Source organism: Sphaerodactylus townsendi, linkage group LG08 (assembly GCF_021028975.2).
Source record: "Sphaerodactylus townsendi isolate TG3544 linkage group LG08, MPM_Stown_v2.3, whole genome shotgun sequence".
NCBI classification, from domain to species: domain Eukaryota; kingdom Metazoa; phylum Chordata; class Lepidosauria; order Squamata; family Sphaerodactylidae; genus Sphaerodactylus; species Sphaerodactylus townsendi.
Genome location: NC_059432.1, coordinates 33,089,110 through 33,233,288, shown reverse-complemented (window position 1 = coordinate 33,233,288; position 144,179 = coordinate 33,089,110). Strand labels below are relative to the sequence as shown.

Genomic DNA, 144,179 nt, shown 5'->3' with positions numbered 1-144,179 from the left:
TCTGCCACTCAGGTGGAGGAGGGGGGAATCAAACTTGGTTCTCCAGATTAGAATCCACCTGCTCTTAACCACTACACCACACTGGCTCTCAAAATACAAAGGCAACTCCACCCCAACCCCAGACAGGAACAAAAATGGCAAGTTGGCCTAAGTCTATATAACACCATGCATTCAGGATGCATTCAGACTGTTCTAAATTTGAAGTTAGCAGTTTCAGTCTAAGACTGGGGAGAACTTGCATGGGAAAGTGGCAAGCAGGGAGCTTGTGAACCTTTCTTCTGTACCTGCCACTCCCCTGCAAATACCTCTTGGCATTTTTTTTTTAACTTTAAGGGGCAGCATTGAACTTCTCAGATCATATGGTTACCACAAAACATTAATTTCCATCTGATTCTTTGTTTTTGAGACAAAGGTATCTGTCAATTGATTTTGTCTCATAGTACCTGGGCAGTGCTGAAGCACTGAACATGCTTAAAGGACAAATGAAAATTCAAAAAGCATCATAACTAAATTGCTCTGTTTGGTGACATATGAATCAAAAGGAGAAAATAAGTCTGCACCATTACTTTTGATGTTGCCAGAGGAACATCACTGTTGCACTCCCAGGATATCATTGGAAGACACAAGATACAGCAAACATATATGGTTCTGCCCTGTTCTTGAATGGGAGACCCTCTAAAATTCCCTGCGTTAATGCTAAACATCAGAATAATAAGGCAGCATAGTCTTAAACAGCAGAATAATTTAATAAATCAGGTTATTTTCCTGTCCAGAGCTGCAGAAACAACTTCCTTTTTTCTTGTTCTCAATAACTCTTGATATGAATTAGGACTGTCTAAAACACTGGCCCAGATTAAAGCAACATAGTTGTCACAAACCCCACTTCTTATATGTTGCCTTAAGTTCAATGATGGAAGAAATGTAGAAGATAAATGTAACAAGTGAATAAATACATTCTTCAGGTGGCACTTCTTGTAAGGTTAGAACAGGAAGGTGCTGATTAGATTCATCTCTATGGCCAGTGCACATTCCCTTCTTCTTCTAGTGCTGTTGATGTTGGTTATAAATTAGTCTCTGTATCTTATGTATAGAGGTAAGGCAGTAAAGTATAGCCCAGGGGTAGGGAACCTGCGGCTCGAGAGCTGCATGCGGCTCTTCTGCCCTTGCACTGCGGCTCCACGAGCCGAGCCGCTGGCCTCATCCTTGCCTGCCCTGCAGGTAGCAGGGCAGGCATGCCAACTGCCCAAGGCCAGCTGGGCTGCACCGCGGGGCGGGCGCTTTCCTGGCGGCCAGCAAGGCCAAGCCATCAGCTTCATCCTTGCCCGCCCTGCAGGCAGCAGGGCAGGCGCACCAAATGCCCGCGGCCGGCTGGGCCGCACCGCGGGCTTCCCCTCTCACCCGCCCTGTTTGAGCGGGGTGGGCGCTTTCCTGGTGGCCGGCGAGGCTGAGCTGCTGGCCCCATCCATGCGCTTCTCAGAATGAGCGGAGTAAAAGATTTAAAAACCCAATATATACAGTGTTATCTTTATTTTAAATGTCAAAAATTATTTGCAGCTCCAAGTGTTTCTTTTCCCGTGGAAAATGGGTCCAAATGGCTCTTTGAGTGTTAAAGGTTCCCTACCCCTGGTATAGCCCGATCTCATCATATCTTGGGTACTAAGCAGGGTTAGTGCTTGGAAGGGTAGACCACCAAGGAAGATTCTGTAGAGAGGCTCCTTCTCAGTTGCCTTGAAAATGCTTTGCTGAAGTTGCCAAAAGGCAGCTGTGACTTGATGGCAGTTTTAAACATACAAACATGTGTCTCATCTACACCATTTGTTATGCTTAACAACTGCAGACTCCTTATCTTATCTGGTCTTCTACAAATATTTCCTTGGCCCATATCGATAATAAAGCAAAAGAGCTTCTTTACACATCTCAAATAATTTTTGTGTTTTCAAAGAAGCTGTGAGGAAGGAGAGACTAGCAATTTGCACATTTTTTTTCAGTACATTTTCTTCTGGTCATTTCTGAAGGTGCAAGATGTACCCTGTGACCCCCCCCCAACGAAGGGACAAAATGCATTTTTAGCAGAGCCGTTTGGATGAGACCCATAAGCACGGGAGGAGAAATTCAATTCGTTTTTTTCTGTAGGCTTTTTGGAACATGTGGAATACCCTTGTGCCTGTTTAGGAACCCCAATTAAGGTTGCAGACTAAGATCCATTGGAATCAACTGAACTTGCTTCTGAATAAAAATAGACTAGATTGGTTGGCAAGCCTCCACTTCATTGTCTGTCATCAAATGTGTCTAAAAGATCTTTCCTCATCTAACAACAGCCTTCCTTAAAACTTATTTTGAGCAGTTCCTTTAACAACATTATAGCTTATAGCACATTTTCATTACTATATATAAAACTTATATTATTACATACATTGTTGTGACCAGTTAACTCTACAAATTACTACCCTAGCATATTTACTATGAAGTCCAATGGCCGACAGTAGAACGTCCGCCTGAGGGCATACACTTTGGATTGCAGCTCAGTATCATCGTCCTCTGCACTGTGCCTGTCATTATTGTAATCCTATGATGGAGCACTGATGTAATCCACAGCCCCCATTACATAGTAGCTTGTATCCTACTGCTCAGAGGTGGGATCCAGCAGGTTCTCACAGGTTCCCGAGAGTAGGTTACTAATTATTTGTTTGTGCCAAGAGGGGGGTACTAATTGGTGATTTTGCCACGTGATTTTTGCCTTAGTTACGCCCCTCCTCTCAGCAGTAGCGTGCAGAACTTGAAGCAGTCTAGCAGGAGGTGCACTGGTGTGCGTGGCAGCCTGCGCCTGCTTGCATTTGTTTCCCGCCCAAGGACCGGCACAGCAACTGCGTCCTGGCCACAGCCCCACCCAGGAATGCCCCACCCCTTGAATGCCCCGCCACGCCCCATCGTGCCCCGCCCAGCCCCATTGGTGCTACGCCACAGTTTGAATCCCACCACCATGGGAACCTGTTGCTAAAATTTTTGGATCCCACCACTGCTACTGCTTAGTTTAGCAAAGTTTAAAACCTTCTTCCTGCCGAACGAGCTTTCCTCCACTTAACTGGCTCCCCTTCCACTGGCAGAAGAGTCATTTAAATTGAAAGGTTTCCGGTGGGTAGCCATGTTGATCTGCAGGACAAGAGCAAGATTTGTGTCCAGTAACATCTTTAAAAAGTTTTCAAGAGTTAAAGAATCATTTCTGATGATGGGAGCTTCGACTCTAGAAAGCTCTTATTTTGGAAATCCTGTTAGACCAAGACCTTAAGATGCTGCTGATCTCCAGTCTTGCTCTTGTACTGTAAACCAATTTGGCTACCCACATGAAACCACCTGGACTGCCTTTTGGAGTTGAGAATGGGAGGCACCATTTTGCAGTGGTTTCTGACCTGCCTGGAAGCCAGGTTTCAGAAGGTAGTTGCTGGGGGCTGTTGCTCAGCCTCCTGGCTTGTGGGGTCCCAAGAAGCTCCATCTTGTACCCCATGGGATGGATAATATACTAAAGCTTAATCCCAACAAAGAATAACATTATATATGTACAACTGAACATGAGGTATAAAATATAAACTTATACAGTGTTAATTGATACGAGCTCTCAGCATTTTGTGAGGGGAGTAGGAAAGAAACATATAGTTAATTGACATCCTTTTTGAGATGGGGCAACCAGACCTGTACAAATGGGGCCATATTATAGATCGCTACAAGGTCAATATGATAGTGGTCATATTATTTTCACTCCCTTCCATAATAAACCTTAACACAGAATTTTCACTGCACCTAATATTAAATCAACCATTTCACCAAACGAGATCTTTTTTCTGATGAGTCGCTATCCATTAAGACACCATCAGTGTACATACCTAAAATTGGGAGGTTTTTTTCACCAGTGAGTATTACTTTACACTTGAACCTACATGGAACCTAATTTGCCATGTTGTTGTCCCCCTCCATTCCCCAGTTTTGCAGAGATGCTTTTCGGGCTCTTCACAAACCACTTTGCTTTTCACCATCACTAATACGATGGAGCCCGATACCATTATATAATGCGTTCCCTATGCCTCCTTCATGTGCTGCACATAATTAGGGCAGGAAAAGTCACAATTTGAAAAGTGTCAAGTTGTGCATTTGGTTTTACGAGACTTATCAGGAGCAGAGAGGGGGGAAGAAGGCAGAGGAGATGAGAAGCTGCTGTCTTTGGCAATACCATGTGGCTCTCGTCATATCTAGTTCCAACTCTGTTGTCCCATTGGTAATTGGTTGGAAGGCCAATTAAAATGGCTCAATAAACACAAATGCAATTAATCCAATAATAACTTTAATAATAGTTCTAAAAGCCAAATGCTAATCAGAAAGATCAGCAGTCAGTAAAAACCCACGTTTGGATCATTCCATGTAGATCTGTTTGTTTGTTTAGCTTATTAAGGCCTGGTTGTAATCCTCCAGCCAAGGACATGAAATCTGCTGGGGATTTTTTTTTCTCTCCTCCAGAGGTTCATTATGCTGAAATATGGAGCCAGTGCTTTTTCCCATGAAGTGTCCAACCTACTTATGAATTTCCACAAAAAGAAAAGAACAGAACTCCTGCAGAACTGGGTGAAACTAGTCTGAGAAATGCTGGCAGCTTGAATGCCAGACCTGCAGCATCCTGTGGGCCAGTTCACAGCAGAGGAGAAAATGGTCTCTGTCTTCTTTATCATGTATTGCAAGAAACAAATTAAAGAGATGGTATGATTTTTTTCGCAGGGTTCCACTTTAACACCCCCCCCCCCGCCCCCAATAAAAATTCTACTGAACTAACAGGTATTATTAGATTATTTGGTGTGCTATAGTTATTCATATGCTCTCAGAAGAACATAATAAAATATTAAGAATTGTTTGCTGGGATGAACATGTCAGCCTTGATCGTATGAAGAATCTCACATTAGCAGACCAATCAATCAAATGCCAGAGTCTGCTCTCAGTCAATAATGCTTTTTCTTCATGGCTGTTGAAGATGGGACTAGGCTTTTCTTAAAAAAAAAAAAAAGACCATTGGTTTTGCAAAGAGCTCTGTTTTAATGAATTAAGTCTCTGCGAAGGCCTGCTATAGGTTTTACATGCATCCAAGAGTAGCATTAGAATGTAAGCTTTGGTGTTTTTTTAATTGTTTTTTTAATTACCAAAGGGAAAAAAATGTAGCATTCAGAGTAGCATTTGTTATGAGATTGGTGTGTCAAGATATAGTTCAGACAAGGAGCATCAATATAATTACAATATTAATTATAATGCTCATTAAAGATATTTGGAACCAGTGTTATTAAGAATTCCATAAGCTTTTCTTAGAATTGCCACAATGGTTGCAGTGAACAGGCTGGGTTGTTGCATTAGGAACCATGCTTATTTGCCCTTATTTGCTTGACTTGGGGCTTTCTCTACTCTTCTTGTGCACATGATACTCTGTTGAGGTGAATGTCTTATTGCAGCAGGTCAGGTTCATGCCATGGCTTATTGCCAGGATGACAGCAAGAGGTAGTAGGCTTCAATTGGTATAGATGGCGGTGAAAGTCTGCAGCTTCATTTTTGCCTTCTCAAATGAACTAGTCCGGTTTCTAGCATACAATGTTTATTTCATGCCTACACCATGTGGGCTCTATGGGAACATAGAAAGGTTTAGTACAAACGTTAAGGATTGGGAAAGAAAATGCTATCACTGGAAGATAAAGAAAACAAGACCTCAGGCTTCAGCACTGACAGCTCCAGAAACCATCTTCAGTATCAGGGTTTTCTCCTGGGACTGTTGAGAACTGGTGTGAGTGACTAAGTGGAAACATAGAAGCCAGGCAGTTGCCTGTTCAGTCCTTACCTCAGCCATGAACCCACTTAGATGACCCTAGAAAAGGCATATAGGGTTGTCAACCTTCAAGTAGTTGCAGGAGATCTTCTGGGATTATAACTTATTGTTACCCAGCTTTCATAGGTTGTGAACTTATTTTTAAGGAATTTAAGGAATTTTTAAGGAGTGTAACAGCACACTATTTTAAGTAGCAATGGGGAAAATAACTTGGCTTAGCAAGGTGAGAGGCAAGCTGGGTAGGAATCTTTTAAAGACTTTGTATACCAGAAATGGCTTGAAACGTATCTGCAGAGAATTCACAAAAGACCAAATTGCAGTTTAAATATTTTTATATAAGTTTTGGTTGCAAACAATCACATAGTAAGAAGTCAAGGCACATACACACAGTTCCTAGGATATAAACAGGGAGGAGAAGATAGGTGGGAGGATAGCTCAGGGAGTTGGGGAAGCAAGGACTATACATTACCTAAATTCAGCTGAAGAAGATCTTGTAGAAGGCAAGGATTCAAATGACCAGCATCTGAATCCAGGCGAAGGACGAATTCGTGTCTCACACCAACAAGACCAAGGGAGGTTCAAGTTAGCAATGAGCACTGGAGTTGGGGTGCACAGTACTTTTATACCCTTTTGCCCAGGTAGGGGCGGGAACAAGTGAGTTTTAAGTTTCATTTTTCTAAATTCTCTGGAATTTCCCATGCTGGGCTTGCTGGGCTGAGCTAATTAGCAACTCTTCTATTGTTCTAAGTACCCGGAACAATGGGGGTCAATTGCTCTTAGATTAAATCAGGAAGCACAGAATGGCTTTATGCAGAGTAACTCTGTAGAAACACTGCCCAGGATATTCAGATTTGGCTGAGACATTTAGATCGGGATAAGGTGGGTGGTTTAGGAGAGTCATAACAAAGGTGGAGGGGAGATGCAAAGAAGCAACCATCTGTGGCTGACCTGGTTTCCAGAAGAGATAGGGAAAAGGCAGTATCTGATAGTAAAGTGGCTTTCCATATTCTTTGTCTTAACAGTATCTTTGCAAGGTGTGGTAATCAAGCATGCCCTTACACAGGATGAGACCTCCAAGTCATTTAGGAGTTACTCATTCTAATTAGATCATGTTAACTTGTGACCTTTGGAACATGCCGCTACCTACACTGAGAGGTTCTGTGAAAACTTAGCTTCTGCCAATATGATTTTTGAAGAAAATATTATGGCAATAATAATATGGGGGGTGATCAGGGCCGTAACATTATATCCAGGGAACAGAAATTAGTTCACCTGGAGAAGATGGCCACTTTGGAATGTGGATTCCAAGGCATTACACCCTCTTGAAATTGCTGCCCTCCCCAAATCCAATCCTCCTCAGGTTCCACCTCCAAGCTCTTCAGGTACTTCCCAACCTGGAGCCAGCAACCCTGTCTTACAGTCTCAGAACCGCTTGAAATACGCAGGTAACGCTGAACGGCATTGTAGAATTTTTGTAAGGACCCTCTTCCTTGGTTCTTATTTCTCTTTTTCTGTTCCTTGATTGAGTTCAGACATGAGCTTTCTCAAGCTGCTTGGTGCTGTGCGTCCTTGAGGAAATGACTTTTGCACTTTTGGGTTTGTAGATAAAGCCGTCTAGAGTGAGGAATGGCTTAAAGCTACTTTAATATGAAGGGCAACTAAAACATCACTTTTAGAATGGATTATGAACAAAACAAAAAATTATAAACACAAAATTATAAACAAAAAATATGGCTCTGGGCAGTTCCTTTTGTTGGGGCAAAAGAGAGAATGGTGCTCTGGCCTTATCCTGGGGTTCCCTCCAGGGCAGAAACCCTGATTAACACATGTTGGAAAGTGTGATGGGATTCAGGGGGTGGCATCTTGAACAGAGGTGTACCATGAGGGAAAGAGGGTATTCTCCCCAGTCGCCATTTGCCTGGGTCAAATTGGCTTGGGTTATATTGGCCACCCACCACCTACCTTGCTCTCTCCCTCACAGGTTAAAGGCCATCCAGCAGCCTCCCTGGGCCCTCGTGCCCCTCAACACCAATGCCCACGGAGCTGCCAGAGTTCAAGGGTGAATGCCAATCACACAACCTGGGCTGTGCCTGGGGCGCCATATGCTGCACACTCCTGCTGTCATGCACCCTGCTGGCCTCTGTGGGGGAGGGAGGGTCAGTAGCAGCCTCCTCCTCACCCTGGGGTTGCCAGGTCTGGGTTAAAATTCCTGGAAATATGGGGCTGGAGTTTGGGACATGGGGGGGTGCTGAAGCCCCTCCTTACAAACTGGATAGCAGAGCCATCACGGTGCTCTGCTCCCCACTGTCAACATCACCACCACCCCTGGTAGGGATGGGAACCACCCAAAGGAAGTAGAGCAGGTGGGCACACCAAAAGAGCCCCCTGCACCACCCAGCTGCCGCCTCCTCTCACTCTCTTCTTGCAGCATAGTGTCTGTGTTGTTCTTCACAGCATTTGAACCCAGGTCCCCCATTCCTAATCTAGAATTCTGATCACTATATCACAGTGGCTATGGGTACAGTTGCCATCCTCCACCTTGCTTCTTCTCTGTCTGAGAAAAGCCTGAAAGCTTTCAGCCACAAAAGGACTGGCATAGTTTTCCAGAGAATCCAAACTCAGACTAAATCCTGGGAAAGAAGCCACATCAAAACAACCACAGACTACGTATACTGATAATGAGCTACAGATCTAGAGACACCGCATTACCGGGCCTCTCTGCAGAAATGCAACCTAATTTATTAGCTTCATGGATGCACACTGTTCAACTTGTTTACTCATCTTCCAATTTACAAGTCAAACTGCAGCAGACATTTTCAAAGGATAGTAGATATGGTGTCATGCATTTTAGTTTTACAGAGGCATTAAATAAATATGTGAAACCACAGCTTCAAATGAAGAAAGAATGGGAACATTCAAACAAAATGTTACTCTTCCCACATTTAGAAGGAAGATGCATTATATCCCCCCATATTTAATGTGTGCTACATATACAATATATATTCTGGAGCAGCAGTCCTGAGAGATGGCTTGTGAATTCTTTGCCAGGGTCAAACTACACAGCCTAACTAGACATCCCACAGTGTCCCTGGGCCTGACCCATAGCTGTCGCTGTCATTTTTGAGCTGAACTTAGGGCTATTTAAACATGCCATATTGGCCTGATCCCAATTGGGTTCACAAAGTAGTGAGATCAAGTGATCTTATTTATTTTTCTCACTTTTATTGTAAGACTTTTACTCTGAAAAGCAGAGAGGAGTTCTTTAGAAAGCAGTTGAGAGAAGTTGAGCAGTTGAGAAAGTTGAGCGGTTCTTTAGAAAGGTGGTATATACATTTTCTAAATAAATAAATCATAATCTATATATCTGTTTCTCAAATGTGCCCCCTAAGTGCAGAAATCTAAATCATTTATATATTGGGGCCACACTTACTCAAAAGATATTTTTCTACAAACTTTGGCAACACCCCCCGCCCCCCGGACACATACAAGGTATGTAGTAATCTTGAATCTTTAAAAAACACAAGGGGTGCGTGTGTTATTGTCCCAAAAGTAAAATAGAATTTTCTGCACATTTGCTGACAACACACTTACCTTTTGAGGGCCCTAGCCGGAGAAATGTTTCTGTGGGTGTTTCCAGAGCTGTCTGAGCCAGCAGTTGAAGGCAGAGCTGTGGAGAGGGAGGTTTGCAGTGTCTGCCAGCAATAGTCTGAGCAAGCCACCAAGAATAGGGTTTGAGGGAAGGAAGGCACAGGTCGTCTGAAGAAGTCTGGGCAATCCTCTGAAAGTGGAGCTGTGGGGAGGAAGCTGAGGTAGAGAGGGAAGAAAGAAAGAAAGAAAGAAAGAAAGAAAGAAAGAAAGAAAGAAAGAAAGAAAGAAAGAAAGAAAGAAAGAAAGAAAGAAAGAAAGAAAGAAAGAAAGAAAGAAAGAAAGACCTAGGGTCGGGAGGGAGGAGAAAAGAAAGAGCTGGGGTATGAAGGGAAGAAAAAGAGAGGTGGGCTAGGGAGGGCAGTAAGAGGGAGCTGGGATAGAGAGGAAAAGACAGAGAGAACTAGAGACTTGGGGTAGGGAGAGAATAAAACAAGAGAGACCAGGGGTAGGAAGGGCAGAAAGAGAGAGCCGGGGTAGATGGTTAGAAAAAGAAGGAAAGAGCTGGAGTAGAAAGGACAAAAACGAGGAAAATGTTGAGGTACGGAAGGTAGAAAAAGAGAATGCTGGGGTAGGGAGGGCAGAAAGAGAGGGAAGAGGAGGAGAAGAGTGGCAGACTGGAGAAAGAATGAAAGGCTACAAAGTAGGAAGAGAGAAAAGAAAACAAAGGTGGGGGAATGTTCCCTCCTTATGGGTTTCTTATAGTCCCCACTTCTTGATATACTAATAGTGAAGGTAGCCAAATCTGAAGAATAGCCAAACAGATCTTTCTACAGCACTTGAACACCTTTGGTTTGCAGAATTATGTGAAATCTAAAAAAGAAAAATACATTGGGTAGGTTAAAAAAAAACCCCAATGGTAAAGTGCCTGTAGCTTTAAGCCATGGATTCCATTTGAATCCTCCATTTGTGGCCACTTGAATCCTCCAGTGGGTTTGAATCCCCATCTGACTAGGGAAGCTCAATGGGTAATTTTAGGCCAGTGACATAGTTTCATCCTATCCAACCTCTGGGGTTGCTGTGAGCATAAAAGGAGGAGAGGAAAATAACGCAACAGTGAATGCTGTCTTCTGAATAATCGTATTTCGCAAGAGAACACTACAGAAGGAATAAATAAAAATGGATTAGTGGAACACTTCAAAGCAAATGTGATTCTTATTCTAAAAAAGAGTTCACTACCTTAAAATCTTAGTTTATTTGATCAAATAGGAGAAAAAAATTAAGAATAGACAGGCTTGTATAGTTTCTAATACAAAAAGAATACATAAAGGAGATCAGCCTCACTCCAGGTAAAGGTGAAGGTGCTGGTCATAAAAGCATATGGTAGAATAAATGTGTTATCGGACATTTGTCTTATTCCGCTGCTGCAGATTAACACAACTTCTGAAAATGTTGTTCAAGCATTTTTGTAAGATGCTGGGTAGCCCAATCCACAAGGCTCCACGTGGCACTGCTGACCTGGTGCCACGTCACCTCCAGCAGACTTCTGGGCAGGATGTGGAGGCAGCAAAAGGGTCGGGGGAAAGCCCTCAACAGGGCTGCATTGAGTTATGCCACCTTTTTGAGTGGCATAGATCCAAAGTCTATGCCAAGATGTTCCCAGCTTGAAAGCCTGAATGGAAGCCAACTGAAGTTGGCTCCATCCCCAGGAATGCTCCCCCCCCCCCAATGCACCGGCATCAGTTTGGATGCCAGAATAGCTCCACGGCAGTGCCCACTTTCAGGTTTGGTTGCTGCAGAGCTGTGGGGTGTCTAGACCCTGCCATCTTTGCTCTCTCCACTGGCGTGGGTGCCCCTCACACAGATGAAAGTGGCAAACATGCCAACGTAACCCTGTGCAGCTCCCAGACACCATTTTGCCCTCCCAATCTGGATTGGGCCATTAAAGTCCTAAATGATATACATTTATCTTTGAAATAAATACATAATCAAATATGTTAAAAGTGGAGGGATATTTGAGCAGGAATGGAATTTTAAAATTTTCATAGGTGGATATTATATACCTTTAAAAACCCTGTTAATTCAACTTAGATGGACTGGCTGTGGAACACTATAGGAAAGTCATCGATATATAACCCAAATCTTTAACAAACACTTTAAAAAGTATGCAAGCTGACATCATATTGTACTCTTGGAAGGAAACTTCCAGTATCTTGATTGAAAAATGGCTGGGGAGGGGGGGAATTGATCTCTTACCACCTGAAATCGAGCCTTTAAAATAGATTCTATTGTGTTAACTAACACCAGATCAGTTTGATGGTAGAAGCGAAGACCAGTTTGGCTTTATCAAAAGCCCTGGCATAAGACAGTAGACAAGAAATTGTGAGTTGTAAAGGAAGAAGTCCAAACAATGTCCCAACCAACACTTTGCGAGATGCACAATAATATAAACACTGAAAACCTGAAATAGGTTATATAAATGGTAAATGTTAGACTTATAATACAAGGTAGAAAATTAAACAAAAGCAGCAAGTAAGTCATAAATAATCAAAAGGCAGTGTAGTGATGAATTTCAGACTAGGATTTGGGAGACTCCAGCTTAAATTCCCACTTGCTGGGTGGGAAGCTTCCTGGATGACCTTGGGTCAGTCACCCATCCTTAGTCTCACCTGCCTCTCAAGGTAGTCTTGAGGAAAAACTGGAGCCAAAGAAAATGATGTAAACTGAATTACCTTGCATCTACTTTACCTGTTGACCAGCGTTGGGCTTTCACGTTAGCCCGTTTTAATAGTTTTCCATCAGCCTCAACCAAAGGAAGGTATCATCAAATCCCATAACAACAAAGATACTGTCGCTGTGGCTCTATTGACTCTCTTACCCATGTTCTCTTAGAATGCCAAATAAATGCAGATGTGCATTTTAGATTAATCCACCCTTTACTGGCGGTGAGAAAATTTTGTAACCCAACTGTAGCCATTCGTTTTCTTCTCGGAGACTATAGTGCTGATACAACTTGTACGGTAGCTCTATTCCTGACAACCATTTTAAAGTGTTAATGTATCCCTGTTTTATTATTCTTGACTGCGCTATTTATACTATATTAGTACATCATAAGTATATCTACATGAGTGTGCAAATGTTTCTCTGCTCGAATCAACTTGTCTTTTATATATATGAGCTTGTATTACCTTGATTTTATGCCAATAAAGGTGTGATTGATTGATTGATTGATTGATTGATTGATTGATTGATTGATTGATTGATTGATTGATTGATTGATTGATTGATTGATAGATTGATTGATTGATTGATTGATTGATTGATTGATGTAAGCTGTTTTGGGACTCCATTGAGGAGTAAGAGGGGATATACACACACACACACATACATACATACATACATACATACATACATACATACATACATACATACATACATACATACATACACACACACATACATACATACATACAACAAATGGGCATTAAAATGGTGTTGAGAAGGCACCTCTGGTAGACTAAAACCATCCTTGCAGTTATAAACACTGAAATCTTTTCACATTAGTGGCAATTCTAGCACTGGATTACAGTAAACCTTACTCTGAAAATTTGGGTTAATGCTATGTTTCAGAAATATACAATTTAGAAAGGATGATGTCTGTACCCAGATTATTTGCTGTTTCCGTGGGCCCATTAAGCAAGTAGGATAATGGAAACATATCAAAATTAAGAATCAGCAGCGGTAAGAACACGCAAGCCAAGTGGAAGAAAAAGTGGAATGGTACGATCTGAAACTAGTTATCAATAGCGTGCCTCCAGGTTGGCAATCACAGCTGAGAAAAGACGTGAAATGGCACCATCTTTTTTATGTTCCCTTTAAAAGAATCTGGCAAAGAGCAGAGATGATAAAATTGACTAATTTTATGTGAGTCAGAAGTCACCAGCCATCTGATAGTTTTAATGATTATGCTCAGCCATTTGTGTAATTCTCTCAGCTATGCCTCGATATTATTTTACATCTGCTTGATTTGGGAGTTGGATCTTGTTGCCTGAATTGGGTATGTTCCTTTGTGCTTAATTCACCATAGAAATCACTCGAACTTAACTTTTGCTGGGTTATGCCCCAGTCCTTCTATTTGGTGTAAATGCTTACTTAGTACAATAGATTGGTTCCAACTGGCTTTTTCACCCAAGGCCCCCCATTATACTATACCCAGTCCCACATATCCTTTGTACATGCAGGTCCCATCATGCTCATTATAGTCTTTGTAGGTGGTAAAGGATGATTCTACTTTCCCTTTTCACCAGGAGAAAAGTAGGCTAGATTCACCCCAAATATTCTGCATTTTTTCTAGCATCTTTAGGATGTTTTGCTTGGAGTTAATTTGTATTAGACTTACTCTTGTGTGTCCCCTTTAACAACATTTTGTTGAAGAATTGCTGTATACATTTGACATATCTGAGATTCCTTGTTTTTTCTCTGTAGCTCTGTGGCCGTTCTCTGATGAGATCATGTACTGAGGTTATCCAAACTGCTTAATTGCAATTATATGTCCCTTTTATTTGATGCAAATGATTCAAGTATTTTTATTATGTTGTGCAATATAATACAACAGATTTACTCTAGTCATTCTCATGCTTTCTCATTGGCCTGGTACTTTATTTCAACTTCATCCCCAACAAACTATGCCTTCTGCCACTCTCATTGTTCATTAATATTGATGATCGTTTCTGTTTTATAAAACTCTTATTTAAAAGCAGAAAGCTTAGTATTCTGGGTTTACGATCAATGTGGGATCAATGGGGTTGTAAGCTTTAACTGGCTTAATTAGCAGATACGGAAGGACAGGTTTTAAAAAGTCAGATAAATGTACAGATGAACAGATTAACCAAGTAAGGCTTGAGATACTTAATCAAGGAGGCCAAAATTTAATCAGTGAAACTAACTGTTAAGAGCACACATTTATCAGGGAAGGCTTTTTATCTGTGTTATTTTACTGAAAAAGAAATAATAAAGGTGGCTTTTTCTTCTAATAGTAATCTGAATCGCCCGGTTTGGCCTGACCCTATCAGGGCCAAGGAGCTAAGCATGGTCAGCAACAGTCAGTACTTGGATGAGAGACTACAAAGTGTAAGGAACCTCAAAGGACTCGAAACAAAGTAACTGAGTTCAGTTCGTTTATTTCATAAGCTTCAATGATCGCAATACACGGAATGCGGATTCTGACTTTCCCGGGCTTAAGGTGTCGCTTTTACGGACCCTTCAGCCACCTCCCCCAAACGTCCCAGCAGAATTCCCACGACAGGATGGAAACAAGCTTCAAACACACAAGATAACCACAGCAAGGTTAAGGCCACAACCGCCCCGGGCACGAAGCCCAGAACGAGGAATGCGCCAAGGACAGGCAGAAGGAGCAGAAACTAACCCCCACCCTTACACAAAGAGACCACTGGGGTTGCTACATGAAGGAAGACAATGGCAAACACCTTTGGTAATTTTTTCTCTTGAACACTCCATGGCTGGGATCATCATGAATCAGTAGCAATGTGATAGCACTTTCCTTCTCTTTTTTCCTTCTAATAATGCGGACAATTAAAATAAAATAAATCCGCTCAAGTTACCTTATAAAATAAAAAGCACATGAAGCACATGACAGTCATCTAACCTGGATGTTATCAGAACCTGAATCATCATGGCAGATCATGCTTTTCAAACAATGGCCATGCTTGGCATATCTGCAGAAGCTGATAAAAGGCACACTATGTGCCACAGAGGAGATCCGGGCCTCCAACTCTGGACCAAGATGCAACAGTACCTCCCCCCCCCCCCCAAGCTATAAATCTGTTCCTTCAGAGAAGGGTTGTTCCTTTCAGGACAGACTGACTCACCAGCCCTTGAGAAGCTTTGTCAATGACTACCATCACCCAGTCTTGTCTGGACTGAGCTTCAGTTTAGCAGTCTTCATCCTTTCTATTACCACATTCATGCACCTGTTCAGGACTTCAGCTGTTAGGGAGAACTGACACTAGGTGTCATCTGCATATTGGAGACACTTTACTATTAATCCTCTGATAATCTTTCCCAGAAGTTTCATGAAGATGTTAGACAGCATGGGGGACAAGATGGACACCCATAGCATTAAGTTCCATGAGGTCAAGCAGAATCTCCTAGTACCAGCTTCTAGATTTGGCCAGACAAGTAAGAGGAGAACATGGAAGCACAGTTATCACCAGCCTCTCCAGAAGGATACCTTGATCAATGCTACAGAATGCCATGGAAGTCCAGGAGAATCAACTAGGTTGTATTCCCCCTATCACTCTCCTGGTGAAGACTATCCATTAGGGTCCCCAAGGCTGTTTCTGTCCCAAACCCAGGCTGAAATGGGTCTAGATAGTCCATCTCCTTTCAGTTCATACTAAGGGACCTATACTGACATTTTGGTAGCATGCCCACTATTTAAATTAAATTTGTTTAATCAATTGCATTAAAAATCAGGTCAACTAAAAGTACTTCAATCAATGAGCAGCAGTTTTTTACTCTGGTATCACCAAATATGAAAAGATCGTATAAAGATAGCTCAAATTAATAAACAACTGATGCTACAGATAATCTGGCAATACCTTCTGCACTTGACTCATAACCTTGCTTCAGAAACAAATTTCAAATAAGTTCATGTCAACGACAGGCATATCCTTGTGCCAAATGAATGCGCTCAGTGAGAAATTTTTCATCTCTCATAAACACCACCATTTGTTAAACACCCTTTGGATTGTGTGTGTGTGTGTGTGTTTCATTTTACTGAGTGGCATAGGAGCTGAATTTCTGCTGCATTGTTCCACAAAGGTTATAGCTGATCAGTGAAACTAGTCTTCGATCCTTTTGTTTTCATGCATCACATTCACACCCTATTCTTCCTCTGAAGGGCTCTGAACATCTTTGATGTAATTCTTAGGAGCTCCTCCATTCAAGCAGTGCGTAGGTTCAGACTGGCACTAAAACTATTTAGCATAATTATCACTAAGCTAGAAAACATGCTGCACCCAGTGACGAAGGGAGGGGAAACTGCGCCCGGGACATGAACTGTCCATGCGCCTCTTCCTGCCCCCGCCCCACCCCGCCCCCTCCCACCCATGACATTTCCCACCCCGCCCTGTGACTGCCATGGCGGAGCCCGGAGCGAGCCATCCCAAATGTCCCCATTGCATCTCTGCCTCTGGCTGCACCCACATTAGACAATAGATGAGTGCTTGAATATTTGTCCATATTTTGAAAAAAAAAATCACTCAGAAAACTAGATGAGCAGCTCTTGTCTTTTCCAAGACATATTAGTTATCTGTGTACAACAATATTCCTTCTTGCACAAGCATCCCACCACAAACATTGTAACATTCCACTCGCAATCTGCCGTTGTACAGTTGAGGTCTGTATCCTGCACCTGCAAATCGTATTCTTGGCATTTCTCTGGAAAGACAGGAAAATACATACCGTAGATCAGTGGTGGCGAACCTATGGCACGGGTGCCAGAGGTGGCACTGAGAGCCCTCTCTGTGGGCACTTGCAAACAGAGTGCCTCCCCCCCCCCACATCTAGGCTGGCCTGGGCTGCTGGGTCAATTATTAGCATAAAACCTAAGGCCTAGTTTTGGGGAAGCAGTGTAGGTAACCCTCCTAAGCACTGTTAAACCCCACTGATTTTCATGTGAAGAACTAAAGCGTGATCCTTTACCTGGGAGTAAGCTCAGTTGTTGGCAATTGAGCTTGCTTCTGAGTAAACCCTCCTAGGGTCATGATTCATCTGTTGGAAGAGTAGCACGGTTGCTTCAAAGCAAAGCCACCGACTACCACCACATAACACATGCCTCGGAGCCAACCATTTTTTCTAAACTAAAACCTAAGTATTCAAATTAAATTGCCATGTTGGCACTTTGTGATAAATAAGTGGGTTTTGGGTTGCAATTTGGGCACTCGGTCTCGAAAATGTTCACCATCACTGCCGTAGATGGTAACCATGTGCAGGCACAATTGGGAAAGCCAGTGTAGGAAAGGAAGGATACTAAGACTGATACCCATATGTTTATCCAAATGAGGCAATGGCAAATACAGGTTCCACAGGATCGGTTCAGGTCAGAGAAACTTAAAATCCCTATGGCCTCCAATCCTGATCTGAATCATGCTCCATGGGTGTGATAATTGAATTTTTTAAAATGCTGAGAGTTCAGTTAATAGAACATCCTGTACCTTATTGGATTTGGCTCTTTGGTGGCTACTGGCAATGACCTGTGACACCACACACACACACACACACACATACACACACACACACACACATTCTTTCTGGGATTTCTCAGGTCTTGACAAGCTTTTAATGCAGTATTCTGCTTGGCTTAGATATCACCTAAAAGCCTTCTGGGTCTGGTCTGTCACCATTCTAGAATCCTGCCAGAAAGACACAAACTCCTCTCTCTCATCTCCTCAGACCTCCTTCCTATCTCTCATCTCCTCAAACCGCCTTCCTGTTTTGTTGGGCTACTGTTATTTGTTCATTTCCCTGGATACTAGCTCCTTTCCAAGTCTGCTAGATACAACATGCTACTAGTCGTGTTTCTAAAGCTCAGGGCCATAGGCATCTCTGTGTCCCAATGGGGAGAGGGTGAGATAAGATTGTCTTGGAAACATCTCTCTTTTGTTCTCCTGTTTTAATGGTTCTCCCATAATGTTTTCACATCACCAGCTGATTTTCTTGGACGTCTCTGCAGTTTGCTTATCTCCTGTGCTCTTTATATGTTAGAATTTGTACCACAGCTATTTTAAAGATGCAGAATTGAGCAAGACTTTCCAGACATTTTATGATCTGTTTCTTAGAAAGGTTAACTACCTCTCTGAGAAAATGTTCTGATAAAGAAGAGTACCAGGGTCACAAAACACTGGATGCATTTGAGGACACACTCTCTCTCTCACTCCCTGAAAATAAGACATGGCACCTTTCATCCTTTTCTGAAAGGACCTTGTGCAGAATCCCATCTATAAGAGAGGACAAGTTGACTTGATTTCTGCCTTCAAACATTTTTCAGCGTCTGTCTGGATTCACCAGAGATCAAAAACGTTTAAGCTTTCATACCACAGGTCAGATTATTGTATTTTCAAATGCTTGCTTTACCATACAAAAGATAAAACCCTGCATAAGGAAACATAAACAAGTCTAAGGAGAAGAGTTACAGTCTTGACTACCAATCTTCTATATCCCCAGTGAGTTTTCTGTGGGGAAGCGTCAATTTCAGATGATACCTTAAACTTGCAAGATTTCTTCTCTTAAAAACTTGAGAATTAAAAATGCAGTGAAGTAAACAAGCACGTGCCGTCAACTTGTGCAAAATAAAGTTTAGTCTCTGCTAACTCTTTGGGATTCGTGATACCTTCAAATAGACTGCACTCCATATTTTCCTTAGCAGATCTGCCTGCCAAGATACTAGGAACAAATTAGCAAGAGTGAGTGACTAGTCTTACACAGTACTTATTTTAAAAAAAGAACCATTCTTGTTGGGTCAGGAAAGGGTTAAGGTTGTCACTGAATTGCTTTAAACCAGAAATAAAAATTCCAGAAGGCAGCTTTATTTGTCTGCTGCATCATTACGTAAAGATTAAATGGAGTCCTGTGGCGCTAACAAAACTGTATTCCAGCATAAACGTTCATGGGCTAGAGTTCCCTTCATTAGATGCAATGAGTGCATTTTCACTATGTGATCATTTTATGTAGGGGGTTGATTTTTTTTCCCCGCCCTGACCTAGATAGCCCAATCCAGCCCAATCTCATCAGATCTTGAAAGTTAAGCAGGGTTGGTCCTGGGAGACCTCTGAGGACTATCAGGGTCATGACTTGGAGCCAAGAAATGGCAAACCACCTCTGAACATATCTTGCCTTAAAGACCTACAAGGTTGCCCTAAATCAGCTGTAACTCATTGGACCTCTCCACCACCCCAAAAATATTTACTATCAGTAGTGTCAGAGCACCTTGGAATGCAAGGGTTAAACAGTAAAATGTAATTCGGTGGCACTCAGATCCAATTAAGAAAAAATACAGAGAGTTCTGCTAAGCTACTTGACATCCGTAATGGATAGGTGATTCCAAGCGTTGGTAAGATAAGTTACAAGTAAGGACTAAGATAGTTACCAGTAAGATGAGTTTTTGTCGCTTTGAAGACACCTTCCTCAAAACAAAAAACAAAAACAAACAGAAAAATTACATGTGCGCCAAATCGGCAGTGAAAGCTAACTTTATTCATGTACTTTGTAGATGGTGGATGAGCTGCAACCACAGGAAACCTCCATGGGAACTTTCTGCAAATGGCAGGCAGCACGGAGAATCCTGAAGAGGCAGAAGATGGCAGGCGCAAGCTGCGCACAAAACAGAAGTGAGAGCTTAAACAGTCAAAAGGGGGGGAAACTGTTTCCTGCTCTCCACACAGCAAGCAGGAAACATTTTCAAAACACCTACAGGAAAAAAAGACTCCTGATGTAAACGTTTTCAAAATAAAATGTTCTTTGGAAAAATAAATGTTTTGCATATGTTTTTTGGGGGGAACTGCGTGGAATTCCACCCCAAAACACTTTATTTTGTGACCTGAAAACGTTTTATGTGTGTTGCATAAAATGGGCCCTTGTTAGAAGACTGTACCCTGACCTCTTGCCTCTCATTGTCCTGGCTGGTCTTGCCTTGCTGGCTTGGCAGGTGGGTTTTAGCAGGATCTGAGAAGGCAGGGTTCCCCTCAGCGCTGTGATAAATTTTGCAGGTAGATCCACCCACCAGAGTCAGAGCTACTGCTGTTTACTGTGTTCTGCTTTCCCTACACCCCTTGTGGCTTCAGTCCAGAACTGTATTAGAAGTAAAAACAAGAATTAAATGGCTACAGCATGACCTTGACTTCAGGGGCCCTCCAATAGACTTGGGCCCCGGGAATTTTGTCCACTCAGTTCTCTCTTCTTGGGGCCCCTGTCCATGCACTTTTTCACCCGCTGAGGTGAAAACAAACTACAAGCATGCAGGACAATGTCCTTCAAGACATACCCCGTACTTCCCATACCGCTTGAGAAGTGAGATGCAATCAAAGGGTTTTTTTTATTTATAAGTGCTTATAAACAGGACAATCAGTTGCATAAATGAATGAGAATTAATGGGAACACTGCTTGTAGACTTTCACTTTGAAAGTTTACTCTGTGCTTGGACTCTGTTTTTGCTAAGGACGCATTGTATACAAATGCCTTCCTGAGTTTATTTCCACTAGTGCATAGTAGGCGCCAATTCATAAAAATGATGGCGAAATGTCCATGTGATTACTTGGAGGTTTACTGGGCAGGAGGGGACTACTTTGGGATAAGCTTTTGTTCTGCAGTAATAGTAAGTTACCAATATAAAACTGTAAAACATTTATAGTTTTAAAGAGCTATGGGGCAAAGAGGAAGACTCTTCCCCCCCCCCACCCTCCCACCCCCACACACACCATGCACGCACAGCCAATTTCCATCCTCTAGTCCTGCTTCCTGTGGGAACTGGCTTTAGAAACAACTGCTGTAGCTCTTCTGCTGGAGTCTAGAAGTATCTGGAAGAGGCATTGCTGCAGATCTCTCCTGCAGGCGGATGTACATTGGGAGATAATTTAGAGAGGGCTGTTCTGAGGCCATTTTGGACCTCTTGTGTGATTTCTTTCACAGCTGAAAGAATCCTGTTAGTGGAGGGAATAATTAGGCACTGATTTCTTTCCTCACATTGCCCAACCTCTCTTTTTCTTCATCCTTTCCCTTCTTACCCATCCTCCTTCACCTTCTCCTCTGCTCCTCCAAAGTGGCCACCCATTGAAATATACCAGTGGATTTGCTGCCTGTTCAAGAAAGGGAATAGCTTCTTGAGAGGAGATAGAATTAGCCCCTCAGAATGCTGTCATGCATCTCTCAGGGATGCCCATAGTTGAAAGGAGTATCTTCTATCTTTCTTGCATCTGCACATGCGTCACCCAATATAAAAATGGGAAGGAACAATATTTATGTATTTGTTTACATTATTTACAGTCTGTTTTCTCACTGAGACTCAAAGCTGATTACACAATCTAAATCAATGTAATCAATAGGATCTAATTAGCAATTTAATAGTAATAAGCAATGTAATAGGATTGCAAAAATATGAAACAAATCATAAATGTGACCAAAGCATAAGTATTAAATATGATATGTTAAACAAGCAGTATATGTAAATGCATAAGTAGAAATTCAATGTACAATAGGTAACACATATATTATAAGCAATAGAAAGTCTACAGACCCATTTCCTTCCTTGAAATATCTCTTGAACCATTCTATTATAATACAGCCCTACTGCATTTATAAAAATGACCTTCTGAACAATTCTGTTTTACATAGTTGGATGGATACTGGAAGCACTCCTGGACAGGCAGGGCATTTCACAAGGTTGTGGTCACTATAGAGAATGCATATAAACAGGCTGTTGTGGATCTGGCCTATTTCCAGGGTGGAACTGCAGAAGGCCCTGCTCAAGTGAGCTTTGTCTTGGTGGAGTACAAGAGGAGACACAGTCCTGCAGATATAAAGCTCCAAGGCCAAGGAAGGCTTTATACATGATGGCCATTATCTTGAATTGTACCCAATAGCTGATGAGCAACCAATGGAATGATTGTGGAATGAGTGTAACATGCATGTTCCAGCTAACTCCTGATAATTACTGAGCTGCAGCATTCTGCACTCCTGGTGTCCTTTTACCGCTGTGCTATAGAGAGTGTCTTAACCTACTGCATCTGTGTATGGTTCTCCAGTTGCACAGTGGCAGATAGGAAGGCGCTCCAAAGGGTGATCACTACTGCACAGAGGATTATCGGCTGTCCTCTCCCCTCCTTGGAAGAACTCTATAATTCCCAAGCCTAAAGAAAGCCCAAAATATTCTGAGAGACCCGTCTCATCCAGCACACTCTCTTTTTGAACTGTTACCATCCGGCAGACGATACAGGTCTATCAAAACTAGGACAAAGAGGCTTAGAGACAGCTTCTACTCTAGAGCTGTGGCTATGCTAAACTCCGCGGCTTCGTGTTGATGTGTTTGGGGCTGTGTAGGGATGGGTGGAGGAAGGGGAAAGTGAGGATGGGGTATGAGTCTGAAATTGTGTGCATCGAGGAATGCTGCTGTAAATTTCGTTGTGCATGCACAATGACAATAAATGCTTATGCTTATGGGAGTCTCTAAGTTGACTTTGAGGGGAGAGAACTATGTAGAATGTGTTATAGTAGTTTACTCAAAATATTGCTGTGGCATGGATCCAGCTGGCCAGGTTAGCTGAGTTAAGGTAGGGGGCCGTCTTCTGAGCTAAATTAAATTGGAAGAAAACCTTTTTTGTAACTGCATTAACTTGCTTCTACAGCAGTAATGTCAGGTTCATTATAACCCCTATGCTGAACAGCCTAGTCAGCAAAGGTCAACAGAAGCTCATGAGAGTTGGAACTTAAGCACGACGTCCTTCATGACCAGCATTACCTCCTTCTTGCCAGGGTTCAGTTTCAAATTGTTCACTTTCAGCCGTTGAACTGCGGCAGTCAAGCCATGGTTCAGTACCTTTATCTCATCCCCAGGAGAATGCAAATGTGGGTTTTTGTTCTCCTTGTTCTTGCCAGCTTGCTTTCGAATAACCAGACAAGGTGGTCTTTCTTTTAATTAAGCCAGTAATAAGCAAAGAAGAAGATGTCAGTAGCAGAAATCACATAGCCATACAGTAAAGGAAACAACCGTCAAGGATACACCTTATTATGGTATATGTCATTCCAATAAAAATGGGCCACATTTCAATAAATATGTTTGAGAGCTATCAGCTGCTTTTAATTCTAATAAATTGTTCTCATTGTGCTGTTTCTGCAGATTTCAAAATTTTTACAACACCGTTATAGAGACTGAGAGGTTGTGGATACTTAATCTTACTGCTCACAGTAAATACCAAGAGACCATACTCAGTTTTCCCCCTTAGGTTACAGACAGGAATTATTATAAAATCTTCAGCAAACTCATAGTTTATGATGACCTTAATTAGCTGCTAGGACTACTGAAGATGGTATTTAATTCTACATGGACCTTGATAGCTGAAAGCTAACATTCCAATTCTGAGAAGTTCAGTTGAACTTGTAATAATTTAAACACGAACTGAATGTATCCTTTTCTTAATATTCCTATTATCCAAATTGAAACATCAGTGGCAGTCAATATTAGGAAATATTCATATTCGTTGAAGATCGCAATCACTTTGGCATCTACAGAGTTGGAAAAATCTTGATCACCAGAAAAGGAGACTGATATTCCCAGGGTCATGTTTGAGCCACTAATGTGACCCACTGTTTGAGTGCAGAATCATTACAGTTCATCTCTTTTTTTGTGCCTGCACAGCAATACTGGATGGGTTTTGTACATGCACACAGTGATATTCTCATGTTGATGCATAAGCAAGAGTTGTAGATTGAAAGGTACCTGTGGGGCTAGCTATGAATTCACCTAGATCCATGGGTGTGGTGTATCTGTGTTAAAAGAACCATCCTGAGCAAAAAAGAATCAATTCCCAGTATTTTCAAGAGGGTGGTGGGTGTTTGTCCAGCAGGACTTCTGATTAGTCATTGGAGATGTGATTGGCTATGCAGAGTTTTAAAAAATTGCTTTGGCAGCAGCTCCCACTTCACTACTGGGATCTTCAATGCATGACTGAAGATGTGTATGAAGGAAAACATTTTTAAACAACATGTTCATTTTAAAAGTCATCCTGTTTAACAGAGCTTCTGCCTGAAATGTTAAAGAGTTGTTATCAGAGTCATGCATAACCTTGCTCCCTGACATTTGGTGGTTGGCTCTGCCTCCTGAAACAGCCATTTTGTGGGTGAACCCACCATCCCGTGTCAGGATTCCAAAGGGCCGACTTGCTCAAAAGGGTTGGGGACCATTACCCAAGACACTTTTTGCTAGTATAAAAGTTTTAAGAACAAGATTTTTGCAAAGGCAGGAAAAGAACTGACAATTCCCATGAGGCACTGCAAGGACACAGGGTCAGTTTATCTCTATCTGAACAGCTTGGCAGCCATTAACAAACACTGAACAACACTGCTGTAAAGAACACAGCAGTGCCTAACTAGCAAGTCCCATCTCAAATATGAAAAAACCCATTGCCTTTAATAATGTGTCTTTTAACAATTGGAAGTGATGGGCATGGTGGGTGGAGGGAGGGGCAAATGGCTCTCCTTGTTCAAGCACACTATTTTGCTTTATTTATTTTGCTTATTTGTTTATTTACAAAATTTATATCCTACCTTTCTGCCTTCATAAGGGCTACCAAGGCAGAATTTAAAACATACATAATAAAATTACATTTTAAATCACCCTCCCAAATAACCACACATTTCATTAAAACAATTACAAAGACAAAAAAATATATAAAAAGCATAAAAACAGCAATTAAAATATTAGTTTGGAAAGAAGGGAATGCCTAAGAAAACAAAACTGTGGGAATGCCAAACAAAACAAAAATGTCTTCCTCTGCTGGTGGAAGATGGCTTGGTCAATAGAAATTCGGTAAAATTCGGATTCGGATTTATTCAACCATAAAATTATCTGCATGCCTGAATAAGACAAATAACATATTCAGATGTATACGAATATTCGGGTATACCTAAACAATACAGGTCCTTCTGCTTTTTTTTTTGCTTTTTTGGTGTTTTTTGCATTTTGGCCTGCAGGGGGTGCATTTTTAAAGCTAGCGACACCAGAATTTCAAGATAATGTCCAGAGACTCTCCTGATGATACCAACCATGTTTGGTGAAGTTTGGTTCAACAGGTCCAAAGTTATGGGCCCCCAAATTGGGTGCCCCCACCCCCCATTGTTTCCAATGGGCGCTAACAGGAGATGGGAGCTACCGATTTGAGGGCCCATAACTTTGGACCCCCTGAACCAAACTTCACCAGACTTGGGTGGTATCATCTAGACAGTCTCTGGATGAGACATTGGTGCCATTAGCTTTAAAAATACTCCCCTGGCAGGCACCCAAGAAATTGCCCAAGATTCTCTGCTCTCCAGTGCCTTGGCACCATTGTACCCAATGGGAAATTTCTGTGCAGGCTTGGTGAACTTTGCTTCTGGGGGTTCGATGTTATGGGCCCACAAAAGGCTTATTTTGTTTCACACTTCTACACATGAAACCTTCTGGCTGAGTTCTCTCAGAACTCTCTCAACCTGCCCCCCACCCCACCCCCCAAAGCAAAGTTCACCAAGCCTGGGTGCTATTACCAGGAGGGCCTCTTGGAGCCACCTTGAAAGTCTAGTGCCTCTATCTTCAAAAATGTGCAGCCTGCTGCTATGCCCAACTGGCTCTGTGCTGGAGAATTGGGGGAGGGGTCGGGGGGGTTGTTCTGAGTATGGGCATCTAATTTCCTGCAGGGCTGCTAGTGTGATTCTCCTGAAAGGAACCAGCCAACTTGCTAAAGTTTGGATGGCTGGGCATTCATTCTGTGGGCATCAGGTTCACCTTCAACTGGGTTCCCACAGCATTTGCCTCTCCCAAACAAACTTCAGCAAAGTTGGTTATGGTGGGTTTTCTGGGCTGTGGGGCCGTGGTCTGGTGGATATTGTTCCTAATGTTTCACCTGCATCTGTGACTGGCATCTTCAGAGGTGTATCACAGAGGGAAGTCTGTTACATACATCAGCTTCTACTGAAGAGACAATTTTAAAATGAAGACTTGCCTGAAATTTATTTTATTTATTTATTTATTTATTGTTTAATCTTATATATCGCCCTATCCCCGAAGGGCTCTGGGCGGTACACAACAAAGTCAAATCCCAATACAGCTAAACACAAACAAGATTAAACAATTAAACGTCCATACAAATAAATTACCAATCCCTTTTTAAAAACAGCGGTTAAAATCAAATTCAAATGTCAAATTTCAGACATTCAAAGGCACCCCGCAAGCCCACTGTTAAAAAAACCCTTCCCAGCAGGAAGACTGCTAGCTCCGTCAATAAGGTGTAAAATATAGGCAGAGACGAGAACAGAATTTAAAAGGGAAGATCTCTTGGGGGAGGTTGTAATTTGTGCATATTCCTACACCATTCTTGATTCATGGGCACATTAATGGCCATTCTGAATTCCTGGGTAAACAGCAACCCCCTCCCCCCCCCAATTCCTTTCAACAGAGGAAGTAGGTTTTTTTGGTACCCAGAAAGCATGTTGACCTCTCCATCTAATGAACAAAATGGTGAAGCTGTTGCAGGTAGGGTAGCACATCAGACCCTTGTTCCCTCAAAAGACTGGTAGACCAAATAGCATGATTTATTTCAGCCGTTGCCATATTTGCATATTTCCAGAATATACATTCAGTGAACAAGATGGCAATAGAAGTGAAAAAATGCTCAAAGCATTTTCTGGATGAAAATGAGACAGAATCCATAGCATACAGAGTCATGTCCAGGACACATCAAACTTGGTAGAAGGAATGCCTTTTACTTCTGTAGAGAAGGCCCCAAAGGAAAACCCAGCCAACAAAAACTTCAGCCATTGTAACTGCCAGGTAAATGGTTTTCGTCCTTTTTCTTTTGTTAGTCTCCCTGAGAGCTAGACAGGAGGCCAAATGGCAAACAGCCTTTTTAAATAATGAGCTGAACTTTTATACTTTCTGATCAGATAGAACTACCAAAAGGCCTCATATGGTCAAGAAATAGAGACTCCACGTGCAGATATTTAAATGCCGCGTGCAATTTCTGCCTGCTGTAACTTTGTCCAGATGCGGGTACTTTCTGTGCCCATGGAAATGAGACAGATCTCTTTCTTTTCAGCTTGTCCAAGAATCTTTGCACTCTGACTCACTCCAAAAAAGAAAGAAAAAGAAAGAATGGAAAGAATGTGAGGCAACTGTGTTTAGTCCACAGTATTTTATGAGTTCAGGGTCTACTGAAAAATGAGACTCTGTGTGTGTAAATAGCACAAATTAGGTATTTATAATGCTAAAAACATTGTTTTGCGGTGAGCAATATCTGACCTAAGATGGACCAGAACCAAGAAGACTGATAATGCTTCTTTATTAATTTCTGGTTCACATCTTAACTCTTGCATTGGTAAATGTAGATTAATTTGCTGATTTTTAAAGTACTGGTTTGTTTTCAACAACCACAATACCCGATAGTCAAAAAATCTACATCTACATTTCTCCCAGTTTGGGACTAATCTGAATTCCATATGGAATCCCCAAACACATGCAACTTCAGATGTTTATTTGGTGTAGCTGCCTAGATTAATATAAGGCCAAAAATAAACAGGCTTCAGCTCTTTGTAACCTCTGCTTGCCTATATATTACGCATATATGCAATATCCCTCACAGTAGGAGGCAGCACACAGTTGTAGCACACAGTTGTAGATGCCAGGAAATGGCTTGATTATTGCAGCTTGTTTCTTTCAGTCAATACAACAAAAAAAGATTTTTTTGTCCTCAACTGTTGCTTCAGAAGAAAATGGAAGCTGCAGTCTCCCTTCACCTCAAAAGCAACCGTGACTTCAGAGGCAGCATGTACACTTTGGCAGCCTCTCTCCTAACCGAAACCTTGTGCAACTCTCCTCTCAGGGTTCAGCAGAGGTTAGTCCTTCTTTCCCATCTGAAACAACTGCAGGGAGGAGAGGAAGACAAACCATGACATTTTGTTGGCAAGCACAACTGTGCTCAGAGTTTCTTGCTACCAGCTTAAGCCAAACTCCAGGGGGCATGGGGTGTGGTACTAACTTTCAGCAGTCAGAACTCCATTTGCAGCTAAGTTGTGGAAATAATATTAAGGTTGCCGTGCTGGATCAAACTAAAGATCCATTGATAGTTCAAAACTGTTAGATAGTGTGATCATTCTATTGGCCAAAAGATGGTGAACATTACTTTTGTTTGTTGGGATTCTTTGGTTTTGTTTTAGGGATTTATTTGTTTATGGCTGTCAAGTTGCAGCTGACTTATGGTGATCCCATAGGGCTTTCAAAGGTAACAGACATTCAGAGGTGATTTGCCATTGACTGCCTCTGGGTAAAAGCCCTCGTATTCCTTGGTAATATCCAACCCAAATATTGACCAGGGCCGACCCTGCTTAACTTCTGGGATCTGGTAAAAGGGGTTAGCTTGGGCTACCTATGTCAGGGCATGATGCATATAGTTATTCTGTTTGTTCCCACCATCTGATGGTCAATGATATATTGTCTCTTCCAAGTATTTCATTGGTAGTTCTGTATTGGTAGTTCTGTGTTCCAAGTATTTCATTGGTAGTTCTGTGTTACATAGATTTGATCCTTCCTTTCATAAAGCTGTCTGTGTCAGTTGCCACAGATTGTGTTCAGTGGCGTAGTGACGGGATGGGGGCACAACACCCTGGGTGGCGCTACAGCGGGGGTGTGGCTGGAGCATGGAAGGGACATGGTTCCAGGGCATGGCAGCGGCGGGCGGTGCTGCAGCAGGGGCACAGGGCGCGCATGTGCCCCGGGCTCAGTTCCCCCTCACTCCGCCCCTGCTTGTGTCAATGTATTGCACTGTGAAGAAGTACACTGTGTGAAGAAGTATTATGTTTTGCTGGTTCTTAAGCTCCACCTATGCATAAGAACAAAGATTAGAACTTGTCATACTTAAACTAAGCAAGACTGCAGTTCTACAGATATTTACCTGAATATTTACTTTACTGAATAAAATGGGACTTACTTCAAACATAAATAGGATTGTACTGAAAGTCAGTTAGTAATATGGGTAATATTTAAGTTCATTTTATACTAAAGTACATGGATTGTTCCTTTGTATGACCATGGAAAATGAATAAAAATACATACCTAGAAGGAAATTCATTTCCTTGGTTATTTTCCTGCAGTTTCAGAAGTAATGCAGGATGAGATTAATAATGTTCATTGTCCCATCCAAATCAGCTAAGTGTTGTTAGCAACTGAAAACCCAAACTGTAATATCTGCCAAGCCGCATCAGCGCACAGAGTTGCCCAACTAGAACTACAAAGTAAGCACAGGCCAAGCAGGACTGTTCTTTCCACTGTACTATGTGGCCATCCTCATCCCATCCCAACAATGGAATATTGATGAATACTGAGTAATTTAAGAATTCCCATTGACTGAATTGGAGGATGGGGTATTGCAAGAATGACTCCTGCACTATCCAATGCATCACTGCCCACTCTGTGCACAGAAACCCAATCGCCCACCCACAATAGAATTTTGGTCACTGGAATCAGAAACAGACTGGTGACCTATTAGAGGCAGGTTGCCGATGTTTTAAGGAAGATAACACATGGAACCACAAATAGAAATGTTAGTCACTGCCAAAACTGTTAATGTCTTGGCAAAGACTGGCGAGTACCGGCTTGTAATGAGTGCAGTTTGGAAAGCAAAGAAAATCTCTAAAACAGAAAGAGCCCAAGTTGAAATAGATAGGCGCATGAATAGTTTAGTGCAGCATGGCCCAGAGTAACACTGCATGACACAAAAAAGCAAACCAAACCAGAAAACACTTAAATTCTTCTAATACAGCAGGTTCAGTTACCAGAACAAAAAAAAGCAGTAAAAAGAGAGAAGACTCTAATTTAATTTGCTGTTTATCGGACTTATGACTTGGTTTGTAACTGTGGGAAGAAGAAGAACAAGAATCTTACATAGCAAGCAGTTTGTATAATTTGACATACTTGATCCCAACAATATTCACAATAATCCTGTTGTATATCAAAAAGGAGTGCTGTGCTTGGCACAAGGCAATATCTTGGTGATCTCCTCTTTGAACTGTCAAAAATGTTAATGGACTTCCACTATTACAAAGCTCACGAGTGAGGTCCAAATGGACAAGGGGCAGCTCAAATGAAAGAGTAAGACTTTTATGAGTGCCCACAAAGCCCCATGCAGCCTTACAGTGCATCCCAGCATCCTATGGAATACCACATTTGCATGACCACATTTTGAGTTGTTTCTTGGCCACACTAGGGTGTGATGTTACAATGCTGGGAAAAGGCAAATATGTAAATACACACTAGGGAACTGCAAGGTTCGTAAAGGACATTAGTCCTTTCAACCCCCAATGGACTCCATTCTCCCTTCCAAGCCCTTCCTCTGTTTTATTTCCTCCATTTTCCACTCTTCCCCCTCCATGTTATTGCTACATTCCTCCTTACAGCGACTCCAGTGCCTATGTTGCTAGGCAACCTCACAGTGCTGAGGGGAGGGGCTGTGGCTCAGTGGTAGAGCATCTGGTTGGAATACAGAAGATCTTGCTCAATCCTTGGCATCTTCAGCTAAAAGGACTAGACAGCAGGTGATGTCAAAGGCCTCTGCTGAGTCCCTGGAGAGCTGCAGGCAGACAAAATAGACAATGCTGACTTTCATGGATCAAGGACCTGATTCAGTATAAGGAAGCTTTTCATGTGTTCAGGTGGTCTTTTGAGATTTTATGAGATCTCATTCAGTTTCTGTTTTGAGGGTTTCTAACACATCCAGTTGTTTTCATTCAGCTCCCCTAGATTTGCAGGAAAATCCTTCACTGGCCTCACTGTGCATATTTCTTGATCTGCACTATCAGGTCATTTTTAGAACTAGATACCAGTATATTAAAATTCCTCTCCATTACATTGGGTGGAGGTTGGAGGAAGTGTCCATGTTACATCTTGGATTATATGCCAAAAGCGTGTGGGGCAGAAAAGCATACTGGGTCCTAATTGTAAGCAAGAGAAGAGAAGAATGCCATTTAGCAGAGTTTCCAAACATGGTGCCCACCAGTACCTTTCCTGATGTCCACCAAGTGTTTTTAGAAGCAGATGGGACCAGATGGGGCACTTACCCAACAGGGCTTCTGCAAGGGTATTGGAGATTTGCTTGGCTAGGCGGATTAAATAGTTTCAGCAGCAATTGCCGCCAATGTTGATTGTATTCTCTCTCACTCAACTTTCCCGGTGTATTTTATGAAACTATTCCTTTTCTCCCCTTCACTTTGGCTTCCTCTGTGGGTGTGGTGCTACCTTTTTCAGCAACTATTTTGTGACAGTGCCCACCACAATTTTCTGGAGTTCCAAAGGTGCCCACTTGGTTAAAAAGAATGAGGATACTTGATGTGTAGACTGGAAATTCTGCAGCCAAGAGGTAAAGTATGAAACAAAATATTGGCGTAAAGTATTATAGGGAGTTCAACCATGAATCACAGGGATTTTTTAAAGAAATGTGGAATAGGTTTTGTTTTCAGAATGCTGAGAAGGAAAATTTAATAGGTAGTGCTTGCTTTCTAAAAAGAGGTCTATTGGGGTTAGGCTTGCATGGAAGCACTGCCGGCCATCTGTACTGCATTCAAGACATACTCACACTACCAAAGCAACATGACAACTGGCAATCCTAACAACATCTATTTTGGAGTAAGCCCTATTGAATAACTGTTGAATAACAGAACACTTAGGTGTGTTCTGTTCCAATATATAACGCTAATAACAACTAACAATACCTGCAATAGATTTCCCCCCCTGTTTAAATTCTAAAGGCCATGGTCATGACTGCATGAGGTCAGTAGAATAATTCCCAGCCCTCTGGAATAGACTTGCATGCATCAAGCCAGAAAGAGAGAGAGATTGAGAGAGCCTGTTCTGCAGTGTACAAGATAAAAATATCTTTCTTTCGGCTAAAGCAGATCCATGAAATTTCATGATAAACAAAAGCCCTCTTGTGTGTAATGGGACATGGTGAAACATGCCAGTGAGAAAACTGAAGGTTAAAGTGGAAATTCCTTTTGAACAGAAACATTAACTTTTTCTACTACCCCATGTGAACAGCACCCTGCAAACTCACAGCTGGCACTTTGCAATGGAGGGTACTTTAATTTTCTGAACTTTTACAGGGATACGTTTAGCTAAAAGGCTTTTAAAAAAAAGAAGAAGAAGACTGCAATGAATCCGATGTATGAGTCTTTTAGATGCTTGTGTATTTGGCATGGAATGTAAAAGAGCATTTTTGTTTTAAGTTTCTACATGGAACAGAAAGAGAAGGAAGAATAACAGTGGCAGAGAGAGAGAGAGATGAGTCTGACAATAACAAACAAGTGGATTAAAAATAACAGATGGAAAGGAAAACGCCCCTAGCCCTTCCAAAACCACCATTACTACCTCCCACACCCTGGCCAAATTAAAGTGAGTTTGACATAATGAAATCAATTGCAGCATTTGTGAGAGAGATTTTCTACTAAAAGAAGCAGCGATCATTGAAGCCCGGAGGGAGGGGGGGGGACAGAGAAAGTGGCTCAATCTGAGCAGGACTACTCCACAGAGAATAATTTCAGTCTCACAGCCCCAGGTACCATGCAGGATTGTACCACAATATGAGTTTTTAAATGAAATACTTTGTTCTTAATACTTTGCTTTGGCCTGAAATGATCCTCCTCCTCTGGGTTTGACTACTACCACTACTTTGTATTGAATTTATACCTATTAATTGCAGTAGCTTACCCTAAAGCAGCGGTTCTCAACCTGTGGGTCGGGACCCCTTTGGGGGTCAGACGGCCCTTTCACAGGGATCGCCTAAGACTCTCTGCATCAGTGTTCTCCATCTGTAAAATGGATAAATGTTAAGGTTGGGGTGACTCAGTGCCAATTACCTCGCTTTACATGCAGAAGTTTCCAAGTTCAATTTCCATTATCTCCAGTTTAAAGTAGTAGGTAATGTGAAAAATCTCTTCCCAAGGCCACAGAGAACTGCTGCCATCCTAAAAAGACAATGCTGGTGTTGAGAGACCAGATTCAGTATACAGCAGTTAAATGTGTCATACAGACTTGATGATTCTCAATGAACAAAATGGTCAAACCTGGTTTAGGAGCATTCATTTAATTTCTGCTCATTTTGGCTCTAAGGATGGAATATGCCATGACTTTCGCTCCTCCTTGTTCACATGTTTAGTTGCGGTAAAGAGCTAAAAATGAATAGATGATCTGGGTTTATTTAGTTTTAAAAGTTTTATTTCAATACACAAAACAAACAAAAAAACAAACATTCATATTCATACAATTTGTACAGAGCTTGTACAGACCTAAATTTACTCTTTTGGAGTTACATTATTTTATCTTTTCAAAAAATCTTCATATCTAATAAATCCTTTTTCTGTTTCAGTTTAACTCGATCTAACATTATTCTTAATGTTCAACTATATAATTTTAAAAAGACGTTCTTTTTTTCTTGAAATTCTGAAATTGATCTGTTATGTATGGATGTTAGTTTTGCCATAGTCTCATATTCAGTTAATTTATTGATCCATTTATTCAATTCTGGATATTTCTCTGCCTTCATTTTGCTGCATATGTTACTCCTGGCACCATCACCATGTACTTGAATAACTCATCGTATATTTTTGGAACATTACTTGGTATGATATTTAGTAGCATCATATTGCAATAATATTTTAATTTTTTTCCTAATAAATATCTTGAGTCTCCAGTGCTTCACTGTTGGAAAGTCATCGTCCTTCTTAATTGTCCACCTTCTTTAGATATTTGTTCTCTCAGTTTTGATACCTTTTTATATAATAACTACAGAATATTCTTTCCTTCATTTTTGACTTTTGGCAGAGTTTTACTTTTCCTAGATTGTCCATCTTATTCTCTCACAAATTTATATAATCAATTTTCTTCTTTGTGCTGTTATGACAGTAAACATCCACTAGAAATTATCTTTGTGATGGAAAATATAACATCAGATCTGACAAGAGATACAAAACCTGACTTCTCTCATAGCCTAAGAAATCCCTGACGTACCAGCCTGGATGTAATCTCACGAAAATTATATACTATTAAATGGGAAACATATAGATAAAACTTACCTCCTCCATAAACAACTAAAAGAGATTCAAGTGTGTAAATAAAGTCCCTTTGAGTAACTACAGATGTCAAAAAGCAATTAATCGATGTGGATGTGTGTGCAGGGGCGTACCATGTCCCCAGGCGCACACCATTTTGTCACATTGGGGGCACCAGGCGCTGGCTGGGTCCCTGCACCTGCCCTCTCCTGTGGCGCAACAACTTGGCCAGTGCCTGGAGGCTCCCCCCATGCCGAGGCGCAGCTCACTGACTGAGTTGTTCATCGTGGCCGCAGGCTGGCTTCTGCCCCTCCCAGGGAGGCCAGGATGGGCAAGGTTCAGTGGCTAGCAGCCCAGGTGGGTGGCCCAGGCGGGTGCCATGGCAGCATCCAAGCCGCTCGCCACTGAGCCCCGGCCTCCCCACTGGCTGCTGTAAGTGGGGCATGGGGAGCCGGGCAGGGGGGCATGGGGAGTTGAGGAGGGCGCTGAGAGCCAGTCATGTCCCAGGTGCCATTTTCGCCCAGTACACCTCTCTCTCTGTGTAGCTTTCTCATAAGCATCCTGTTCAATTTCCAAACAGACCATTTCATACCAACATTCTGGAATTATTACAATCCATACTTCCATGGTGCTCCAAAAAATCAAAAATTTGACTTGCTATTTCTGAATCTAGCCCAACAAATTGTTTGTACAGGGAGCAAGACTAATGCTGAAACCAATACTGTTGAAAGACCAACAGTCTGCTGGAGAAAGATGAGAGTGCATATACAGAGCAAAGATGAAAACCAAAAAACCTTTTTTACCTACAAGCCTCCCATCTGTGGGGATTTCAGCTTATTTTGCTCTCCCCGAGTATAGGACTGGCTTTGACCACCTGGAAGCCTGCCTGCCTCTCTGTGCTCAAACTGAGTATTTGTAAATGAAGCAAACTAAAAAACCGGAAACTAACCCTGGCTAAGGAGCTGTCTAGGACTTGAATTAGTGACAAAAACACAATATCATATATTCAAAGTAGCTCCCTAATCCTGGAAAATCAATCTGGCCAAAGGGATTGTTTTGAGGATAAAATGGAGGAGAGAACAATGTAAGCTGGTTGGGATTTCCATTGAGGAGAAAGGTGGGGTATAAATAAAGTAAATAAAAGTAAACAATTATTTCTACTTAATATTCAGAATTATGCATCAAAAGAAGACTGAGACTAGTTCAGTAGCTTGGTGCTTTTAGGAATTTAATCCAAGCATAACTTTGTTTTCCTTTCCAACCTTCAGGAACCTACACAATTCACTTCAGTGTGCAGCTGATGTCAATTTTGCAGTGTGCAGCTGATGTCAATTTTGTTAAACATACATTCATTATACAGTGGATATTGTTGCCCCAGTACATGCTTGTTGGTGAAAATATCCTATACTCTTGGCTGTTGGGGCATGACAAGGGAGGTCTATCATCACTGGACAGGCTGTTCTAATTGCCCACTGTGAACTTAGAATCATAGAGTTGGAAGAGATCCCAAGGGCCATCAAGTCCAACCCCCTGCAATGTAGGAACACACAGTGAAAACACTCCCTTCATGTGTTCATCCAGCCTCTGTTTAAAAATTGCCAAAAAAGGAGACTTCACCACCCTCCAAGGTAGTACATTCCACTGTTGAACAGCCCTTATTGTCAGGAAGTTTTTTCTGATGTTTAGGTGGAATCTCTTTTCTTTCACCTTTAACCCATTACTCCTGGTCCTAATCTCTAGAGCAGCAGAAAAAAAGCTTGCTCCCTCACTTCACAGCTTAGCCCCTCTTCTCTTAAAAGTATTTCAGGGGGGTTTCCTCCCTTCCCATTTTTGTTATCACAAATCAGTGATGCTATGAAACATTGCTACAGTGCATGTGTGATAAAAAAAAACCTGGCTGCCAGGAAACAATGTTTTGAGAAAGGGAGTGTAGATAAACTTTGTTGTAAATGTTGGGATCAAAACTATCTTCTAAATGGCATAAGTGGCACAAGTGGAAAAGACAACAGTGTCATAACATCAGGTCATCCGTTTTTTATATTACAAAAAGTGCTGAGAGACGATAAGCCATTTCACGCCTTACAAAGTCCATGCATCCCTCACACAGAATTGGAACTGATGTACTGTAGGAGGTCACCAATGGGAACATAATTCCTATACAAGTACAGGCCTCATTCTGACTGAAAACTATCTCAAGTCCCCCACCCCACCCCTTGCCGCACCATTGCCTGACCTAAAATGGTCTCTAGGAAACATGCCCTATTTGGTAAACATATGCATAGTCATCAGTTCATATGAATTTCCTCAGTGGGCAAATGGTGGCTCCCTATGGCTGTTCTAGATGCTGGTGTGAATTAAGTCCTGTGTACCTGTGAATCAAGCTGTGAGGTGAGGAACCAAAAAAAAAATGGCAGAGCAAGCACAGAAATTGAGATTTGGTGACCCCACAGGGCGTGTGGGAAAAGGCCCATGGTTTTGGTGGAAAAGATTAAATGTTTCAGTATGATCGTATTGTAAGGGAAGCTGACTTGGAAACGTTTCAGCAAAAATAAACGTTGTAAAGTGTTTTCAGATACAATAGAGAAAAAGTGTCTTGGAAACATTTTCAAAACCAAGGGGGGGGGGGGAACAGTGTGGAACTCCATGAAAGAAACATTTTATTCCCAGCCTGAAAACATCATAAATGGCATATGCAGAAAAGGTCTGTGACTCCATTTCCATCACTACCACCGCTTCTTGGAATCTGGAATACCCTGTGCCTTTAATTTCAGAATGCGATGTAGAGATTTAGTTAATTAATGTGACATTCCCACTTACTACATACCACTAGCAAATGGAGGTGTGCCTGCTGAATTTTTGCTTGACAGCTACCAATTGAAGCTACTGGGTTTGTACCAGAAAATGTCACAGCACAGAAGTTGGGTTAGTTCTAAAGTGCACAATTTCTAAAGTGCACAGTTCTAAAGTGCACAATTTCTAAAGTGTGCAATTTCTAAAGCGCACAGTTCACACAGGTGAAGAATGAAGCCTAATGGGCCTTCCCAGTGCTTTGCTCCCCCAACATGTCCCAGAATCTTCTTCAAGTCACAGAAGTTCTGAGCAGACATACAAAAGTCCCTGATCAGATGGAAAGATTTCTTAAGCTAAAAGACTAAATGAACCTAAAGCTTGCATTTACTCAGAAATATATATATTAAATAATGCCTATTTAGTTTTTAAGCAAACTTCATATGACCTGCAATACCAGCAGCTTAGAACTAAAACAGATTTTTGCCTTGGATGTAAGAATATTTTGGCTGACCTATATGGGCAAGAGGAAATTTGAGAACACAGTATGCTACCACAAACTTAGGTTTGGCACAGATATCGACAAATACAAAGGAAGAAGCATTCATAAGCAGCTCTGGTTGACCATGGGAAAGGCTCAGAGTGTAGAGGCAAGGCTAAACAGTAACTTTAGGCATGTGCTGGTCTAAAATATAGTTGTGCAATAAAAGCCATGGGAAGAATAATAGCACAAGGAACTCCGGTGTGTCACTGAAGCTCATCCAGCATTCTGTTTTGAAAAGATGAATAGTGCTGAGCAACTCCCTTGGATATTAGCTTGACCAATGTTTGTCATTACCAATATTCTGCAATGCATTCTGGATATGCATCAGGTCACATGTACGGCCAGAAATACAGCACAACAAAAAAAGATCATGATGAACGTCCCTGTACACCCAGAACAGAGCTGGTCTGGCCATCAGCAAACATGCTTACAAGGGAATTTAGAAATCCAGAATGCCTTGGAGAGGAGCATGACACAAAGGAACAACAAGATTATATGGCTTTTTGTACATTAGAAATCATCTAACCCATCTTAAAAATTATTATGTGTTTGAGAAAAGGATGGCATTAGTCTGGGGCGGGAGTGCCATGTTCCTGACCCTCAACCCTGGGATGGAACGCCCCAGTCTGCTTCCCCCATGCTGGTGTCTGAGTGGAACTCTAGCAGCAGCAAGAGTACTCTGGGAAGGGAAGTGCCCTGGGGAGAAAAAGCATGCAGGCACAAGACCACACCACTCCCTAGAGTGCTTTCGCCCCCCCAACTTTGGATGGGACTGTCTGTCCTCTTCTTGGTGGCCACAGCCTTTGATTTTTCTTTGTGGAATTCCAAATTTCTAAGATATTAATGCGATTTCTGCTGACCTATTTTTAGAGAAATGGCCTACTCTCAACTCCAATTTTTAAGGCTCCTCTGCTGTTTTTGGACTCAATTAATCATTATCCACTCTTGCTTTAGGCTCCAATAATATTATCGTTTCTTCTCCATTTCTTTGTCTCCATACAGCTCATTTGCTCCCAGCCCTTGAATGTGGCTCTAGAAATAGTTCAGAAACTATTTTTGATTGTGCGGAACAGGGATCATCAAATATCCTCTCATTCTATTAAGCAAGTAAGTGAACAAATTTGTTTATCAACATGTACCTCTTGCTGTTGTATGTTATTTGGAACATAGTTTGTATATTAGGAAAAAGTTAGGGTTGTGGCAAGGAAGCATTCTGCAAATTCCTTTGTACTGGTAGCAGACATTTCTTCCAATTTTTTTTTTTTGCTTGTGAGGAAGTTGTAGAACATGTGACTATGTATAGCAAAATAAAAGTTAGTCTGAATTAGCGTAACTAAATTTGTGATTGAATTTGGTGAACCTGAGACTACTAGAGCTTTCCTCGTGTGTTTATGAACAGGCTGGAATAACTCCCTAGATGGAAGCAGAACATTATCAGGTGTTAGCAACTACAGCCTAACCCAGTGCAATATGAAAACAGGTAACTGACCACTGTTTTAGAGTAAAGGAATTGATAATAAAACTGCAAAGATTGTCATGCCCTTATATAAAGCAGTGGTGCGACCGCACTTGGAGTGCTGTGTCCAGTTCTGGTCGCCGCATCTCAAAAAGGATATCGAAGAGATAGAAAAAGTGCAGAGAAGGGCAACGAGGATGATTGAGGGACTGGAGCACCTTCCCTATGAGGAGAGGCTGCAGCGTTTGGGACTCTTTAGTTTGGAGAGGAGGCGGCTGAGGGGGGATATGATTGAAGTCTATAAAATTATGCATGGGGTAGAAAATGTTGACAGAGAGAAATTTTTCTCTCTTTCTCACAATACTAGAACCAGGGGGCATTCATTGAAAATGCTGGGGGGAAGAATTAGGACTAATAAAAGGAAACACTTCTTCACGCAACGTGTGATTGGTGTTTGTGAATATGCTGCCACAGGAGGTGGTGATGGCCACTAACCTGGATAGCTTTAAAAGGGGCTTGGACAGATTTATGGAGGAGAAGTCGATTTATGGCTACCAATCTTGAACTTTTGATCTGAGATTGGAAATGCCTTAACAGACCAGGTGATCGGGAGCAACAGCCGCAGAAGGCCGTTCCTTTCACATCCTGCATGTGAGCTCCCAAAGGCACCTGGTGGGCCACTGCGAGTAGCAGAGAGCTGGACTAGATGGACTCTGGTCTGATCCAGCTGGCTTGTTCTTATGTTCTTATGTTCTTAAATTATAATGTACGCACCCAACTTAAGGCCTCAATCCTTGCACCAAAACCACCCCCAATCAGTTTGGGTAGGATTAAAAGAGAATTAACATAAACTGTAGGAATCCTACTGCTTTTTTAATATACATTGAAAAACTCTAATTGATCTCCATTCTGGCAAGATTTCATTTTGGGTACTTACAGAAGAATGGCTTCATTACTGTTTTACCTTTGTATGATGGAGTTTGGGTTGGTTTTGTTTGTTTGTTTTGCTTATACAAGCTCCACTTTAGCAGTGTATGTTTAGACACTGCATAAATGCATAAGTTGCTATTATATCCATGCAGCTACTATCTCTAATAACACATTTAATCCACACATGCTGCACAGCTAGAATCAAATAAATCTCGCCTAATGACTGAATATATAAATGAATATAATTTTTCAGGGGCTACATTTGATCCTGATTATAATCAAGTAGACAATTCCAGACGAGGGAAGCTTGTAATGACTAGTGTCTTGGCAACCAATAGCTAAGATAAATGCATAATGTGTTTCATAATGTAAACTCCTTCACTGGACTAGATTATCCAATGTGTTGAATAGGCTGTAGCTGAAGACCCAAGCCAAATCCAGGCCTTTGCTGTGAAATAACTATGGAGGAGAATTTGCCAGCATGAAAAACATACCCAATTTTCTTCAGTCTCTACAAAAACTTCCTACCAATCAGTTATAAGGGCTGCTTCATAATACATTCAAAGGGAAACTTGTAGGAAACATAAAACATGAGGGACAAACCCTGCCGGGAACAGGGAAGTAAAGTTGGAAGAAGATCCACATCTGTTCTTTAATATTGTAAAAGCTGGATTGGAACAGAATAGTTTCCAACTTTCATGGTTGGTCAGAAGCCCTCCCATTAGATAGCTATTCTGGTGCCATGCTGTGCAGTTTCAATATCCCAGGTAGCAGAAGGTGGGAGAGTCAGTTAACAAAGGGACAACTATCAAATCAGATAACAGTTAGGTTACCATCAGATAGGATTTTCCCAGTGCAACAATCTGTGCCCTGTGCTGCTTCTTTCTGCCAGAAGTGGTTTCAGGAGGACTGAAGCTGTCCAGCACAAGCCCTATTTCCATGAGCTGCATGTGCTGTCTAGTTACCCCAAGGCAATGCTTTATTTCTATCCACTAATAAGCAGACAAGGTTGCACTTGGGTTGCTAGATCCACGTTGGGAAACTTCTGGAGAGCTGGCAATGGAGCCTGGGGACAACAGGGATACAATTCCAGAGTCTACTCTTCAAGGCATCCATTTTTTCCCCTCAGGAAACTGTTCTCTGCAGTCTGGAAATGAGCTGTAATACTGGGAGAGCCCCCAATCCCACCTAGAGGCTGGCATATATATATATATATATATATATATGCCAGCCTCTAGGTGGGATTGGGGGCTCTCCCAGTATTACAGCTCATATGGGGGATTACAGCTCATATGGGGGATATATATATATATATATGGGGGATATATATCTTTTCTTTTATATCTTTTATATCTTTTATATCTTTTATATCTTTTATATCTTTTATATCATATATATATATGATATATATATATATATATATATGGGGGGGTATATAAATATATAAATATATATCTCCCCCATCTCAAAATACAGGCACCTCCAAAGGAAAGAAGCCTGCATCATATTGCATATATTCTCTTCTGGCAGTTCATTCCAGCATGTTGCAGCTAGGAATGAGAGGCAAAGGTTCTGTTCACATGAGAACTTTTCTATCTCTGTGAGAAGTAATTGAGAAGGTTCACAAACTCTGGTTCATAGGTAAAGAAAATGGGTTGCTTCTTTCCTGAAAATCCCAGTAATTTCAGAATTTTCTCCCCAACCTGGCTGACTTCTAGAGCCAGAGTGAGGTTGGGAGAAAAATTCTGGAAGATAAACAATGTGAAGCTGCCAGGACTTACTTCCCATTTTCCAGGACTTACTTCCAGGACTTACTTACCAGGACTTACTTCCCATTTTCTGTGCACTCCATTAATTATCAAAATTAAATTCACATACAGATTTCCCTCCTCCTTCCACTTCTGCGAAGTTAGCAATGCCTCTACAGCACTCTACATTCACATACAGCACTCTACATTCACATACAGATTTCCCTCCTCCTTCCACTTCTGCGAAGTTAGCAATGCCTCTACAGCACTCTACATTCACATACAGCACTCTACATTCACATACAGATTTCCCTCCTCCTTCCACTTCTGCGAAGTTAGCAATGCCTCTACAGCACTAGCATTACATGATTTAAAAAAGATACCCTTAAGGCTCTGATCTGCTGAAAGGAATGCATATTTAAGAGTTGAGACGCTTTAAATCACAGAAAACCATGGGGAAGGGGAGAGGGGGGATCCTTACACTGCAGGCCAAGTTTCCATACGGCCAGGATAAACATTTACCGCCAAGAGTTCTGGCGGCGTGCAGAGGCGGCTTCGTTCGCGATGCCAAGCATCGCGAGCGAGGTAGCCAGGGTCGGCAGGCGGCGAGGCGGCTTCGCACGCAGACACCTCTTCTCGCTAAGCCCCACTCCGCGGTGTCCTCGTAGGTAAGCCTGCTGGTTGCATCGCAGCCCGCCTCGTTCATCGCTGCCCCTCTCCGGCCCCTGGAGGTGGGAGGACGGTGTGGAGTAGGGCTGCGACCGACGCCCAGCAGGCTTACCACGAGGACACCGTGAGGGCTCAGAATGGCAGATAGCGCTCTTCCGGCGGCGCGGTTCACACCGTGACACCGGGAAGATGCTTCCTCCCCAACAACAATCCTTTAAAGGGTTGTTGTTTAGGGCGGCCTGAGGCCACCCTGGGGGGAGGGAAGCGGAGTCAGGTCGCCGCTGCTGCGTTGCAGCAGCGGCGCCTGTGCGAACGGCGGCCTGGGGATGGCGTTTTTAGCGCCCCCAGGCCGTCGTTAATGGGCCGTGTGGAAACGGCCAGAGAAAACTAAAACACATTTAAAAGAAGCTTTGGACCTTGCATGGCCTTGTCCAAAAAGAGATGATCTTTCATCTCAATTTTGCAAATTCTGCCTTTTATGTAGAGCTGAAATCATAAGAAAAAAAACTGATTTGTCTGTCATTGAAGATGCTAGAGTGCATGTTGAGGTATTTGGGACATAACTCAGGCGGAAAATTGCAATGGACTCTAGCACTGCGACAAATCATGGCATAGAAACAGAAAGTTTCACCACTGGAGGAAAAGTATGATATGTGAAACAAGGCAGTGTAATTCTTTCATGCACCTCAAAGCTAGCATTGGACACCCATTCAACATGTTTCCATTAAAAAAAGCAGGGATCTGAAGAAGTGGTATAAAAATCTCCTAAACAAATAAGAAAAGGCTAAAAAGGACTTTTCCAAATGAAAGCTGAAATCCTCAAGTACTATACTCCACGTCTCTTCTCAGAGTGGCCAGATGACCCATACAAGTATAAAATAATGGTTCCAGTTTGAGGGCTGTACAGATGAAGGATTCTTTTCTCTTAAAAGTTCGAGAAAGATTTCATGAGCCAAGCTCTGTCCTGCGCTGTCTTGTCAAATGTTTAATTGGGGGTACAAATGAACACATGAAGCTGCCTTCTATGGAGTCAAATCACTGGCCAACCAAGGCCAATACTGTCTCTTCTGACTGGCAGATCTCCAGGATTACAGGATTCAACTACTACCTGATCTTTTTAACAGGAGAGGCCAGGAATTGAACCGAGAACTTTTGCATGCAAGCAGATGCTGTACCACCGAGCCATTTCAGTTGGGAGAGGCAAGTACCCAGACAAGAAAAGGAGAATCAATAACTGAAATAGGTATGAACCAGGTAATAGATTAAATGTAGTATCATACTAACAGCCACATTCAATAAGTACAAAATCCCCCTCTCCTATGACGATATCATTGTGGTTAGCCATTTTACAATTAGAGACTTGGACAGCATTAAAATGTGCAAGAAAGTCTGAGGTCCTTAAATCCCAACCTGAGATATGCTGGCAAGCATTTTCCTAGACAAGGCCAAGAAATGGATAGTACAGTATTTGTAAAGTTTTATGTATTCCCCAGTCTCTCTTTACAGCCTACCTAATTTATATCATTCACCTTTTCCCTGTGCTGTTTTGAACAGCATAAAAAAAAAATACTATAACCAGAAAGGGGGGAGGAGAGAACTGGGACCCTCCTCTAATCATGCTGTCTATTCCCAAATATCGCAACACGGGCGTGACATCCGTTCTCAGTGGCATAAACCAGACAGTCCTCAGTGTCTATGAGCTGCAAGGAGGAACATTTTGCCCTTAATTTTTCCTCACTGGGCCTGCTCTATCATCAGAGCAAGCCACCAAGACCACAAAACAGATGTCAAATTCTGGCATGCATTTTTCTGAGAGCAGCATCTGGTTGGCTTCTTCCCAGGTTTGTTGTTTGGCTCCACAGCTGGCTGCTGGGGTGACTACAGAGCTACCCGTGGGGCTTTGACAGGATTACCAAGGCACCAGATCTTTGTGTCCTTCTGAATAGCCTGTTCCTCCTCTCCCCCCACCCCCAAATCACTACTGATTTACAGTCAGTATGTTAAAAGTGTGCAGGGTATGTACTTTCCCTTCCAAAACTGTGACTTGCCAGCAGGATGAAAATTATTATTTTCTAAGAACAGGCAGCTAAGTTAAAGTAAAGATTCCCAGCAGCAGATGGTTGAGCAGGCATGTGACCATTTGGAGATTTCAGGGCTAAAGGTTTACATGAACACTATCACTTTAAGAGAGAGTTATTCTTGTCATGGGTTGGAAGCCAAAAGCTCATAGCACTGGAAAATTCATAAACATTTAAAGCATAATAGAGAAACTCGAAAACATCCTTGTATACAAACAAGCGTGGGTAGAATGAATAAATTCGGCTTGCTTTGAGCTGTCAGACTGAAGAGCAGGGGAGGGAAAAGACGGAAAGCTATGGGTTTGTATCCGTTGTGGCCTTATATGCATTTGCCTGGATTTCTCACGGAGCTAAAACAGAAGAGCGGAAGCCTGACATGATGTGCTGGGTTACTGGACTTCAACATTTCATGTTGCTGGTAGGAAAGTAGAAGTTTGACTGTCTCCTCACATAAAATTATTTCCTCTGCACTCCCTAACAAAACTTGAATATCAGGGAGTTGGTTAGCCCAGAACTCTCCTTTAGCATTCTAGCTTTATGTGAGGGAATGTTAAAATCTTCTATCCTATACCTGCAATATGAAACAGCTCAACCCTAGATGTGTATCCTGCTCATCTGTTTTAGTTCTTGATGTGCTTTTCATTGGTGGTGCCTCATACAAATTAGCACAGCTAGTGGCTAGGCCAGGGGTAGGGAACCTGCGGCTCTCCAGATGTTCAGGAACTACAATTCCCATCAGCCCCTACCCAATTGGCCATGCTGGTAGGGTTGATGGGAATTGTAGTTCCTGAACATCTGGAGAGCCGCAGGTTCCCTACCCCTGGGCTAGGCAGAGAAAGCCCATAGCTGACAAGCAGAGCATCTACTTTGTATGCAAAAGATCCCATATTTGATATCTTGGGTGTTTCCTTAAAGAATCTCATGCAGCAAGACTGGGAGAAGATCTCTCCTTCAGAAATCTGCCACCAGACACAGGCTAGATCATGCTGGCAGGGGCTGATGGGAATTGTAGTCCATGAACATCTGGAGAGCCACAGGTTGCAGACTAGATGGACCCATTGTGTAAGAAAGCTTCTTGCATGCATATTAGTGTTGGATCGACCACTGCTCTTTAGTCTTGTTGCAAAGTAATTGTAGACACATATGGTTAGCTATGGATTAATGACTTTAAGCAGTGGTCTTCAGCCACTCAGGACCTGGTACCCATTCTGCATGGGACCGTCAACCTGCAGGTATGATAGGAAATCACATATTATGGTTACATGACCAGAAGGCAAGGAGCCAAAATTATGACCTCACTGTGGTCAAGACTAGGACTGTGGACAGCAGAACAGCAGAGTGTCAAGGACAATACCAGCTGAGCACAAGCGGTATATCACACTGAGAAACAAGCCAAGAGTCAGAGTTATATAAGAATCTAACATACTTAGCCTTTCTGTTCTAGAGATTCCAAAAGAGTTGAAGACCACTACTTTGTCATTAGTCTACAATTAACCATGCAGGTACCTTGTAGTGAGTTTATGGATCAGAATAGTATGATGGGTCTATAGGAATTTGTAACCTAGAAGGTGAGGCTCCACAACCCTGCTGAGGATCCCAATTCATTGGCTAAAACTCACTAACATACAGTATGGAGAAGAATTATGACTTAGTATTCCAAATGATTGGCTCCCTTCATGACAATTGGTGTCCACATCTAAGTTCAAAAAGTGGCCACCATGGGGGCAGACCTGTTGAAACACCTAGCAATTAAGCTATTCTTATGAAAACTGTCTGCATCTGGATTCCTATAGATGTTTTAAAACTTAATTTTCAGGTGCATGGAGACCTAATCTAGATGAGAATCATTCCCTCAGCCCAAATCTGGATAAGGCCCCATCCAAATTGAAAATTAAGTTTTTTTAAAAAAAAATCAGTGGAAGCAAAGCACTGAACGTAGAATTACCAGCACATGTCTGCATTGGGCCTCAATAGCTGCCAGATTCTTGACAAAACAAAAATTCTGTATAAGATACAGGAGTGTGGGAATGAGATGGAAGCAATATAAACCAAATATAAACCACTCAAGAGATGTAATCAGGAAATTCTACACTACAGCCACTGGTTAATGGCTGCTTTTAAGCTAGGCAAAATCTGCAGATTAGGAAAGTAGATTGGGCACTTGTTCGTGTTCTGTTTGTTAAAGTGTGGAGCAACCACACACACAGAGGTAGTTGGGAATAACTAACCTTCTGGTATCTCTCACTGCCTTGGCTAAGAGCTCTAAACACAAATGCAGAGTGAGACATTTAAAGGAAAAACACCAAGTGTATGCACGGCTCAGGGAAGAGAGCCTAAAATCTGAATTGGCATACATTTTGTACATGCTTGCATTGTTTAGAGAACAAGTATCTTAACTAGAACTTGAGAACTGGGCTGAAAAAGGCAAGATAATTGGGGGAACATCTGCATGGCTAACTTCTTGGGAAGTCAAGGTCCTATTTGAGGCACCTCTCTCTGTGTGCCAGACATGGAGGGTTCTGCAGCTTGACAGACTTTCTACACTAAAAAGGAAGGTTTCTTGACTCACAGTGCGGAATGTACCTCCTCTCTCTCATTCTAAAACAAAATGAATGCATGCTACACCAAGTCACAGAAACTGCAAATCCAGTCCTGGTATGACTTGGTACAGAGTATGGAATTAAGATGTCTTAATTATTATGAGCAAGGATGGAAATGCCTCGCTTGTGCACAAGAGTGGGGTGGAATATCACCAGCAGCGCAGAAATAACCCTTTCCAATGGCAGTAGCCACTACCTCTTCATTTTGGCTGCCTCTTGAGGTCTTTGCATGAAGAAGCAGCTATCAGGAGATTATAGGCAACTAGTGTGAATGGGGAGGGAGAATTTGTACATTGTAAGGACTGCTAAACAGTGCAATAAAGTTCTGGATGTTCCATTGATGGAACATTTTTACAGACTCTCCCAGATCCCTATTTCTCCAGCCCTGGATTAACCATTAAGCAAAATAGGCACCTGCTTAGGGCCTCAAGTAAAGAGGGCCCCATAGAGTTTTTATCCCAGTGCCAGATTTACAAGGGATCATGGTGCAATGTTGCAGCTAAACCAGGGCCCATAGAAAGGGGGTCCCACAATAAATGAGAAAAAAAGGTAATATTAATATAATTATAGTATTGAAAAGTTAATGATATATTTTAATCTTGGGAATACAACAACATTGGAATCTGGCAATTGCCACATGGTCCATGAAGGCAGGGCAACCTCAGTTCGCTTTAGAACACATTCAGTACAAAAGTACTGGCCAAGTGTGAGAGAAGCAAGCGGCGCTCAGCCACTCATTCAGCATGCCACAACACATGTGCTAACATTTTAAGTAAAGGTGGGCTCACACTGGGCCAAATCTGAGCAGCCAATTATATTTATTCATTAGAATACATATATTTTACAGTTCACTATTGTTTTTATTTTGACTTTCATATACAGTATATGGGGATACCATACTCTTTTCAGTGCTTAGGGCCTCTAAATCCAGCCCTGCCAGAATCCCTTTCAGTGGAGAGCAGTTTTTATCCCTTTTATCCTCATGATATCCCTGAATGCAGCATGGTATTTTTCCTTGGAAATGTGAGTGGCAACCATTCACTTGTCCTGGAGAAATTAAAGAATGCTTTCAGGAATTCCACTGGGAGTGGGAAACTAAACATGCTAGATAGTGATAGCCCCTCCAGTAAAAATCAAACACATTCATATCTGAATAGGCCCAACAAGAGGAATCTGTAGCCTTTTATAATTAAAAAGCCAAATTATGTCAACATTCAGTGCAAGAGATCAAGCCAAAACCATAAGAAAGCCAGTTTGCAAAAAGATACAAATTAGCTATGATTGAAAAGTTGATGGTTCACACTTTGATTACTGGGCAACTGTTCACCCCAATCATTTTTCTCTGAGTAATAATGTCCAAAAAGCCCCATAGCCCCATGAAAATCTTTGCCTTCCGTTCCTTTCACGTATTGGTTATTCTTGCATTGCACCTACCTTTCAGCATACCATAACAACTTTAAAAGAACCATACTGGTTCCATACTGAGCCACATTTGGCACTGGAGACAGTTTTCAGACTGCTGCATGAGGAAGCAATGATATCACTGGTGTAATGCCCATTGGGCAAGGTGGGCAGCTGCCCAGGGCATCACCTTGTGGGGGGCATCAAAATGCTGGGTTCGTTTTTGGGTATTTTAGTGGTTTTCCATTTGTGGCCTGCAGGGGGCGCAGTGTTTAGACTAGCGGCACCAAAATTTCAGCGTATCATCAGGGGACTGTCCTTATGCTACCCCCCAAGTTTGGTGAGGTTTGGTTCCGGGGGTCCAAAGTTATGGACTCCCAAAGGGGAGTGCCCTATCCCTCGTTAGTTTCCAATGGGAGCTAATAGGAGATGGGGGCTACAGTTTTGAGGGGTCCATAACTTTTGGTCCCCCTGAACCAAACTGCACCAAGCTTGGGGGGTATCTGATTAGGCCAGATCTCCCCTGAAATGAGTTTCTTCCCTGAAAGTTTTGAGACTGTGCCTTCACATAAATGTGCCTTTACAGCCTGCAACCCCCATTGACAGCAATGCAGAGAAAACTCAATGCCACAGAACAAAGATTCTTGGGCAAATTTCTAGGATGTTTCCTGCAGGGGTGCATTTTTGGATGTATCGGCACCTGGGAAATTTCTAGGGGATCATCTGGAGATACGTGCATGGCACCACCCCAAGGAGTTGAAATTTGCAGTTTACAGTTCAGGGGGGGGCCAAAGTTATGGTCCCTCAAAACTGTAGCCCCCATCTCCTATTAGCTCCCATTGGAAACAATGGGGGATGGGGCACCCCCTTTGGGAGTCCATAACTTTGGACTCCTTGAACCAAACCTCACCAAACATGGGGAGTAGCATAAGGACAGTCTCCTGATGATATGCTGAAATTCTGGTGCTGATATGTCTAAAAATGCACCCCCTACAGGCACCAATGTCCTGGTGCAAAAAAAATTTGGTCGTGGTGGAGTGGCCGCCCATGGGGGGGGGCATCCAACTCAGGTTTTGCCCAGGGCTACAGTTTGCCCAGGGCTGCCTCGTTACGCCCCTGAATGATATGCTGGGATCTAGCTAGAGACAAGACAAAGCAGTATTAAATTTAATTTTACCCATGCAGCTGCGAGAAAGAATGAAATGCATTCTAATGCTGGATACAATTATGTTCAGTCTTTTATTTGGGAAAATATTTGTATTTATGCATGGGTCAGTATAGAGCAAAAGTAGTCTTCCTTCCTTCACATAACCTGTAGGCAATTTAATGGATTTACGCCAACCAGGTGTCCTTCAGTAACTATTGGCTGCTTTTAAAATTAATCAAGATTGCTTCCTGAAGTTAGAATTTCACTTCTAAGAACTCCCCAGTCCCCTTCCCATACACACACAGCATCCTGGTTAACCTAGTCTCTTTGGGACATCAGAGCAGGCAAGCCAATAGCAACCTCTGCCAACTAAGGACCACTCTGATATCAGCATAGATGAGAATTCCCAGGTTCCCCCAGGCCATCGACAGGGGAAAGTGTAAGGAATTCCATAGAAGCAGAAATAAAAGGCTTTTTGGATGTAAAAGTCCGTTTATTAAGACATCTTAGAAAGCTCACGTACACGTAGTGGCAGGAATGACACTTCCCGCCAGAAGCACAGGTTATAACACCATTCACCCCATCCCCCCTCCTGCTTCCCATGGGAACGGAGTCTTCATCTCCCGCGCAAAGATAAAGTCTCCGCCGATGAAGCTGGCCCATCGCCCGGGCTGTGGAATGCACTCAAGGTTACTTCACCATCAACACTATTGAATCCTTTACACTCTGCCTCCCTTAAAGAAGACCCCTCCCCAGGTTTATATGCGAGAGCGTGAGGCGTGGTGGAAAGCAAGAAATAAAGGAGTGGGAGCGTCAATATTTTCGAATAAACCCATTGAGTTATAAATTCCAGAGTGAATATCCCACCCACGCAGACCTTCAAATATTGCCAAAGGCGTTTGCGATTAAAGCCGCAGAGTCCAGGATATACCGTCAATTTTACGTTAGTGCTTGTGACCATCAATGAATAGTCCCGGTGGGGGACCTCTCCGGCGGTCCGCTGGTAGCAAGGCATCGGAAGCGGGGAGCCTCCTTGAAGAGCAAAGCTGGAATGGGAAGACAGGATGGAATGTTACCTACTAAAGAAAGTTAGGCAAATCTAAAGAAATGAGGGCGAGTGACATCATTAATCACTTTAGTAATCTGGAAAGAAAGGTCCCACGAATCTTTTGCCAAGAGTTTGGAAAATTTATACTACGTCTCTAAGATTTTTTGTAGATAAAAGCCACACCCAAGAGCCCGCTTGTAGAGGGAAATCGAGAAGCGGTGTTTATCCAGCATGCAGCTTTTGGGAGTCCTTAACTAAGCATTTGTAAGGCCCGGTCTGGACCGTTTTCCATCCCCTACGGCTAGGGGATGAGAATCCCATTGATGAAACTCTGGAGGGTCCAAAGCTGCAGCAATTGGTAGATTGTGTGTAACATGTGGCCGGGAAAAGGAGAAGCGACCAGACACAATTTCAAAGGGGGTTTTCTTTGTACTGCTATGAACCGCTTATTTGTTATAGAAGTGATTACTCCATAAAGCGGAATAAGCTTCAGCACCAATTGTCTTGAGTGGTAGTTGGTTGTAACAAGCGTAGAAATACTGCTCTAGGGTTCTGTTCGATTTCTCTCGATCTACGCCGTCCACTTTGAAGCGATGCGTAGCTGAAGTGACGGACGAGCGGCTAACTGCTTTACTAAAAACGCCTTCCAGAACTTTGAAAATGAATTGGGGGCATGATCGGAGACTATACTATATGAGGAATGGAGCCGGTAAAACATGTTGAATGAACAGTCGTGCCAACTTATTGGCGGAGGGATGGAAGCACATGGAGATAAAAAATGGGCTTGTTTAGAAAATAGAGTCCACCACCACCCACAAAACCGTGTTGCGCACTTGACTTTCGGGCAAATCCTAAGTTAATAAAAAATCCACATGGAGATGACTTCACCACAAGGGCGGGAGGCCACCGAGGAGAAGGATTTCCAACAGTCCATGGGGGGCTTTCAAGGGATGGTTTTGGCTTCTGCACCAAACCGAGCAACTTATATGTATGCCTCAATGTCGCTAGCGCATTGCGCATACACGAGAACATCATTGCGGCCAGACCAAAATGCAGAGTTTTCAGCTAAAATGTCCGGCCAGGCTGAGGGCAGCGTGGCAGAAGCTTCAAGAACCTGCTTGCGGAGGGAGGGAGGCACGTACCAACATTCCCCATAAGCCAAACTCCATTCTCCAAGCGCAATGGGGAGTCACCTTCTTCCGCTGGAGGCTACCGTTGCAGCCCCGCCTCCTCGAGTTCCCGCAGGAAAAGGAGAGCCAAGAGACTAGGAGATGGGGGTGAAGGAGGAGTGGGCCGTTTGAGATGGGGTGACAACCAGCTAACTGGGAGGGGAAGAGAACAGTCGCGTCTGGAGATGTCACCGTAAGGGGCAGCTCCACCCCCCTCCTCGGGTAGAAGCGCTGAAAGGCCAGCGTGATGCAGCCAGTTTATTGGTTTTCGGGAAAAAAAAATGGACTGTAAAGAAGCGCAAAGAAATCGGCCCAAAGTTGTTTTGCGGACATCTTGAGGGGGGTGGAAAGAGCTGCCAGGTTTTGTGATCGACCAAACCTGAAGAGGGGTGTTTAGCCCCCTCCAGCCAGTGGCGCCAAGTGGAGAGTGCTACTTTAATGGCCGCGGTTGATCGCTGGCCCCTAAGGCGCCGGCGTGAAAGTCCAGTAACAGCCCCTTAAACTCCAACTTGGGGGGCTTCCACTGAGTCTGCTGCCTCCCCGAATGGCTCCCTCACCAGCAGTAGCCATAGCTCCCCTTTTCCTTGCGGGTCAAAGAAATGTCCATCCTAGATGCGCATGCAGAGCAGCTTTTCTACGTTCAGGAAGATTTAGCCAGTTACGTTCCTTTAGAAGCCAAGGGAAATAAAAGGCTTTTTAGAGTTGCCAGATCCAGGTTGGGAAGCTCCTAAAGATTTGGGGATGGAACCTGGGGAGGATATGGACCTCAGTGGGATACAAAGCCATAGAATCTACCCTCGGAAGCATCCACTTTCCCCAGGAGAACTGACCTCTGTAATTTGGAGATGAGCTATAATTCTAGGGAATCCCCAGGTCCCACCTGGAGGCTGGTAACCCTGACATAGATGCACCACTCATTGTCAGATAACCCTTAAAACCTGGGGAGATTCCCAAGTGATATCAAAAATGCTTTTTAAAAAACTCCTTGGCAAGCAGACAAAGAAGACCTAACTTTTTATAGGAGTACATAAATATAGCCCACCAGACCCCTCACTGGTTATTCATACCAACTGCGGCACAGCACAAGAGGTCTGATGTTTCATCACTGTCTGTTATGGTCCCTGAGCCACCAGTGCTTTTGCCAAAGGCCAGTTTCCAGGAGCACTGCAAAACTGCCCCCCCTCCTTATTTTCCACTGTGAAAGAACCACAGACTCACAGAACCAGGCCTGGCTATGCACTGAACCTATGTACATCATGATATAGATGTATGGGACTACAATCCAATTTGGAGTTCACTGAACTCTTGAGTTTGGGAAGGAAATTGCTGTTAATGAGTTGCAGCAAGCTCATAGGCTCAAGGCCAGCGTAAGGAAAATCACTTTAATGGGCAAAGCAGATGTTGCTTAAATTCATTGCAAAAGTTAGGCAGGCCTGGGGCCAGCAACTGCCTGGAGAAAACAGAGACGCTTTAAAAAAGAAAAATGAGGAAGTCTGCATAAGGAGTGCTTTGATGTGAGATACAATCAGATAGGACAAGTGAGGGGAATTCGGGGCTCGCCTTTCTAGTGTCAGTGAAGGGCAAGCGAGAAACCGTTCTGCCACTAGGAAAACCAGGCTGGATGGTCAACTAAGAAGAATTATCTTCTTAGGAGTCAGAGAGCAAGAAAAGCAAATCTTTAAAAAGTTAATAATACTACCAGAATGGAATCTCCCAATTACTACTCTATTAATGTCTCGCTTTACCTCTGTGTTGCTCATGTGATGACACGTAAATTCGTCCCTTTCCCAAATTTCTTGTTACCCAAATGTCAAAAGGAGAAATCCAACTAGACATCATTCTTTGTTACTATATCTCTGTCTCCAAACAGTTCCTGGGGAAGAGGAACAATTCCTGAAGGTAGCCAGAAGTCTCAGAGGAGACCAACTTAATGATTGTGGTTTTGGTCTTAAGAGGACCCGGGCGTTAGTGACCTGATGTCCTTGATTCTGAAGTTTAGTATCCAAGGTGAAGTTCCTTGTTCAAGGCCTAGGTTCCAAGTTACATCAATGTAACCCAATCTTTCCACCGCCATAACCCCACATGGGTGTTTCCTCTTTTACTTCCAAGTATTTGGCTGCTGTCCCTTCCTCTGAACTCTTCCCAGTCCCAGAGGCTGAATTTCATCTCCATCTCTAACTTCCAACCCTACAATGAAGGCTGCCTTTTAAACCCTACATCCTATTCTTCTCTTCCCACTGGCCTACCCCATTCTCCCCTTATTTAGCTCACTCTTTTGGCTCTTTCCTTTGTTTCCTTCCTGGGACCTTTCTTCTGCTTGGTGTGTATCAGGCATTCTTCCTCCCTCTGGTGTGTGCCCTGTAAGCAGTGAACACTTTGCAAGCCTTGGCACCTCTCCCTGATTCAGCTGCCAGGGCTCCACTTGTAAAGTGCTCTCTGTAGCTGCCTTTTGCCCACGCAGCAGCTTCAACTGGGTTGGCCAGTCTCAACAAGGGATTGGTTCTGCCTCCTTTCCAGCAATGAACACCCTTAAGAAATTATGTACAGCTGAAAGCAACACACTCCTGCCACCGAGACTGAATCCAACTCCACTAATCCAACCAAACACTAGTCTAAGCTATTTTTAAAAGCTTTTAAGCAAGGTGGGTTTTTACAGTGCCCCCAGATGACCTCCTCCAGTAACTCCACCATTCTCAATATAGCCTGTAATTCAGAGGCAAACATGTATTATTTTTAATGGAATGGCAAGTTTATTGTCAGTTACCTATGTGTTCCAGATTGCACACAGTTTCAAAAGTGATGAGAGATGAAGCACATGCCGGACATTCAGAGGAATCTAGCAATAAAGATTTTCCTAGCAGGAAAAATGTAAACCCCTAACTAGAGCCCAAATATGACTGCACCACAAAAACAAATCCCAACCATCTAACTGCACACACTTCATCTGGCTGACCACTCTGTAATACAGAGAAAACTACAGAGAACAGAAGGCAACTGTAGTAGATAATTTCATTTTTCCATATTTTTCCTAATGTCCTGCGTTTATCATGTGGCTTCTTTCAAGAAACACTACAAGTTTATTAATTTACAAATTTATGTTCCACCTTTCTGTCAAATCAGTGCAGAAAACAATCATAATATCCATTAAAAACCAAAAATAAAATTAATAAATAGAAACACAGATCCAACCATCAAAAACAGAAAGCAGGAAGGAGAGGTCATTCAAGGAATAACAGACAAAACAACAGCAACAACAAAAGTCTTTACCAACAAGTGGAAGACAGCACTAGAAAGGAACAGCTGAATATCTATGAAGGGGATCGACACAATTTTGGAGACAGAACTGAGAAGGCCATTTCTCTCTGGTGCTATATTATTTTTACTACAATTTTTATGTAGGGGTGCCATAAATTTATCTGTGAACAAGGTCAACCAACCTTATTTTCAGCTGTCACAGAAGGGAATTAATCCACGGAATGTTTGGGTCAGCTCAAAGGATCTAACCAATGGCTGAGCAGAAGCCACCTCTTGCTGAAGGTCCTGGCCTTTCAGGGCCCCTGTGAGAAACTTGGAGAAGGAGATCACAAGCTCACTTCTCCCTGATCAGGGGATCAGTTGCTGTTTGGTACAGGCATACACCCAATCCTCACTGCTCCCTGTAAGGCTGGGTGGCGATGATAAGTTTCCTGTCAGTGGAGCACAAGTACAAACACAGCTGAACAGCCCACTAATAAATCAGTTCTCTGATCATGAGTGGTGATCAGAACATGAGCAGAACCGATGGATATTCCAGCATTCCCGCTGTAATATCCTTAATCAGGATATTTGCTTGTTTGATTCTGGTTTTAGTACTAACAGTGCTGATGTTAGTTTTTATTTTTTATTTTATTTATTTTTTATTTATTTATTGTTTCGATTTATAAACCGCCCCATCCCATAAGGAGCCTCACAGGTAGAGTGAACAACATTCCCACATATACAATTGAATTGGAAACAAAGTAACAACAATATAATACTAAAACCATTAAAGCTACTTAAAACTTGGCCGGTTAGCATCATCCCCTTAATAGAGTGCCCTATTACTTGTGGCCCAATTCCAATTTAGATCACCCCAGTAAAAGGAGGAGGTTAGAGTTCCTCTCTGGGAGGATAATGGAGGTGGTAAAAGTGCAGCAGATGGAAGTGGTATGTGCAAGCAAGATGCAGGGGAAGGAGAGGGGGAGGGGAAGGGGAAGCCACTCCAGCTGACTGGACACTCCCAAAGACCCCAGTGATGGAACAACTTCCGGTCTTACAGGCCCTCGCGGAACTCATCAAGAGTCCCATAGGTGGACAACTGGAGGAAGAGTGTTCCACCCCAGGCTGGGAACCAGGAGCAGTAAAGGTCCTGGCCGATGTCAGAAAAACCAACCCACATCATCGAGGAGCCAGGAACCGCCAGCAAATTGGCCTCTGCTGATACATGCAGAGGCCGAGTAGAACATATAGGGTAATCACGGTCTCTCTCAGATACGAGGGTCCCAGGCAGCGTAAAGACCTTAAAGGTTAAAAACCACACAGAAGATGATTCGGAATTCCACTGGAAGCCAGTGCAGCTGGCGCAGCACAGGTTGAATATGATCACAGAAGGCGCCCCCTGTGAGCAAACGTGCCGCTGCATGTTGGACCAGTTTCAGTTTCCGAATCAGGTGCAAGGGAAGGCCCGCGTAGAGCGAGTTACAATAGTCAAGCCTTTTATTGTTGTATTGTTTTACCTTGTGAGCTGTCTCTGGAGAGGCAGCATATCAGTTCCCTAAATAATCAGAAGTGTTGTGTTATCCTGAGTCAGCAGATGTATATGTCCATAAGTAGAAACAGAAATTGTAAATACTAGGGCCAAATAGCCATTACAGGAAGTTGCTGAAAACCTACACAACACAAAAAGAAAGCCTTGTAAAAACACTCAAGCAAAGTCGTGTTTCTGATGCAGGATTAGGGGACAGAGATTGGCACGGTACTTGTCATTTACAAAAGGCTACCTTTGTGCGGGAAATAACAATTTTGGTGGCTGCAGTTTCCCACAACTTTTCTGAACTGGAACAAAAGAACCCACCAATTAAAACTTAACACATTCAAAAACACACCTGCTTGTCCTTGCAGTCACTTGCAGTAGAAGCCTCAATTGCCCACGGCTATGAGGTGAAGCTGAGTTTGTTACAAGTCTCATCGTACTTCGCACAAGCAAGTTTCCTCCAGCACGATTCAAATTTGTACAGGTTCTACACAATCACCTGAGTGGATCCAATTATGTCTTTGAAAGCTAGCAGGGAGGTTTGTTTTATTTATTACTAAACTCCCAGGATTCACATTGGGAAAGTATGCGCCAACAACTTCAGCACATATTGTGCAAAATATGGCTCCAAGTGTCTAAATAGCATGTTCAATACTAAAAATATACCAGATAAGTGGCTGGTTGTTGGGGAACTGAAGAAACAGCTTTGAATTTTTTTTTTCTACAGGGTTGTAGAGATGATTGCATGGGAACACTGCAGCTACTAAGCTAAGCAAAGATTTGAAACATGTTAAATATAAATGAAAAAATGAACAGGGATGGATCAACTTGGAATCTGGTTTAGTACAGGAGTGGACAGATCTTGGAGGTAAGTTTGGTTGGAACTGGTGCATCGTCCTAAAAATGCCAGTAATTTGGGCAGTTAGGTCATGAATGGTGAAGAGCAGTGACTTTCAGACGGTCCACAGGTAACCACAAAGTCCCAAGGCAGCTTACTAAGACATGGGCCAACAAGATATACAGCAAATAACAATCATGACATAGAAATGTGTCAATATACCACTGTATACCAATGTAAAAAATGCCAGACATTAGGCAATTGAAAAAAATATCAGTTCTTCATTCATATTTATTTATTTCATAGAATCATAAAGTTGGACGAGACCACAAGGGCCATCAAGTCCAACCCCATGCCATGCAGGAACACACAATCAAAGCACTCCTAACTTACGTTCATCCAGCCTTTCTTTTAAAACCTCCAAAGAAGGAGACTACACCACTCTCTGAGGCAGTGAATTCCACTGTCGAACATGAGACACCCTTCCCCATACAGCTTTTCCCTGTAGCCACACCATGCATAGTTAATACAGAATTAAATGCCCTTTAAAATTTAGCCCCAAACCCTCTTAAACTGCTTTATACTGTTTCCTGAATGACATTGGAGGTGTTAAACTTAATCTTGCAAATCATTTCAGAGGCCAGCCAATGACTGAAAGATCCCAGGATTGAACTGAAAAGGACTTAACATTCCTCAGAAATGGGACAGATAATGTTCTCTCATGAGAAGTATAAGTGATAGTAGAAAGAGAAGTCATCCTCCCGGAAGCTGTAAACATTGGAGTGAACAGGTTTGGTACTGTCCCTAAATACCATCTGGAGGAATATGAAAACGTTTCAGTTCCAAAAGGCCTTTTGACTTGAGTTGATGGAAGATGTTGGCTATGGAATATTTTCATAAATCTGGTTTATTATTACATTTGCATATTGGTATTTGTATTTATTGTATTTTTAGATTATTAGCTATTTTGTGTGCCTACAGGATAGGAATGTCAGATTTAAATGGTTGGATCCCATGTCAAAAAGGATTTTAGAAGAACCAGTATATCAAATAGAATTGCAGGCAGGATGGGACTCCAGAACAGGTGTCACATACATGTATTTGCATTGCTTCAAGATGAGGTGCTGAATTTTGCAAAGTGAAGTTTCCAAATTTTCTTTAAAAGATTGCCTATAGACAGTGTTACTGCAGTCTAGCACTGAAACTCCAGCGGCATAAATCAGTATAACTAGGTCAGCTTATCCTAGAAGGTGAGATAATTTCCAAGGTAATTGAAAGATGTTCCTAGCAATTGCTCCAATTTGCTTTGCCAACAAGAAGGCTTGATCCAAGTGGAAGCACAAGGTCTTCACACAAGCTGTAAGGCACAAGGTTACCCATCCAGGTAGGTAGATCAATATATTCTAGAGAACACCACCCTGGCCAACTAGCATGATTTCTATCTTGTCTGGATTGGTATCATCTTGCTTTAGCTTCTTCTCACTCCGTCCCCTGACCACAACATCGATACCCTGATGCAGAACAGCATCAGTCACTTCTAGAAGCAAGAGCTGGGTGTCATCAACATATTGACACCCAGTCCCAAGATAAAGACAGTTTGGTATAGTAGCTTGACACAGATATTCAAGTGCATGGTGAAAGAACTAACAGAATCTAGATTAGAAGAATTCTGTAGGCCAACTCAGAAGACACTTCCAAGAGGTCAGCCAAAACTGACTGAAACCACTGTTTCCTTCATCCTCAACTCTTGCTTTCCAGAGTTTTCAATGCAATCATGGCCAACTATATAAAAGGAAATAAAGAAATGACACAGAACCAAAAGGGATGAATTACCCATACCCATTTAAAAGTTAAGATCATTTACTGGGGTGACTGAAACTGTCTCAGTCCTAGAACAGACTGAAATTGGAGATTTGTAAGAGCAGACAAATGATGTCTGACCCAAGATCAAATCTGCCCCTTAAATGTACAACTGCTGGCCAGTATATCAATGTTGGATTGAGCATTTGTTCCTTTGAGTGCTTTCAGTCCACTTACTGTTTCCTGTTCCCTAAAATCCTTTAACTGGTCAGTCAAAATCAAATGTAGACAGCCAACAGTATGCAATGCTCAATCTGATAACTCATTTCCTAGTATATAAGCTGGGAACATTCTCCTCTATTAGAACACACTGTTTAATATATCAAAACATTTAAAAAGAACCTCTAAGATTAATAAATACTCATTTTATTTACTAGCGTACTTGATTTTTCAAGCCATCTGTTCATCATCTGTTTTTAAGCCCATAATATTTACAATGTTTAAATGTCTATTTTTATATTATTTATTGTATTGTTTTATATGCTTTTATTGTAAGCTGCCCTGAGTCCTTCGGGAGATTGGGAAGGTATAAACGCAATAAATAAGTAAATTACAACAATGGAGAAGCAAATAATGGTGACAAAAAATTGTGACATAAATGGAGGATGAAGAGGCCATTTCTATTCTGTCAAGATAATGAAGAAAGCATTTACAATGGGTGAGACTCAGAGATGGTAAGAAACCAAAACACACAAGCTTCAATTCCCCCCATATTCGTATTTAAATTGATAAAATACATCCCAACTAGTTCTGGCAGACTGAGCCAGACACATCCAAGACTTGAGGTAGACCAGCGACTCTGGTCCCTAATCCCCAGGGACAACCAAGGGTGCTGAAGATTCCATCTTAAAAAGTTAAATTGCAATGGACAGTATGAAAGGGTGCTGCAAGTAAGATGTGCAAGTAAGATACGCAAGATTTAGCTAACTGCTCTAGTTATGTGCATTCATTGGCTGTGAGCTCCCAACAATTGGTTTAGTCTGTCTCTGCAAGGTCTTCTTCTTCATCCACAAACACGAGTGAAGTACCCAACATGCTAATTTTCCCTTAAATCTGATCCAGGACCCATACTCTGTTTGTCTGATCAGTGCCAGTAAGGTAAGTGAAGCTAAAGTACCGAGCGATAAGCTTAGCTAATGTCTAATGCAGAGACCCATCCCCGGCAGATTGCATTTCAAGTCTTTTCATCAACTTCATAGTCTTTGGAGAGGAATTTTCAGGATGTCAGCATTAGCTTAGGATCTAAGCAGCACAAGCCCTGCACATCTTGTAGGTCAGCTTCCTCACTTCTGCTGGGATTTCTCGCCTAGCAAGACCATTCTGTGAACAAATACTGTGCACTATCAACACAGTAACGCTGCACAGCAGTTGTCTGGATACTTCCTGAACTTTTTGAAGTTTTCAAAAACGCTTCTCCTTGTTTATGGTAGCCATAATGAAACTGGCAGAATAATTTTCATTCAGTATAATGTATTTTTTTCTAAAAACAAACAAAGGCTGATTCCGCATGGGCCAAAAACAGCAGTGTGAAAACAGCGTGAAAATGGTGTAAAAGGATTTAAAACAGTGTAAAAGGGTTTATACTGTTTCCACACCATTTTCACACTGCATATATTTAGCCCGTCTGGGAATCAGCCATAGGTAAATATAGTATGAGATTATCAAACTAGAACCCAACGAGGATGGGAAAGCTGGAGATAACAAGAAGACGCCTGACAGTCAGCCTAAAAGAAAAAACAGAGGGGATCTAAGAAAACATTAAAGAGAAGGGATAATAATCATAATTCTCCTCTTAAAGAAATCAAGGTAGGATTGCTGTCCCCTCTGATGCTCAGAATAAATAGTTATGCAGTCCCAGAGGAAGGGCATAACTGACCAGCTGGATCATCTACGGCAGTAGGAAGTAGTAGTTCCTTTTTTTAAATAAGCAGAAAGGGAATTAAAATACCAACATTTTTGTTGGGTTGGAAAGTATAAATGGGAATAGGAAGCCATTTTTATAAAAGATAGAAAACATTTTAGGACACAGTATCTACAAAAAGCCCAATGCACGATACTTTACAAACTGAACATCACCTCATTTGCTTTTATGGAATATTAGATGCCAGTAAATGATTGCTCAGGACGGGAGGAGGGTTGCAGCAATTTTTCAAACGATGACTGCCAAGCTTGGTGGCTTTTCCAAACAGCTCAATCTGTACCAATACTAATGTCAAAATAGAACCTTACTAAAGCAATGGTGATGTTCCGTTCCTAGTGTCTAACATCCATTTAACAAATGGTGTATATGTGTATGAATTCTAAACAATGGCAAACATTTACCATCAACCTCCCTCTCCAAACATGTGTTCTGGGTGTATCGCATCCTGGTATTTAGTTGCTCTTCGTGGTACCAGCAAATTTTTGAACTTGCATTTTTAATCATTTAAAGCTTCGTGCCAGTCAGCATCAATCTATCTGCTTGTTTTATACCAGTTCTTCTCAAACCAGAGGTTTTACTCAAGCATTTTGATCTTGAAAGAAAGCAAGAGGAAGCTACAATGAAACTGGTCTGGGTGGATTTCTTCTATGTTTTTATTCACACTTCCTTTTTTTAAAAGACAGAGCGTGCATCTCAGTAGTCTTGCTGATCGACCCATCCCCCACAAGGCGGGGAATGCAATTAGCTGCAATTAAGATTAACTTGCAAAAAGACTGCAAATTAGTAGCATATTTCTCTGAAATAAATCAGAAGATTAGCTTGTTCACACACCGTTTTCATTGGTTCTGGTCCAGGAGCAAAACGCACAACTTGGGTGGTATCTAGGCAGTGCTACCCTAGGAATATCTACTCCAGAAATTGCAGAATATTAAATGCTGCTTATTTTAAGTTAAGTTGCACAGGATTGCAATCTCTAAAAGTAGGCATACCAAAAAGGACTCAACATCTTTAGAATGGAGCAAGTACGCTTCAGTGACAATATATATGTGGTGACGGAGAAGAATGAAGGAAATACTGGGGGGGGGGGGTGCATCTGGAGGCTATACCCCATATGACAGAAAGGAAAAAGAATACCATAATTGTCATTTAAAGGCCACTAAAGGCTTTGTGTGTGTGTGAATACCGCAAGAGGCAAAAGAGAAAGCTTCAAAATGAGGAAGTAGAAAATGATCTTTCTACTGCTTTTCTTGTCACAGTAGAAAACTGAAAAGGCAGGCATTATTAAATCTAGTCAAGGTGAAAAGAAGCGGCAGCCTGAATCCTTCTTGGAGCTCTAAAAGCATTCTGCATAGTGGCTTGCATATGCCCAATGAGTGAAAAACGCATAGATTCCTAAGTACCTGTGGGAATCAAAGATTATGTCTGTATTATAGGTATATTGTACACAAATGAAAAAGTGTTAATAGGAACAGTCACCAGTTCTGTACATAGACAGCAAATCTATGGCTTAAATACTTATACACTCTACATTTTTGAGAAGAGAAAACCTAACCAGAAAGGCATATAATCGTTTATGTTCTCAAACACCAACTTAGAATTTCTTTTATAAGTATACCATCTCTTTGCATGCTTACATCGTAAGCTTGATTCCTTGTATGGAAAACTGAAAGTTAACCTTTGAAGTTATTTAAACCAACAGAAACTAATTCTTTGGGACTATGTATTGCATGGTATGAAAAAAATTGCGCTGCACTTACCTGTAACTGTTGTTCATCAAATAGCCTTCTGTGTAGGCACACATTGGGACTTCACATGCACAGGCCAGCCATGGAGAGAATAGCAAGCTTCTTGAAGTCAAATTAGTCTCCAGAGTGCTCTCTCCCCTCCCAATCAGAGCTGAAGGTGGGAAAATTCCTACCTAAATGGTCATTTGGGTGGGAAGGGGACAGAGAAATCACCTCAGCTCTCCTACCATCACTGTGGGACCAGTTCCAAGTGTTGTAAAAAAATGTAATGACAGGAACAGTTCACCATGAAGGAGGGAGGGATGTTTGCCTGCACAAAAGTCCACTCAGATAAACAAGTTGCAGGTAAGTGCAACTGTTTTTCATCTTCATGGTCTTATGTTCAGTCCCACACTGGGAGTGTAGTAAGTTCATTCTAACATAGGTGACAGGTGTGAGGCTGTTACTGAAACAATATCCACTGCTTAACCACCTACTTGCTCTCCTGATACATTAAATCTATCAACCTTTTATGGAAGAATGGCCCATTATTTCTATAATTTAAATAATCCCTTTTATGCTGGCTTGATTGAATGTTCTGCCATCAAGGGTACTGACTGGAAGACACCAGAGGATCCCACTGCAGGAGAGAACGTGTGTATGTTCCCCAAGCTCTCTGGACACAATCCATCGTATCATTCTGGATTGCCAGTTGCATGCAACACCACACAATAACTTTCTCATTCCCTTAACTTCACTCTAAAAGATCTCATGAACAAGGATAGTAATAGTCAATTGTTAAAGGAACATTCTCCAGAGATTACTGTTACAGTTGCCGTTCTTTGCAGAAGTTGTTAAAGCTCGAAAGTGGACTGTGAGTTTTTATTTTGATCTTGTATATTGTGTATTACTTAAATGCTAATAAAGGATTGAAAAAATATCCACTACACACTTGTAGATACATCTAATGTATTTATACTGCTACCGAAACAGTGAATGCAAAACTACTTTTTCCACAGCTATATCAATGCCCATGGCATAGTGCTGAATGAAGGTAGGAGAGGATCATGTACCTGCCCTGTAACATCCATGGTATCCACAAAGGAGAGGAATGCAGCTGATGCAGGCTGGGAGCAGGTGGAATAAGCACTGGTGTTCAACGGACAGTTGATTTCAGTGATAGCGTATCCACAAGTGACTGCCTGTGTAACTCACCTAGACATTTGGGTCTTTCTGAGAACCATTAGAGCAAATAAAATGATTTACATCCTTAAAGAAAGGGACTGTTTTGCCTACATTAACAGTAACACCCTGTGCACATCAAATGAATGTGCTTCTGACATTAGGTGCGGAATGAAGATAGATAGAACAATGTCCTGGCTCATGTGGAAGGACACCACTTTAGGGAGGTGAACTAAATTAGGCCTCAACACTACCTTATCCACATGGAGTATATAAAGGGATGGCCCCATTTAAGTGCCTGTGTATCCCCTAACCTGCTAGCAGGGGTAATTGTCTTGTAGGACAATAAGTCACAGGTGGCCAGAGATTCAAAAGGTTTGCCCATGAGGTGTGTGAGGACTAGGGATAAACTGCATTGCAGCACTGAGGCCTTCACATGCGGGTACAGATTAGACAGCCCCTTTGGAAACCTCTTACTAAAAGGTTTAGAAAAAACTGAGTATCAACACCCAAATGAAAGGCTGAAATGGATGCCAAGTGCACTTTAATGGAAGTTAGAAAGGCCACAATCTTTAAGCGACAACAAATATTCAAAAAGAAGTAGAAACTGATAAATAACAGGGTTAGCAGACTTATCCCATGCCCATTTGGCCTCATAAGATTTTCTGGCAGAGGGTTTACAAGATGACAGCAATACATGCTTTCCACTGTGTGGCCACTGCATCACTGGAGGATTAGCTGGGCTGCCAAATGTAGGGAAGAAATATTATGGTATGGAATTCAGTACCTGTGCAACAGATTCTCCTCTGGGGGAGGGGGTGACCACAACCCTGGACTAATTTTTTGAGGACTAGGAACCATGAACACTTGGTCCAAAGAGGATCGACTATTTTGCAGGGCACCCTGTCAGATAGTATTTTGGCAATCCCCCTGGGTAGGAGAAGGAATGGAAGAAAGATTTAAAGTAACGTTCCTCTCTGGGTGAACTGAAACACGTCTCCCATAGTCCTTGGACCTAGACCTGCCCTTGAACAATAGCTCTGACACTTCAGCTCAACTCCAGTTGAAAGAAGAAGGGAGAGCTCTGGAGAGCTAATTTGGCTTCAAGAAGGGGTGCTGTGTGGTTTCCGGGCTGTATGGCCGTGTTCTAGCAGCATTCTCTCCTGACGTTTCGCCTGCATCTTTGGCTACCAGCCACAGATGCAGGCGAAACATCAGAAGAGAATGCTGCTAGAACACGGCCATACAGCCCGGAAACCACACAGAACCCCAGTGATTCCAGCCGTGAAAGCCTTCGACAATACATTGACTTCAAGAAGTTTGCTGTTTTCTCTGTGGCTGGCCTGCACATGCGCAGTCTCAGTTTGGGACTGCACATAAGATGGAACTCTGATGTTAAAGCAGCACATGCCTCAAATTTTAAATGTGCATTTCCATAAACCTGCTTTGTGCACCAGCTCAAACCATGCTGTACTTTGGTACTAAACAAGTTTTGAAACTAAGAATTTAGTACAAAAAACTTAGGATGAGAAAACATACAAAAATGCATGCCAGAAATGTATGTTTTAAAACATGAAACAGCCACATTACAGTAGTTAAGACAGTAGACAGCTTCTTTTCTTCAAAACTGATACAAAAGGTAAAGCAATTCAGATGGTCTCCATTATACTTCATACAGAATTACTCAAGCATACTAAGCACTGAAATCAACCAAAAATCAACAGGGACAATTTGTTAAATATCACTTTTGAAACCCTCTCAGTAATTTTGGTAATAGCATTTGGTTGTTGGTTGTTGTTTTTACAAAGGAAGCAATTTACCTGAAAATATACCAGTTTCTGGCAACAAGAAGAGACCTGAAAGATACAACATTTAGTTGACTACTCTCATAAGCCCAAGTTTACTATATTCATCCTGGCAGTTTACTGTGAAATATCCCAGAATGCAAAGATCCTGTATTAGACAGACATGAAATAAGATTCTTTATTAGTCTACAATTTTACATATACAAGCTCTCTGAGACTCAGAATATTGAGCACAGTACTGTCTCCCTGACTGGCAGAAGTTCTCCAAGGTCTCAGCCTTGCCAAATAAGACCTTCAACTGAAGATGCCAACTGATGAACTTGGAGAGATTGTAGCAGCTACATTATGGCAGTACATTACCCAGCAGAACTACTGCAGTTAAGTTTGTAAGCTTGGGGAAGCTGATTAAACTTCACAACACAATGCTTATTTCTAATAGCCAGTCAAAGCTTCATCAATAACTTCATAGAACTGTATCTTAAAAAAGGAAGACCTGCTTTGCCTTAAGTTACTCTCCAATAAGTGATCCTCATAGTTCAACCCATATGTGCTTTTCATTGGTTTACAGAAATGAGTAGTTTTATAATAATACACCCAACACAGAGACAAGAATGAGACTTTAATCAGTTTTAAGTGGAGTTTTAACACTAAGATAAAGGGCTGTTAAACACAATAACAAACGGACATTTGATTTGTATGAGACATTATCCTGTACATGTCATTTTCTTGCTTTGTGTATCCTCAGTGCATAGCATTACACACAGAGCCACTGTTGCACAGCACAATAGTATCTGAAGAGGCTGAATCAGAGTAAGGCTGCTTAACAGACAATTTTTAGTATATATATTCTATATGAAAACAGACTGAGAATTTTGAACTGGCGGAGTAAAGAGGCAGCTCTACCAAACACTGCAGTTAAAGCCTCCTTTTAGTGCACAGTTCCACCCCCCCTTCCATCTGCATGCATGACACGTTAACAGTATTTTTAAAAGGTAAACGAGGCACTTTGTGGCAACCACAGGCATCGTTAACATATTGCACGTTTGCCAGAACTTAAACAAGGAACTGCACACTGGCACCCTAACCTTTATTTCTTTTTGTTCCTTAAAGCTGAAAACAATTGATGCTGTGTGTGGACGTCCCTTCGGTTTACAACCTGTGCCACGGCAAAGAACCTTGATGCTATTTTATACAACTGCCCTTTAACTACTGTGACGAACTATTTTAACTGGGGCTACAGATGACTAGGGATGGCACAGGCCCTAACAGTAAGCTCCTGTCGAAGTGATGCCTTCAAGTAATTTCAGACATGTAAGCGGCTGCACATCCAAGAATTTAAGCACACAGTCCAGAAACTCAAGAATTTATCTACAAGAATGCATTTTCAAGCTAATGAATACTGTCATAAATAAAGTTTTAATCAGGACTCAAACCTTTCAGTCATAGTAATTCTTGCCATGTTCTATAGGGATGGTAGCTGAAATAAAGTATAGGAGAGTATGCATAATATATATTATATATAATATATATATATATATATAAAATGCCATTTTCCTTTTTCAATGACTATACCATAAAAACGTAAGCAAGGCTTCTCAGAACCACTGACACATTCAAAATCCAAACCCTCATTCAGACCTTCACATTCCAAAAGGAAGAACAACAGTGCAAAAGGCCATTAAAACTATTCCCAACTGGCCCGCCCATTTTACACAGTAGAACTGTACAAAGATAAAGTTCTATAAGACACTGAACACTGTCAACATCCAAATATTTTAAAGCACAAACTTTTCAGTCGGCTAACGTGGTTTTCAAATTGTTTTGTAAGAAAAATCAGGTTAAACTTAAATCACAGGAAAAAAGCCAACGGTGATTCAATAGTCAACGTGTGCCCATCAATTTAATCTATGGAATCATATTAAAAGGATCAAAACTTAAGAAGCCTCAACATTAGCTTTTTTAAAATGTCACATTATGGATGAAAGCTATTATCCGGTGTAGTTAAGCGCAAGTCCCGCTAAAGTCAGTATGAAGTTATAGGTACGCAACTACACACAGGATTTAGAAAGGGAGCAAAATTCACCAATGAATGTGGAAGGAGCACGCTGCCCCTTTTATTTAGCATTCAGCCTGAGTTCCGCCATGACTAGTCATGATTTTTATACCCTCTATTAATGCTAGTGGACTGGGCACTATGGATTCCAAATTTATTTAATCAAGTGGGACCACTGCTGATGAACAAAGTTAATGCCATTTTATACTATGAAGCTTTAAAAAAGCAATTGTTTGAAAGACAGTGTGTGTGTGTGTGTGTGTGTGTGTGTGTGTGTGTGTGTGTGTGTGTTAAGAAACATCTACAACAAAAGCTGTAGTCCTCTTTTTCCATTCGTAGCTGGGGACATGTCAACTAATGTACAAACGATAGCTTAGGCCCACTTCCAGTAGACAGCCTCCACATTTATATGGTTAAGTCATTATTACTGTGTTTCACCTGTATCCACACTGGTTTCATATCCCTTCATTTTTTTCAATGTTGCGGAAGGTTCATTCCTGTACCCCTAACACAGAACCACTCCCTCTAGCTGCCTTTTCTAGCACCGTTATGCGTAGAAAAAATAAAATGCACAAACAACAAGCAGTGACAGCGGCGATTCCTCAATTGTCCAGGATTTATTTCGGAGCATGCTGAAGAGGTGCATGTAAGTAAGCTGGAAATGGTACACAGTCCAGGGTCCAGCACAACACATTCCTTTCTGAGCTTCTCTTTTCACTCTTCTATCCATATTACATGCATTCAAATGTAGAAAAACCCCATTACTTCTCCAAGCCAACTGCAGACTTATCTGTTGCCACATAAGTGCAAAGAAAGGGGCGGGATTTGAACCTGTGTATTAGAAAGAGCTTTACAGCAACTTCAGTTGATGACAGAACACAAAAGGAAAATTCCTACGTAAACACATCAGATCTGTCTCCACTTTTATAAAACTGGAATCAAATGGGAAAGTGCCATCTTTATGTGTTCCTAATTGAAATTTAAATGTCCTCTTGACACAAAAAGGTATATACATAACATAGCTACGTAACCTTTTTTTCCTCAACTGGACAACAAGTGTCAAGCCCGGCGGCTTCATAGGGCAAAAATGAGATTGGTCAGGAAAACTGTTCTACAACTGATAATCATGACACAATGTCCTATTGCCATTTCAAAAGGTCCATAATTCAGTTTATTCAAGTTTTCTTCTTCGTGGTATTTTTTCCCAAATTAAAAAAAATATTCAGACTTTTGTAATCTGTGTATGCTGATCTTCATCAAAAGGTTCATTCTCTGGATCAGAGTCAGTGGTGTCAGAATACCTATAATGATCAGGTTCATTATCACTAACGTCCGGTGTTACTGAAGTTGAGCTGCTAGCTTCTGCGTTTGACGGCTCCTCTACCGTTTTTGTGAAAAATAGCTTCACCTAGAAAAAGAACCATGGCGGAAGTAAGTAAGTATCTGCTAGAAACAGAAAAGAAGACCTTCACATCCTTCATAATATGAAACTCTGCAGTAATTGCTAAGATGATAAGATACTTAAATTTTATATTACTTAGTTTTTATTTAACTTCTATTAAGTAAACACTACAGATTGAAACATAAGTAACATAAATAAACAGTAAGTAGAGAAGCACACCCAAGCAATATTTTCTCTACGATCAAATGCAGCAAAATATTTAAAGATTATTATTACTTAAAAGTTTACCCATTTTCTCTAGAGTGATCAAATAGCTTCTTTTGCTGCAAACCTCTACATATTTAGCTACTTCAATTTTCTTTCGAAGTTGCCGTTTTCATTCTTACTGATGTTTTAGGACTTAGTCAGTAATATTCATATTAGTAGAATACCATGCTCTCCAAAACAAATGGAAAACTTTCCTTGGGGTCATACCCAGCAACGGACACAGGCAACTTGCACAACTCACCCAGGACTGGCTGCATGCTAGTGGCATAGTGATTAGTGTTTCAAATTAGGATCTGGGAGATTCTAATTTGATCCAAGTTCAAACGCCTGCTCAGAAGCTCAGTGGGTGACTTTGGGCCAATTACATATTCACTCAGTCTAAATCTAATTCATATGCCACTTTAAGTGTGTAAGAAAAGTGGCGTATAAATGTGTTAATAAAACAAAAATTCCTTTACACTAAGGGATATTTATTACTGATTTATCAAGCATTTACTCTCGAGATGTACAATAAATTACGTCTATTTTGCTACTTCAAATTGCAGAACACACTTAGTACCATTAGCTGAAGACTTTGAAAATACTTACCTTAAAGTTTGGAGAGAAGTAACGATTTGCCTTGTCTTTATTCGCTTTGTCTAAATCATTTTTTGTTAGTGTAAGTATTAGATATTCCTTGTCATTATCTGAGCGCTCTGTACTGAAAATACCATCAAGTTCCTGATCTCCAAGAAGGCTTCCATTTTCTACTTTATCAGAATTTTCTTCTGGTCCTGGTATGAAGAATGTATTTACCCAGAAATGAAACATTTTATCCTAAGAAGGAGGGAAAAAAGCAGCTTTCTTTAACATGTTCACTACATACTAAAAACCTAAGATAATAAATCTGGTCTGCACACACAGCAATAGCCAAGGCATCTGGATTAAGAGCATATTATTATACCCTTAGTAGAGATTGCTGTGAATAGAGCTGCATAAAACAACTCTAGTGGTGCAGAATCAATGAAATAAAATGACTCAATTTGTACCAGTCCCATTTTAAAAGCACAAAATCACCCTCAACTATCTTGGCATTTAAGTCATACCTCCTAATCTATTACTGATTCTGCAAAACCTGTGATGTACCCATCTATGGCTGTCAAATGTATAGGACAATTTGTATGGCCAGATTAGGCATAACTATTCCTGGCAATGACTGATGTGAAGCTGTAGTTCTCACTAACAATTTGTACCATAGGTGGAAATATGACTGGAGTACTGATAGCATACAATGGAATAGGCAGATCCCACCAGCAAACATTTAGGATTGGGTTGCACATCTTCCATTCTTGATTTGATAGTTTTCTATAAGAAATTGGGATCTGGCAAGCTAGACAGTGAAGATCTGTTTTTCATCAGTGCAAGGTAGGAGTTGAAGGTTGCCAGAGGAAAATATAATTTATTTAAAACTAAAGCAGACCATCTGATCAAATTGCTGAATATAAATCTTTTACATGAACAGGTACTCTGTACTGCTGTTATAACAAGTACAAGATACACACAAGAAATCTGTTGAGACCAGACATAAGAGGGAGTTTCCCCTTTATGGTGTTAACTTAGCAAATTCCCTCCCCCACCCCAAATGACAACAGCTGGCAAAAAAAGGAATGAATATTTTTCTCTCATTACTAGCTTCAAATGAGTATGAAAGATAGTGAAGTGCTTCTACTTGCAAATGTACTTTCCTGCATCTGAGTAAACACTACAAGGTAAAAAGGGAAATTAGTATTGTTCCAAACAACTCCAGACAGAAAGGGATTTCAAGGAACTGTATGTAACATATATATAGGGCTTACATACTGCTTTTCTATTAAGTAAAAACACATACTGGGGTTGGATATAAAAACTAGCAAGACTGAACCTTTAAAGGCAAATTCTTTTGTTGATCAATAAGAAGTCAGCATGGTTCAAAGTGATTCAATACTGAATAAAGAAAATATTGTAGCCAGTAGGGGGCCAACTTCAACCATTACCCTACTGAAGTTAATTTCCACTGTGAAGAACTAAAGTTCACAAGGAGGGGGTGTGTGTGTGGAATGAAACATGAACATCAAGATTTCAAGATGTTTCTAAAATTGCCTTTATAATTTAAGAGTTTTAATAAAGCAGTTGTTGCCGAGAACAGCTACAGCTCCTTTCTTTTCCATTTAACCTTTAATAGGACACATTTGTTTTCCCACTTTATTATTATCTATGTAAGCGAATTCATCCTTTTCAAAATATGTTTGGGATTTTTAAAAATTTATGCTAATTCAGATAAATCTTTGGAAAAAGGAACTCACTATTGTGGCATGGAATTGGTAAGTTAGAGAATCAGTTAAACCATTTTTAAAGCTTTCCCACAAGGCAAAGACAGATTGTGAAAGAAAAGGAATTTAAGCAGTTAAAAAAATTATCTAAGGTCAAATAATACTCATAATAAAGTTAAGTGATTGTGATTTTTTTATCCCAGTTGCTCTAAGTTGCTTTAGTGGACTGGCTTACAGATAAGTATGCATAGGATTGCAGTCTTAATTCAACTAAGCTAATTTAAAAGATCATTCGATAAACTGAAAAGGTACTTGTAAAATCATTTTTTTCAATCCGCTGCAAAATTGCAGTTGGAAAGCACTACCTTAAAAAAGATACTCATTTCCCACACAAGACAAAGAACTTCTAAGATGATGTCTACAGAGGTATACATCATAGAAAATTAATTTCGGAACTACTGGTTTTACTGCTATGCAAATTTTAATTAATAGATCAACCATGATAATGGATTAAATCAATTTAAGAAGTAAGATTTCATTAGATACTGTTTGCATTCATAAAAACATCTTTCCTTCAACAATATTCTTAGCATTGAAAAACTGCCAGTTCCTCGGGACTCCACTGCACTGTAATTGGCCTCCCTCACTGATTTGTGCATTCATATGGGATCAAAGATATTCAGGTTTGCTTAGGGGAGTTCAACATGCACAGTGAACATGTTTAAGCACTAGCCCTGAAACCTAATTTCTCAAATAATCACTCACTGCAGTGAGCTGAGTGAAGCTGAATCCAGAAACAACAATAGGAGGCAGGGCTTATAACTGAAGAGTAAGGGGGCTTACTGACAGGGTTGGGTCTTCTCTGATGACTCGGGGCCAAGCCAGAGGCAACAGCGGCAGCCATGGCTGGTTTTATTCCCCTCTGCCACTCCACCTTAACAGCCCTTAATGTGTTACTCAAATTCTATTTAACCAGACAGCAGCTGGGACAAAAAGTGGGTGTGTGCAGGAATAGAAAGAGAAAAGACCCCCTCCTCACCCTCTTGCTAATAGAACTGCAAACAAACCATCCTATTTGACACACCAAGGGGTCAGACTTGTGAAGCAGCTGCCACTCCCCCCCGCCCCCACACACACTTTTTGCACCTCATTTGCTCAGACTTGGATAAGTTCCATGAATGCTGCACTACCTGGTCTTTCTGATACCAGCAATGACTGGAACTTTTTATCAACTTCATCTAATCAGAAAGGTTCAGTCCTTTCACAATTGCGCTATTATTCATGCCTTGTTTTATTATTCATGTTTGTCCATAAGTCAAGGCAGCAGTAAGGGATTCTCAATGAACGTGCCATCTAAAAACTGTTTGTCCATCTCATTTCCACACTTCTATACAAATCCTGGTATCTCAGAGATTTGTGCTTCCTATGACATTTGTCAGAATGTGTAAAATCCACCCATTTAGGACAGGAGAAAATTAAAACCAAACACTGGCATCTCCATTTATAAAACAAACCTTTTTCAACATTTTGTTTTGTTTATGGAAGAATTCCACCTTGATATCGCCACAAACTGGTAATGGCTGAGGAAACTCAAAGTACATATATTTGTCTCCACGTCTTGTGGGTCCTGAAGAGGAGGTGAATATCTTTACCTTAAGCTGGTAGACCACAAACTGAGGATCTGCATGATAAAAACAGTCATTTCATAAGAAGCAGTTTACATTTGAACCATTAGAACTAAACAACTTACTGCAAACAAATATTCTCAAGAAATGTTTCTCAATGATAACCACTACTTAATGGTGGTTAAGTATGGTAGGCTTTATGTCGCATTTATCGATTTGAAGGGTGCCTTTGATTCCATTGATAGGGCTCTATTATGGAGGAGGTTAGAAGCATTAAACATCGAGGGAAGACTTCTGGGACTAATTAAGAAACTTTATACTAGCACCATCTGCCAGGTCAAGTGCACACAAACAGGGTTGCTCACAGACAAAATAAGAGTTAACGAAGGTGTGAAGCAGGGTTGCCCTTTGGCACCCACTTTATTCAATCTGTTTCTTATTGATCTGTTGCTCTTTCTGTTAGAAGTTGATGGACATAGTCCAAGGCTGGGTCTGAAAGTGGTGCCCATATTGTTATATGCCGATGACACTGCCTTGCTTTCAACTTTGCAGACTGGGCTGAAGTGTTTGCTGAAACAATCTGCACAGTATTGTGCAAACAGTAAACTGACCATCAATTATGAAAAAAACAAAAGTCATGGTCTTTGCCAATTTGTGCCAAGACCACAAGTGGCAAACAAATGATCATTAAGAGGAAGGTCAAGTAATTTAGGTATCTGCAACTGCTGTTTCACTTCAAGATGTCATGCGGCAATTAATAAAGCCATCCATTCAGCTGAGGCAATCAGTCGTTTCTATTATAACAGGGGCCAACAATTTATTCCAGCTGCATTAAAAAAATGTAATGCTAAAGTAAGTGTCCAATTGCTACATGGAACCCCTACATGGATTGACTCAGTCAAGCAGTCACTAGAATCTACACTATATGGTAATATATCTGGTACTATATGCGGAAACAACACAAGATAGAAACTCAGAGCTTTTAACTGCTGGATCCAAGTACCCACTGGCAGATTCTCATAGCCTATTGAATCAACTAGTGTCAGAATCATGTCACTGTAAGTGGAGAAGTATAATTGAAAAAAAATTAAACTCTATGGGTTTATCACTGGACCTATTTTTGTTACTTCTGGCCCAGAAACCTGTTATTTAAAAAAGAAGGATCCTAGAGAATGAACAACATGAATTGTTGAGAGTTGTTCCCGTCTCCTTAGGAATTAAATTATCGCCAAGTAAAATGGCTGAATATTTTTCTTTCCTTGAAATTCCAAAACATTGCAGAGTCCATTCATTAGCTCGTTTTAATTCCCTCCCATCCATTATGTTATTCGGGAGATTTCCGAGAATAGCATTAAAATATGCCCCTGTGCAAGGGGAGCTGTTGAAACAGTTCAACACATTCTTTTTTTTGTTAATAAAGTTTATTAAAGCTGCTCATTAAAACTAATACATTAAAATTATAATAAACATATCAAAAAAGTTAAACAAAGAAAAATAAAATTGAATTGACAACATTTCCATTCACTGGAGGTCAATATTCTCACCTGACTTGCATTCATTTACATATTCTCCAACTCAGTATTGAGGAATGAGGACAACTATGCTCACTTGCTGATATGGATGTTAGAAGATACTGTCTCATGTCACGGGTATTGAAAAATACTTACTGCAAGTGCCGCCACTGAACATTGGAATTGTTTCAAACATCATTTTGTGAAAGAGCAATGCCACAGGTCTGTAATCCAGTTGATTCTTTAACAAGTAGCTATAGTAATATACATAGCGTCTCTGACTGGGAATAGTTACTCCCTATAGAAAAAGAGAAAACATACTATTTTTAACATTTTTATAGCTTGTAAAAACTGCCCACTCTAAATTTTTAAAATGAATCACCATATCACTTCCGACGAGATAAGAAATTTAACCTTCCCCTCCCCTTCAAAATCCAGCTTATCAACACAAAAAGAAAGGTGATACAAAATCCAAATAAAAGTTTCTCCCACAAGGTTAGACACACATCTTTTCTACATTAGCTTTTTTCTCCAGGGGAGGCCACTACAGTGATAAAATAGTTAAGATTACAGTAAGCCACAAAATACATACCCCTGTGCCAAGGCACTGAAACATCACTGGAACAGGAAAACATCACACCAAAACACAGCACAGAACACATTATTTATGCCTGTTTTGGTGCATGTGACCATTAAAAAGTTGAGTATCTTTTGTATTTGTTCTTAGAAGTTTTATACCATGCAGCTTGAAATTGCAGTTAAATTCAGTGCATACCTTAGTTTAACATATTCGTATGCTCTTTCAACTCAAAATTACATTCTGTGGTTCCTACAAAATGGCAGCTTATGACATATTATCACAAAAGCATTACAAAACACAGTTCAATGTTTTCTATGAGCTATTAAAATACACTATATTTCTTGCACTTTTCCTATTACAGCAATTAAGACATCCTTTGGTGTGTAGATGTTTACTTGTAGCCAATATTTTTGAAGTGGTTATCTATGCAGTCTATGCCCGCACAGACGACTTTTGGAGCCTTTTAAGGTTATACAATGTAACTTCTTTGCCTTTGGCCCCGCCCACTTTGAAGAGAGGTGTGCAACAGAACACACGTAGGAGGCAGAGCCACGCTGTTACTAGAATGATCCATGGTGGGTAAGTGGAGGCTCTGTTTCTAAGACAACAATGTCTCTACCTATCCTGCCAAACCTTCGGGTGACTAGCACTGCAGTACCAAGATGGGGCACTCATTTTCTGAATTGGTTAGTATACTTAAACAGAAATCTTGCCTGGACTTGCCTTCACCCATATCTGCCTTGTAAAATAGCCTGACACTCCCTTCCTAAAGGGATTAAAAGCAAAGACAATACTTCTGATATAGAAGTCTGGTTCCACCTCCAGCACTGGACTATCTGCCTTGCTAATACAAAGGACTTGCTAATGTAATTGCTCCAAGTGTTCCTGCTAGCACAACACTAATCTTAATTTCTTCCTCTAACGCTCTCCAAAGTCCACCTTTATTTCCATTCCCATTGTTTTGCAGCTGTGATTGAATCACAGCTGCACCTGCACCTTCAGGCACTCCCTGGTTCAGCCAATCAATGCCAATTGCCCAAATGTTGTATTGTTGAAGGATTTCATGGCCAGAATCACTGGGGTGTTGTGTGGTTTCCAGGCTGTATGGCCATGTTCTAGTAACATTTTCTCTGGACGATTCACCTGCATATGTGGAATCCTCTGAAGATGCCAGCCACAGATGCAGGTGAAACATCAGGAGAAAATGCTACTAGAACACTGCCATACAGCCCAGAAACCACACAACACCCCTGCCCAAACATTAATTTTAAGTACTACACTGATTAACTTGAGCATTGCTGTTCAAGTTGATCACTTCTCTCTTATCATTTTTGTCTTGGGAGATTAAGGGTCACTTTGCATAACCCCGAGGGCCCCTTTTTTCACATAGGTAGCCTTTCTCCCAACCCCTAGTGTTCAAGGTCTCTGGACATCTCTCTGCCTGTTGATATTGTCCCCAACATGTTGCTTCTTCTACCAGAGTTGGTGCGGTTCATTCAGTTCTGTTCATTGAATCTTTCAGCTGCAAGATAGGACAGTACAACTCATCCTGAAATCCTCCACTCTTCCAAATCTATCCACTCCCCCCTCCCCACATTCACACTTACTCTCATTCTCTCTATCTACTAGGACTGTGTGTATGTTCTGCTGCTTTGATTATTGCATGCTTGTATTTTTATTATTTTCTTTTAATAAAATCTGTTAAACTTTTACACAGATTCTCCTGCAGATCTCTAACAAAACAACTTTCTGTAAACATAGGAAACTAAGATTCCGAGTGTATCCAATCTATCTTTAAGCCAGGTCTGCCCTTCACTAATTCTCCCAAATTAAAAAGGGCAGACCCCAGTATTTTGGGTAACAAAACCATTCACTCAGTTCTTCCCAGGAGCAATGTAAGCAGGTATACTCCTCTGTTGTAGGGGAGGATGTCTGGTTTTATGACTGCACAAAACTTGAACAATATCTGTTACAAACAAGCAACCTGTTCTTCATGGTCTCTCGCAGGCATGACAATGGAAAACATTAGCAAGCTGATCTACTAGTGCAGCAACAGGTGAAGCCTTACAGGTCTGCAAGACTTCATCCAACTTAGCTCTGATATCCAGGCATAATTTGGGACACAATTGGATGCCAGAGTCCAAGTGGCTAATCTGCAGAATTCCAAAAGAGGTGTGCCTATGCAGGTCAAAGAGGTGGCAGCAGTTCTGGTAATGTGGTACTGCATACCTTGTCTTCATTGGAAAGCCCTGTTGCAGCAAGGTGTAACCCTGCTTAATGGACAATGTGGTCTAGTTACGGAGGCCAAAATGGGATCCTTTGCCCTTGTCTCATAGGATTATTTCTAAAGGAAAAAGTTATGTCTATATAGCAGGCCATAATCCTGTACTCATCTAAAGAGTACTGACTGCATACAATGAGTTTGAGGCGTTTGAGAAATAAACAGGCAGTTTCAAGACCCTAATTTAGATGGAATCTAGAGGCCCTCTTTGAAAAAAGGAAATGGCAACAAGAGGACCATCCCATCCTTATGGAAGCAGATAAAAAGTGGGATCAGAGTAAGAAGCACAAAGTTTAGTGGTTCACTATGCTTAAATTATGACTACCAGAAATATACTTGCACATTTTGGATCACACATTTCCAGTGGCTCAAAAAGGCATTTACAGCCCAATCGGGGGATGGGGTGAATCCCCCTCTGGTACCGGTGTACCCCTGTGCTGGGGTGAGTACCCATCCTTCTAGTGCAAGAGGCAAATGTGTGGTAGAGGGAGTATTAAACCCAGAAGCCAGGGCATTGTGTGGTTCTGTGGGACCTGACCTGGAAGCCACCAGTGCCCAGGCCCACTGGCACAAAACATAGCACCAGCATGGCTGGGGGCAGGCCAGGGGTGGGGGCGATTTTAGTCAGCCTCCACTGCTTGGTTGGGCCCCATACACCTGTGGATATATGCTATTTTTCTTCCCCCCAGACAGGTGATTTTGGGGCCTTTTCAAAAACTTTTTGGGCTTTGCACAGTGCAGGAATGTCATTTGGAGGGGGAGGGCCAGCACTGCCCCAGCCCTCCGGCCCACTCTATATGATCAGGCGACAGCAGCAGTTATCCAAGAAAGAGAAAGAGGTCCCACCAGGAGCAGTTGGGAACCCCTGCGAGAGAGTAAAGGGTGGAATAGAATCTGCAGGTCAGAGCAGGCACGTTCCATCACAATCATAGGAAAAGTCAAAAGTCTGAATAAGCAACATAGTATCAAAGACTCTGCAACTGAGTTACTGGGTCATGTGATCGTACCAGAAGAGAAACTGCAACCCACAAGGTGCTATTATGCCACAGTCTGTGTAGAATTGGGCCTAAATTGGAAGTGGTCCTGTTTGAATCCCAACCCAGAACGTCACAGAATGCAACTCCTCAAAATTTAGTGAATAAGATGAATTTGACAATTGAGAACTACTGTAGAGTGTAAGAACATAAGAAAGAGCTTAACCCCATGCACAATTTCATTGACTTCAATCATATCCCCCCTCAGACGTCTCCTCTCCAAACTAAAGAGTCTCAAACATTGCAGCCTCTCTTATAAGGAAGGTGCTCCAATCCCTCAATCATCCTCGTTGCCCTTCTCTGCACTTTTTCTATCTCTTCGAAATCCTTTTTGAGATGTGGCGACCAGAACTAAACACAGTACTCCAAGTGCGGTCACACCACTGCTTTATATAAGGGCATGACATTCTTTACAGTTTTATTATCAATTCCTTTCCTAATTATCCCCAGCATAGAGTTTGCCTTTTTCACAGCTGCCATGCATTGAGTTTACATTCCCATGTCAAGTATCTGTTTATATGTGTATGGCCTATGGCTAATAAACATTGAATTGAGACATTCTCATGGAACTAAGACGCCCAAATCCCTTTCCTGGTCTGTGACTGATAGCACTGACCCCTGTAGCATGTATGTGAAGTTTGGATTTTCTGCCCCTATGCGCATCACTTTACATTTTGCTGCATTGAACTGCATTTGCCATTTCTTAGCCCACTCAACGAATTTATCAAGGTCCGCTTGGAGCTCTTCGCAATCCTTTGCGGTTCTCACCACCCTACTTATCTGCAAACTTGGCCACCATGCTACCCACCCCTACTTCCAGGTCATTTATGAATAGGTTAAAGAGCACTGGTCCCAAAATGGATCCTTGGGGGACACCACTCCCTACATCTCTCCATTGTGAGAACTTCCCATTTACTTCCCTTTGCTTCCTGTTTCTCAACCAGTTTTTAATCCATAGGAGGACTTCCCCTCTTATTCCTTCATTGCTGAGTTTTCTCAATAGTCTCTGGTGAGGAACTTTGTCAAAAGCCTTTTGGAAATCCAAGCAGATAATGTCCACTGGTTTCCCCTTACCAACATGCCTATTTACACCCTCAAAGAACTCTAGTAAGTTTGTAAGGCAGAACTTGCCTCTGCAAAAGCCATGCTGACTCTTCCTCAGCAGGTCTTGCTTTTCTACATGTTTTATAATTGTATATTTAATGATAGATTCTACTAATTTACCAAGAACAGATGTCAAACTGACTGGCCTGTAATTTCCTGGGTCCCCTCTAGATTCTTTCTTAAAGACTGGTGTAACATTGGCCATCATCCAGTCTTTAGGGATGGAGGCTGATTTCAGGGATAAGTTGCATATTAAAGTGAGAAGATCAGCAATTTCATGCTTTAGCTCCTTAAGATCTCTTGGGTGAATGAAATCTGGGCCAGCGGATTTGGTAGCATTTAGTTTATCAACGGCTGCCAGAACGTCTTCCTTGTCTACCACTATCTTCGCTAATTCCTCGGATTCGCCTCCTAAGAAGCTTGGTTCAGGTGCAGGAATTTTCCTCACCTCCTCTTGGGTGAAGACAGATGCAAAGAATTCATTCTGCTTCTCTTCAATCTCCCTATAATCCTTTAGCACACCTTTTGTTCCTTCATCATCGAACAGACCTACCACTTCCCTAACTGGCTTCCTACTTTTGATGTACTTGAAGAACTGTTTGTTGCTGGTCTTGATGTTCGCAGCTGTGTGTTCCTCGTACTCCTTTTTTGCCTGCCTTACAGCTAACTTGCTTCTCTTCTGCCACCATTTGTGTTCCTTCTTGTATTCTTTTTCAGTCGAGCTGCACTTCCATTTTCTAAAAGACATATTTTTTCTGATATTTTCCACAGCCTCCCTTGTTAACCATGGTGGTAAGCCTACATCCCTAAGTGAAACACCAGAAAGAGAACACCATTCAGGAGGTTTTTAGAACAGTGATACTTTGTGGCTGTTCTTATTACCGATAGACTTATCCTGCTGATGCTCATTCATACTTTTCTATGATTACTCCAATGTTATGAAACACTTAAGAAATTACCTTTCCTGCAGTTTTGAAGGGCTTGCAAAACAAAACTGTTCAGAAGAGCTCTTGTGTCCTCCAGATTTGCTTTGTGGATGCCCTGAAAGGCAGGCTTAATTGAACCTTGATCTGCAGGTTGTTTTAATTATTCTATTCTCAGAATTATGCTACATTGTGCTGATTTTATGGTTGTTACCTCCCTCAGGTCCTAGTCCTCTGGGGCAAAACCAAGCTAATGAAGGTTTTAAGTATGATCAATTTTCTTCTGAGATGGAGGGAAAATTTCTATTGTGCTCTTTCCTTTAAATAATGTCATGTTTGCCAAGAGAATCTGGCTTGGATAAGAGCACCTTAAGATTCCAGAAGAGGCAAGTCAAGCAAATTCTATTGCATATGCCAGGCAATGATAGTAGAATGTAAATGAATGATACAGAAGAGAACAATCTGCACAAAGAAGACAGAACATTAGCAGCAAAATTAGTTCCACCCTTTAATCATTGCTTCGGTCTTGGTGGACAAGTATTATCTGGGGTGCCAATGGAGTGGCCTGTTGATCTCAATTTTTGAACATCACTTATTTGAGGTGCTACGCAGTGAATTGTGAACAGACCCTCCCCATTCAAGTGAACATACTTAATTCTGGCTTTGGTTTCAGGGGTGAAGGTGGTGGCAGGAAGCCAAGCATGTCTTTTAAGGAGAATAGATTCCACCACTGTTTTAGAACCATAAACCATGGGCATGATGCAATATACTCATCTTTTTATAAAGGCTCAGCATCTCATTCTTGGTCTCTGGCCAGAATATTCTTATGTGGAAGATGGGAAACGAGGACAGAAAGAAAGAGAGAGAAAATTCCTGATCAAGGCTGTCTACCCTTTATCCATCGCCCCAGATGCAGAATAGTGATATTGCTTTCTCTTGGCCTGAAAGACTTCAGTAATTATGAAACTGGGAAAGAGAAAGAAGCAAGCCTCCTGGAGCATGATATACACATTCTCCAATCTTTTTGATTGGGGCAACATCCAAGATTGTTTACCTAATAAATCTTCAGCCACCTGAAAGACAGCTTGAGACTCTAGATCTGTTGCCTGGAATTCTGGATCCTTCATAATTGAAGTGTGTTTAGTACCCAAGCTTAAAGAAGTGGCCATCTGAATCAAGAATACAGAGAACTGGAAGGGATGAGTCAGTGCTTGGCTCTTGTGGCCCTTTCTTAAATGGCCAGGGTAATATTGATCAATGCTATGGGGTCAGGAAGGAATTTTCCTCCAGGCCAGATTGGCCAGAGATCCTAGAGGGTTTTTGTTGTTGTTGTCTTTTTCTGGACATAGAGCAGAGGTCACAGGCGGAGGGAGGGGAGTTGGGGATTTTATGCCTTGTGCAGATGGTTGGGCTAGATGGTCCTTCCAGCTATATTTTCATGTAGTTCCACTGCAGAGCCCCAGTGAAATTCATACCCTAATGGTCCAGAAAACCAAGACAGAGCAGATTGGTCTGCAAGACCATAACATTGGACAAGATTGAGTAAGAAGAACCTGTGCCCACAGAATAGCTGAGTCAAGGGCTAGTTACAGCTGGATTTAGTGAATTTTTGAAAATGTGAGTTCAATGCAACCTTATAAATCTCCACGAAGCTCAAAATGCAGCAGTCATGTCTGTCCATGGAAGGCTATTTACTTCCATACTGAAAATATTTTAAGCTTGCTGGCCAGAGGCATGTGGACTTTGATGGGGACACCTGTTAAATTGAAGAATTGTGAGAAGGGAATCACTGTTGATTTCAACACAGTTTTGAACAATGTCGCTCCTGTGGCAGTTGGAAAAACTGAGTCGGAAGGTGTGACTCCTACACCACGCTGGGCATGTTCTGCAGCATCCTTCTCTTTGAAATGGCTGGTGCTAAAAAGGTAATAGTTCCAGAATGTTCCGAAGTGCTTTCCATGACAAAGTCCAGAGGTGTGGGTGTGTTCATCTGATGTAATAAAATTATTTCCCTGGCTTGAATAAAAATCTTGGCTTCCTCAATAATTACGGGTGCTAGTGTTTCAGCTGTCGCCCTTTACAGATGGTTAATTCAGCTGTGCCTTTATATGGCCTCTGTACTGCCCTACTAAATCTGTTTAATAGGTCTCACACTATATTCTAGATTTTATATACCTTCTACCTTGTCTTTCGATCAACAGCTGAGAGAAGTTCTCACTCATCACATCAACTGATTACTCTTTGCTTGGCTCCTGTTTCACAATGGCCTTTCCGTATAACTTCTTTCCAACCCACTTTCTTTTCTGTTGCTTGAACTTGTGTGCCTAACTTACCTCATAAGGTTTTTGTAAGGATAAAATGGAGGTGAGGAGAAAGATATACTTAAGCAGCTTTAGTGCCCCACTAAACAGAAAGGTGGGGTATAAATTAAGCATTTAAACACCAAGTATAAATTCAGCTGCTTTGGGTGGATGTTCCGTGCACCTGTTGATATAAACTCTGGCCACTTCCGCACACACAAAATAATGCGTTTTCAAACCACTTTCACAACTGTTTGCAAGTGAATTTTGCTATTCCGCACAGCTTCAAAGAGCACTGAAAGAAGTTTGAAAGTGCATTAACCTGCATGTGCGAGATGAGCCTCTGATTCACAAAAGCTTATGTTAGAATAAATTTTGTTAGTCTTTAAAGTTCCCCTGGATTCCTCTTTAATGTTCTGCCCAAATGTAGGAAGTACAAAATGTGCCTATACAAAGACCAAAAACAAAGAAATTAACACTGGTGGTGTAAAGTGAGTCATAGTAAGCTCTAGCAAAACCTTTTACTTTAGTTACCCAACAGTTGTTGAAACAGAGAGTGATAAGCATACAACTGTTTCCAAGGTCAGTACTGTTCACAGACTCTTCTTTTCAAGTTATTTCAAACAGGTGAACAAAAAAGAGGTGGTGATGTCAGCATGTTTAGATTCTGCCAGACCTAAGTTCAATTCAAATACATTGTTTTTTATTTTACAAAATTAATGTACACTACTACCCTATCCCCAGATTTGTACAAACCTATGTCCAAGTACACCCTGACCAGGATAGCCCAAGCTAGTCTGATCTCATCAGATCCAGAAGCTAAGCAGTGTCAGTCCTATTCATTATTTCGATGAGAGACCACCAAGGAAGTCCAGGGTCGCTACACAAATGGCAAAACTACTTCTGAATGTCTTGCCTTGAAATCTGGACAGGGTTACCCTTAGTCAATTGTGAATTGACAGCAAAATTAATAAATAGTAAAAATTTAAAAATCCAAGAACTAGAAGGCCTTATTGTAGAGATTTTGTTAATTGTTCCAGGCTAACTTTGACCTTAGCAATAAAACAGTTTATTAAGCCATTCAGAAACACCTCAGCAACCCTGTAGCCAAACAGCAGAGAACATGAAGCAGTGTAACATTAATTTAAATCAAATTAATAGCACAGTTGATGACAGAAGTGCTACATCTTAGCTTTTTTTTCTTCCAGAGTACAACCTTATGAAAGAATTATTTGCTCCTCCATATTCTTCTTAATGTATCTTTAACTGGAATTTTCCAACATTTTTCTCAACATAACACTACCCCCCCCCCCAAAAAAAAAACCCCAACACCCCCCCCCCCAACAGCAGAGATTATTAGAAATCAGTATCTCAAGACCAGGATGACACAAAGTAACAATGAAGCAGGGAACAAAGTCTGCAATGACTGAGCTGGGATCAAATTGTCACCCATTTTGACAGCGACTTAATTGCTCAGCTTCAACAAGGTTCACTCTACACCCTGTTCTGCGTGTCAAATGCATCATGATCATTATCTTGTGGAATTTTCGAATCCAAACAAAGTGTTGGGGATGTAACACGCCAAATACCACAGTGATCGAGGATAAGAAAGTGACCATCATCGACATAACAATAAGATAAGTTATAACTCAGTGGTCAAGATGATCCACTGGAATTTATGCAAAAATCACAACATTAGCACATCTAAAAACTGGTGGGAACACTGTCCAGAGAAAGTCACGGAAAATGAGATGGTCAAGATCTTGTGGGATTTTCGAATCCAAACGAACAAAGTGTTGGCACATAATACACTGGACATTTCAATGATCAAGAACAGCAGAGTAATTGAAAAAAGAGCATGAGAAGGTCACTAAATACCACAGTTTGAAAATCAAATACAGTGACTATGGCACAAACCAGCTGAAGTTATCCCAGTGGTAATTGACACGCTGGGCACCATTCTGAAAATGCTAGGGCAGCACTTGAAACATCTTCAAATCGACAAAATCAACATCTGTCATATTCAGAAGGCAGCCCTGCTGGTATCTGCACGAATACTACACCGATACATTACAACTTCCCAAACCACTGGGTGAGGCTTGAATTGTAATGAACGACAACCACCAGCTAAAGATCTGGCAGCTGTGAAAGGTACCATAACAACAACAACAACAACAACAACAACAACAACAACAACAACAACAACAACAACAACAACAACCCACTAACAGTAATTTTAAAGAAAACAAAGTTGGGCTATCAAATGGCCAAAGACTCAGAAAAAAAATCTCACATTTGCTGTACATGGATGATTTGAAGCTGTATGGGAAATCAGACACAGAAATCCAGTCACTAGTAAACACAGTCCGAATATTCAGCAGACATTTCGATGGAGTTTGGCCTGGAAAAGTGCGCTACTGTGGCAATAAAGAGGGGCAAGATCACCGAGAGTGATAGGATTGAAATGCCTGATGGCCAACTCATCAAGTGCAACCAAGAGGCAGCTTATAAATACCTGGGCATTTTGCAGCTGGATAACATCAAGCATGGGCAAATGAAGACTATTGTCAGCAGAGAGTACACCCAGAAGGTCAAGAAAAATTTGAAATCTAAATTAAACGGCGGGAATACCACCAAGGCCATCAACACCTGGGCCATACTCGTCATCAGGTACACTGCGGGAATCATCAACTGGACACAGGCTGAGTTGGAAGCATTGGATAGAAAAACTTGGAAGCTTATGACAATGCACCATGCCTTACACCCACGCAGTGATACTGATAGATTATACCTTCCCTGGAGATCTGGAGGCAGGGGCTTACTGCAAGTACAGCAAACAGTGGAAGAGGAGAAGCATGCAATAGCCGATTATGTGAAGGAAAGTCAAGAACAGGCATTGATTGAAGTGAAGAACACACATTTGCTGCAAACCCAGAAAACCAAACAAGAATACAGAAAAAATGTGATTAAAATGAGGACTGAAAGCTGGCACAACAAAGCACTGCACGGCCAATTTCTGGAGAAAATCAAAGACAAGGTGGATAAACGAAAAAAGACCTTGGCTAGTAGTTAACAACTGAACTCTGAAAAAGTGAAACTGAATCCCTTGATTTAGCCAAAGAGCTAAAGCCATTAGAACAAATTCGATCAAGGCCAAAACGTGAAAAATTCTCAGATGATGCAAAATGCAGATTGTGCAAAGAAGCTGATGAAACTGTAGATCATGTCCTCAGCTGCTGCAAAAAGATTGCCCAGACTGAGTACAAACAGAGACACAACTCAGTGGCCAAGATGATCCACTGGAATTTATGCAAGAATTACAACATAAGGACAGCTAAGAACTGGTGGCAACACTGTCCTGAGAAAGTAATGGAAAATGAGAAGGTCAAGATCCTGTGGGACTTTTGAATCCAAACGGACAAAGCGTTGAAACACAATACACCAGACATCACCGTGGTCGAGGACAAGAAAGTGACCATCATCGACATAGCAGTCTCTGGTGACAGCAGGGTCATTGAAAAAGAACACGAGAAGGTCACTAGATACCGCGATTTGAAAATCGAGCTTCAGCTGCTATGGCACAAACCAGCTGAGGTCGTCCCAGTGGTAATCGGCACGCTGGGCGCCATCCCAAAAACACTAGGGCAGCACTTAAAACATCTTCGAATTGACAAAATTAACATCTGTCAAATTCAGAAGGCAGCCCTGCTGGGATTCGCATGAATACTACGCTGATACATTACAACTTCCTAGGCCTCTGGGTGAGGCTCGAATTGTAAGGAAGGCCAACAACCAGCTAAAGATCTGGCAGCTATGAAATCTACAACAACAACAACAACAACAACAATAATACCTGTGTATTCAGAAGTTTCCATCTATCACTAATGCTCATTCCACTAAAGCAAGACAAAAGACCCTTACAGTTCTCAACTAGTCAATACTTCTATAAAGATGCAAAAGTTTATAAAATGTTAGAGAAACATGCATATATATAATATTGAGCAACAATGTAGACTTCAACAAAATAGCCCATTTTCATCATGGCCAAATCCGTGGATATTTACATTCAGACACTGGAGTCATGAACAGATTGACAGATGTTTCTGTAAACCTGAAAAAAGCCATGCAACTGGACTATTGTTTTCCTGCTTAGAAGGTGCTAGGTGGAGAAAAAGAAGAAAAACGGGTTTATACACCCTTATCAGAGAAAGAAAATATGACAACTTGGACTGTATATAACGAAGGCCTTTTCTGCACGGGCAGCTTGCCATAGATTTTCCTAGTGGTCAAATCTTGTGTCTTAGAAACATTTTCTATTAAATCATTTTGCACATACTCTGTCATTTTGGAGTTTCTATTCTCTTCAGTGACATTTATTCTACATGCTACTGCTGAAAATGTATTATTTTATGTGAAACTGACAAAGCTGATCCAATTGACTATGCTTGTTTGCACCTCTGCGTCAATGTTACATCACTAGTTTCACATGACAAAGAGAAATTTTTTGAAAAATTCCTTTTGAAAACGAAGAGGAGGTTGCGCAACTACACGAGGTGTGGATAAGGGTGTTTGCACAAAATGGAAGCCCCCCCCCAAAAAAAAAATTACTGGAGGAAGTGCCATTACCTGAAGGAACAGAATTATGTGCCCCCCTGCCCAAAGAACAACTTTTTTGCCAAATTAAAGCTGCAGTAACACAAGATCATTACTGCGTCAGTCCTTTGACAATTTCCTCCAGCAAAAGCAAAGTCCCTTATCAATTTCACTCGCTTCAAATTGTGGACACAATGTATCTTTGCCTTAGCCATATATGGCTAATTCAAAATGAAACTGGCAAAGATGATACAATCGACCTGGCTTGTGTCCCTGCCCTAATGTTACATCACCAATATATTTGACAAAGAGAAAATAAATTTTAAAATCCTTTTGAAAATGGAAGCTACGGGGTGGGGGGGTGGCTATAGGGGAAGTTAGGTGACTATATGAGGGCATGAATGAGGGGCAGAGAAGTAAACACTATTTCAACATGTTCTCATGCTCAAGGAAATCTGGCTTGGAAATGAAGAACACACACTGTGGTAAAAGCACTCAAGATAACAATAGAGGAAAACATTTCCAAAACCAAAAGGGGGGGGGGGGATACAGAATTCAAAGGGGAAAAGTTGCATTTGGCAGCGAGATACATTGTGAACAACTTGTGCGGAAAGGTCCAAAGAGAAGATGTTAGTATAATGCTTTTAGAGCCAGAGTGGTATAGTGTTTAAGAGCAGGTGGATTCGAATCTGGAGAACCAGGTTTGATTCCCCACTCCTCCACCTGAGTGGTGGAGGCTTATCTGGTGAATCAGATGTTTTTCTGCACTTCTACATTCCTGCTGGGTGACCTTGAGCTAGTCACAGTTCTTCGGAACGCTCTCAGCCCCACCTACCTCACAAGGTGCCTGTTGTGGGGAGAGGAAGGGAAGGAGCTTGTAAGCCACTTTGAGTCTCCTTACAGGAGAGAAAGGTGGGGTATAAACCCAAACTACTACTCCTCTTCTTCTTCATCCTTTCTCATTGGTAACTTCCACAAATGCAGAGATCTTTTAATGAAGAACAGACTGCATTTACATTCTATGAAGCCCAGAGTTGGGCAACTTTGATATGTGAAGCAATCAGGACAGCACCTATTGCATATGGGAATCAATATTACTGAAAGTAGCATGGAAAGCCACTTTGTTCATGTAATATTAGACTCGGGGCCTGAGGCACAACATGATAGACCACTCATCATTACGTTCGTACTGATCAGATACTGTTCAAATACCAAGATGTTGCCCAATCCAAATAAATCTATTCCCTGAGTTTTCGAACAGTTTGAAGCTCTCCTGAATTTGAATGCAACAGCAATTTATTTCAGACAAGGAATCAGAAGAAAAGCTAGTAGCAAGTATAAAACTCAGAATCTAAGCACAATCAGTCCTGGTTAGTACTTGAAGGGGAAACCACTAAGCAAGTCCAGGGTCATGACACAGAAGAAGGCAAAGGCAAACTACTCTCAAAACATCTCTTGCTTTGAAAACCCAATAGGGTTGTCGTAAGTTAGCTGTAACTTGACCACAGTTTCAACCACCACCATCCTGCACATAATGGAAGAGTTTCAATCATTAGGGAAAGAGGACAGACTTGGATAATTGCAATGTAACTAGAGGATATTTAGAGAACCCCTTAAGAAACTACAGTTTAAGGATGCGTATCTACAATTAAATTCAGTACTATAGTAGAAGCAATCAAGCACAGAACTCTTACAAACAAAACAAACTCCTCTGAGCTTCTAGGGTAAGATTTAAGTTTCTGTGTGATGAGTGGATGAGTGAAGTTTTCACAGTAGGACATAGGCGGAAAGGCAGTCTCATTATCCAGCAAAGGCTGCAGGTCATTAATTTATTGATTACATTTTTATTGTCTGTATACAAGAGGAAAAAACACTGGAGAAATTTCATCAGGACTTCAGCAACTTCAGCCATGCTCTTTAAGTAGGTTTATCTCTATCTTCTATCTCATGAACCCTGAGCATATGCTTCTGAATCCCAGTATCCCAACATGATATATGCCATCTACTGTACAGCAATTCTCTTCCACTTTCTACTTTGAACAAAGTTGGTTCCTATGCAAAACAATAAATGGGCATAAATCTGACCAAAAAAAAACACACAATACTCAAAAACCAGTGAGAGAACATTTTAATCTTCAAGACATTCCACTGATGACCTAAGAGCAGCAGCCCTTGAACAGAGAAGGTCTAAAAGGAGATTACAACATGAGATTACTGAACCTAAATTCATTCATAAGTCCAGAACAATGAGCCTCCCAGGGAACAGAATTTTAATATTATCAATATTTGGAACAGAATATTAATATTACAAAGATAAAACAGCACAATGATTTTCAAAAAAAGAATGAACATCCACATACTCCAGTTGAGAGAAAATGCTGTTTATTGCTTGAACTATGCATATCTGAATAAATACACTTTATAGGAAATTAAGAGGCTTTACAAGCTATTACTTTCTAATTATACCAAGGACTTTAAAGAACAATTCATATCCAGAAATCAATGATCCCTAAATACTTGCTAATTACACTTTGTGTGCATTACAGACCAATTAAGTACAGTTTCAACAGGGCTAGAAAGCAAACTAGAGATCTTCAGTTATGTCACAAAACATATTCAAGTAAAAAAATAGTGGCCTGTCAGCATGTATAGTAGGAAGTTATATTCCAATCATCCACATGGAACAAGAGACCAAAAAGAAAAACCTAGCTGCACTTACCAAAACTGGTGTTCATCTAGGTCCTCAGTGCAGACAGGCACTGGGGGATTGAGCCTGAGAAGGCCAGCTGATTTGGCAAAACTTTTTAGCCCTTAGCAACAGCAGGGGGTGCTCATCTTCCTGCAACATCCATGATGGTTCCTTCCCACCCTGAAGTCGACCCACGTGGTCAGCGCAAGAACGAGACGAGACGCGGAGATAACATCTGGTGGAGATCGCCAGCAGCGGGAGCGCGGAGGTCCGTGTTCCTAGCGAGTCTCCCGCGTGCTGGTTCCTGGCACCTTTTATTGTGATTCTATCGGGGGCGTGTAGAAGGGAGGAACGGAGGGAGTTCCGGGAGAGCGGGAGGTCGGGAGATCATCATGTGATGCATGATCTCACCTGGCTAATGCGTCTTGAGGAGGAGCCGCAAAGTCGCCTGAGAGCCTTAATCCTCACCTAAGGGGCAAGAGACCATTGTCCCTAAGCCCGGTGACTGAAGTTTCTTCAGACAGTTCATGACCCGCGGACTCATAGGGGATGAGGAGTGAGAGTGCTTGATGCGACCAGAAGGCCGGTAGGGTGCAAGGTGTTCCAGCGCTCGACCACGGTGCTGCTGGGTCAGCGGTGCATTACTACACCACCCAAATTGTCATGTGACTCAGGGAGACGCATCCCCCCTTCTCTCAAGTTCCTACTTGCTGCCGACAGCCCTAATCAGCTATAAGCCAAACAAGCAGGGAAAGGACACCCAGTGGGGTAGAAGGAAGGGATGACTGTCTGCACTGAAGACTGAGCTGAACACCAGTTACAGTAAGTCCTCCTGAGAGGACAAAAGTGGGGCATTAGAATCCACAGCCAGAATCCTATCCCTGAAAACAGCCACAACATTGCTCTGTGAAAGGAAGAGTGAAAGATATTGCAAGACAAAAAGTAATGGTGTTGATGAATTCAGGCTTTATCAAAGAACGTTCAAAATCAAACCTTACTGGGTTGGCTGGCACGAAAAGGAGCAAATATTTTGCTGTATTTGTTAGTGAATATTGGAGAATACCTGCTTTAAGGCAAATATGCCTATAATAGATCTCATTTGATTACTGTGCTTGCTTAATATACAACATGTAAGAGATAACTTGCTCATGTTAAGAGAGTGTAAGGAAACATAGTAGTCCTGGATTAATTTTGCAAACAGACATCATTTTGAAATATTGTTATTTTAAAAACTGTGGAGTAGTGCAAGTGTTTGAATACTCCAATCCACCTGGAGTTTGGCAATTTCAGCCTGGCAGCAACCACTGGCAGCAACCACTGGGTGCCTTGATACCACCTGACCTGCACGATTCAACTAAGCCTAGCAGCTTGCTACTGTTCAACAGCAGGCATCCTATAAAAGCCAGTGTGGTGCAGTGGCTGGGGAACCCAGGTACAAATCTCCATCTGACCATGGAAGGTCATGCCGTGATTTTGAGCCAATCAAACACTTGCAGCCTAGCCAACCTCACACAATTGTTGTAAGAATTAAAAGGAGGAGCAGGGAATAATGTAAGTTGTTCTGGTCACCATTGTGCAGAAAGGCAAAGTATAAATGAACTAAATAATAAGATGGGAGAATAAATAAAAGGTAGGTTGGTGAATGGCTGAGAATGAGCTAATGAGGCAGGGAAAGGGAAGAGGATATATGCCAAGAAAAAGGTCAGAAGACATAGTGCAAGGAGGGGGATGCAGGGAAAAGTATGGTACCCCCACAATTACTAGAGCAGTGGTGGCGAACCCCACCTGATGTTGGCACTCAGGGTAGTTGGGGATTACGAATCAGCCTTCGCCAGCCCATTACGGCCAATTGGCCATGCTGGCAGGGGCTGATGGGAATTGTAGTCCATAACATCTGGAGGGCCAAAGGTTCGCCACCACGGTACTAGAGGATTCTCTAGTATGCAAGTGAACCTGGCCCAGTGGTTGGCACCACACAACTGGGTAGAGGCTGCTAGGCTGGGGGATGCGGGAGACAGAAGAAAAGCTTAAGACATAGGGACAAATCAAAGTAGGTTGACTATTGGGTAGGAATGAGACAGGGTTACCAACTCCAAGTTGGAGAATTCCTAGAGATCTGGGGGATGAAACTGGGAAGGGTGGGATTTCAGGATGGGAGAAGCCTCGGAGGCTGTATTATGCCATAGACTCTACCCACCAAAGCAGCCATGTCCTGCAGGGGAACCAGGATTGCCAACCTCCAGGCGGGGGCTGGAAATCACCTGGTATTACAACTGCTGTCCAGATGACAGAGATCAATTTCCCTGGAGAAAATGGCTGCTTTGGAGGGTGTGCTCTATAGCATTATAGGCTGCTGAGGTTATTTCCCACCACAAATCTGACCCTCCCAAGGCTCCGTTGCAAATCTCCAGGAATTCCCCAACTTGGTGCTAGCAAACCTAAGGGGAACTCATCTTTGTAGCTGGGGCATCTGTAGTGATTCCAGGAGATATCCAGTCCCCAGCTGGAGGTTGGCAACCCTAGAAGTAAAGGGGGAACAGGAAAGAATAAAATATTATGGGGGCTTTCAGGTCAAGAGAAAGCAGTGGAGGTGGAAGAAGTTAGATTTCTACTGCAGGTCCTTGTGAGTTCCTGCTTGTGAATACTAATCCTAATCAAGGCCATTTATTTTCTGGCTGGAAACCGAAGTGAGACAGCAAGGGATGCTAAAATCTAAGGAACAACAGTTTCAGTTATTACTGCTTCAATTCCAGAAAAGTTTCTCTTCAGTGCAAAAGACACCAGCAATGTGCTGTGATAATTTGCTGGAGAATAGAGTCAGGTAAAAATTGGACCATAAGGGGGAACTGAGGACAACTGGTGCCACCCTTAATAAGTTGATTCAACAACACAAATGTTGCACTCCCAAAGAAAGAGTCCTGAAAATAATGACAAGTTTTGAAACATTTGCCTATTGTTGAGAGAAAGACTCATTATGAAGGGACTGAAATGTATACTAAAGATCAAGGTTGTCATGACTACAGAGAAAACAGTAAATAACAAACACAGCAGAGACTAATCCTTCTTGCACAAGACAGCTGTTCCATAGATGCTTGGCCAGGTGAAGGGAAAGAGAGGTTTCATAGAAAAAGATACTGTAAAAATCAAACAGGGTACTTTTTAGAGAGGAGCAAGTGTGTGTGTGTGTGTGTGTGTGTGTGTGTGTGTGTGTGCGCGCGTGTGTGTGTGTGTGTAAAATACTTTTTAAACTAAGCACGCCCTAGATGCCCTTGGCACCCTAGAAAACCAAAGACATCTAAATATAAAACTCTAGCGTCCTCAAACCCAAACATTTTCAAACCCTAATTTTCAAAAAGTGCCGGGATTTATTTCCCTTATGTCATAACTAAGAATAGATCTACAGTGACTAAACACTGTATGAATTAAAAATAACTATTTTGTGAGATTCCAATCCTAAAGCTGTTTTCACAAAGTCTAATGCAATTTTACTATCATAGCCAAGACTGTCTTTTAATCATATTATTTACAAACAGTAATTCTTAGACATACTCACCTACTTAACAAGTCTATATGAAAGAAAAATGATGTGTGAAAATGCTGCTACAGTTAAAAATCAGGAGTGATCAGCATTTCATCTCTGATCCTGAACTGATCTTTCCTCTAAGAGGCTACTAAAGGGAAAAAGACATCTCCTCTAAATAGGGGTACAGGAGAAAGAGGCCAACCTATTTCTAAATTCCAACAAACCAAAGGAAAATCCATTGACTATGACTACAATGTTAAGTGGATAGACATTTTGATTGATTTTAAAAAGTGTACTGGGTTAAATCGGGTAGATTTTAAAACATATCAAAACCCATAGATGTCAGTGCCTGCTTAGAAGAAACACTCCTCTCCTACAAGGGACAAACTATTTAAATTTGTAGCCTGAGATATAAATGGGTCTTGGAACAAAACCAGAAAAGTGTCTTGTCGCCTGTAAGTTCACAATGTAAGTACGTAAGTAATTAGGGGAATAACTGAGGTACAAAAGAGGTCCAGCTCTTAATGCTATCTAATTTGTGTTCTAATTTTCAGGCTCATACTCTAGAAGTTTCTGAATTCCCCTCTTAACAGATCACACTGAAAACAGATAGAAGTGCACACACCCCTCCAAAACACTGCCTAGCTGATATAGCTGCTAGCTAGGAGATGACCAAAAAGAAGCAGGAGCTATATCCCTTCTCCATCCTGTGTGCCTGTGTGGTGTAGTGCTCAGAGTGGCAGATTAGGCTATGGGAGACCCAGGCGTGAATCCACCGCCATGGAAGCTTGTGGGGTGACCTTAAGTTAAGGTGAGTGGGTGTGACTGGCCCATCTTATAGGCTTGCTGTTAATATAAAATGAAGAAATGTGTTACCCATTGGTTAGAATATTGGGATTTAAAGAAAAAAAATGTTAACCATAATCAGGGCTATCAGATGTATAAAGGACTTAGTCAATCATACACATATTTAACAGCATAAATTTGCATATTAGTAAAAACTGTTCTGAAGGAAAAAATGTCTAAGGAGTGGTGAAATTATTTTAGGAATACAGTATATTCACAATCTGAACATAATGAACATACAGGAGCCAAGAAATTCAACAGGTTTTGCAAATAAAGCAAAGGAGAGACAAGTGTCTTACCTTTTTATCTCTGGTCCTCACTTCTCCGTAGAAATCTAGTGCTTCTTGTGCCTTCTGAAATCGTCCTCGGTGTAACAAATATGCACAAATCATTACACCAGTTCGTCCCTTTCCAGCTTTGCAGTGGATTGCTGCAACATGATTGCCATCTTCACTAAGCCATAGGTCAAGATCTTCACAGAAAGGCTTGATAAGCTCTAGTTGCGGTGGATTATGGTCTTCAAAAGGATACTGTGCAACTATAGAAAAAGGAAAGATTAATACACCTAGAGTCAGCTAGTATTAAGTGGTAACAATGTTACTATCAAAGACATAGATGCTTACGAGATGTAAAATCTACAGAAATTCTCAGGCCTTGGGGGCACACCCCTCCCCCTCCCAAAAATACAGAAATGTTGGGAAAACTGAAATCTATGCAATACTTACTTTTCCAAGCCTCATCTCATTTCACTACTTAAACATAAAAAGCATAATTTATAACTGACCTGGCAAAAAGTTGCAAGTACACCCAAAACAAAAAACAAAGGTCTGTACGTTTCTGTAACCTGTATCCTAAATTTTGCCACAAGGAAAGCTTGAAAATAAGAAAATAAAAAACCACTTTTATAGCAAACCAAAGTGTGTGTTTTCTATGACAGGCTGTTTCATAAACAATATGGGACTGGCCATATATATCTAGCAACTGAATTAAATGTTATTACATTGAAAACCCCTCTCCAATAGCTCAACTACACTAGTGCTTCCCAACCTGAGAGTCAGGATCCAAAAGCAGGGTGTGAAACTTCTGAAAGTGGGTCAAGGGCCAGTTATCCCTAATGGCTTCCCCTGTCCTTTCCATTGCTCATTTGTATTTTAGAAAGCAAGATCTCACCCTGGAAATAGTATCATCCAATGTAATTCATTAGTTGCTATGTTTTCTTCATTGCAAATACACTTTGATCAGTAAAACATGTTCTAAAAGTCCTGAGTGAGTTCTTAGAATCTTAGGGGGAGATTAGAGGGAGTAATCGGGAAGGAGGGGCTGGAATGTAATCTCCATATGCAAAGTCTGTGTATGTTGCAACACTGATTGATTAGGGTTCATTGAGAGGGCATCGTCACCCTTTGAGCTATGTTTGTTGGTTTCTGAAAAATATCTGGTTATGGAATGCTGAACTAGAGGCACACCAAAAAAATCTCATAGGACTGCACTGGCTGGGTAACCACACCAAGTAGACATGAGGACCACCATACTGAAAAGGTTAGAAACAACTGATCTGTACTATTCCACAGTGTATCACTATGAAGCACGCTGCAGCATAATAACTGTGGTCAAAAGCAGTCATGTTTAAACAATCAACCTATATTTGCAAAAAACTGTAACACTTCCTCCAGCGAGGCACAGCAGGAAGGTGTTTTTTTGCCAGCCTGTGAGTGACTTGTGTCACAGTCCATTGTGAATGATGCTGGAAAGGCTGACCAGAGAAGATCAGGTTGAGAGGCAAGAAGATTCAGTGTACTAGCTTCTACTAATTAAACTAACTAAGCTAGATCAAAGCCAGAAGAAGACAAGCAGCAGTCCTCAAGCAAAAAAAAAAAAAAAAGCCCTGCCTGTTCCTCTCATAAAAACATAGCACCTTCTTGGAGCATAAATGCATCTTGAATATTAATGCTGTATACATATTCAGTACACAAAGGAATTAATCTCTTATGCTGTAAACTGTCTTACATTTATATCTTCATATCTGACCTTAAACACTTTTATACCACTGTTATAAAAGTAATAGCTTAGAGGAGGACTGTACAATACGTGATGAACATCCAATGCATATCAGAAATGTATTGTGAACGGATAAGTATCTGCCAATCTTTTCAAGCCTTTGGTGGCCCATTGTATGTGACAGACTAAATAAGTTTAGCCGGGCATGCCATGTTATACAGTTAAGATAGCTATTTCTGTTTCTATTTACATTTTAAATTTTTCTATTTACATTTATTACTTGCCCTTTACCACAGTCTCAGGGTGGGTTACAATGTTAAAATGTTTAGTATTACAATATCAATCAATTTATAAATATCAATCATGACTAACTTTCAATTGAATCAACGAGGTATGGGTATAAGTATATGTATAGTATGACTGGTATATTCTCTTATCTAAAAAGCCATCAACACATTTTAATCATTAGAAAAGATGAGACCTAGCTTAAGAATCATTAAAAAATGGTAAAGAATCCAGATTGTAGATCCAACAAAAAATTAAAACACCAGACTTAATGCATTATCTATTGTCATTTTATCAGATGCAGCAGTAAACATCTGTATTTTTAACACTCCTGTAGAATACAAATGACAATCTTTCTGTAAAGATTAGATGAGAACTTGAATACTACTGAACATTTCTTAGTCATATTTAACAGCTGTCATTTCACTCTGAATGAAACAGTTGAGACAGTGATTCTGAATCCCTGTCAGTGTTTATGCATGTATCTGGCTAAATTACACCTAACAGATTAAAAGCAGAAATGAAAGTACAAACCGGGGGGGGGGGGGGGGGGGGGGGGGGGATGCCAAAAAGGATTTTTTTGGATTTATCCTTATAACAAATTGTGAAAAGAGGTTTCATAATGTAGCATTGCTCTGTTTATTCCTACAAATCCACATGTAAACCACAGACATTTTATAATCCTCCACAAGAATACAAAATATTTTTGATCAACTTCATAACACCAAAGTTTAGTTATTTTTTTTCCAATACTACCACTCAAACTGTTAAACTGTGTTAAGATGAAGCAGCTTGCACCCTGAATATTTAACACTTCAGTTCGAGCCATGTTTAGCTATAATAGTGAAAAACAATTATCCATATGAGGTACTTGTGCCTATAATCACCATCATTCCGGTTACTACACTACCATATAACAGGCATCCACAAATCTATAATAGTATAAGGACTGGGATCTGTGCTACTTTGCAAGAGTTCTACAATAATATATAGTGATGATAAATATAGGTCTCACACTCTTTAGAAATACAAAGGTGTCTGCTGCCTGGTTACACATTTTCAGAAGAAGTCTCAACAAAAAATGTCAGAAAACCTTTCCAAAAATTTTGGACATAATATTTCATTTTACCTGCACCTAAGCACAACTTAATCAAAACAGTATTATCTGCAGTTCTGCTAGACCAATCTGTACTTTCTCAAGAAAACTACTAGCAACAATTTCAAAATTAGCATGTTTTATATGAGGTTGTATTAAAAAAGAATATTTCATGTTAATTCAGGAATATAGGTTTAATACACCAGCAATGTTTTAAGTGAATCAAATGTAACTTTGTTCTGCATATGGCCATCAATGGACCATATTTTCAGTTTCAGAATTTCTATTACAGTGTTTATAATCTGAGACCAACTAAGGAATCCCTTAAAATAATCTAGGTATATGTGGCTTCCAGTAATTGGACTTTGCTTCTCTTTCTCTTTCTAGGAGAATAACTTAAGACAAATTTAAGATAAAGTAAAAGCATAAACGCACCTCGGCAATTAAATTTGGCGGTGTCATAATGTCTTTCAGCACACCTGAAAAAAAAATAACGCCAGTTTAAATTCAACACAACTTCTTACCAAGGATGCCTTATGCAATAATCAAACACCTTAATACCACACCCACATACAAACATACAAATATTGTATCTAAAAAGCTTAGTATATGAATATTTAGAAACATTAGATGATCTCCCAAATATATGGATAAATATGAATGTATTTGAAAAGAGATTCTAACACATTAATTTTTAAAAATGTAACTGGTTTTTTAAAAAGCCTTAGAATACATACATACATATGTAATAAGTGAAACTATATGCTTTTACATTCTGAACAACACACAAGTAAAGTCTGCTTAACCTAGCATTAGTTATCTACAGATAGTACTGGAAAATAATATTGTGGAATAGGGAATAGAGCAGCAGTTCTCAACCTTCCTAATGCCGCGACCCTTTAATACAGTTCCTCATGCTGTGGTGATCCCTGAACCTAACATTTATCCATTTCACAAATGGAGGGCACTGATGCAGAGTCTTAGGCGACCCTTGTGAAAGGGTCGTTCGACCCCCAAAGGGGTCGTGACCCAAAGGTTGAGATCCGCTGGAATAGAGTATTAGGAGACACCTGGATCCACATCCCCACTCAGCCATGATGCTCAGTGAAAGACTTTGGGCCAGTCACCAGTTTGCCTCTTAAACATACCATAACTCTCACTTAAAGTTGTTGTAAAGTAGAAGGAAAGGAGAGTGAACAGAAAGGTAATAAAACTTATTAAATTTAATTCTGACTGGGGCAAAGCATCCCCACCATATCGTATCATATTTGCATTTCAATCACTGAGTTTTATATTCAAAGATTTTACTTTTAGTAACGTATCTGATACACCAATTCCCCCAAAGTAAGAAGTATATGTTCCATTTGGGGAAACCACTTTGTGTGTGGTTGGGGGGGGGGGTTAGTTTCATATAATTTCAAGCTTTTTTGGTAGTTGCTCCTATCCTTATGGACCCTTAGCCAATGTGCCATAAAAGTTAAGAGTGTTGGACTGCGAGAAGGTCGGGGTTCAAATTCTTGCAATCTGAAATCCACTAGGTGTTTTTGTCTTTGTTCCAGTCCCACACCTTCATCCTAAAATAACTGAATGGGTCATTGGGAGGGTAAATGGGGGGGGGGGGGACCATACACCATGAGCTTCTTGAAAGGGCATCATAAAGTACTAAATTAAAAGAAACATACATGAATCTAACTTCCAACTGGCTGGTGGCCAAATAGAAACTACCCTCTCAATGCGACTCACTAAATCAAATTAACTGACTGTAGGTTATAAGTTGATAGGGTTGCCATGTTCAAGCACAGATCACACTATTGGAGAATTGGCATGAACACACATATATATACAAAAAAGGGTATCCAGGATTGTCTTTAACGTATTTCTAAAGAACTTTATCTGTCTCTCCTTAAAGACATGCTCACAGTACCATTTCATTAGCCTCGTTGTGCTAATACACACAATTCTTACTTCTATCAGTGCACTCCTATTAGTTCCTACATGATGCTAAATTTGCAGTTACACAAAGGTGCTCAAACACACTATCAAGTGTGATGTGGTTTGCAAAAAAGTTAAAGACAATAGCAAGAAGCAAAGGAAAGGAAAATACTGAAAACACCACTGAGTCAGGCTGCCAGCTCTGGGTTGGGAAATACCAGGACATTTTGGGGGTGGTTCCTGGGAAGGACAGGGTTTGGGGAAGGGAGGGATCTCAGCAGAGCACCAGGCCACAGAGTCTACCCTCCAAAGCAGCCATTTTCTCCAGGGAAACTGATGTCTGTTGTCTGGAAATCAGTTGTAATAGCAGGAGTGCTCCAGGCCTCACCTGGAGGTTAGCAATCCTACAACTGAGGAGTGCCTTGGTGAATGATACACTGAAACTAGTGATGCACAAGATAATAAATATTATTGATTCCTATTGAATACTGAGAAAAGCAATTTTGTAGTTTAATTCAACACACAATTCTGGATTGTCAATTCTATACAATGAACCTTTCGACTTCTCCCAAAATGACTCATTAATATGTATGCACAGAAATAAGTTTGCAAACATTTGCAAATTTATTTTAAAAAGAAAATTAATATTCTTATTTCACAGTTACATTGTAAACAGGGATTTTTAATCACAGAAACAGATCTGGATTATTTTTGAGCAGCCAAATTCTCATCACAATACTCGAGATTAATGCAACTGAGCTGTCAGGAAGCCTGTTATTGCAAAGAGTATAATTTCTACTAATACTAAATTACACAAGAAATTCAAATGAAAAATTGACAAGTTGTGGATTCATGAAGAACCACAGCAAAGGAATAATCAATTGGAAAATTTCCATCCTCACTACAGTACAGTATTACAAGATCACAAACCTCAACATTCTAGACTCCTAGATAAAAATGTGAATGCTCAGCTCTCATGAGACTCTTTGGAATAAGACTTTTTTAAATTATATTTACAGATTTATATATTTATGCATAGCTGGGGAGTTACATATATGCAGAAACTGCTATCTTGTCTGTGCACATTCCCATTTTGCAATTTGTCTTACAGAAATAGACACATGAACTTCAAGATTAAATGGAAATGCTTGGGACCAAGTAAAGATTTTTATGTACCCCTGACATTTCTCTCCTTCCCCCCACTCCAACCTCACCCTCCATGATTTTATAAGCTCTCAGTGGTTTAAACAAGATACTTTCTTCACGTCCCCTCTCATTTCCCACTAACTCAACATTCAGTACTTCTGGAGCATAACTAGCCCTCACCAGATGAGATTAACTGATGAAGCCACATATCTGCAGCATTCCCCACATCTGTAAAATCTCCAATATGTTTACTGGTGGACTGATTTTGATTATTTTATTATCACTGCAGAACAGCTACTTTATTATTAGATACAGTAACTCTGGGGGCCAGCAAGAAGCCAGGGGGACAGAACAGACAAACCCAATCCAAACCTCCTCCTCCACATGGCTTCAGCAGACCTACTTTCTTAACATTCTAACAATCCGAGTCAGGCTGTTGGGGGAGAGGGGCAAATTCTTTTTCATGTGTGAAATAATACTTTCTGTATGCAAGTCCCTTAAATATGCAGAAACCGATCTTGTCTTCATGAGATTCTGTTTGAGTAACTTCTGATAAGCATAATTAACTTTGTTATCAAAGGGAATGATGATATGCAAAGTATAGGCTACCTGATATAAAGGATTACATTCATTTAAGTGTTTTAACTCAAATGTGATGTTTTAAATTTTGATCAGTATTGGGTATTTATCATATTCCACAGAAGGTTGCAGGGTGATCTTGGGCTACAAAAGGCAGTGTACTATAGTGTAATTTCAGACAAGGTGATTTGAGAGATCCAAATTTAAATTCCAACTCTGACAGAGAAGTATGCTGGATGACCTTGGACCAGACACACACTCTTAGTTTATCCTACTGCACAGATTGTTGTGAGGATAAAATAGAGAAGAATGATATAAGCCACAGTGGATGTCCAATGGGAAGAAAGATAGGGTATGAGTGAAACAACTAAATATGCAGTATTAAAGTTACAATTAAAGCTACATTAACGTATTATGCACAAGTATATTAGCACATACGGTTTTGTGTATAACAAACAGTAGCTTGATCAAAATCAGTAGCGCTGAAGTTACATTAAAGTTAGAATTTCAAACAAAAAATGGCTGCAAGATTTGTTTGTTTTTCCTGAATGAAAGAGTCCATTGGATACTCACCGTGAAGGGCTTTTCTACTGGAGGGAAGGGAAGACATCTTGCAAGAGATATGCTCTTCACTATTTGCAGGGAGGCAGAACCACTCAGAATTCTTTAACGTCACTTCCTGTGAAGGTCCTCAAGGTCACATCCCCTCAGTATTCCGTCTGACACAGTACTAGGGATGAGGACCACAGGAATAACAAACTCCACACACAACATTCTAACATGAAGTTAATAACACGTAACATAAACTGTAAAACTCTGGCTCCATCCTACTCATCTTCACAGTCACTACTGTTTAGGATCACCACCATCGGAGAAAAATAGAAACCAGAGAGGGCCAAGATGTCTTCCCTTCCCTCCAGTAGAACAGCCCTTCACAGTGAGTATCCATGGACTCTTCTACGGGGGAGGGGGAGACATCTTGCAAGGGACCTCCCCGAGCAGTGTCCCCTAATTAGGGTGGGTCTCTTTAATCTCCGATGATAGTCTCCAGAACTCTCTTGCCGAAGGCTACTTCTGTAGCTGCGGTGGAGTTCAATTTGTAGTGACGTACAAAGGATGAAATTGATGACCAAGTTGCTGCTTTGCAAATTTCTTCCACTGAAGAATGATTTCTGAATGCCACATTAGTTGCCGCGCTTCTGATGGACTGTGCTGAGACACCCAAGGGTAATGGCAACTCGCTAGCCTTGTATGTTTCGATTATTGTTGCTTTTAACGTTGAGCTCACTGATGCCTTAGACATAGGTAGCCCAATATTTGGTGGCTTTATGTGGACGAATCGGGTTTCTGATTTTTGTAACCACGCAGTCCAGATTAAAAACGCTTTTAAAGCTAAATGCTCTTTTGGGTGTCTCGGATTTAGCATGAAGTTTGGAATCGTAATCTCCTGTCGTCGGTGAAAATTAGAGTTCACTTTAGGAATGAATGCTGGGTCTGTTCTTAAAATTACTCTACCCTTGTGAAAAACACACCGTTTCGGGTTGGAGGATAGTGCCTGCAGTTCCGAAACTCTCCTTGCTGATGTTATTGCGATGAGAAACAGCATCTTCATTCTAACCCACTGTAGATGCGTAGACTGAATTGGCTTAAATGGTTGTTTAGTGAGGGCTATTAGCACCGTGTGCAACCGCCACGACAGAAATCTATGAATTGTTGGAGGTTGTGATAGTTTAACTCCTCTTAGGAAATTCATAATGTCCGTTTGTCTAGCAATGGGGACGCCGTTAATAGCTGGGCACACCATGGCTATGGCTGCTATATGTCTCTTCAGTGTGGTGTTGCGTAGTCCCAGGTCAAACCCCTGCTGTAGGAATTCCAGAAGGTTCTGTAATGATGTCCTGGGTCCACTGAATGGCTGTTGCTCCACCTCACAAACGCTTTCCAGGCCGAGTTGTATATATTAACAGTAGACCGTTTGAGAGCTGCCAGAATGGTGTTCGTTATGCTTGCTGAGAATCCTTTTTGTATGAAACGTCTCCTCTCACAAGCCATACGATCAGCTTGAGCCATTAAGGATCGGGGAAGCTGATGGGACCCTGTAGAAGTAGATCTAGTTCGGGGTCCAGTTGTACAGGTGGTGCTATTGCCATTTCCTGGATTGCTGAAAACCATGGCCTCCTGGGCCACCGTGGCAACACCAATATCACTGTCGCTCTTTCCTCTCTTATCTTTCTGAGTAAGTGAGCTAGCACGGGAAAAGGTGGAAACGCATACAATATTCCCGAGGGCCATCGTGCCAACAGTGCGTCTGTGTCCATCGCTTTGTTGTTGTAGAACAGTGTTTTCCAACCTTTTCAATGTCACGGTACCCTTGACCTCACTCTTCATATATCACAGTATCCCTGCCATCCTCCCCCAACCTTCCCCTCCCAGTTCCCCTGCTTACCACCCCCCACCTTCCCCTTCCAGGGTGAAGAGAAGCACGGGGTGGGGGTGGGTGGGAAGTGGCTGCTGACCTTGCGGCAGGCCCTGCCCCCTGGGCCAGCTCCATATCCTTGTTAGTGCCAGTGGGAGACACCACAAAAGTGAGGGGGGCCGGTAGTATCACTGCGGTACCCCTGGGACATGCTCACAGCACCCCAGGATACCACGGAACCCTGGCTGGGAATCGCTGTTGTAGAACTTGGACATGTACAGTTCTGACTGTGCATTTTCCGGTGAGGCAAATAGGTCCACCATCGGCCAACCCAACACTTCGGTCACTTGTCAGAAAACTCTTGGGTTTAGTTGCCACTCTCCTTCCTGGATCTGCTGTCTGCTCAGCCAGTCTGCCTTCCTGTTCTGTGTTCCTTTTATGTGTTGCACCTCCAACGATGACAGGTGTAGTTCCGCCCAATGAAGGATCTTGGTTGCTTCCTGGTGTAGCTGACATGACCTGGAGCCTCCTTGATTGTTTACATACATTTTTGCTGTGATGTTGTAGTACCTTTTGTAGTACCGCACAATCACATGTTGATCCCTGAGTTGAGATTGGAAATGCGTTAGCGCTAGTAAGATCGCCCTTGTTTCCAAGAGGTTTATGGGCAGTTTTGATTCCTGAGGTGACCATGTTTCCTGAATGAACTGTCGATCTAGTGTTGCGCCCCAACCCATGAGGCTGGGGTCCCTGTAAACTTGAGGTCTGTGACTGTGCGTGTACCTCTTTCCTTTCGCCTGGTTGGTCCGGCACACCCACCAGCGCAAACTGATCTTGACCGATGTAGGAAGAACTACTTTCCTGTTCCTTTTCATAATGATATCCCTTTGAAAATGTCTCAGGAACAGCTGTAGTGGTCGTGCATGAAAGCGTGCCCATTGGGACAGATTTATCACTGATATGTAGAATCCTAGCAGATTTGTAAGTTGTAGCAGGGTTGACTTGAGGTAATTACTTTCCTGGTTTCCTGCTAAATTTTTCTTATCTTTTCCTCTGGTATGAACAAGGCGTCTTTTCTGGTATCTAAGGTGGCACCTAAGTGCTTTAATCGTAGCACTGGAGTAAGTGAGCTTTTTTCTGTGTTTATCAGGAAACCGTGCTGTTGTAGTACCTTTTGGACTGTAGCGACGTCCTGGAGTCTGAAGCTGATATAGTTTTGGCAACCAGCTTCTGCAGGTCCTCATTCTTAAACAGTTTTGGGGATTGTTCAGTAGCCTCCTCTAAGGCCTCTTCTCCCTCTGAGAATCTATCAATTTCCTCTGTTTCTCCTCTGTCTGACCCATCCTCGTCCTCCTCTGGAAAGGCGATTGGGTCCCTGTGGCGTCCCGCCCAATCTCCCCTGGAAGGGTTGGATGGGGTTTGGTTATGTGAACGCTGGGTTTGCAGGCCGTCTCTATGACGTGCCGATTCCCCTTAGCGTTCCCTGGCTGTTAAGGCTTTTTCTATTTAGTCCCGTAGCAACGCTGCAAAGGCAGCAGGGGGAGCCGTTTGCCAGGCTGTGGGGGCAGAATTGGCAGAAACCGCATTTTCCGTCATGGAGGATCCTGGGATGGATACAGCCAAACCTCCTTCTCCCGCCTCCTGCTCCGACTCTTCCCCTCCCCCTGTACTCAGACCGGAGCCTGGAACTTGCCTGGTCGATTGAGTGCCGCCCGTATCTTCCGCATCCTCCTCCGGGTGCACCGATCATTCGGCCGAGTGCTCCAGTTCCCGCGCAGGGTTGGAGGAGCTCAGCTGGGAGCCGGCCGATGCAACTGCGCCCGGGGAAGGCGTGCAGCTCCCTCATGGCAATTCTTTCTTCTTCTTCTTGGACGCGGGAGGTCCCTCCTCGCGTCCTGCCGCATTTTTGCCAGGCAGCCGTTGCTGCGTTAAACTCCGTTCTGGGGAAAATCTTTCCACCTGCTTTTTCTTTCCCTTGGCTCCTCTAGTCTGCTCTGCTCCCGACTGGGCGAAGGACTCCCTCAGGGGAGTGAATGAACTAGATGACATGTTGTATTCTAACGCTCAACTAAGCGACACACACACACACACACACACAATATGCACAGGACAAAGTTAGACTGCACAGGTAGTGCCACAACTTACTAAATACAAACAAACAGATGAAGCAAACGGAGAACGGTCCATTGGACACTTACCATGAAGGGCCCTTCTCCTGGTGGGCTAGGAGTTCATCTTAGCTGGGTGTTTCTCCCAGTTAGGGAGAAAGGTCTAAATTTTCAACTTCCTGTCCCTGGCTCCTCCTCTAAGTTAGAACCAGTAGTCGACTGTCAAAGCAGTAACTAAGAAGGTAAGCAACTAAGGAACAGGAAAGATAGCAAAACAGAACTCTAAACAACAAGAGTATAACAAGGGTTAGGTAATATGAAAAAAAAAGTCAACAGTGACTTAGTCCTGCCCATTGGGGGTTTGTGATTCGTGTTGTAAGACCATCCTATTAATGTAGGATGCTGCCAATGTTATAAGGTTTTGGAACACTTCCAGAGTGAGCTGACTGCCTAAGGGAGGGTCAAGATGGACTCCTAACCCATCAGGAGAAGGGCCCTTCACGGTAAGTGTCCAATGGACCATTCTCCTGGGGGCGGAGTCCATCTTAGCTGGGACCTCCCAGAGCAGTGTCCCCAGAAGTCGGGAGGGGCTGTCATTCTCCTATGATGTGTTCCAAGACTCTCTGTCCGAAAGCCACGGACCATGAGTGCAGTCTGTAATGTCTGGTAAAGGACGATGGTGAGGACCATATGGCTGCTCTGCAGATATCCTCTACTGAGACCTGATGGAGCAAGGCAGCATTGGTAGCTGCGCTCTGATAGAATGGGCTGTCACTCCTGTTGGAACAGATATGTTTAGAGTCTTATGTGCTTCTATGATGCAGTTTTTAAGAGTAGAGCTAATAGCCGCTGAAGACATCTGATGTCCTAGGTTTGGAGTAGTAACGTTAATGAATAGGCTCTCTGACTTGCATATGTTCTCCGTTCGGATAATATATGCTTTCAGGAAACGTCTGACGTCGAGATGGTGCCATAGTAGTTCTCGTGGATGTGTGGGATTGGGGCAGAAGTTCGGGACCACGATCTCTTGACTTAAATGGAAGTGAGATGCTGCTTTAGGTAAAAATGTCTGTGCGTAGGATCACCCTATCAGAATGAAATATGCAGAGATTCTTGTTCACCGAAAGTGATCCAAGTTCAGAAACTCGCCTCGCGGATGTTAAGGCGATGAGGAATAGTGCCTTCATCCGCAGCCACCTTAGGTGGATTGACTGGACTGGTTCAAAGGGTGATTTAGTAAGTGCATTTAACACAGAGTGTAATCGCCATGATGGAAATCTGTGTATAGTGGGGGGTTGCAGTTGCTGTACCCCTTTTAGAAACCTGATGATGTCCACATGTCTGGATGCTAGTACCCCTTCGAACATGGGCCACACGGTAGCTAGAGCTGCTATTTGCCTACGCAGGGTAAAACTTTTCTGAGTCCACACCATCTTGAAGGAATTCCAAGATGTTAATGTCGGATGGATTTTGAGGGTTGACCTTCTTGCGTTTTGACCATCTGTAGAAGGCTTTCCATGTACAGTTGTAAATCCTAGTGGTAGACGGGTGGAGTGAGGCTAGTTGAGTGTCAGTTACCTTGTCCGAGTATCGTCTCATCCTTAGGATGTCTCGTTCAATGACCACGCGGTCAAAAGAAGCCACCCCGGTTCTGGGTGTAGAATTGGTCCCCGATGCAAGAGGTCCGGTATCAAGGGTAGCCACAGTGGCGGTCGATGTGACATCTCAGTGATGGCTGAAAACCAGGGTCTTCGTGGCCAATAAGGTGCGATCAAGATCACTCTTGCCCGTTCCAGCGCCACTCTCCTGAGGAACTTCAGAAGTAGCGGAAAAGGTGGGAAGGCGTAGATGAGAGTTCTTGGCCAAGGAGCTGTCAGGGCATCTACTGCCAGGGCCCTTGGGTGGAAGTACCGGGACATGAAGGTGGGCATATGAGAGTTTTCCACGGTGGCGAAGAGATCGACTTCTGGGAGTCCGAAGGATCGAGTGATGAGTTGGAAAGTCTCCCAATTGAGTGACCATTCTGCCTCTTGTATTGTGGACCTGCTCAACCAGTCCGCCGATACATTCAACTTCCCTTGTATGTGATCTGCCTGGATGGAGAGTAAGTGTGTCTCTGACCATGTTAGTATAATGGAAGATTCTTTGTGTAGAAGTGATGATCGTGACTCCCCCTGATTGTTTATGTATGCCTTGGTGGCCACATTGTTGGCCCTGATCAGGACATGTTTGTTCTGCATGTGAGGTTTGAAGTGTTTGAGGGCTAGCAGGACGGCTCGAGTTTCCAGTATGTTGATGGGGAGAGATGATTCGGTGCTGTTCCATTTCCCCTGTATGAAGTTGTTGTTCAGGGTAGCTCCCCATCCCTTTAGGCTAGCATCCGAAAATATCTGCTGACGTGGAGGGAATAGGTAGGTCTTCCCTTGTGAGAGGTTGTTCTGGATGGTCCACCAGTGGAGTTGAGTTTTTTAGTGAGGGGGGCAGTGTGAGAGGGAGGTCTCTTTTCTTCATGATGTCCAGCTGGAATGGTCGAAGAAAAATTTGAAGTGGTCTTGCGTGGAACCTTGCCCACTGGACCATGTCCATCACTGCTATGAACTGACCCAGTTCATAGGAGAGAAGACTGTCTGGCTGAGATGACTGCTGATGCTTTTCTTTGTTCATAGGAGTTCATAAGAGAGAAGACTGTCTGGCTGAGATGACTGCTGATGCTTTTCTTTGAATGGATAGGATCTTGGATCTTGGAAGGAAGAGAGAGTTTTTTTACGTCGAGATGATAGAATCTAGATGTTCCATTTCCTGTGAGGGTATCAAACAGCTTTTTGCCATATTTACCAAGAACCAGTATCTGTAGTACTGTTTGGACATCTCTGTGAGCCCGATCCTTGGATGGTGATCAGATCAGAATATTGTCCAAGTAGGGATGAGTATGAATTCCCTGCTTGTGAAGAAGTGTGATCGGTCCCAGAAGGATCTTTGAGAAGATTCTGGGGGCAGTGGACAATCCGAACGAAAGAGCGCGAAATTGGTAGTGTCTGTTGTTTGACACGAATCTCAGGTACTGTCGATGTGCCGGATGGATCATTATGTGGAGATAGGCCTCTGTAAGATCCAGGGAAGTGAGGAATTCTCTTGGGCGGAGAGCTTCTATTATGTTGCGGAGAGATTCCATGCGAAAGTGACGGAGTTTGATATGGCGATTGATGTATTTTAGGTCTAGTATTGCCCTCCAGTCCCCGGTCTTTTGGGGAACTGTGAAAAAATGAGAGTATACGCCTAAAAATCTCTCCGTTAAGGGAACCGGTTCTATTGCTCTGATGTCCATGAGGTGTTGTACTGCCTTTTGGTTGTGTGTATGTGTGGCCGATCGGTTGTTGTTTATTGATGTGAAAAATCTCGGTTTGGGAAGGATAGCAAACTCTATTGTGTAACCTGTGGAAATGATTTCTTGGGACCACCTGTCTACATGTTCCCCCAGCCAATGGCTGTGAAAATGAGACAGTCTGCCTCCCACTGGGAATGCATTGGCATCATTGTCTACCTTATTTGTAAAACTTGGTGAACTTATCGGGTTTGGATTGTGTGTTGGAGCAGCCTTGTCCTTGAGAGGAACCTCGACCCCGAAAGGAATTGAATGGTCTCCAGTTGGAGGTCCTCTATTTTAAAAAATCTGGTAAAATTGTCGGGTGACTCTGGTATGGGATCTTCCTGATCCGAAAAGTGCTCTGGTTCCTCTGGAGCCTCGCCTCCGCTGAAGCCCTCTTCCCCCGAGAATGCTAAGGGGTTCCTGGGCTGCCCTGAAGTGGGAGGATTTCTGGAGAGGGTGGGTAATTTACTTCTGGTGACTGTGGGGTTTCCCTGTTCTGGGCGCTGATGATAAGCCTCCATTTGTTCCCTTACTGCTGCCTTCAGGAGCTTAGAAAACTGAGAAGCAGTCATGCTCTGGATGTTAGACAACTGTTCCCCTGCATCTTCCCTTAACTCCATTTTGGTCCCGCTCCCCTCCCCCTCCGCGATATCTTGCCTGCAGACGTCTTCCGACTCATCCGGTTCAGAGAATGTTCGTGGGGACAGAGATGCAGAGGCCGATGCCTCGCTCTGGGAGCATTGTAGCTCGTGAGGGGCTGGCATATCCTGCTGCTCGGACTAGGGCTTCTTAGCCACATCGGCCGACATGGGCACGGTGTTAGACGCGGTGGCCGTAGTGGCGGCTGCATGCTCCTTTCTTTTTCCCCCGGCTTTGTTCTTAGCGGGTGGGTTTTTGCCAGTCTGAAGGTTTAGCAGTCTGGCAACGGAGGATCTGGTGGCCTTTGCGGCAGATTTAGCAAACTGCGGCCTGCGAGGCGAAAAGGAGCCGTCCGCCATTTTGAGAGAGTTTTGGTGGGAATAATCTGTGAGGGGAAAATTTAGCGGATTGCTAGTGAGTCTGTAGACTCCTGAGTTTGCCTACACCTACCGTTCCTGGTATTAGTAAAGGAAACAGATACCACAAAGAGAAGAATGAGATAGATGAGAGAAGATAAAGAGAAATAGCGGAGCCACTCCCTACTTAGGCAGGAAAGTAACTGGTTCTAACTTAGAGGAGGAGCCAGGGACAGGAAGTTGAAAATTTAGACCTGCCTCCCTAACTGAAGGTTGAGAAACACCCAGCTAAGATGGACTCCGCCCGCAGGAGAACTTGCTAAATGCTCCACCCCCTGCAGAGGCAGAATTAATACTGAGGGGATGTGACCTTGAGGACCTTCACAGGAAGTGACATTAAAGAATTCTGATTGGTTCTGCCTCCCTGCAAATAGTGAAGAGCATATCTCTTGCAAGATGTCTCCCACCCCCAGTAGAATAGCTATTAATTAGTGGGAAACATTTTGGTTTGATAACTGATACAACAGACTCAATCAACAATCTGGTGGTGGCCGAAAGTGTTGTCAAGTCATAGCTGACATATGGTGACCCTAAAGAGTTTTCAGAGGTGGTTTGCCATCATCTGCTTCTGCACAATGACCCTGTTTTCTTTGGAGGTATCCCATCCAAATATCAAGGGCCAGCCCAAGATCTAACAAGATCAATCTAGCCTGGGTCATCCAGGTCAGAGCAAAAGTCAGACTACTCAACTCAAATTTGAAGATAACATCAGGCTTTATTTGGGTAGAATCAAATGATGCTGGGAGAGACTTGAAATAGTTTTAAAATCAGTCTTACAAGCAAAACCATATGGTGACCATCTACTTTCCAGGTGCTTCTGGCTCCCTGCAAGCTGCTAAAATGTAGGAAATGTAGGAAGGAATAGGAAAGACTGACTCCATCAGTACAGAATTGTGATAAATAGAAGCTGTTTGCTGGGCTCTTCTCTGCCTCAGACATAAAAGAAAAAACTGACTAGAAGCTGACCTTATCTGGACGCAATTCATACTTTGCATAGATGACCAGCTGAGTAACTTTTTAAAGCATGTAGTCACAAAATAGTTAATTCTGTGAACCAAAGCAAACTTATAATAAGCCAATAAAGGCCTTCATTCATTCATAATTTGATCTCTAGACTTCGAGATGAAAAATGATCATCAGCTTCACCCACAAGGTCCCTAATTACAAATAGTAATTAGAACAGAATAAGTAGTAGCCAGGGTCAAGCAGTCCCCATACTACACCCAGAGAAAACTTCAGGCAAGGGACTGCATGTTGTCAAAACAATGAAATCAAGTTATTGGGAGATAATCCAGTATATTACATTTCAAGTTATTAATGTCAGAAATTCGAACTGCTCAACTGTTTTGCGTTCTGCAATCGTGCAAGAGTTACAATGTCTGCCACTGCAATAAATTTAGGAAATTTTGTGAACTTGCAAGATAAATTTAAAATGTTTCTTCAGCTTCAGCATGCTATAGCAAAAGATTTCAGATAAAATTGCTGGCTCATGCAACATGTGTATATCCTTCCAAAAACTGATGAAACTGCAGGTAACACATAATTCATTACATCTTTCTTACTTCTCTCCCTGGTTTATTTGAAGCCTGAGTATTCTTGACAAACCCGAGAATATTACAATCACCCCTCCAAAAATATTATTGTGACAAAATTATGAATAGCACACATCAAAACTGTCATAAAATCATATATAATAATTTTGGATCAATGTAAAGATGCTAGCGAACAATAGATACAGGGTTGATTCTAGATGGGGGCTTTAGACTGAGGTTTGGCCAAGCCACTTAAAGTAGACCAATATTAATCTGCATTAGCATACTCTTTCTCTCCAAATAATTGAACAAAGTATCCGAATATTTAACACAGTACAATATATCAAAAATCTACCTTAAGACAAAGTGAAAAATTGGACAGGGAAACATAGCTACAGTCAGTAAATACCAGAAGGTAGATAAAAATCATACTTACAGATTGTATATCTTGTAATGGTTTTTATGTTTTGAATCCAAAAACCTTGAAAAAAATGAACACCATTATTTTAATTTTCTGTTCAATGAAAGCATATATATCACTACTTGAACTCTGATTTGATGTTTTAGAAACAGAAATGTATCATGTACTACTACTGCTAAAATTCTCTGCATTAAGTTTACTTCTGTTTGGAGTGGACAAATCCTCTCTTGTTTTTGTCTGGCTAGATAGAAGGTGGTAATCCTACTCATATACACTTAAAAAATAATATACAACTGGGTAGCTAATTGCTAAATATAAAAAAATTGTTATGAAATAGGCATAGGAAGCATAGAAAACGTGGACTATGCAGCAATTAAGGAACTATATTATCAGCAATATGCCCCAGAAATGCAAATTCAGAATACCATCATTACCTAATCGTACTGGCCGCAAGCATTTTGTACCACAATAGCCTGCTTACATAGGAGGCAAAATTCTTGTGAAAGTTGTGATCAGTAATATGATAGTAAATGAACCAAACAAACCAAAGACATTTAATGAAAGTTGCAGCAGAGTTTCACAAACTGGTTGAGCTCGCTGATGACAGCATTTTGAGAAATGACACCGTCACAAAGCGGCTGCCATGGAAGGAGACACTTGAGTATTTTTTTCTCCAAGTGCAAAAGAAAGAGAGAACACATCTAAGCTTACATTTCAGGGAGCAAGTATACTTTCCCCCAGTTCTCCCCTACCATTATTATTTAAAAAACTAAATTTCAAGCACAATTGGGGTGGCACATCAAGCACTTATGTTTTAATCAATGTATTTGTTGTAAGCCACCCTGAGCCTGCCATGGGGAAAGGTGGCCTACAAATAAAAAAATAAAATAAAACATTACATGTTTAGGAGAAAATGGAAGATTTTAATTATAAAAGGAAGGCAAAACTGTTTAGCTTACTAGCACCAGCCATAGTCTTTGTAGGATTGGGATGATGGTAGATCAGTGGTTCCCAACCTGAGGTACATGTACCCCCAAGTGTATGTATCACGAATGGGCCACTCTCAAAATCGCCGTTACTAAAAATATTATTTTTAACCTGTCACCGGTCACTGTTTACCGCCAAGCCTTGGGCCACCAATATGATGTACTGGTCACTGGCCCACCAAACACCTCCTTTTCTACACTCCCCTTTGACTGAAGGAGTAATCAACAGAGCCTCTGACAAAAAAAAATGGAGGGTTTTGGCTTAACTGCAGACATACACCACCCCTTGTAGGCACACAGAAATTAAACTGGCACTTTTGGTAACGTGAAAACCAGATTTAACTTTATTATTTACAGAAATGAACTGGCTTCTCAGATGGCACTGTAGAGGAGGGGTTTTCATACAGCGATGCGGTTTTAGGATAGTTAGAGCTTTTACTTTCTTACAGGTTTTCTCAAAGCAGTTTCACTGACACAGACTTTGGTCATTAACACACAGTGGTGGCCCACTGAGGGGTACTTTCCCCTCTTACTCAAAGTCTTCAGCTTCTAAGCAACTAGTACACTCCACTGTCCCACACTGCCAGCTGGAGCCATTTAGAGGACTCACATGGCTCCTCAGCCTTCCTCTCCTCTCACTAGTCCCCTATTTGGGTTTCACAACCCCTCTGGACTTCACTCCCCAGACTGGATGGAACTGTGTACTGAGAGCAGATACACACTCTGGCCTTGGATGCTTAAGCTGTGGGTCACCTTCCCACAGACTCTTAGGATCCCACCTCAGCTTAACAAAGCATTTCACTGCTCAAAGAGCTCTTGCTGACAAAGTCAGACTTCTCTTCAGATCAAGATCCAAATGATTCAGATTTCAAGTGTGTCCCTCTGACAGGCTTTCTCCTGTTTATATATAACCAGCACTTCTAGCTCCCCCTACCTGAGGCTCTAGGCGAACTGCGCCTCTTGCCAGCCAATCAGGTGGTATCTCCATATAAGAAGAGTGCTTACACATTTCTGGCTGTTGCTAAGGCCAGCTAATCTGCACCTTAACACACACCAACCCTTCAATGTGGGCTAGTTCGTCACAGTATGCACCAGAACATTTTGGGGGTACGCATATATATGGAGGGAAAAGGTATATTAACGTCAACATTATATGACAAAATATGTCAAAAAGTAATGAAATTAATTCAGCGTTATGAATGGCAATGCGGATTTCCTTTGTTATTTGACTTTGAGAAAAGCCTACTTCCCTAGCTTTGTTATTCTGGCAAGCATGCCTCTGCAGTGAGAATGCGCCTCTTCATAGACCCTCACTCTCCTCCGCTTCATGAACCCTGGAGTGCAGACTGCCATTGCACAGTGAGGCAGCAGTTCGGCATCTTCTCTTCAAACTTCAGTTTTTGTCATTGTTTTAAGTTTAAATTAAATGTTTCAATTCCTGCATTATCAGATATAGATCAGTAGTTGAAAACCGGCACAGTAAAAAGGCTGAAACATAATGGGGAAAGTGACCAGTCACCAAAAACTTCATAGGACATGTTTAATATTTCAGTTCAAAACAGGGAAGAGTTCTTCAGTTCTTCTTCAGTTCTTCAAGCAGGCAAAAAGAGAAAAACTGTAATGAATACATGACATATGGTTTTTTTGTACCTAGAAGATGAGGCCTTCCCTAATCCCCAATATGTAGTGGGGTGGGGAAGTATTATCCAATGGTAGCATGAAACTTTCTTTACTCATACAGCATTTACAAAGAAAACATGCCATCTGTACAAACATGGAACTTTTTTCAATACCTCGAGAAACAACAGAATATGAATATGAAATTGTACTTGTCATTTACCAAAGAAAATTAAAATGCAATTAAAGCTTCCGATTGTTAAAGTTGCCGTCGTACGTCGCGTTATAAGAATTTGCGCAGCCGCGTCATCAGGTTCCCGCCCTAAAGGCTTAGTCGATGCAGTTCAGTATATGCTTGGAGAAGAACAAGTGCAGAAATTGAACACTATCTCACTTTTGAATAATACAGTATCTTGAAGAATTCAGGATATGTCTGATAATGTTGAGGAAACTAACAGGTAGAATCAAAAATAGTAAATTCCTTGCCATTCAAATTGATGAAAGCGCATATGTTGCTAATTTCTCTTTTTCCCCTTGTTACTGCAAGGTATTTGAAAGGCAGTGAAATGAAGAAAACCTTTTGCTTTGTATTCCTCTATCAGAGTTCACAAGAGGTGAGGATATATTTAATGCTATTTTTATTTCAAAGAAAAGGACATTAATTGGTCTGTTGTGGACTATGCATTGATGAAGACAAGTCTATGTCAGGTTGGAGTCACTGCTGCCTCCACAGGCGAAACCTGGCATCTGAACACCTTCCTAACGAATTACAAGTTGCTCTTAATGATGCTGTTAGTGGTTAATTTTATAAAGTCGAAGTCCACAAAGTCAATGATTTTCAAAGCTGAGTTGTGCGGAGATTATGAGTCTTCATTCACAAAGAAGTAAGGTAGCTCTCTCATGGAAATGTCCTTACCTGGCTATTTGAACTTAGAGATGAGGTCCAGTTTTGTTTTGTTGTTTTTTGAAGACCATCCGTTCCAATTTGCTTCCATGTTCCATGACTGTGATTGGGTTCAGACTCTTGCACACGTATCAAATATTTCCTTACAAATAAACAAGCTAAAATTTGGCACTGCAAATTCCTCAATAACTACCCTGTTTCCCCGAAAACAAGACCTACCCCAAAAAGAAGCCCTAGCATGATTTTTCAGGATTTTGGAGGATGCTTGAAATATAAGCCCTACTCCAAAAATAAGTTACAGATTCCTCGGTGCAGCTGATCTGGTCACATGGGGGGGGGCGCAAAAATCCATGAAAAAAATACATCCCCTGAAAATAAGCCCTTAACACATCTCTTGGAACAAAAATTAATATAAGACCCTGTCTTATTTTCGGGGAAACACAGTATCTTCAAAGTTTCAGGCAAAACTGAATATTTGATTTAGAAAATAGATTTTTGAAGGTTGGTGTAGTAAAAAAGGGCCTCCTGAGGTATCCAAAATTTTGCACAGTTCCCTATATGACAGTGATGGTGAACCTTTTTGAGACTGAGTTCCCAAATTGCAACCCAAAACCCACTTATTTATCACAAAGTGCCAACTTGGCAATTTAACCTGAATACTGAGGTTTTAGTTTAGAAAAAACGGTTGGCTCCGTGGCATGTGTTACTTAGGAGTTAGCTTGATGGTAGTGGTGGCTTTGCTTTGAAGCAATCATGCAACTCTTCCAATGGGATTCCACTTGACTCCCGGAAGAGAAGGATTGGTCAGAAGCAAAACCCACTACCAGCAATCAAGCTTACTCCCAGGTAAAGGGTTGTGCTTTAGTTCTTCGCATGAAAATCAGTGGGGTTTAACAGTGCTTAACAGGGTTACCTACACTGCTTTCCCAAAACTAGGTCTTAGGTTTAATGCTAATAATCGAGCCCAGCGGCTCAGGCCAGCCTAGATGTGGGGGGGGGGGCACTCTGTGCGTGCCCACAGAGAGGGCTCTGAGTGCCACCTCTGGCACCCGTGCCATAGGTTCGCCATCACTGCTATATGAGAATGAACCACAACTCTCCCAGGGAATGAGCAAGAAAATAATTGAACACTTGAAAGGCCTAAAATCATCTTTTGAGAAGCACTTCTCAAAACCTGGAGAAGAGAACTGTTGGATTGCAAATCCCTTTGAAGAAGAATACTTCCAAGAATACTTATCAATCAAGGAAAAAGAGAAGTTGATCAAACTTTCTACTGATACTACTGTAAAAACTGAATTCAAGAGAAAAAATCCCTTATTAACTTCTGGGCAGACATCAGCACAGACTATGAACAACTTTCTAACAAAGCACTTAAATTTCTGTTGCCAATTACAAATATGGAGTTGGTAGAGTTTTTTCTTCATATACCTTAATTAAAAATAAATTTGATAGTAAACTAAACACAGTTCCAGATTTAAGACTGTATCTTACATCAGTTGAATTTGATTTTTTTTAAAAAGGACTCAAAATAAGCTCAAGGATTGCATTGAACATTTGTTGGGTGTTTTGCAAATATCAAAACATATTAAAAGTTTTTCATTGTTAATAAATTAAAATTTTAAAATGCGATAGATTTATTACTGCAATGAAGTTTAATGAAGTTCCAGATTTAATATTGCATCTTGCATCAGCGGAACCTGATTTCAAAAAACTGCCTCAAAATGAGCTTAAGCATGGCATGGAACATTTACTGTGTTTTTATAAATGTCAAAATATATTAAAGATCTCAAGTATTAATAAATTAAATGTAAAAAATTAATGTATTAATTATTGCAATGTAGTTTTTATGTTAACTAAGTATTAACTTGAGCTCATTGTAACTTTTGAATTTTGAGTGTAAATATATACATACTGTTTCTTCATCTTATTATTCCATTGCTTTTAATTCCACTATTCTGCCATTTATGTGCAATTACAACATATAAATTTGAAATAACAGCAACTGTATTTATTATAAACATTTTGCTAAAGTGGGTACAATTCAGAAAAATGGGTTGTCAAGTGGTACACGAGTGAAAAAACGTGACCCACTTTGCTAGAGGAATCTAGTTCAGGACAATACTGGAGAAGGAAGAGGAGAGCAAGCATATAAATAAACAATCTCTCACTACTCCTCATGTTTACTCTGACTTCTCATAGTAGAATCACAGAGTTGGAACAGGCCACACAAGTCATCTACTCCAACCCCTGCTCAATGAAGGATCAACCTAACACATACTTGATGAAGGTCTGTCCAGCCACTGCTTGAAGACTGATACAAAGGGGAAGCTCACCACCTCGCAGCCTAATCCCTCTGCTGAACTATTCTCAAGTCCTTCTGGCTTTCCACATACAGACCAAGTGAAGCCTCCAGAACTGCACACACCACTCCAGGTGCAACCTAACCAAAAGAAAAAATAACAAGGACCCTCGTTACAACTTGTTGATACAACCTTGGCAAGACCACTACTAGTTTCTGAAGTTTCTGGTTCTCCACAATTAATGCTCATATTCAGCTTACAGTCCAACCATACCCTTAGTTCTTGTTCACACACAGTGATACACAAAAATATCTCCCCTATCCAGTATACATGCTTCTCATTTTTGCTAATTGCAAGGAAAAAATTGTTACCTAGATGTAGAACTATGCGCTTGTAACGGTTGAACTGCATCTTGTTCAAATCTGCCCACTTTTCCAGCGCATTCAGATCTCGTTGAATTCTATCTTCATTTTCTGGGGTACTCACTATTCATCCCAATTTGGTAACATCTGCAAATTTAATGAGTAGTTCCTCCACCGCTTCATCCCAGATCATTTAGAAAAAAACTGAAAGCGCTCAGGGCCCCAATCGAGCCCAAGTAATTTTAATTGGACACCTCACACCTCAATCAGTTGGAAAACTTTACTGGCAACTAAGTGAAGAAGCCTCTATCCCCATCCTTCTCCTGTCGTTCCAAAGTAGTTTTAAGTAAACTTTTCACCCTAAAACTAAGATAATTCCAGCCAAGCTTCTGGAATTACCTTCTGAAGTGCCTCTATTGCCCCAGCTTTTTTTGACAAGCTTAGCTCTCCCCACCTCCACTCCACTAATTCCATACTTTCACAACCTCTACATCCTCTCACAATATGCATTCATGTCACCTTTAGTACATTTTGAAGAGAACTGGAAATGCGGAACAGGACAGGGAGAAGGACAGAGAGATTTCAGAGAAAAAGAGAAAGGGAAATGATTATGAAAATTGACAAAAGAAACAAAAGAAATAAAGAAGGAAATGTGAATATGATGAAGGAAGACAAAGAAATAAACCTGAAAAAGAGTAAGCAAGGAGTGTGAAAGGGATCAGGAAAGGGGCAGCAGGCACCATGCTAGAGACCAGCAAGTTACATCAGTATGCACAGTCACTGATGTTATGTATAGTTGTCAATACAAGTTAAACACTTGGGATTTAAAAAAAAAGATATACATTTTTAAACCACAAAACATTATTATTTCTGAGAATTGTGTTAGCTGAAAAGTCGAGCAACAATTTATTCTTCCATACTGGCATCGCACTAATCAATGCACCTAACTGTCAGCATTCCCCCATCGGTGGCTCTTTACATCCAGATACTTGAAAATCAGCTGAACAACCTATCTCCGTGGTCTGACCTTTCTAAAACCCTGAGTTTCCAGGTTTGCAGAAAGTTCGAACTCTCAAAAAATATACTGGGGTGTTAAAAAAAACCCTCACAAAATGATAAAACAGATGTTCCCAGATGTTCCCAATGGCTGTTGCTATGTAACCACAATGGTATAGTCAGATTTCACGCCTTTGTTTCTGTCAGTAAAAGACAAAGAGAGGGGGCAGGGCCCTTTCCAGGGCTATTTTAGCATTTGAAGGAAGACTCATTGGAGCCAGGCCTGGCAGCAACCACTGCTCAAGTTCTTACCAAGTGGTTTGCATGGCTCTCCCAGGCCTGACTATCCCACAAAAAAAAAAGCCAGTATTTCGTACTGGTCATCTAGGAGACTGGTCATCTAGGAGACTCAGCCTGAATGTCCACTTTGCTGTGGTTGCTCACTGATTGGCCTTGGGTTTGTTGCACATATTCAGCCTCAGCTACCTCACAAAATTGTTGTGATTATAGAATAAAGGTTAGGAAAATGATGTAAGTTGCTTAGTGTCCCCATTGTGGAGAAAGGCAGGCTATAAAAGAAATAACAAATGTATCTAAAATGGGTGGCAAAAGTAGGTAGGTAGGTAAACTGATGCTGGATAAGAGAAAGAAGCAAGGAAAGATGAGGATATATAGAGAAAGAGTGGTTGAACACCAGTAGTGTTCGGACTTGGAGAAAAACTGCACTTGCCTTCACTCCAAGCACTCAGTGTGCTCCCTCCCAGCTACCCACTCTTTCTGTCTTAGAAGCAGCAGCATATCCCTGTTTCTCATGGATATTCTGATAATACTGTGCTCATCAATATGCAAGAATTACCATAAGGGAATAGCATTAATTACTTTTCAAGTCCATTTTAAAACTGCAAAAACTATAAGTCAAACTGTCTCCCAGTTCCCAACACTACGTTATCAACTTGTTCTTTAAATGTGTGTATTAGCCCTATCTATTGATCAAATGAACATTAAGATCTTAGGCACAATATTTAACGTCTTCAATATCTGGCTCCAAATCTTCCATCTCTGTTATTTCCTTATATTCACTAACTGAAGGTATGTACCGTCAAGTCAGCTTCTATGACCGTTTCGTGCCTTCGAAAACCTGCCCCTATTTGGTTGCTATCATTAATTTTAAAACTTATTCACAAACCATGACCACAGTCTCACCTTTTTCTCCAAATAGCCTCTAATTCATATCCTTTTACCATTATCAAGCCCTATCCTGTCAAAGTGTTACACAGTGAACATTCTGGGCAGCAGCCAAGTTACTTTTGTGTTCTGAACTGTCCTGGCACGTTGACACCACTGAAGTGCTGCGAGTGAAGTAACTGAAACAAAAATAGGAGGCTTCATTTCAGAATTCACTGGTTTTCTTCTTACGATACTCATAACCAAGTATGCTCTAGTAATCATCTTGTTTTAATCCTCTTGAACTTGAAGCTCCAAAAAGGTCTTCTACGCTATTGCCAGTCAGAGAACAAAAAATAATCTAGGAGTTAAATTACTTCCATCAATCAGCAACTACTTAACTCAGCACATTCTACATCATAATGCATTTTCCTGTATGAAAAATATACTGTTTTATTTCAAACCAATATGTATGCATCTCAATTGCACACCCATTTAGCCATGGTAACATTTGCCATTTTTACATTTAACCTGAACATCCTAGTTTTCTAGAACCAAAGACAAATGTTTTCAGTCTAGTTATCCAACACTGTTTCACATACACGTGTGTACATTTAGAAGATTTAGAAACCATTTTGCCTGTAACTGGGTGCAGTTGCTGGTCTTGTTGCCTCAGGCAAAAATCAGCTGCCCCAAGGATACCTCCTCCTTCTGCTATGATAGTATTATTCCTTTACAGGCTGAAAGTAGCCCTGTGGCATGATCACAGCTCTCCTCAGTTCCTGAGAGATATTACAGTTGCAATTGCAAGATGGCACTACAGAGGAGTACTGGGCTAGTTGGGAGGGAGATCCAGGAAAGGAGGGTGTGGCTGCCAGGTTTAGAAGACCATTTGAAAAGCTGATCTAGAGAACAAAAATAGTCGTTTATAAATTCCAGCTAGCAACCTTGTTGGCAGTTTTACAAAGTTAATGATGGCTTATCCCTGGAGAGGATCTGGATTCTCCAGGTTAGAGTTGAGGATGAATAAGGAGGGTTAAAATGACAAGCTTGTACTGCTTGCGTAAATACACTAGACTTTTGAATGAATTACTTGCACTAAAATAAGATCTTTCCAGATCAGGCTCACTACATTTCACACTATATGAAAGAACCAACTGCAGCACTTTACCTTCGAATATTTTAGTATATTTTTACAGTTATCATAAAACAATTAATATGGGCAATATACATGGCAGTAGGTTCACATATTCTGTACCGGGGCTTTACCAGACTGACATAGGGCAGACATCTGTACCATGAAAATATACTGAAAGATTATCTTAAACTTGATAATTATCTCACTACCTCTATTTCCACATGGAAAAGTATGACAACCATGAATACTGAAAAACCACCATCAAAATACTATATTCCAACCAACACCAAATTAAGAAAATATATAGCACTGTAATGGCTACTTCATTACCATTTAGCATGTATTTGTGTAAAATGAAAGACAGTTGCTTGAATTGATAGTTTTTTGAAAAGAAATACAAAGACAAACATGTACTGCACACCTTGTATCCAAAAAATACCCTTATATACAAATTTATTCCCAAACAAAGTTCATGCTTGCCTACTGTCTTTGTGCAAAACTGAACCCAGCTCACGAAAAGGCAACAATGTTCTCCTTCAGGGTGGATGCAGGGAGGCATGTGTTCAGAGTGTCGAGCTGGGATTTATTTATTTATTTATTTTTATATTTCTACCCTGCCCATCGCTAAAGAGCTCAGGGCGGCGTACAACACAGGTAAAACCTATAAATTAAAAGCAACGATAAATACTAGCTCTAAAATACAATAAAACCCAAAACAGATAAAAGATGGCGACATCAACCGGGCTTGAATCCTTCCCCTGCCATGAAAACTTGATTAACTTGGGCCATTCACACAATCTCAGGCTAGCCTATCTCACAGGATTGGTGTGAAGATAAAATGGAGGAGAATAATTTAGGCCACCTTCGGCCCATTAAAAAGAAAGGTGGGGTACAGAGGAAGAAAGGTGGGGTACAGATGAATTCTCTCTTGTATACCATTTGCATAGTACTGATCTGTGGACTAAACAATGCAAAAGATTAAGCCACTAGGGCAAAAGTGCATGCAAATTCTTACCTCACAACATCATCAATGTTGTTTCTGTATACTCCTTCAAGCCGTTCCGCAGGAAATCCCATTGCAATTATGTTTGGGTAAATGTCTGAACATTCAAGTTAGGGAAACATTCAGAATATTGTATACACTATTAAATGCGTTAGTAAATCCATAACTGTACAGACTTAAATTTTAAAAGGAAGTTTTACAGAAGTTTAAATGATCTCAGTCCATGCAATTAACGGCAACTATTTTTATGTTAATCTGTTATTTTTCTAAAAGTTCCTAAGTTAAACTGAATAGATTGGAAAAAATCTGAATAGATACAATTAAACATTAAAAGAACAGACTACAGTACATTTTTGCAGGCAAGAATTTTGTGTTTTGAAAGTACATTCTGACAATAAGAAATTATACCTACTAAAGCAACAATCAAGCTAAGGTTGTGCACAACGGATGTGGAGAAAATGGCTTCAAACTGTAGATAAAAGTGTATGTTCATGCTGATACTGAAGACGAGCACCATGAGCACACTCATGTCCACTTTGTAGTGTGATGGGAACTGAGTTAGAGGTTATACATTCAAATTTAAACTGTATACATTTCCAGACGTTTCTGGGCCGACCTTGAAGTATCAGAGAGTTTATTGTCACACATCCCAAGATCAGATGCAACATTTCGGAGACCACATATTTATTAAACCCCACATTAATACTTGAAGCATCAATAACACCATTATTTGGGTTATTTCTGCACCATTTCTTCAGAACCCTGTTCACGGCACCTTACAATTAAAACCATGTCACAACATTCCTTAAAAAATAAAATTATATACTGAACCAGTCAAATCTTACAACTGTACATTTACTGCTTCATTCATTTTAAGAGAGTTTGTGTACAAATTGTTTCAATGGATTGTACGGAACACAAAACAGATCCAAATTCATATTCCTGAACATATCTTCCTACACACCTATCCTTCAAAGGGAGGAACTGCTCTCCTGGACTTCCACAATCAAAACAGCTGCAAAAGGGGGCAAAAACATACAGGGTACAAAGGGCCTTACACTACTCCCAGCATGATTTTTTAAAGTGATTCTCTGGAAAATTCATTTGCTGACCTTGCCTAGAACAGTCATGTAAAATATCAACTCTGGCCAGTACTGCTCCACTATGCAATCTACATATTTACCATCTAATGATGAATACATACAGCATCATAGTAAACACTACTTTCCCTATCTCTCATATTTTGCCACATTTGGCAGCCATTATTTTACTCTTGCACAAGAGACAAACCTTTAACAACCAGATACATTATTTTCAGAACTCTTGAAGTCACAGGAGAAAAATGGTCCAGATGTCCTTCTGACAAAACACAGAAATTTGGGGAAAACTGAAATAAACATAAGAATTATTTGAGGAAGTATATATTTTTTTAAAATGCATGATTATCGATTTAGTATATAAAATTATACATTTGGCCTGTCTATGAAAATACTAATATACTCAACAATTGTACAGTTTGGCTTGATTTTATTTTTCACACAGCTCAAAATCCTTTATCTTTTTACACAATGGGGAAAAAGTGGACCTTTCAATAAATAGTAAAGATAGCAACCTACGTCCTGTACTGTAGATAGTGAATTGTGGAGGTAGGCTGATATCAGACTAGGGCCCCTTCCATACATGCAGAATAATGTACATTCAATCCACTTTCACAACTGTTTGAAAGTGAATTTTGCTGTTCCGCACAGTAAAATCCAGCTTCAAGGTACTTTGAAAGTGGATTGAAGTGGATTATTTTGCATGTGTGGAAGGGGCCTAGGATCTGGGAGACTCAGGTTCAAATTTCCACTCTACCATTTAAACTTCCTGAGAGATCTTGGGTCAGTCTCACTTACAGCTTAATCAACCACAGAGGGTTGTTGTAAGGATAGAAGAAGAGTGAACAATGTAAGCTGTTTTTGAATCACATGGGCAAAACACATATGTGTCCTAGTTCTCATCTGAGCAACAGAGAAAAAAATAAAAGTCGGAAACAATGCACATAAATTTTGTAGTAAAGAACAGTTATTTGATAGAAATTATTTCATACTTTCGTATGGATATCTAGCAGCATAACTGATACTCAGTTTTACACCACCAGCAGTGCTATACACACACAGGATATTAATTGTGGAGAAAATTACTCCTAGGTAAACAATAAACATATCCTTGAAAATACACAACAATTACTATGTTGTAGACTGGTTTATGTAAAATTTTCACAACACACATTGAGTAGATAACCTATTTTAATCTGTAAGGAGGTACGTTTCACTAATACCAAAAGAAGCTATTTCACAGGAACTACTTTTCAGCTCTCGGATATCTTTTTTAATCAAAAAAATTCAAATAAGTCCTTGGGGGAAAATCACCCCAGTTCCCCCTCTACCTAAACAGTATATTATAGAACTTTTCAGCCTTCAGTTTCCAGTAACTTTTGAGATTACTATGCATGCCAGAGAAAATTGACTTTTTTTCCTATGCAGAGAAATAAAACCCATGATCAAGCATCACCACTGTAGCACAAAGGGTCAATCATGAGTTTTTCACTATTCCCTGTGCATAGAGGTCATAAACCAGGTTCATACCCACATTACTACTGAACACCATCGCAGTTACCATGATTTGTGACTCATAATTTTACTCCTGCAAGTGTTTATCCAGACCCTCCTGTTTCCCAGATGACTGAAAGAGCTACATAAACCACTAGAGAAAGGGTTTACTAAACACATTTTCCTCCGCAACCTCTGTAGGTGGAATACTGCTTCAACCAGAATACTGCATAGTTCAAGCAAGTGCAAGGAATCAAGTATCTGTATTAGAACATATAGGACAATTCCTGCTGTTTTTCACAATGTGACATGGCTCAACACATATGCAACGCTAGTAATGAGCTCAACAATATGCACTCTTGTCATCAGTCTTTTTTGCATGGTTCACATAAAATGGGGTGAATCCAAAATTCCTCCACACAACCTCTCTCCTCTGTAGCTCCTCCGCCAATGGAAGAAGTATAATTTGGAACAAGGCTCCTTTGACTGGAGGAACCCATCAAACTTGAGATAACAAAAGGATGTGGTATAACTATTTTAGTAAATAAAACAAAGAAACTGGTAGGATAAGAATATAATCCACCTCATTATCATTCCTGCAAGCTGTATATATGAATAAGAGACTAGAAATAGTCACAGTTAAATATCCTACTTACAGATTATAACAGAAGTGTTGTGGCACCTTAAATACTAACAACATGTATTCTAGCTTGAGCTGTCATGGACTTCTCCAGATTTGAACACAGTATTATAAAGCATTGACAGCTCTTCCCAAACAACTCTTCAGTCAGAATCTCTTCTTTCCTACCGTTCTCTAAGTGAAAATACTTTGTACAATCAGACGACAGCGTGAATCCCAAACTGGATTTCAAAGTAAGCTTGTTCATGAGTTAATAGTTTCTCTACCAAGATCTGAAAAGTAGATGCTGTCTTGAAACTCAAATGAAAAAAGAAAAGCTATAAAGAAGCTATTATATGTTTACATCAGAATATACATTAAAGACATTAAAAATTCACAAAGAAATAATTTGATGTTATATGCAAAAACTAATTTTACTGGAGGGGGAGGGGAGAGAATGTAAAAAGAATGCTAAATGTACTGGTACATGAGCAGCAGGAGAAATCAGACAGGCCCAGAGTCCTTTGAATCATGGGCACTTTCTGACATTTTAAAAAAACTGCTAATTCAAACAGCACTTTTTAATATATACCACACAATACCCATATTTCAACATAAAAGCAGAAAAGAAAGCTGTTTACAACTAAACTGTGATAGACACACTTGACACTTTCTTCCTTGCTAGAGAAAAGTCTGATGAATTACACTGAATTATTTTCCAGCACCTGGTGCGATCCTGGCATCTGTGACCAAGGCCTGGGTGAGGGATGGTGAGATGGTCGCCCTAAAAGAATTGACTTCCCCAGGTTTCTCAATTGTGGAGGGAGGAGGGAGGCGATGTTCATTCAGGACTCTTTCTTCTTCAAGACAATCACTACCCAACAATCTTTGGTATGGATTGTGTTGGCCTGGTGTGGGATGTTGGAGTTTGGCTATCCTGGTAGTGTACCAGTCACTTAGCTCATCACTGGACACCCTGCCTAGCCTGCTAGACGCAGTGTCATGTTGCATGTGGAGGTTTCCCTCAAGTTAAAACTCAAGGTCAATGCAGATACAGCCTCTTCACTGCAGATCTCAGGCCTAGTATCTTTCATGGTAGTACTCTGGTTATGTCAGGTCCTGCATAACAAGCTGGCCACACAATGGATCTGATTTCTAGCTTGGGAGCAGTTGCAGATCTAAACTCTGCTGACTGGGTGCCAAGGTCAGATCACTTTTCCCAGCCCCTGACTGCATAAGCGGTGAGCAGATTTATACCACCTGGAGGAGACTAACGGATACAAATCATTTCCAGAATGTTCTGCAGCATCTGATGCCTCTCCACAACTTATCAAATGTGCTGGTAGACCAATAAAGCCGTCTATCTGAAGCCATTAGTGAGATCGCTTCCCAACATTCTCTTCACTCATGCAGGAACCTAGCACCTTGGTATACCATGAAGCTGCAGTTAATGAACCAAGAGCTTAGACAACTACAGCACATTTTATGGTGTATTCCTCGTGAAGCTACAAGAGCCATCTTAAGGAATGCGAATGAAATCCTTTGAGGTGGCAGCGAACGCTGTTAAAAAGAAATTTTGAGCAGCCTCCATTACATCTGCTAGCTTATGCCCAGCACAATAATTTAGGGTAATTAAAACTCTTACATTCCTTCAGATGGGACTTCAATATGTTAGAATTTGGTAATCAACTGTGAAGCTTCTGTGAGCTATTTTGTGGATAAATTCTTGTTGTCTGGCAAAACCTCCCAATCAATATTGATACACAGAGCAAACTGGAGGCCCCTTGGCCATCTTCAGGTCCTATACTAGACTGTTTCAGCTGGCTTGATTGGGCTGATGTTGACAGAATTCTAGTTGCTGTGAACCCAGTCACTTGTGTCTTAGAACCGTGCTTGTTACAGTTGGTTAAAGCAAGCAGTGACGGGGTATAGAACCCACTGGTGAACATTATCAATCTGTCCAAGTTCAGAGGTCTCTCCAGAGATGCTGAAGGAGGTAATGGTGAGACCATTCTTGGAAAAAAATGGAACCTTATGATGCACCCAATTACAGTCCAGGAACAGCTCCATCTTTTTCCAGAGAATACACTGGCTCTTGACCCATTTCAATCTGGCATCCAGCCTGGTCATGGGATGGATACTGTGTTGGTCGCCCTTACAGGTTATCTCCATAGCAAACTGGATTGGGATGGGTCAACGCTACTATTAGAGCTTATAGCAGCATTTGACACAGTCAGTCATGATCTTCTGACCTACTGCCTTGTCAGCTCTGGAGTGTGTGGGTCAGTCTTGTAGTGGCTGGTTTCATTTTTCCAACATCAGGGAATGAGAGTAGCACTGGGGGTGTCACCATGGCATCCATTGGTGTGCACAATCTCTCAGGAGGTGATCATCTCCCCAATGTTATTTAACATCTATATGTGACCACTTGCCCAATTAGTCCAGAGTTTCAGGCTGAATTGTCATTGCTACATGGATGACGCCCAGCTGTATCTGTTGATGGAGAGCTGACCAGACACTGTCCCAGATAAATTGGCCAAGTGTCTGGACAGTGTGGTGAGATGACTGAAGCAGAGTTAACTGAAACTCAATCCATTGAAAACTGGAGGTCCTGTGGCTGGGCCAAGGATAGTCAGGACTGGGAGACCAGTTGTCACAAGTTGAATGGGGTGGAAATATGTACGCCCGCTGTCAAGAGCCTGTGTGTGATTCTGGGTGTGATTCTGGGCCACCCTTACTAAGGTGGCCCAGATCAAAAATTAACCAGAGTGACAGTTTTTCATCTCCACCAGGCTAAGTTGTTGGTACCCTATCACCATCACCCTGACTTAGCTAGCCACTGTGATCCATGCAATTGTCATCTCCAGCCTAGACTGTGGTAACTCTATGTTGGGCTGCCCTTGAGACTGCTCTGGAAACTTCAGAAGGTCCAGAACGCAATGGTGAGGGACACCTTAAGATCTCTCATTCAGTCTGTACTCCGCCAGCTGCACTGGCTATCCGCTGAATACCAAATCAGGTTCAATGTTTTGGTGTTAACCTTCAAAGCCCTAAACAATTTGGGACTGTTGTATCTATGGAATTGCCTCTCCCAAAAGAACACCAAGAGAGAATTATGCTCAATTAGAAGCAATCTGCTGGTGATCTCTGGCCCTAGAAGCATCCAGTTGTTTTCAACCCAAGCCAAAGCTTTCTCAGCTCTGGCACCGGCCTGGTAGAACTCTGTCAACTGAGACCTGGGCTCTGCAGGAACTGGCTCAATTCAACAGCACTTGTAACATGAGGATGTTCCACCAGGCCTGTAGTTGATGCAACAATGGTTACATCATTCTTTGCCTCCCTACCCTTATTTGTTTTTACTTATGTGATTCCTATAGCTGGTTTTGTTTTGGTTTCTTTTGTTTTGTTTTCCTTATGTCTTTCCCTCCTTGGTTGGTCATGCACGGAACTATGAATGATTGAAATAACTGGAGCCTCAACAGGATTTTAAATTAATGTGTGTATTATGTTGTTAGCTGCCCTGAGCCCAACTTTGGGCCGGAAAGGGTGGGTTAAAAATCTAATAAAATAAAATGAAAAATAAAAAAAATACAATGCAATCTGCTTCCAGAAATTACAAACAGAACCTTTCAAACCTCTTTGTATCCTTTGTAGTATCTTCTCTACTAAGCTGCTTTCCCAGTCTAAAATGAAGTCAATTGAGAGATATCGTAACACTACTATTCATATGGCATACAGATGGAAATCCATCGGCAATAAACTACATCAAATTTAAGAGAATCAAATTAAAAATATCATTTGTTTCTCAAGAACATGGGAAAAGTAAACTAGATTAGATAATTATCACAGCTCACAAGCAGGATACAATACAACCCAATATATTTTAAGGCTTATTATGTGTAGGAAGCTATAACGCAAGAAAGTGGAGACAAATTGCAACTGAAAACTCGCCCATCACGTCTACTTTATGCCTGACCAGTTACTGGCAGTAAACTAGAATATGCTATCATACTTCCATTCCTCTTTGCGAACGTTTAAAAAGGACATGAAAATGAAAAAGTACAAAGTGATGGTGTGGGGCAGCAATGACCGTGACATCAGACAAGTAAATTCATTTTTCAGGAACAGCAAGTTCTGACTGACCAGTTTTCATCTGCAAGTACTTATTTCCAGGAAGAAGTCATGAAGCACATCCTTACAAATATTTTCCTAGAGGTTCTAGCCTTTAACTTTGCAGAGTAACCTAAAATCATCCTTTAAAGATACCTCAGGTACATGTTTCAGTTATGCAGTTTTGGAAGCCACTGAGCTCAACAACTAAAAAAGACCTATTCCACCTTTTAATCTCAAACAGCAAGATCTAGCTGTGGTTGAGCACAAGGCACTCTAAGCAGGTGACAGAAACTCTCATACTAAAGCTTCATAATAAGCACAGCACAGTAAAGGCATTAAAGGGAACTAGTATTCATGAATTGATTCATACGCAACTTGGGAAAAGGTCACTCTGAACTCAGTAGGACTTATTGCTGAGCAAATATGCATAGTATTGAACTATCAATGTGTAACTGGAGAATTTTTCAAACTTGGATTCATGAGGGTACTCCTAAGGAACTATGGCAGGCAACAGCTAACTGCATCTATCCATACAACTAGTGCAGCTTTGCCCTTCTCACTCACTGAAGCAATGGCTCTTGGTCAAACAGGTTGTGCACAAAAGTTCTATGGCAGGATTCCTTGTGTAGCAAAGAGATGAAGACAGAGGCTGCCAGGAGCTTGGTATGCAACATCTCAGAACAGAAGCACCAGTGAGATATACGGAGTTCACTCCTTACACACAAACTTCCGCTGACTGAGCTGCCACAGTGGTAGGCAAAGAAAAGATCAACTGCTTCTGTGCGTATACAGAGTGCTATGCTGCGTGAGATGGCTGTGCTGTTGCACGAGGAACTTCACTGAAAAAAGCTTTCTGTTTGGTTCTTAGGGATTAACTGCCAGAAAGAGAGGTCAAGTAAGTCATGCCAGATCTTCTACTCCCCCGTAAACTCAGGGATAGTGCAGGTGATGCATCACCAGAGGCGTAGCTACCAGGGGTGCACATTGCATTGGGTGCGCACCCGGGAGGCGCAAAAAATCTGTTTGTGGTTTTTTTAAAAAAAATTGCATTTTTTCAATTTTTGGCCTGCAGGTGGCGCTGCTTTTAGACTAGCACAGGGGTCTGCAACCTGCGGCTCTCCAGATGTTCATGGACTGCAAATCCCATCAGCCCCTGCCAGCATGGCATGTGGGGGGGGGGGGGGGTGGGGGGGGGGGGGGGTGGGGGGGGAGGGGGGTGGGGGGGGTGGGGCGTGCGGGGGGTGGGGGGGGTGGGTGGCGGGTGGGGGGGGGGGGGGGGGGAGGGGGTGGGGGGTCGGGGGCGGGGGGGGGGGGGGGGGGGGGGTGGGGCGGGGTGGGGGTGGGAGGGGGGGGGGGTGATGGAAGGGGGGGGGGGGGGTGGGGGGGGGGGGGGGTGGGGGGGGGGGGGGGTGGGGGGGGGGGGGGGGGGGGGGGGGGGGGGTGGGGGGGGGGGGGGGTGGGGGGGGGTGGGGGGGGGGGGGGGGGGGGGTGGGGGGGGGGGGGGGGGGGGGGGGGGGGGGGGGGGGGGGGGGGGGGGGGGGGGGGGGGGGGGGTGTTGGGGGGGGGGGGGGTGGGGGGGGGGGGCATTGGCCATGCTGGCAGGGGCTGATGGGATTTGCAGTCCATGAACATCTGGAGAGCCGCAGGTTGCAGACCCCTGGACTAGTAGCACCAAAATGTCAGGGATTTTTTGGGAGACTCTCCTGATGATACCACCCAACTTAGGTGAGGTTTGGTTCAGGGGGTCCAAAGTTATGGACTCCCAAAGGGGGTGCCCCATCCCCCATTGTTTCCAATGGGAGTTAATAGGAGATGTGGGCTACACCTCCATAACAGCACTGACAACAAGTCCCTGGACAGCACTGAATCAGATTAAGTCAAATTTAGATCCACAAGAAGAAGCACAAGATTTGGGATACTTTTCATGGAGAGAATAGGAGGATCCTCCTTGAACTATCTTGCTGGCCTTTGTTCAAAAACAAGCCCTTGGTCTGATCCTGCAGTGTTGTTCTTGAAAAAAGAAGGACGATAGTCTTAGCAAAGATACCAGTGACGGTTTCAGAGCAACATTTCTTAAACTTCTGTCCACAACAGACATCAATAGGATTAGGTATTCAAGAAAAGTTATCAACATCGGAATCCTAGGGTTGCTGATGTTTGAAAACTACCATGCTATGATAAAGCATTGAATCAGATTTTTTTTAAAGTCACTGGCGTATTGTGGTAGCAGCAAACACAGGGTAATTTCCCTTCTCCTCAAAATATCCTGTAACAGAAGACAGACAGAATTGAAGGGAACCTATGTTCTATAACAGGGGTAGGGAACCTGCAGCTCGAGAGCCACATGCGGCTCTTCTGCCCTTGCACTGTGGCTCCACGAGCCAAGCCGCTGGCCCCATCCTTGCCCGCCCTGCAGGCAGCAGGGCGGGCTCACCAACTGCCCACGGTCCGCTGGGCCGCATTGCGGGCTTCCCCTCTCGCCCGCCCCATTGGAGTGGGGCGGGCGCTTTCCCAGCGGCTGAGGAGGCCGAGCCGCCGGCTTCATCCTTGTCCACCCTGCAGGCAGCAGGGCGGGTGCATCCATGCGCTTCTCAGAATGAGTGGAGCAAAAGGTCAAAAATTATTTGCGGCTCCAAGTGTTTTCTTTTCCCGTGGAAAACAGGTCCAAATGGCTCTTTGAGTGTTAAAGGTTCCCTACCCCTGTTCTATAACCTCAACAGTATCTCACACACCAATTCAGTCAGCTGAAAAATCTGACACCTTAATATATTATCCTCTGATCAAAACATCCTCAATCCACCTAACTTTGATATTATGTTTATGTTTTAGCTACTAATGGTACTGTATGTACACATACAAAGGGCCACTACAAGTGTACAGAATGTTCACATTTTCTTTGTGCTGCAGTTTCGTCACCAAAATCCAAATCAGTTAGATCCAACTCAGCATTACCACAGATGGACAGATTTATGTCTAAGGAGCACAACCTTCTCACCTTCCCCTTCCCACGAAAAATGTCCCCATACATGCTATTCCTGGGAATTTCCGTAGAAATGAAAAGCAGCTTTTGGGGAAACATGTTGCACTGCCGTGCAAGGTAAAAAACTCATGTCCTTCGTGCAAAAGCAAAGCAAAGGAATCAAAACAAAAGAATCTGTCTAAGAACACTACCTTTCTTAACAGTAACACAACACCTTCTTGAAATAAATGACTACGTTAAGACTTTGCCAAGGCTTCTAACCAATCCTCCAGGGCAACCTCATAAGAAAACCTGAGAAATGGGAAAAAGAACTAGTGCAAAGTGAGTAAGCAGCCCCCCCCAACAAAAATTAATAAAAAATATCACTATCAACCTTGAAAGACATCAAGCCAGGCAATGTAGGGATCAGTGCAAGGTCCAGTGCTGGTCAATATCAATGAATGGTCAATGAATGGCCTTATTGTACCTGGATCAAATCTGTAAGTAATCCAAAATAGAATCCACTAAAAATATTATTCAACTGGGAAGTGGTTGCAAACAAAAGCAGGTACAAAAAAAGAGGAAAGATACTGTATAGAATGAAAGCTGTGCATGCACAACATGACTGAGATATGAAGTGGAGAGAAGGCAAAGTGCCATTTGTAAACAATACAGATTACAAGTCAACATGATATAATGGGGGGGAAAGACCTATGCCTCTACAAACTACATCACAAACTTCCCTCCATGGCTTTAGTATGATCTTACAATTCTATTCAGTACTGGTAATAATCTAATACATCATGTCAGCTCTGGGATATCAGCATTCAAGACAAACCAGAAAGAACTAAGAGCCCTGGTGAATGAGTCTGACAGTGTAAGCCTATGCAGTTACTCCAGTCTAAGACAATTGAAATGAATGGGCTTAGACTCAAGTAATTCTGTATGTTACAATTGCAAAAGTCCACCTAGTTCATCACTCCCATTTTTCAACAGTGGTTACTTAACTGTTTCCAGAAACTACTGACACATGAATTAAAGTGACAGCCTTCCCTGGTATCATCTTGCCAGCAATCAGTAAACAGAGGTATACCGTCTCTAAAATCAAAAAGCTTCAAATTAGTTTATAATGTCTAATAGCTGTTAATGCAGCTGCTTTCCATGGAACTACCTAATCTCCTTACTTTCTCCTTTGAATTACCTAGAAGATATCCTATGACAAAATATTCAGGGTTCAGAGAAAAGGAAGTGATTGGGAAACAGATAAGAAATACACTGATTTAGAAACAACAGTTTCAAGTACATGGCTTCAGAGTAAAGATTTTTAAATACATGAATTGTAAGATTGGTTCAGCAATGGAACAAACAGCCTATAGAGGCTAAAGCATTTCCTTCCCTTAAGGTTTCATGGAAAATTTGGCAGGACTTTGCCAGGTTTGCTACTTAAGCATGACTGAGGAGTTTTAGAACAGGGTTTGGATTATCTAAATTACAGAGTCCTTTTTATCTCTGATTCCACTAATGGTTTGAAAGGTCTACCTGAATTTTACCACCAGTGATGAAAAAGAAAAGTTAAACTAGAAGATTAACCTTCATATATCTACAGCCAACATTTCAGTAATGCCTCAATTTTCTCCTATTAACTGAAGTCATCAGGGATTCTCCCCAGAGTCAGATCAGAAACAGGCCTTGAATATGTCCAATGCTACTTTCCTAGCCCGTTCTTCTCACTACAGAGAGCACTGAACATCTAAAACCACGAGGTACTATAGTTATCTGAATTTATTTTTAATTGTTTTTTTAACTTCAGGTCCTCCTGGTTTTGAGGTCTATTATAACTATAATAGTGAACAGAGAAGAGAGGAATAAGAATTGTACAAGTCCGATGCCTGCTTCTATCCTTTCTCCACAAAGAATTCTGAGTGAAAAAATTAAGTAGGCCTATATTTCAGGCATCATCCAGTAAGATACAGTACAAATTCAATACATAGGGCAACTGGAAAAGCCATTTACAATATTACTCCAACTCTTCACAAGCAAACAGTATTTCTTGAAATACCACTGAAATGCAGGCAAGCCAAGACATGGTGAGGTGAGGTGCAACTCACCACTTGTCTTAGAACACTGAAAGAAGAGGTTGTCATGGAAAAAAAACACGATGATCAACTGCAAATGACTTCTAGTTTCTAAGTATATGTAGCTGCAGCAAAAAATAATAAAAACTAATGTGATCCTTTGCTAAATTTTTTCCTGAACGGGAGACTGTCTTCAAACATGATAGTTCTTTCATGAAGCAAGCCTCGTGGCACCTCCTCAGAAGTTAGCTACAATGCAGACTCCTTGCACCCAAAAAAATTAAAATCCAGAATATGTGGCCAAGAGTGTCCTTAGCTGTACAATTATTTAGTTTTCATTAATTTCTTCTTACTGCAATTTTTTGTTAAACTCTACAAATGGAGTAAGAAGGGCACAGGATATTATAAGCAGATGTCAAATAGTAGCAGCTATAGTTAGAAAACTCACACATTAACTGCCAGATCATGAATGCATGCATGCAAAGTCTTGCCCAGTTAAATTGATGGTAGTTTTTAGAGGCATCTTTAATGTACACTCTCCCCAAAAGAACATTTACCAAAGTTGCAGTGAATTATTAATTCACCACTGACAAAAACTTTTAACATTAAAAAAGAATCATACCCCAGAGAAAAATGTGAACATCTCATGACAAATACAAGAACAATTTTCATAATTATGACTAAAAATGTTCAGACATTGTGAATTTCCCTTAAAACTATGTACTATCACAAGAATGCTTTACTTCATTAAAATATTACTGATCAAGTACATCTTCTAAAGATAGTACTACAGCAACCTTTTTTATACTCGAAACCCCCACAATTCACTCAAGGTGGTATCAATATAAGGAGTTTTTCTTATATAAGGGGCTTTCAAGAAGTTTTTGTTCAATATTCCCTCCTCCCCATATAAAATTCTTTTCTTTTTTTTGCAACCATCCTTAAGGAGCAAGTGTCTAATGGTTAACAGATCAAAAATGTAGTGCATGGTTTGGAATAACCAAAAGAAACCCTCAAGGAATAGAAACAATACGCTGCCTATGTTTGAAGCACAGGATGTCAGTATTGGCTGAAAGCTATAATCTGCTACTTATATCAACACTAACATCAACAATTTTCTGAAGAGTTAACATTTTATATGCAGAACATAAAAGGGGGTAACAGCTTTCCCTCAACATCATCATACAATATGCAATGCCAGCATATGATATAATGTAGTCTGAATACTTTTACCCAGACAAATTGTATCATTATAAATGAGATAGGAAAAGAGAGAGAGAGAGACCTTGTGTACAGCAATGACCCTTTCCAAATTCTAATTCTTGGCTGTGAGGCACTGAAGTCAACAGATCCAAGGAACCAACATATATGAACAAAATGTCACTGTGCACCTGCACACATATGTGGAGAGCACCTGGAGTGGGAAAGATATCAGTAAACTAGCTGCCTCCCATTTATAAAGTAGACACAATAAAGTAGACACAATAACCACATTACACAGAAGTTATTGAAGTACACCTAGTATGTAACAGTGCCTGACCTAGATAAGAGAGGCCTAGCTTCAAGTTACCAATAATTAAAGATCATTATGTTTGCTTGTGCAAATCTTTTGCTCAGACGAGGTTGTTGAAATGATAAATTGTACATAGTTCAAAGATTCTTGGAAGGTAAGAATAAAAATGAGAATTGTGTCAGAATATATTGAAGGCTTTCACTTCCAGAATCAACTGGCTGTTGAGGTTGTGTGCCCATGGCCTGGTAGTTTTTGCTCCTAACATTTCACCTGCATCTATTGCCGGCATCTAAGAGACACGTCTTGGTAAAATGTGTTTCTTTCCATAGTAGCATGACATACCTCTAAAGATACCAGCCATAGATGTAGGGGAAATATTAGGAGGAAAAAATACCAGATCATGGCTGCAACAGCCAAGAAAACTCCCAGCAGCCAAGTGTCGGAATATTGCAAAAGTTAGGCAATCAAGACAAATACCTGTATAACAAACTAGTTTCTATAAAGTGAACTTTTAAGACATCAGCTTGACTGAGTATATTGCCCCAGATATCTAGTATCTAATATACAAATCACATCAGAATCCTACAACCTTACAGGCCAGCTACAGCCCAAAGATCAAGCCCATGACCGTACAGTTATACCAGTGATGGCGAACCTATGGCACGGGTGCCAAAGGTGGCACTCGGAGCCCTCTCTGTGGGCACGCGCACACAGAGTTTGTCATGTGGGGGGCAGAAAATCACACACACCCCACACACACACATACATCTAGGCTGGCTGGGCCACTGAGCATGAGGTGCGTGCAGGAACAGGAAGGACTCGGCTGGCGGGCCTGGTGCCTGTACTCCAGGTGGCTGCTGTCCGAGGGGGGGGCACAGAGGAGGCAGAGATGCTAGAGAGGCAGTGCACTCTCTGACTTGCTGGAGGCTTGAGCAGGCTGGCCCCTGCTTGAGCGGGTGGGGCAGAGGAAGAGGGAGCCAATCGGTTTTTTCTAAACTAAAACCTCAACATCCAGGTTAAATTGCTGGGTTGGCACTTTGCGATTAATAAGTGGGGTTTGGGTTGAAATTTGGGCACTCAATCTCAAAAAGGTTCGCCATCACTGAGTTATACTGTTGTTCCTATCATGCAGTATGATGACTTCTTACCCATCACTCAGAGATGATTCAAGAGGGGCAAAGGAAGTTACAGAACCAAACCCAAAGGCTCAGCACCATGCTGAACTTTCCAAGGAATTTCTAACATGGAACATAGCCCCCCCCCCCCCCCAGAAATCAGTCTTTCAAAAGGTCTGAGAACCTACAGAGGGGCAGATGTTACTGATGCTCTTGTGAACACACAGCTTGGGTATCAGAGCTTGGGCATCAGAGAAGGAAAGAGGAAAGTCTGATCAACTAGGGGCTGCCAAAGCAAATGGGACCTCCAACTCCAAAATCTCAAGAGCTACAATACTAGCTAGATGACAGCCCCACCGCAGCTTAGGATGCCAACAGCACATTCAATGAATTAAAGGCTAAATCAGTTTACTATGCAAGCTTTTTTCTTCGCCTTGTGTAGGATGTAGCTGATAATGTTAACCCAGATACAGCTTATCAAAAACCCATAAAAATATGTAGCTCATTTTGCTTCAGATAATCAGCAATTTCCAATCCATGGTAGCAAACAAAGGTTTGTGGTCAATATGCCTGAACGTCTTTTAAGATAACCCAAATGAACAATATTTAGAACAAATTTAATTGAACAAACAGGTGCTAGTCCTAGCATGGGCGCACACACTTCCTATGCATAATGTTGGATGATTGGAAACTAATTTTTAAACGAGCAACGCTTAATAATTTTGGCAAAATAACAACCTAAAAAGACATTGGATACCAATATGGATTTTTGGGGCAGTATGCATGAGTATTAAATATACTGGGATTTTTATTCTATGTATGTTCTGTGTATGGAAGTGCAACCTCCCCCCTGCCGACAGCCCAAAATGTTCCCTGATACACCAGGGGACAGAGATTGCCAGAAACAATGTAAGTGGAAAGGTGAAGGGCCACCATAAGAGGAAATAATTACCCCCTTTTGACTGTGCAGATCTTTCCAACAGAATCCAGTCCTAGGTTCACAATACTGCAACAGCAATGAAGTTTAACATTTAAAATAATGAGCCAAAATGTATTAGAAAAATTAAAATGTAAGCCTTGCTTTAAAGTGCTGTAGCTAATCCTTCCTATTTTTACACAACAGTATATACTAACCATAACTGTCCCTGACATGAGATGAGACACACTCACTGTAGCAATAAAATGAAAAATAAGCTTACGAAGATAAGTTTACAAGCAATTGGGAAAAGGTATGTGCTTTGCACGCATGAGGTTCCAGCTTTCAACCCTTTGCATCTCTCTTTAAAAATGATCTCCGATCGTAACTAGGAAGATTCTGCCCAAAGCTTTGGAGAGGCATCAGTCAGTCAAAACAGGCAACACCAGCCTAGGTGAACCAGTGCTCTCGCTTGATTTCAGACAGCTTTCTATTGAATTATTCATTTACAAATATGTAATTATGTTAGGATTCTCTCTCGGTTCTTGTATTGCAATTAATTTATAGGTTACTCACCACTTCAAAAGTCAACTTTTGACTAAAATATAGCACATCTGGCTACTGCTCATACAGCATCTACTACTGATCGCTGGAGGACCAAGAGCAGTGATTTAGCTGTGTACACAAGGAATGCTTGTTAATTTTTAACTTTATGTTTAGTTTGCATAACTTACGAATCTGCACATACTATGACTTCTGTGTCTCAAAGTTAAGTAACTCCACTGAACAGTATACTACTCCAATGCACTTGGAAGAATATGCAAAAATTAAACGAGCCGAGTTGAACCAAATATGTTCAACCATTAAATACCAGGGGGAGGGGGGAGTGCTCTCAAAAAACAACACATTTTAACTACATTTGAATTATTAAAACGGCATAACCGCAACTTTCAAAAAATCATTTCCTTTAATATAAGCTCAACCAACCCCCCCCCTCTTTTTATGTAGGACAAACATACATTTGCACTCCCATTTAACACATTATGGTTTTAATCTCTGTATATAAATTTTATATTTAAAAGTAGATTGTGCTGTTAAACTGACATTGACTGATCTTGACTGTAATAAATGTTGACTGATGGACACTGTGGTTGACATAGTTTTACCAACACAAGCGAACAATTTTTTTTAAATGCAGAACATCCTGATTAAAAATTCTCTCTCAATTAAGGCAACATTACGCAATACAAGTAACTAAACAGATATTATTTCAATAATTAATACTTCCCTTCAATCCAAAAACACATAATAACAAAAGAGAACTTGCTATGGATTTGAAACTTCCTATCAGTTGGTTAGATGGAAACGAATGGTAAGACATACAGTCCAAAACAAAGAGCCTTGTGAAACCTTAAAGATTAATAGATATATTATGGAATAAGTTTCGTTGAAACAATGCCTAAGTTTTGGTCCCAACTACATTTAATTGACAGCAATTAAGCTTCCAGTGCAGTTACAAGAATGTGTATTTAAAAGCAAGTCCCACTGAACTCAACAGTTCTGACTAACTTTTGCCTGAAAGATAGAAAGCACAACCATACATCAACACCTTTCTAAAGCCACATGACACAGCATGTATCCACTGCACAGCCTCTGGAAGTTCAGTAGGAAGCACAACCTTCTTCAAATTGAACAGGTAATGCATTCCCAGGCTTATTTTGGAAGAAGTAATAAAAGCACACAAAAGTACATCATAATACACTGATCCTAATTTTGTGTCCGAAATTTCGGTCTCCTCGTTTAATAAGAAACATCTGCATGCAGTTTAATTCAAAATGTCAAATCCACTAGACTATTACTTAAATTATTTGGATGACTTTTGCCAGTGAAAGAGATCCAATTAGAAATAATCATTCGATATACAAAGAGATTCCATCTCTTATGAAATGACCAAATTTTTTTCAATACAGTGGTTTAGGCTTCACTGATTGAATATGAGATTTTTTTTCAATTAATTCTGCACAGCTACTTAAATGTTGAAAACAGCTGATCTGCATATAAAACTGAGATAAAACTACATAGGTAAGCAACAGTATTATTATTTTTACATGACTGATATATAAAAAATACTTCCTGTAATAATGGTAAATTCTATTACAGTTCACAATACAAATCCACTGCATCCTTTTTTAAAGAAAAATGATCTCAATACTCCTACATGGAAAAATTACCGCTAGTATTTTTTAAAATCACTGTACTTTATTCTCCAAAATGGAGGGAAGCCACCAACAGGCTTACTGAAAAAGAATCCTGGCTTCATTTCGTTTTTCTTAAATTTCTAGATTTTAAAGAAAGCATCACAACTTAAAGTACAACCTATGCCTTAACTTAAACATTATAAACATTTGCAGCAGCACAACTGCTATACCACAAGTTAAGATCAGGCTTTAGTTCTCCTTACCGTGCCTTGTGTCCTACTCCTAACTGAATAATGTATTAATATATTGTCTTAGCCTATGCTCTTTATAGCTAAAATGATGCTACCGTCAGCTGGCACAAAGAACCTAAGGTATGTTCATGTGTATATTGGCCACACCCCCACAATGGATCTAATAAAACAGAGAAATAAAATGGTTTCTTTACTCACTAAAATATATTGTCAAACTCAAGCACTAAAACTTACAACTGCACACCAGATATTTTTAACTTCACAAGCATAATGTTCAAGCCAGACAGCTCATTTAATAAAAAAAGTTACTGAGCTCAAGCAAAGGCTTTAAAATATTTATCTGCAGACTTAGTTGATAGTTTCAGCAAAACATTGTCTCATAACAAAGCACATAATGCAATAGTTACATTTCAAACAAGGACTAGTGTCAACCTTTGCAACTATAATTATTTGCTGCATATTTGACTCACATCAAATTATATCATTGTCATTTAGAATCAAGGAAACCTGAGCCCCTGTTTTTACTAGATAGCATAAAATACAAAAACAATTCCTATTAAGCAGAAAATATCTGTGGCCAATCCCTTCATCTGTAGCTAGGAACACTACGTAATTGATCTACAGTGTGTATGTTCTATACCACCACAAGCAGCATTTTCCAGAAGACAAAAGCATTAGGCCTATGGAGAGTGCCCGGCTCTTTGTCAGTAGAGCTGATAAAGTCTTCATGTGGGCTCCGCCACAAAATACAGCCACACCAAATCACATTATACAGCAGACACCGAAACACACAAGATAATCGCTGCAGGATTCTGATGCAACAGCTGTACATGCACTAGCCATTTCCCCTTCAATTTCATCTCTACCTTTCAGTGCAGGCCTAGGCCTCAGAATCTTGGTGCTTGAAACCTGGAAACTGGCGGACAAAAATCACAACAGCTTTTCTAAAGGATCATGGCCCCCAATATTAGGGAGAGAGGAGGAAAAGAATAAAAGGAAACAGACACTAGTCTCCCAGAACGGAAATACGAGGAACAGGGGTGAGACACTAGAGGAGTTCCCCCTTCCCTAGGAAAAGAAGGAAATTGGCACCCTCACCCCCCACCCCGCTCAGGCCTGCACAAGATCTAGGATACAGGTAAGGTCTAGATCGAAGCCATCCTCCTGGTATCGCCTTTTGTTCCTGCTGACCATCTCTTTGATGATGGCGGTCATGTCTGGCAGCCGGGACCCGCTCGGGAGCAGCGAGGACAGGCACGGCGGCGGCGGTGGCTGCAGGGCGCGGAGAGCTCGAGCCTTGGCGGAGGAGGCTGCTCCCTCTCCCCGCCGATGCTCAGGCTGGGCAGCCAGGCGGCCGGAAAGCAGCGCGGCCGCCCCTTCCCCGGGCGTTGCAAGGCCGGCACCGCGGACAGGGCCTGCTGCTGCCCCGGCCGATTGCGGCGACTCAGGCGAAGGCCCTGCCGAGGTAGAAGGCGCCGGCGGGGAAAGGAAGCTCCTCTTGCTGCAGCAGCTCCCGATAGTGGCGCGACTCCGCTCGGTCCCTCCTGCAGCCGGGCGCAGAGCGGGGTTCGGTGCTCGGTGGGGGCTGCCGGGTGAGGAGAAAGAGGAACCGCCGCCGCCGCCGCCGCCTTTGAGGCGCTCTCCCTTCCCTCTCAGGCGGCGGCGCCCCAGGAGCAACGGTGACAGCGGCCCCGCGGGCTGTAGCGAGGGGATCGCCTCCCCCCCGAATCCTTCCTCCGCCTTTTTCTCCCTGCCCCCCCTCCGCACGAAGGGGGGGCCGGCCGGCCGGGCAGGTCGGTCTTCAGAGTCCGCCGTCCACAAAGTTTGGCTACTGGATTCTCGGCTTCCCCTAGCCAGGAGAGCCGGGGGGGGGGGGCGAAAAAAGAGATGTGCGCACGCGCCCTGGTTTTTTTTTTTTTAAGGCAGCGATCTCAGGTCCTGAGGGGCGCGCGCGGCTGAGGGCTGCCCCGTGTCATTTCCTCGCGCTGGTTTGTCCGTTGCCTCCGATCAATCCGGCGCGCGCTCTCACTCACTCATACACACGCGCCCCCACCCCGAACATGCCACCCCCGCCCTCGTTCTGCTTTTCCTCCTCCTCCTTCCTCAGTTCCTTCGGTCGTTCGCCCGTTCTTCGCCCGCTGGGCTGTGGCTCCGAGCCCCCCGCGCCTGAGCCTCAAACAGCCATCATGGCTGCAGCTTCCGAGAGAGCAAGGGAAGGGAAGCAGGGAGGGGGGAAGGGAGAGGGAACGGCACCGACGAGGAGGAGGAGGAGGAGGAAGGAGGGGGAGAAGAGAGGGAGGGAAAAAAGAGCCGGAGCTCAAGCGCCGATCTTCGGCCGCTCCCTCCGCCGCCTGTGACGAAAAAATGAGTCTTCCCAAGTCGAATCACCGCTTCCTCAAAGACAGCTCGCGGGAGCCTCGCTGCGGAATTAGCCGAGGA

The 144,179-nt window shown here is 41.7% G+C and overlaps 1 protein-coding gene across 1 annotated transcript; it reads right to left on the bottom strand.

Moving 5' to 3' along the window:
* Nucleotides 1–66,566: 66,566 nt before the first annotated feature.
* PTEN (phosphatase and tensin homolog) lies at nucleotides 66,567–143,651 on the bottom strand. The gene is made up of 9 exons (XM_048505234.1): nucleotides 142,877–143,651; nucleotides 123,403–123,487; nucleotides 112,936–112,980; nucleotides 98,800–98,843; nucleotides 95,285–95,523; nucleotides 75,269–75,410; nucleotides 73,491–73,657; nucleotides 70,277–70,504; nucleotides 66,567–69,427 (listed from the first exon to the last, which is right to left on the bottom strand). The coding sequence occupies exons 1-9, from the start codon at nucleotides 142,953–142,955 to the stop codon at nucleotides 69,242–69,244; spliced, it is 1,215 nt and encodes a 404-aa protein (XP_048361191.1). The 5' UTR covers nucleotides 142,956–143,651; the 3' UTR covers nucleotides 66,567–69,241.
* Nucleotides 143,652–144,179: the final 528 nt, after the last annotated feature.

Bases quoted from the DNA above. Each gene is read 5' to 3' on its own strand.
- PTEN (XM_048505234.1), bottom strand. From the start codon at position 142,955: ATGACCGCCATCATCAAAGAGATGGTCAGCAGGAACAAAAGGCGATAC. The intron at 123,488-142,876 runs GTATCCTAGATC...TTGAATGTTCAG, and splicing joins CTTCGATCTAGACCTTACCT to ACATTTACCCAAACATAATT. The intron at 69,428-70,276 runs GTAAGTATTTTC...TTCTTTTTCTAG, and splicing joins ACTTCTCTCCAAACTTTAAG to GTGAAGCTATTTTTCACAAA.